The sequence below is a fragment of the Calonectris borealis genome, chromosome 25, assembly GCF_964195595.1.
Source record: "Calonectris borealis chromosome 25, bCalBor7.hap1.2, whole genome shotgun sequence".
Classification (NCBI taxonomy): domain Eukaryota; kingdom Metazoa; phylum Chordata; class Aves; order Procellariiformes; family Procellariidae; genus Calonectris; species Calonectris borealis.
Genome location: NC_134336.1, coordinates 8,599,700 through 8,743,878, shown reverse-complemented (window position 1 = coordinate 8,743,878; position 144,179 = coordinate 8,599,700). Strand labels below are relative to the sequence as shown.

General features: G+C 45.7%; 2 protein-coding genes and 1 pseudogene across 2 annotated transcripts; all 3 read right to left on the bottom strand.

Annotated features, from left to right (window-relative positions):
* Nucleotides 1–44,202: 44,202 nt before the first annotated feature.
* LOC142093016 (E3 ubiquitin-protein ligase RBBP6-like) lies at nucleotides 44,203–47,930 on the bottom strand (annotated as a pseudogene).
* A 22,995-nt stretch (nucleotides 47,931–70,925) lies between these two features.
* On the bottom strand, nucleotides 70,926–75,600 carry LOC142093015 (E3 ubiquitin-protein ligase RBBP6-like). The gene is made up of 4 exons (XM_075173880.1): nucleotides 75,243–75,600; nucleotides 75,092–75,149; nucleotides 72,479–73,599; nucleotides 70,926–70,930 (listed from the first exon to the last, which is right to left on the bottom strand). The coding sequence occupies exons 2-4, from the start codon at nucleotides 75,139–75,141 to the stop codon at nucleotides 70,926–70,928; spliced, it is 1,176 nt and encodes a 391-aa protein (XP_075029981.1). The 5' UTR covers nucleotides 75,142–75,149; nucleotides 75,243–75,600.
* A 20,693-nt stretch (nucleotides 75,601–96,293) lies between these two features.
* Nucleotides 96,294–143,881, bottom strand: LOC142093014 (E3 ubiquitin-protein ligase RBBP6-like). The gene is given in 3 exon segments (XM_075173879.1): nucleotides 96,294–96,299; nucleotides 98,116–99,169; nucleotides 143,856–143,881. Coding segments are annotated over 3 exon segments (1,086 nt in total).
* Between the last annotated feature and the right edge of the window lie 298 nt (nucleotides 143,882–144,179).

Sequence of the window (144,179 nt, the reverse complement as noted above, 5' to 3'; positions counted from 1 at the left end):
CAGCCGCTCCTCATAAGACTTGTGCTCCAGGCCCTTCACCAGCTTCGTTGCCCTCCTCTGGACGCGCTCCAGCACCTCCATGTCCTTCTTGTAGTGAGGGGCCCAAAACTGAACACAGTATTCGAGGTGCGGCCTCACCAGTGCCGAGTACAGGGGCACGATCACCTCCCTATTCCTGCTGGCCACACTATTTCTGATACAGGCCAGGATGCCGTTGGCCTTCTTGGCCACCTGAGCACACTGCCGGCTCATGTTCAGCCGCTGTCAACCAGTACCCCCAGGTCCTTTTCCTCTGGGCAGCTTTCCAGCCACTCTTCCCCAAGCAACCTAGTGTAGTTGGTATTCGTTCGAAACAAAGTCCAAACCTGTGACAGCTTAAGAGTGCCTATGTGGTTAAGGAGAAGAAGCTAAACTAACCAAACCCGCTGGAGATCAACTTATTGCTCCAGAATATCTCAGAGAGGGACCCTTGTCAAATGCTCACAGCTGCTTAAAAGTCGAAGGGGTAAGGAAGCTATCAATTTTCAGCTAAAAAGGATTTTAAAAAAATATTTATTTGAGAAGGAAGCATCACTACAGGAAACTTCTTTTCAGTGTGGTTTGTAAACTAATCAGCCAAGTATTTCCTTGTGTTACTTATTTCTGTTTTAGCAGCAGAACGACAGTGTCTTCAAACCTGAAGAAAAACGCTGCCCCTTTTCCAAATGTAAATTCAAAGTGGCAGTATCCTAAAGAAAAGCTTAGCCTTTGGGAAATTAAAGCAGCATCCAGCCCTGAAGTCACCCAGATCCAAAAATGTACTGCAGGCGGAGGTTAAGAAAAATGACAGGGATTTTACCCTTTACAAATGCACCCGGCTCTAACCTTGTGCCAAAATTTGTACACTGGGTTTTACGTATTTTCATTTGCAGACAAACTATTAAACTAAACTGCTTCGTCTGATAAAGCGGAAAGGTCAAATGTAGAACTTTAGAATACCACTTTGTGTAGCAACGATATTTAAATTCACAGCAATCTATTAAAGACAGTTACGCACTCAGAGGGGCCCAAACAATATCACTTCAATTATACAGTTTCAGGAACAAATACCCAAGTCTTTAAGGACATGAAAAGGAAGCATTTAGCTGCACAGAACTGTCCTCAAAACGTGTGGGACGTGTTGGTTTTGGTATTTGTTTGAACCCCCAAGTCAAAAGTAAGAAACAGTACCAAGTTTAACAATAATGGTTTCTCAGTGGTTTTTGATAACGTTTTCAAAAACCATGTTCAGTTGTGCAAACCTTGAACCTACGTGATCTAAAAACGATTGTACATTATCTGTACAACACAAAGTCATTCAGGAAATAGTCTAGCATATCCAGTATGAAATACTATGCATTACTAGGCACAAACACCAATATTCACATGAGATAGAACTGTGCCAATGATGGCATTACTCCGTTTCTACTATGCTGAACCAAATACATTGTATTTACAACATATGCTATGTTTTACTGGAAAATCTATTCAGTTAATGTTTGGAAAATTAATCCAAGGCTACCTTAAGTGCAGCGTGCAGCAAAAAGTGTGAGATTGTGTTTTTACATACTGCTTTTGATGTTCCACTTACTGGCTCAGTTTGACTTCTAGAAGAAGAAATAAAGGTGATCAGAACTTCAAATACAGCACTTGTACCAAAAACAGAAAGCACTGAAAACAGATTATAAAACCTGAACGTCAAAACTTTATGTTCTGATAGTCTAGTGAATGTGGAAATTTATTCATATACATAAACCGTTCTCTCTTGGTACATTCAGTGCAACTAAAAAAACCCCCCAGAATCCCATTTCTACTTTGTCACAAATTACTCTAAGGCTTACAGATATAGAACACAACAGTGCAAGGGGAAGTCCTCAGATAGTTTGTCTCTGCTACGTAAGTATCAAAACCAGGAAGTCTGTACTACAGTTTTGTGTTCATAAATAATCAACCATCAAAATACGAAGGTAACTTTAGCCAATCTGTGTATCGCTAGTATTACAAATAGGTACCAGATAGAGTCCTTTAGTTTCTAAGAAAGAACAGCGATAGTCTAGACACTTCCAAGTGCACGTTTACTTAAGTGAAAAAAATCAGTCATCTGACAAATAACAACAATGTCAGCAGCATCATCTTTAGAACAGTGTTTCTCTGTGGAAGCCCAAGCACTGTGTTCAGATATCTTAGCCATGAAAGTGCCAAAACACTAAATGTGTTACATATGCTGTATGGACTAAAAACAGTAGTAGAAATGTCACCTGAAAGCAGGTCCTAGGCCTTTGTGCGATTTAGGAGACCTGTGACAGAAAAAAAAGGTCTTGGTTGCCAGAATTTGCTTCAAGATAATCTTGAAAATGCTACGATATTTTAGGAAATATTTATTAAATTTGAAAACTTGCTGAGATTCCACATACTCATTGATCTGTATCTGCACGCTACTCGTCATGAATCAGCCATGCAACCATTGATATCGTTAACAAACAATTCACACATCATCCAAAGTGTCCCATGAGCAGAGGCAATTCAAAGGCTGCTGTGCAATTGGTGTACAAATAGAAAGGCGCATGCTCCCTGCCACTGCTAGAACACCACCAGGCTCGCAAGGACAGCCACGTACCTCCTGAAGTTGAGGAAGGACAAGGACATCCTTTAGATTACCACAGCATGGATTCTTCATACATTTACCTTCAAGAGCGTACTAAAAGGAGAGTAACGCATTTTTGAAGGCCTCTCCACCATTACAGCATACATTCATCATTCCCAAACATTCACCACTCTACCAGTTGTTTCTGCAATGTTCACAGCTGAAAGACTAGAAAGCTAATCTGCCTGGTTAATTTTCAACGCTAGAACAGCAGTGCCGTTCCTTCCTTATCCCCTTATACATACAGGTATGTATTTGACCTTTGATGCTAGCAGCATCTATCCTCTCATTTTAGGGCAGCATTACAATACCAGGAGAGGGTGCCCGAAACAGAGGATGCACTGACAAGACAGCACTAAGCAGACATGTTTAAATTAACCCCCAAAACAAGGCCACGTTTATGAGCACAGTGCTGCGGTGTCCAGAATTACTAGAGAGTGCCTGAAAACACTGCAACAACTACTGCAGGAATACGCCCAAAGTTGAGATGCAGAGCCACATAAATTCAGGGTTTTTTGCTTGCAGATGCCTCGCGGGTACCGGGAGGCTGCTGTACTCTTTGTTCGAGACACAGTGTAACTCATCCGTCTACTTGATTTATTGAGAACCAACATTAGAAAGACATGGCAAAACCACAAGCTAATAATACCTACTAATTGTGGTGGAGAGACCTATCTTTAAGGCGGCTGGAAAACATGACCGTTCAAACAATGCTAATGTAGCTGATATAGAACTGGACGGTATGAATACATAAATGACAGCAGTAATCCTCTAGTCAGCATTGCGTTGGAATAGCTGTAATTTTAATCAATACACCTGATTCTCTGTCCTCCGTAAATCTTAGGAATACAGAACCAAAACCCGGAGCACAGATACCAGCTTAGGGTAAAAACAGACGTAGCAAGATAACTAGTAACATTTGGTAATGTGCTAAACTGCTTACTGAGTTTCAAGTTGGAAAGGATTAACTATTCCTTCATCGTACTTGCACAAAAGGCAATACACTTTAGGATATTGTTCTTTTTCTCTTGCCTGAAACGGACATTGTCTTGAGGAAACGCATAGGAATCGCTTACGAATGGAACTTCTTGTTTGCATCGTTCGCCAACTGGTAAACGTTGGTCTTTCCTCTATAGCTAGTATGCAAAAAACCCAGATTCGGGGCGTAAGAATACCTGCCATATCCCCCCCAAATGCCAGAAACAGTCAAACACTGAGAATCAGACTCTTCTGAGATGGGAACAAAGTATGCGTTTACACTACAATGCGTATCTGTCTTTACTATAAAAGCCATAAAAGCAAACACATATAATAAGGAATCTCTGCACGTCGAGGAAACAGGATCTACAACTTGGGTCTCAGAACAACCAACCCCAAGAACAAACCCAATAGAATAATCTTAAAAGTTACCATGGTTGGAGTTCGAACCCCATGTCCCAGCAGGCCTAAAAATGTAAGTCCACTTTCGGACAGATACATTAAAATCTACCCCATGCCAACAAAAATTAACAGCAGCTTTAACAAGAAAGAATGCCTCTGTAAACTAATATCCATAAAAAAAGTTAACACACTGAAACCCCTAACAAAGAATACAATGCTTTATGGATACTTACATAACATCGGTTTTGCCGGTAGCTTTAACTCCTCCAACAGGGATTCTTCTAACAATTACCGATGAGTTCTTAGGAATCAGGGCATTCTCATCTGTGTATTCTGAAAACAACACAAATACAGAGAAAAACATCAGTCAATTTGTAAGAATGCATGTTCATATGTAATTACGTAGCACTTTGCAGAATCCCTTTACAGATACAAAAGCAAAATTTTATATGTAACATCACGCTTTTATCGTCTCAACACACTAACAGTATATTTCAAGAAATCTTGGGGTTTGAGAATCAAACACAAGCAGCAAAATCTTTTTCCTTTTTTTAAAACAGTTTGAATGCCAACAGCAAAATGGACTCAAAGGTCACTAAAGGAGAGTCTGCTAATGCACGAGGTTCTTTCCTGACCTAGCTTAAAGTTGCTTTTGCTTCCGTTAGGCTACAAAACCGATAGATCTTTGGAGAAAAACAAACCGCAGCAAAGTCTCACCTGCCTAAACCAGATTCTAAAGTCTGACTAGCTTGCCCTGCAACCAAACAGGCACTTAGCTAAAGCACGAGAACTCTGCACCATTGCTTTCATAGCTGTTAACTAAAAACCAGTCACCTGTGCTGCCAGTGCTCAAGCCTGACAGAACACAGAAGAGAGCCTGCCGCCTCTGCCTGTTTCTTGGAGCTTAATCCATCAACAACCACACTTCTCAGCTGCTCAGGGCTTTACGTTTAAATGGAAACAGAACTGGCAGTGCTAGAATTTGGATCACAGACATTTTGGGGTTTTTTTGAGCTTGCTTTCACAAGTAGGGCAGAATTGGCTCAAACTCAAGTGGTATCTCCCCTCTTAAGCTAATCATCTAGTTTGAATTAACCAAAGGGACGTGAATTCGTTCGATCGATTCCCTTTTTGCAGAGCAGAGAGGCCCAAACGAAATTACTTAGGAAGACAGCCTTGAAAAGCCTTTCAGGAACAGCGTGTGCCTGAAGCTCTCCATGCTTTGCCTTGGCTTACACCCTGTTAGTCTTCTGAAGAGGAGGAAAGCCTTCTGACCTTTTACATCAGGCCCAAACAAAAAAACCAACTACCTGAGACACTTGGACTGAGTAAGCTTAAAATGCAAAGATCTCTCCATGAGAATGCTTTTTCTATTGTACTTACACAAGCTGGATAGGACTGAATATTTTAAAGCACTATCAGCAGGCATCCCCTGTAATCTGCCTACAGTTTTAAATATTCAAAGCCCTTACCTTTGCAGAGCGAATCAGAACAATGGTCTGAAAACCAAAGATACTGTATACCTCGTCAAGCCCTGTCAGGTGGCATCCCTAAGACCCCTAACCTTGTGCTGTTAAGGCTCTTCACAGACACTCTCCTGAAAATAGTTTAAGTATCTGTAGACAAACAGCAAGCTTTAGGTCCAACCACTTGAAAGGCTAGGGCTGAAGTTACAGTTACCGCAGTGTACATACTACTCTGTTTAAGTTTTAACACATGAAACAGGAAGAGGAAAAAAAACACTAGTACACATTTTAAAGAAAAGCCTGTTGTAAGAGTGTCACAGAACCACGGGGCGTGGGGGGGGGGGAAGAAATGTAATGTTTAAGGAATGAAAACACTTTACAAGTCTTTTTATTTCTGAAAAGTCACATCCCAACGTCTTTAATCACATTCAAACTTATCGAGATGGCAGATTACCAAACTGAAATATCCTACTAAGTAATACGAAACCATTATCATCTCTAAGAATCAAGCACCATTTGTTAGATTTAAAAGAATTTATGATGTCTCTAAGAACATTTCTTATGTATATCCACCATAAATGTTCTGCCATAAAACTTCAGTACTGTCCTGATACGGTTAACATGTAGTACAGGAAAAAAAACCACCGTTAGAAACGAATGATGAAATGATGCTCGATAGCATCTGAATGACCATGTCTTTGGTGTGGAAAAGAAGTTATATTAACAAGAAATTCCAAAGTATAGTTTAGATACGGAGAACACTCATGCGCAAGACGGCTTTCAAGGGTCTGCACAGATTTTAACTCACAGATACGCTCCTGATCCAAAATGTTGCTAGTGGGCAGTTTCTGCAACAGCCGCAAAACCCATTTTCCAATGCAGTGGAGTAAAACAAGTTGAAGTCAAAATTAAGTCACAAAATTCACCAAATCCACGTGGTTTCTTTTCTTCAAATTAGCCATCTCTTTTATTATTTCTATCACTTTCAGCTTTCTCCACCACATTTCAAAGAAATCTGGCAAGTTGGTTATTACAAGATATGCTCCCACATTTCCTTCTCATTTTACCTAGAAGAATTCCAGGAAACCAAAGCTTTTGTAAGCACCGTGTGTCACACATCAACCACGTACTCTTCTACGCCTAGCTCCATGTCTACAACACAGATCTGAAGGTAGTTGTCAGAACAGCAACTACAGAAGAACAGCTCTGTGAGGCCCCCAACACAAGTCACAGCTACCGATGGTGGCCGAATAGCATTATGGCTTCCCACCCCACTTAATGCCCAGCGCCGCTTGCCCTCGCGGTCCCGCCGCACGCTGGCGGGATGGGCCCCAGCCTGACTCACGCTACGTGGGGATGACCCACAAAGAGCAGAGCGCGGCTCCCACAGGCCACGGCCGACGCAGGGTGGTCTGCACCTTCTTTGATCTGGGCGTTGGTGATCTGCAGGTCGCAGCTGGCCGCCTTCAGCTCCTCGCGGCCCATCATCTGGTGCTTGAGGTCACACAGGGAGATGTGGAGGCCGTTGAAGGTGACCATGTCATGGTTCAGCTTGGAGGCGAACTTGTAGTGGACGCACGACATGGTTGGGGCCAGGAGGTACCTGCTCCGTGATGGCGTCTACCGCGGCAGACAGCGTCGCGGCCGCTGTGCCAGGTGAGGGCCCGCGGCGGTTCCTCCTCCACCGAGGAGGCCAGGGCAAGCAGCGCGGGCTGAGCTCGAGCGGGCCGGCGGCGCTCAGAGGCTGCGGCGCTCCGCCGTGGCCTTCCTGGCCGACAACCGCACGGGCCGCTGCGAGCGTGTCACTGTGCACACGCAACGGCACACTGCACCCCCCCCCCGCGCCTCACGTGACCCAGCGCATTATGACAAAAGGCCCGCGTCACGTGGGCGTGGCGGCCCCGCGCTCTTCATCCTAACACCAAGCGCCCCCGAGGGGAGGGGGGGCCCGTCAGCCCCGGGCCTGTCACCACCCCGGGCCGCTGGTCTCCCTGCTGTCCCCTGGCCTGTCACCACCCGGTGTCCTGCCACCCCCCAGGCCTGTCACTGCCTGGTGTCCCTCCTGTCACCCCCCAGGCCTGTCCCTGCCCAGTGTCCCTCCTGTCACCCCCCTAGGCCGTCACCACCTGATGTCCCTCCTGTCACCCCCCAGGCCTGTCACTGCCTGGTGTCCCTCCTGTCACCCCCCAGGCCTGTCCCTGCCCAGTGTCCCTCCTGTCACCCCCCTAGGCCGTCACCACCTGATGTCCCTCCTGTCACCCCCCAGGCCTGTCACTGCCCGGTGTCCCTCCTGTCACCCCCCAGGCCTGTCACTGCCCGGTGTCCCTCCTGTCACCCCCCGGGCCCATCAGCGCCTGGTGTCCTGTCACCCCCCAGGCTTTCACCACCTGGTGTCCCTCCTGTCACCCCCCAGGCTGTCACCACCTGGTGTCCCTCCTGTCACCCCCCAGGCTGTCACCACCTGGTGTCCCCTCCTGTCAGCAGCCAGCCAGGGCAAGACAGCCTGGGGCAGATGCAGCGGGCTTGGCCGTGTGGCGCTCGGCTGCCCGCGGTGCAGGGCCGGCAAAGGGAGGGGACATCTCAGGGTGCTTGAGTGTATCTGGTGGCATTCATGGAAAGTTCAGTCAAAGCAGCCAATGACCACTTATGTTTATGGCCACAGACCAGTCCCCTGCCCCCATTTTTTAACTCCTCCCTCTCTGCCTTTAGCCCATCACTATTTTTTGCTTTCTCTTTCTCTGTCTCTCTCCCTGTCTGTAGTTTCTAATTCCTCCCTGTCTGTCCTATAGCCTGCTGCTATTTTTCCCTTTCTCTCCATCGCTTTCTCCTGCTCCCTCTCCTTCTCGTTTTTCTATCGCCGTGTCCTGCTTCCTGGCCTTATCTTAATGTTAGGGTTAGGGGCTAGGGTTAGGGTTAGGCTTAGGGTATCGTTAGGGCTAGGGTTAGGGTCGGGGTTAGGATTATGGTTCGGGTTTAGGGTTAGGGATAGGCTTAGGGTTTCGTTTTAGGGTTAGGCTTAGGGCTTAGGGCTTAGAAGTAAAACTGTCCCAAGCACTTACGCCTCCATCAAGGACCACATGCTCTGAGGCTTGTGATGACTGTTGGATGGCTTTCCCTCCCCCCGATGGAAACACCTCTCAGTTCTCTGTGCTCACACCAGGGAAGGAAAGGCAATACACCCCCATATCTAAAGGCATGGCACTCCAAGCAAAGGTAACGTTTCGTTTCTTTAGATGAACTGCCTGGCCAGTTACAACACCTGCTTATACTGACTTCATCCACCCTTACCCGCAAAAAATTGTGACAGGCTGCGTCAGCGTGGAGAGTCAGGTGAACTTTGACGCGCACACTGCTACCATAGGACTGGATTTTTAACCTATTTACATTTATCCGTCGCTTTGAAGCTGCCCAAGGGTCAGCATGCCCTTGCTACTGGAGGTTCTTGCTCTGTGCAGGCACTAAGGAAGACATTTCTGGTGACAGATTATTTCTAACAGGTAAAGCACAGCAGAACACACTGTTTATGAGCTGCTGAGAATCGTCCCCCAGGCATAGCAGGAACAACGGCAAAGCTTGTATATTTAAGATGCATTTGAGTTACATTACCATTAAAATACACCACCACCAGACAGTGCTCTAGACGGAAGGCTGACATCAGTGTACAAGGACAGTCCCTTCTGGACATCTCGCTCCTGGGTAGAAATCCTAGAGACTTCCTTTAAGGACAGAAATCCAAAGAGCTACAATAAGCCTTTTAAATTCAGCACAGCAAACAAAAAGCAAACAAACAAAACATGACAGGAAACCCCTGAGGCACTGATGAGGAACACAAGGTCTCCCCTTGAGTCCACTACCCCTCACAAGACTTACTCAAAATTACTCAGTTGCTTACTCAGAAGCAATAACCAACAAGCCATGTACCCTTGGGGAAGCCCTTGTCCTTCTGTGCCGCTGGTGGCATCCCACCATTTCTTTGGGAGTCCACACAAATTCAGAAGTACACTTAGTCCTCCGGCAGTCATTACCTATGGACCCGAACTCCTCCCACACCCCAGAAGTGGCTGTCGGTCGTCTGGCAGTCATTCTCCACAAACTGCAAGCCCTCCATACCTAACCACCTCCCTAGTGACTCAGTGGAAATGAGCTGGAACACAAGAGAAGTGACACTGCCCAGCCCGGTCACACAGATTAGACCACAAACGGTGGTTACAAGACAGAAAATGCAACACAAACCCCAAGGACAGCAAAAAAACAAGCAGAAGACACGTCACACAAAAACCAAAGACCCCTATCCAAACCCTAAAAATGCAAGCAAGCTACAAAAGGACTTTCCAAAAAAAAGACCACCCAGAACACAACATAAGGCAAAACCAACCCAACCCCAGGAACCCAGCGCTTGCAAACCCAGATCCTGACCATAACAATAACATGCTTTAATCCTAAGTCGCGTAAACTCCCATAACCCTCAAACCCCATAACCCTAGCACGCTGGAACCCTAGCGCCCCATATCCCTAGCACATTGTAGCCCCAAGATATCAAAACATTGAACACAAACTCCCTGGAGGTCTCTCTCTTCAGGTGGCCCCAGATCTCAGACACCACAACTCTGAAGTGGGGGTGCCCACCGTGCCCAAGTGGAAGATCCACCAGGACAGCACCAGCATCCATCTTCACATCATCCGTCACGCCCTGAAAAAGTGCCCAGGCTGGAGACTCCTGGGGAGAAAGGCGGAGGCACTCGGAGACTTTGAACCGGCCAGCCATGGCCACAGGGCTTCAGCTCATCATGTCTGTGTCAGAGCCACCAGGCAGGTGACCCCGTCCCCCCTGCGAAGACCCCTTGGGGTAGCCGTACCCAGCACCAGCTGGCTGGATACGGCCTTTGCTCTCTGGGGAGGTGCTCCCTGGGCGCAGGGTCTCTCACGGGGGAACTCACAGCTCACCTGGGCTGCTCTGCGGCCACCGGACGCCTTTGCTGTCAGGTGGCTCTCAGCACCTCTCTGCCAACGGCTGTCACCTCCCTGCGGGACGCTCTCCAGCGCACGGTCCGTCTCCACTGGGTCTCCCTGGGGACAAAGATCGGAAGGGAGGGATGGGGTTTGCTCTGTCCCCGTTCCCAGGGTGCTTCAGGAGAGACCTGCCACCCCCAAATGAGCTGTCTGACGTGGACACCACAGACCAGCTGCAGACGTGGGTCAGCACGGTGGCGGGGAGAGGGCAAGATGTCCTGCGGAGCCCCCGGCGCTGGCAGAAAGCAGAGCTGGAGACAACGGGGAGAAGCCCCAGGCAGCCGGCAGCTGGCGGTGGGGCCTGGCAGGGAGCAGCGCCCGCAGAAATGCCCGGCTCCTGGAGCCTCGGCCCCAGGGCTGCAGCCTCGGCACCTCCTGGGGCTTCGCTGGGAAAAACCAGGCAGGGGTGACCCTGACAGCCCGCACACGTACCTGGCCCCGGGAGCTGGCAGCCTGTCCCTGTGCCCATCGCTGCCACGGCATCCAGGAAGCAGCGCCCCAGCCCTGGCGTGGCCCTGAGCCGCCTCTCAGGCCAGGCAGCAGGAAGCCGCGCCCCATGGCATGCTGGGAGCTGTAGGCCCGGGGCACGGGCTGCCGGGCGGCCATGTTGGTTCCCGGGGCATGCCGGGAGCTGTAGGCCTGGGGCACGGGGCTGCTGGGCAGCCATGTTGGTCTTGGGAGGTGCGGGCTCTGCTCCAGCTGCGGCCCAGCTGAGGTGAGGACAGGCACGCAGGTGGAGCTACCGAAGAGGAAGGGAGGAGAGGACAGACGGACAGAGAAAGAAGTGCTTGAACTGTAACATTTGCCTGGCAGTGCAGAGAGCGGGAGCTGCGGTGAGTCCCAGCCCCTCGGGGCCGTGTCACCCCTCTTCTGCATCGCAGTCCCTCCCAGCCCCCCCCTCCCATTTCCCTCTGTGTCATTTTTTTCACTTCCCCATACCTCTCTTCTTCTATTGCTGTGTTCTGCTCCCCGTCCTCTCTTCTCCAAGTCCCTCTTTCCCTGTCGCTCTACCCGCCCCTGTCTTTTTCTTGCTGCCCCTCCCTCCTGCTCCCTGTCCCTCTTTTTGCCTTCCTCTGTCTCTGCCCTGCAGCACATTGCTGTTGTTTCTTCTCTGTCTCTTTGTCCTGGTCTGCATCCCGCTCTGTTTTTCACAGTCTCTCTGGCCTGTTCCCTGTCGTGAGTTGTCTCTCTCTGCCTGTATGTCCCGCTCCCTGTCCTTGTCTTCCCTTCTCCCTCCTTCTGCTTCCCTCTCTCTCTGCCTCCAGCCCCCTGCCCTGCTCACTGTCACTGCGGTTTTCCATTCTGTATCCCACTGTCCCTGTCCTTCTTCCTGTTCATCTCTCTTCTGTCTCTCTCTGCTGCTCCCTCACCCTTCCCCTCCCCGCTTCCTCCATCTCTCTGCAGGGCTCCTGAGGCTTCTCTTTCTTTCCCCATCCCTCTGTGCTGCTCACTGTCCCTGTTTCTCTCTTTCTCTTCGTTGTTATTCTTGTCTGTCACTCTGTCCTTCTCCCTGCCCCTATTCCTTTTTACTCCCTCTCCTTTCTTCTGCCCACCGCAGGTTTTCTTGCGATCTCTGTCCTGCCCCTAGCCCTTAGCTCTCTCTCTCTTCCTGCCTCCGTCTCCCTCTTTCTGCCTCTCTTCCTCTTTTCCTGCTGCTTCTTTCTCCATCTTTGTCCAGATCCCTGTCCTTTTTTTTCTCTTGCTGTCCTTCGGTCCTTTTTCTCTTTTCTCTCTTTCTCTCTGTCCCATTCATAGAATCATAGAATCATAGAATCATAGAATCATACAGGTTGGAAAAGACCTCTAAGATCATCGTGTCCAACCGTCAACCCAACACACCATGCCCACTAAACCATGTCCCTAAGGGCCTCATCTACACGTCTTTTAAATACTTCCAGGGATGATGACTCCACCACTTCCCTGGGCAGCCTGTTCCAAGGCCTGACCACTCTTTCAGTAAAGAAATTTCTCCTAATGTCCAATCTGAACCTCCCTTGGCGCAACTTGAGGCCATTTCCTCTTGTCCTATCGCTAGTTACTTGGCAGAAGAGACCAACACCCACCTCGCTACAACCTCCTTTCAGGTAGTTGTAGAGCGCGATGAGGTCTCCCCTCAGCCTCCTCTTCTCCAGACTAAACAACCCCAGTTCCCTCAGCCGCTCCTCATAAGGCTTGTGCTCCAGGCCCTTCACCAGCTTCGTTGCCCTCCTCTGGACACGCTCCAGCACCTCCATGTCCTTCTTGTAGTGAGGGGCCCAAAACTGAACACAGGATTCGAGGTGCGGCCTCACCCTTCCCTCATTCCCTGCCCCACCCTTTCTCACTAACCCCCCTGTCCAGCTGGCTGTGCCTTCTTTCCTCTCTCTCTCGCTCTCTAGTTTTCCTTTCTTCGTCTCTCTGTCCCACTGCCCATCACAGCTGGTTTTGTCCTCCAGTGGTGTCCTGCCCCCTCTTCCTTTTTTCTCTCACTGTCATTCTGGCCTCTTCTTTTAAATTCCTCCATCTCGGTCCTGCACCCGTCACTGTTTTTTTCCTCTCCTGTCCCTTTGTCTTGCTCCCTGTTCCCCGTTCTTGTCTCTCCTTCCCTTTGTTCTGCCGCCCATCTCTGTTCCCCTTCTTGCTCCATCTCTCTGCCCTGCTCCCTGGCCCTCTAAGTCTCTCTCTGTTTCTCTGTCCCGCTCCCTGTCTCTCCCCCACCCTATTTTTCTGTCCTACTCCCTTTTCAGGTTCCCCCCCCGCTCTCACTTTGTCCTGCTCCCTGCCGCGGCTATTTCTCACTCCATCTCTGTCCTGCAGCCCAGTGCTGTTTTTTCCTTCCATCTCTCTGTCCTGCTGCCCAGCCCAGGCTCTTTTACCTCCTTCTGTGTCCTGCTCCCCGTCCCTTAGTTTTGCCTGTCTTTCCCTTTGTCCTGCCTCCCTGTGCCTTTCTTCTCTCTCTGTATCGCCCTGTCCTGCTCCCTGTCCTTGTCTTTCCCTGACAATCTGTGTCCTACTCCCTTTCCTTGTCTTTCCCTCTCTGCCCCCCATCCTTCTTCCTACCTTTCTTTTTCTTCTCTCTCCCCCTCTGTTCCTGCTGCTTCTTTTTCCACCTCTGTCCTGCTCCCTGCCCCTTTTTTCCTCTCGCTGTCCCTCTGCCCTGCTTCCTGTCCCCATCTTTTCTGTCTTTATTTCTCTGTCCCGCTGCCTGTCCCATCGTTTCTTGTTGTACTCCCCTGCCCCGTCCAGCTGGCTCTCCCTTTTATTTGTTCTCTCTTCCTCTTTTCTGCTTCTCAGTCCTCTTTTCCTCTTCCCCTGTCTCTGTCCTCCAGCCCGTTGCTGGCTTTTCCCCCCCTTCTTGGTCTCCATCAGGATCTGACCCTCTCTTTATTTCTCAGTCCCTTTGTCCTGCTCCCTGTCCTTCCTTCTCTTTCTCCATCTGGACGTCCTGCTCCCTGTCCCTGTCTTTCCCTAGCCCCCCCTTCCTTCTTCCTCTCCTTCCCCACGCCCATCTCTGCCTCTCTGTCCTGCTCCTTGACCCTACTTTTTCTTCCTCCATCTCTCTGCAGGGCTCCTCATCCCTATTTCTCTTGATTTCTCCAGCTCTCTAGCCTTTTCCCCATACCTTTCTTTCTCTCTCAGCTCCTCTATCTTTTCTCTCATCATATTTTTCTCTTTCTAGTCCACTGTCCTTCTCCCCGTCAACTTAAGCTCAATGACCAGGTGTCCCTGGGCTCTGGTATTTCCTTAGCATTGCCCTAGGGAAGATCTGTGGTTTTAGGGCTAGGGATCATTTAGGAGCTGGTCTCCTTACGTAGGCAGCGGAGCTAGGCATAGTTAAAGCAGAGGTTGTTCTCAGCTGGTGCTCTGTGCGTCCTGTTGAAAGAGCAGGCTGTGGGCCTTATTTTGAAGGAAGGTTTCTTGTTCTGCGCTTATTGCTCCTCGGGACGCTGCACAGAAGTGGTGGTGGGGTCTGGAGAGACAGATGGGACCTGCTGTGATTCCTAGTAAATGTGAACTTGAACGAGACCAGACTGACTGCATATGGTTTTCTTCTCGGCTCCAATTCCAACCTGCGTGCTCGGCGCTAATGAAAAAAGAGAGCCTGAGCTGCAAATGAGCAGACAACGTCACTCACTTAGGTCACCGTGCAGTTGGTCTGTGATAAGGGATGTGTACTTCCATGACGGTGCTTTCATGAACGTTCTCTGGTCTTGCCACTTCAAAGCCGTCCCTTTTTCCAGACATTTTAAGATGGCATTTCTTATTCTGGGGTTCAGGCTGGAGTTGGACTTAATGTTGAACAGCTGATATCATGGGCTCCGTAAAATGTGAGAGAGAACCCTGCTTTTTTTGTTGTTGTTGTTGTTTTCTAACACGCCCTAAACTTTGCTAAGCAAAGGGAGGAGTGGTTGCAAGAGTCTGTTCTTTGAGAGTGACGTATTCCTGTAGCGTGCCTGTCTTTGTACGGTGAAGGTTTCCTACCTGCAGTATGATTTTGCTGAGCTGTGAGGCTGTATTGGCGTAGCAAAGGTAAGAAGTGGCGTCTTTAAAGGTCATGAAACTGTAGCAAAACTAGCGGGAGAAGCTAGTTCCTTCCCTGCCAAAACTAGTAGCAAGTAAAAGCATTTGCAATTGGCTTTTTTATGCAATGTTCATACAGAGCTTTTGGTATTGATTGATTTTTGGGAAGCAAGACAGCAGTGAGGAAAGAAAACTGGGGCTTCTTCACCGTAGGCAGGGTTCAAGCCTTTGCGCTAGAACAGGTCTTCACTACCGTTTACAAAAAGAGAAGATGAGCTGTCTGTAAGGAAGGTTTCAGTAGAAGTAAGGCTAGATTTGCAGAATTTGCTCCTCCGTATCTGTTGCAAATAAGAGATGACTTGGCAGTGTTTACATCTGAAGTGCATGCCAGTGTGTTAATGCAGGCCGTCGAGGTCTTTTCAAGGGTACTTCTGGACTGCAGGTTGCGTGCGTGGGGGGCACCATGTCCCAGGATGAGCCAGTTTTAGCTCAGAGGATGTGACAGAATGGCAACCATCTTTGTGGTGGACCCCTGTCATGGTTTAACCCCAGTCGGCAACTAAGCACCACACAGCCGCTCACTCGCCCTCCCCCCAGCAATGGGATGGGGGAGAGAATCAGAAGAGCAAAAGCAAGAAAACTCACGGGTAGAGATAAGAAGAGTTTAATACTTGAAATAAAATAATAATAGCAATAATAGTAATACTAGTAACAGTAATAGTAGTAATACCAATAATACCATAATAATACCAATAATAACACCAATAATAATAATCATAATAATAATAATAATGATAATAAAAATAGTAATCATAATAACAATAATAACAATAATAATAATAACAATAATAATAATAATTTGTAATTAAAACAACGAGAGAGAGAAAGAGAGGGAGAGAGGATCAAGAATAAGAACCCCAATCCTAACACTAACCCCAAACCCTCAACCTAACTCGAACCCCTAATGCTACCCGTAAACCCTATGCATAACACTAAGACCTCACTCTTACCCTAACCCTAACACCGAAACCTAACCCTAAACCTGAACCCCAACCCTAACCCGAACCCTAACCCAAATGCTAACCCTAACCGTAAACCTAACCCTAACTCTAACCCTAACCCTACCCTAACCCTAAACCCGAACCATCCTAAACCCAACCGTAAAACTTATGCTAACCCTAAGCCTAACCCTAACCCTAAACCTAACCCTAACCTTAACCCTAAACCTAACCCCTAACCACAACCCTAACCTTAACCCCTAACCCTAACGTTAACCCCTAACCCTAATGCTAACCCTAACCCCGAACTCTAGCCCTAATCCCGAACCCTAACCCTAACCCTGAACCCCAACCTAACCCTAACCCCTAAACCTAACCTTAATGCTACCCGTAAACCCTACGCATAACACTACGACCTCACCCTAATACTAACTCTAACCGCAATACCGAACCCTAACTCTAACCCTGAACCCCAATCCTAACCCTAAACCCTAACCCTAAACTTAACCCTAACACTAACCCTAAACCTAACCCTAATGCTACCCATAAACCCTACGCATAACACTACGACCTCACCCTAAACCTAACACTGAACCCTAACTCTAACCCTTAACTCCAGTCCTAAGCCTAACTCTAACCTTAACCCTAACCCTACCCCTAAACCTAACACTTAACCCTAACCCTAATCCTAACACTTAACCCTAAATCGAACACTTAACCCTAACCCTAACCTAACCTTAAGCCTAACCTGAATCATAAAGCTCTAACCCTAATGCTAACACTAACCCCGAACCCTAACCCTATCCCAAACCCTAACCCTGAACCCCAACCCTAACCTTAACGTAGTGACCCTAACCCTAACTCTAACCCTAACCCTAATGCTACCCGTAAACCCTAACTGTAACAGTAAGACCTCACCCTTATACTAACGCTAACCCCAATACCGAACCCTAACCCTAACCCTGAACCCAATCCTAAACCCTAACCCTAACCTTAACGCTAACACTAACCCTAAACCTAACCCTAACGCTACCTGTAAACCCTAAGCGTAACATTAAGACCTCACCCTAACCCTAACACTGAATCCTAACTCTAACCCTTAACTCTAATCCTAACCCTAACTCTAACCTTAACCCTAACCCTACCCCTAAACCTAACACTTAACCCTAACCCTAACACTTAACCCTAAATTGAACACTTAACCCTAACCCTAACCTAACCTTAAGCCTAACCTGAATCATAAAGCTCTAACCCTAATGCTAACCCTAACCCCGAACCCTAACCCTAATCCCAAACCCTAACCCTGAACCCCAACCCTAACCTTAACGTAATGACCCTAACCCTAACTCTAACCCTAACCCTAATGCTACCCGTAAACCCTAACTGTAACAGTAAGACCTCACCCTTATACTAACGCTAACCCCAATACCGAACCCTAACCCTAACCCTGAACCCAATCCTAAACCCTAACCCTAACCTTAACGCTAACACTAACCCTAAACCTAACCCTAACGCTACCTGTAAACCCTAAGCGTAACATTAAGACCTCACCCTAACCCTAACACTGAATCCTAACTCTAACCCTTAACTCTAATCCTGACCCTAACTCTAACCTTAACCCTAACCCTACCCCTAAACCTAACACTTAACCCTAACCCTAAGCCTAACACTTAAGCCTAAACCGAACACTTAACCCTAACCCTAACCTAACCTTAAGCCTAACCTGAATCATAAAGCTAACCCTAGCCCTAACCCTAACCCTAAGGCGAAACCTCACCCTAAAACAAAATCCTAACGCTAACCCTAAACCCAAACCGTAACCCTAACCCTAACATCAAACCATAACACTAACACTTTGGCAGAACCCTAATGTTAAACCTAAAGGGAACCATAAAACTAACCCTCACGTAACACCGAACCCCTAATTCTAACTGTAACCCTACTGCTAACTCAACCTCAAACCGTAATCTTAAGATATCACCATAACCCTACCCCTACCCCTACCCCTACCCCTACCCCTAAAACTAAACCCTAACCCTAACCCCTAACCCAAACCCTAACCCTAACGCTAAGCCTATCCCTAACTGTAACCCTACACCCTAACCCTAACGCTAACCCTAACCCTAAAACGAAACCATAACCCTAACCCTAACGCTAACCCTAACCCTAACCCTAAAACGAAACCATAACCCTATCCCTAACACTAAACCTGAACCATAATCCTAACCCCACGATAACCTTAGGCCTAACCCTAACCTAAACCATAACCCTAACCTTAACCCCTAATCCTAATTTTAAACCCTAACCCTTATGCTAATCCTAACCCCGACCCCTAACCGTAATCCCGAACCCTAACCCTAGCCCTGAACCCCAACCTGAACCCTAATGACCCTAACCCTAACTCTAACCCTAACCCTAACGCTACCCCAAACCTAATACCGTAACCATAACACCTCACCCTAAACCTAATGCGAAACCTAATCCTAAAATTAAAATGCAAGCCTAACCCTAAACCTAATCCTAATACTTAATGCTAACCCTAACCCAAACTGAAATCCTAACCCATAAGCATAAACCCAACCGTAACCCCTAACCATAACACTAATCCCTAACCCTAACCCTAACCCAGCCCCTAACCATAACCCTACTGATAAGCCCTAACCCTAATGCTAACCCTAACCCCAAACCCTAACGCATATCCCGAACTCTAACCCTAACCCTGAACCCCAGCCCTAACTCTAACCTTAAACCTAACACTAACTTTACCCTAACCCTAACCCTAACCCTAAAATTAAACCCTAACCCTAAACCCTAACCCAACCCCTAACCCTAACCCTAAAACTAACCCCAACCCTAACCGTAACACTAAGCCCTAACCCTAATCCTAAACCTAACCCTAAAATGAAACCCTAACCCGATCCCTAACCCTAAACCCAAACCATAATCCTAACCCCAACCCTATCCCTAACACTAATGATAACCCTAAGCCTAACCCTAAACTTAACCCTAACCCTAACCCTAACCCCAACCCCAACCCCTAACCATAACCCTAATGATAAGCCCTAACCCTAATTCTAACCCTAACCCCAACCCATATCCCGAACTCTAACCCTAACCCTGAACCCCAGCCCTAACTCTAACCTTAACCTTAACCCTAACCCTAAACCTAAAACTAAACCCTAACCCTAAACCCTAACCCAAACCCAAACCCTAACCCTAAAACTAACCCTAACCCTAACCGTAACCCTAAGCCCTAACCCTAAACCTAACCCTAAAATGAAACCCTAACCCGATCCCTAACCCTAAACCCAAACCATAATCCTAACCCCAACCCTATCCCTAAACCTAACGATAACCCTAAGCCTAACCCTAAACTTAACCCTAACCCTAACCTTAAACCTAACCCCAACCCCAACCCCTAACCATAACCCTAATGATAAGCCCTAACCCTAATTCTAATCCTAACCCCAACCCATATCCTGAACTCTAACCCTAACCCTGAACCCCAGCCCTAACTCTAAGCCCTAACCCTAAACCTAACCCTAAAATGAAACCCTAACCCGATCCCTAACCCTAAACCCAAACCATAATCCTAACCCCAACCCTATCCCTAAACCTAACGATAACCCTAAGCCTAACCCTAACCGTAACCCTAAGCCTAACCCTAACCCTAACCCTAACCCTAACCCAACCCATATCCCGAACTCTAACCCTAACCCTGAACCCCAGCCCTAACTCTAACCTTAACCCTAACCCTAACCCTAAACCTAAAACTAAACCCTAACCCAAACCCAAACCCTAACCCTGAAACTAACCCTAACCCTAAACGTAACTCTAAGCCCTAACCCTAAACCTAACCCTAAAATGAAACCCTAACCCGATCCCTAACCCTAAACCCAAACCACAATCCTAAGCCCAACCCTATCCCTAAACCTAACGATAACCCTAAGCCTAACCCTAAACCTAACCTTAACCCTAACCCTAACCCTTAAACCTAACCCTAACCCTAACCCTAACCTTAAACCTAACCCCAACCCCAACCCCTAACCATAACCCTAATGATAAGCCCTAACCATAATTCTAACCCTAACCACAACCCATATCCCGAACTCTAACCCTAACCCTGAACCCCAGCCCTAACTCTAACCTTAACCCTAACCCTAACCCTAAACCTAAAACTAAACCCTAACCCTAAACCCTAACCCAAACCCTAACCCTAACCCTAAAACTAACCCTAACCCTAACCGTAACCCTAAGCCCTAACCCTAACCCTAAACCTAACCCTAAAATGAAACCCTAACCCGATCCCTAACCCTAAACCCAAACCATAATCCTAACCCCAACCCTATCCCTAACCCTAACGATAACCCTAAGCCTAACCCTAAACCTAACCCTAACCCTAACCTTAAACCTAACCCCTGCCCCTAACCATAACCCTAATGATAAGCCCTAACCCTAATGTTAACCCTAACCCTAAACCTAACCCTCACCGTAACACTAAGCCCTAACCCTAAACTTAATCACAAACACCTATAACTGATGTAAATGAGCAATATCAGGGCAGCAAGTCAGGTTCTTTAAATCCTTGCTTTCTCTCTTCCCTTCTCTCTTCTTGCTTTCTCTCTTCCGTTCGAGGAGATTTCCGTTCGAGGAAGCTTTAGCTAGTTTTATTATATTGTCTGTCTTAGGAGGAACAGCCACTTCTACTTTCCGCTTTGTCTTGTCAATTTTTGCTTTTGGCTTATCCTTCTCTTTTTTCTCCTTTTCAGACATCGGTTTGAAAACAATAGAATCTGCTTCCATAGGCTCATCTCTCACAGGGGTGGCATCATCTCTGCTTGGGACCATGAACAGGGAGTCCATTTTAACGTCTTCTGCTGGAACTGGCTCTCTTGGTTTTCTCGCACCTGCTAACAACTCAGCATTGGGAAATCCTTCATCCTCATCCCTTTTTCTTCTCTTTTCATGCTTATTTCCTTGGCCATCTCCCAGTGGATTTTTCACCTCCTTCTCTTTTGATTTTGTAGGATCCTTGATGCCATGGCTCTCTCTTTCAGAAGGTTTTTCAGGGTAATTTCCAGCTATATTGTGATTTTGGGGGCTCTGCCAAGCAGGATAATCCTCCCTACGTCCCCGAGCATATGGTGAATTCTCTTGTCTGGTCCCAGGTGGACCAAACCTACCTGGAGAAAAGTTCTCTCTGTTTACTGGAGGGTGAGGTTGAGCGCCAACAACATAGCCCTTGTAAAACTTTCCATGCCATTCTCTGTAGTTCCTTTCCCATTCCCTGTACCTTGCCTTTTCAAATGGATCTCTAAAGTCAAGAGATCTGCCAGAGTAAGCTTTCAGCTCATATGGTGGAACTTCTCTGTATCTGTTAAAATACTCCCTTCCTCCTTCCCCTTGAGGTATAGTCTGTTTAGTGGGAGACTGGCCTCTAAATACTGGAGACCTTGACCGTGAATGGCATCTTCTGTGTGGGGGTGACCTTGACCTTGAACGCTGATAACCGTGTGACCTTGACCTAGAACGATAGTTACGCCTCTTCCCTTTGCCTCTTCTTGGATACGGCGGCGATCGCGAGTAGGAACGAGAATGGGAACGACTAAATGGTCGAGAGTAGGAGCGAGAGCGGGAAGAACCTGATCTTCATGTGGAGCAGGTAGACGAACTTGTAGAGTAAGGGGAAGCACTATAAGGAGACTTGGACCTGAAAAAAACCACAACACACAAGAAAAGAAATGAAGTTAATTCAAAACAGTCATTGTCCCCAATTTTTTTCCTCCCAAATTTGGTTTGGGTTTTTTCTCCTCTCCATACGCTTATGTCAAAGCTTCTTTCAGCTGCTGACATAATGCTACTGCAAATTGAGGAATTTGATAAAATTTTTCAATTCCATTTGTCTTGTTTTAGTTATGCATGTTTACTACCTGCAACGAAAAATTCTATTGGAAAAAACACTGTCATTTTTCCTTATGTCAGATGCACTTTAGTGTAACTGCAGTCCGATATGCTGTTGAAATACAAACATGAAAAACGAGGCAACTTCATTGAGCCAAATACTTCCTCCTCTTTAAGTCTCCGTTGTTCTCTGTAAAACTCCTCCCTAGATAAGGGAGGCCAATGGCATCCTGCCAACTTAAGCATTTTTGTCCCTGCTTTCTGTTCATTAGAGACTACGCTCATTTCCTGATCCTCATCCTTGCCTTCCACATCCTCACCCCCAACAGTTCATTCAGTCTTCTCTCCTTATACTCGGCTTTGCACCTGTGGATGGAGGCTGCCCACACTTGAAAGAGACTCCCATCTCCCATGGGCCAAGTGCCCACTGCTCCTCTGCCACTCCTTGATACACTTAATACATCACACTCCTGATCTTCCAAGCACTGCACAGATATTAACTAACCTTCTCTGGAACTTCTTTTAACTTCTTCCACATACGCTTCCTATGTTGTTGCCTCATCATGAGGTATTTGGCCTGGTCCTGTCCCTGAATTGTTGTTTTCTTGCTGACTGACTTGGAGATATCAGACAACCTGTGGGATGGATCCTGGTTTTTCTTTTGATTTACCTTTAAGATTTTATAAACACAATGCACTCTTACAATCTGTCTATAACAAACATATAGCGAAAGGAAGGACTAGCTTGACGCTGCAGTAATAGGTAAAACAGCCTCCTCTCTCTCCAACTGAGAGAAAGCGTCTTGGCTATGTGAGATGACTAAATTGAAGAAATGCAAAATTGTCATAAAAGAACAGTGTTGACTTTTCCAACCATTTGCTCATTCAGTATCAACTAAGTTGTTAAAAAAAAAATGTTGGAGGCTGATTCCTATTGGGAAATCAATTTCTTCAGCCCTATTCAGCCAGTAATGGAAAAGGTGGCTTTCCATCTGATCCTTTAATTATCTTTAATTTTTATAGGTAATTATGGTTTCCTCAAAAAGCGTTCATTTTTCAGAGTCCTGTTTTCAGTCATGTACCGGAGTTTTATTTTAAATAGCCTTAGTGGAAGCACAGATGCCCTTTGTAAAAGCCAATTCAAATGAAGCCATTTAAAAATTAATTACCACTTGGATTCTCCACAACTGTCTGTGCATACTTGCTTCATTATAAATCAGCTGTTGTATAAGTTATGCGTTATACAGCCTCTTTTAACAGGTGACAAGGGGTCATCTATTGAATTTCTGTAGAATACTTACACTTCCCAGCCTAGTCTGCCACCTGCTGAGCGAACTGGACTGGCTCTCATTGGATGACCTTTTGGAGTGGGGAGAGGAAAAAGAAAGAAATCCCATTCAGTTCCTCTGAAGGTAATTTTTTTAAAGAAATTCTGAAGTTACAGTTACTTACCAGTTGTGGGTATTGCTTGTCCTTGGGGGCCCAGAAGACTTGGTAATGCTGGTTGTCTTTGTACGGGAACCTGATAGACATCTCAAAAAACCATTAGTAGGCTTGAGTTCTGAAGGTTTGAACCAACTCTCCCGTGGAGAAGAATGTGGATTAAATGCCGAACTATCCGTTTGTTGCAGACCACAGTAAGTCACCAGAGTTGGCTATATCATTTTCTATGAGAGAAATGAATCCCACCTCTCCTTTGCCAGAGGGTAAATGTAAATTGCAGGCTCAGGGTAAAGTTAGTCTCCGAGTAACTACGTTTTATAAATGGAAGAAGTCTATGTTACAGCTCCTACAAAACGAGATCCATGACAGAAACACAGAAGTGCTACCAAGTGCGTTTTAAAACAGCCACTCGTGTCAGCACACAGCAGTATTTTCTTAGTTTATAGCAACAGGAAAACTTCAGTCTGTTTCACACATGGGATTTGATAAAAGTCAGAGGGGGCGGAAATCTCAGTCCAACAGCTACTTGTTAAATTTTGCAAGAAGCCTTTGAAACATAAACCAAAAGCAAAACGAGCTTTCAGAGAGAACGACTCCACTGCAAACACTACTGAAATGTTTTGCAGAAATACAGATTCTTAGCATACCACACGTTTAACCAACTTCCAGGGGCATGAACAGTAGGACCACCCTATTTTAATATTCAAAAGTATCACAGATTCTATGGTTAAGCACAATGACAGTGCTTCCTGCCCCGTAATTACAGATGCTGGCCAACTTGGTTGCATAGCCACTCAGACATGCACGCATGGTTTCTCTCGCTCACTTTTTGGCCAGTCCAATTAATTCCATACTTACGCATTAATAGTTGGTATTGCGTATTTTCCAGTGTTGGTCAGCATAGCACCCTTTGTATTGGGGTCTTTCACCTCCATCATGAAACTCCTTGGAATTCCTGTGCTCTTTAATTCTGGGAACAGGCTCAACATTTTTGTCCTGTTAAGAAAAGAAATGCAGACATATCTCCTTTTAAGACCCACACTTAAAATGACATTTCAATGATTATTTTAAGCAGCAAAAGCCTTTAATCCTCTCCTTTTACCTAGCATAAGGGTTGCTCGACTAAAATACTTATTTTCCTAAATGAATATAGCCAGGATGTTCCAAAGGCCTGAGCAGTGTTTTGAACTCATTCCATTCTTTGGCTTAAGTTCAGATTCTTTAAGGGTGAAATATCCCTTAGCTCACCATCCACTCAGAAAAGAGATACAAACCCGCTCCTCCTCCAAAGCGCAATTCAGAGCACAAATATTCAATAGATGGGGTCAACAGAAACATCTTGGTTTTACATGAAATACTAAAAACTGTGAACTGTCATTAAACAGAGTTAAAACCAGAAACATTTCCAGTAATATTGAAATATATAAAAATATGCATGAAAGTTCACAGAGCAAGATCTGTGGACATACTTAATGTCTATGACCTAGAAAAAAGAAAAGTTTACATTTATAATGCCAGGTTTCCCTTGGATTTTGAAGGGCTTGGCAACATTGCCATATGAACCTCTGTCTTTCACCCCAAGAGAAACAATTCTTAATATGAGTATTCATGGATTTGTTACGTAACTGCCAAGGTAAAAAAATGAAAAGCTAAGGAACACCAGAAGTCCCCCACAGTCTTACCCCATTTGTTGGGCAGTTCTTTATATAGTCGCCAGGTTTTCCGCAACGAAAGCAAGCATATGATGGTGGAGGTGGACCCCAGGGTTTCTGCATGTAACTAAAAGGGTTTGGGGCAAAGAAGAAAAAGGTATGCACGTGTCTCTCTCGTTAAAACAAACTTCTCTACAATTTTTCCATAATCTTCAAAGAACAGATTTGACATTATCAACACTTACTTGATTGGATCATATTCCTGGCAAGACTGTAGCATCATAGCCTTTATTTTATCTTCTTCGGAAGCACTGGCTTCAGCCAGATTGGCAGTCTGTTTAACAGGTAATTATTTGACACATACATTAGAAACACATTTAAGCCCACACTGCCAAAGAGAACACCACTCACCCAACCCTGTAAAGAGCAGCACAACGCCAGCTGAGGTTGCATGAAAACAGCTGCTTATATGAAACAGAGTTGTCCAAAAGATGTTCTGGGGAGTCCTTACATCATTACAGGCTGTTTATGTGCCTGTTAACCTACTTGAAAAGAGCATTCCTGGCCACTCAAAACTTAGGCTCTTCATGTTCCCCCCCACGAACTTCTTCATAGGAAGCAATTTAACTACAATAAGCAAAACCTGCAGTTTTTTCCAGTTGACCGTGTCCTTTTAACATACAAATTGTAATATAAACGTTATGCAGAACTGGATCTTCAAATTATTGAAGGCAGCTGATTTTTTTAAAGTAGTATTTGTTCAAATGTTTTTATTACACGCTAGTACAGATACAAGCAGGGTCTAAGGGAGTGACTGTAAATGATTTGGACCCTCAAGCACCTATCATTCAGATCAACCACTCATGGTTTTGGTTTTAGATGCATTCATTCACAAAAGCAACCAGCTTGTTTCAGCATTTTGTTAAAGGGCTGTTTCATATACACAGCTTTTTCTCAACTGTAACATAATCCAGATCGACATCTATGAAATCATTTCCATTAACATTTACAGAAGACTTTACAGATACTTGACTAATTTGTTTGAACCCAAGCCGTTTACAAAACACATCCAAAACCCACAAGACATTACTAGGAATAGACCAAAATTCAATATGGCATTTAATGCATAATAAAACAGAAAACTTTTTACAACACATTGCCTCCATGCTAAGCCAGTCTGCACTGAGGAGGTTAGAGTAAGGAACCGTTTGGAGCTGCTTTATCTTATGTTCCTCTATTTTTCTGAAATACTTACATTTTCTCAAAAGCTTAAATGTGTACACCACTTGGACAGTTTTTCACATTTTAGAGTAAAACTTCACCTGAGTTTACAGAACCAAGGACATGTTTAGGGACAGCGCTAACAGAGACCAATTTCTCCTGGTGGCTACCTTCCAAACTATTTTTTTTTTCTTACCAAATGTCCACAATTTAATTTCTGCAGTGAGAGAGGGAAGAAGTTACCAGTGGGAAGAGATTTTTCTTTCTGGGAAAGGAACTCCAGCCTTTATTTTCAGAAGAAAGAACTAGCTCCTCTGCGTTAAGCCCTGCCTTCTCTAATCTTTGTAACTTTAAAGACTAGTAATTTCATTGGCTAGCACTACGCCTTTTCACAAAGTGCAATCCCTAGTGCTTTCCCAGACAAAGTTACATGTTGTTGAGCAAAAAATGCAAGCAGTTCCATAGCAAAACATGGCATTACAACAGTTTCAGAAGGTCACGTTTGCTAATACGCCACACATACGCATCAGTATTTTCCTGTAAACAATTAGGTACATTTACACAATTTACACAGTCTGCGATCAAACAAATTAGATTGTGTTGTCCACTGTATATATACTACAGTGTATGAAATTGTGCAGCATTCAAAGCATGGATCTATAACTGTAGTGCCTAGAAATTCAAAAATAGCCATGCAGTTGTCCGTGTTCCAGAAACGCTTCTATTTTGGCTCTTGCAAACCCCCCCTGAAATGTCCGTCACTTACAGCCAATTAAATTCTTCTGTGAAAATTGTGTTAGTTTCCAATGCAAAATGAACGAAAAGTATGAAAAACGGTAAACAGCTTCTGAAGTGCTTCTTCTTTGTGTCTTGAAGATGAGTAATACTGCAACATTACGTTGCGGCTGATAAGGTCCTCCCCCTTCTATCTTCCCAAGCTGGCAACTACTCTTTACCAGGATAGTATCAAAATATACACACATTTTAAAGTTAAAAGAAATACTTTAAATTATTAAAAATTAAATTAAAGGTTTGTTCACATGACAACAGTTATCCAGCTATAGATCACAGTATAAGATTTAAAAATACAAAGCAAACACTTTTTTTTTAAGAATATATATGTACCTTAGTCAGCTGGGCCAGAGAAATAGATGCAGAAGAGTCATCAATCTGTTCACAAAAAATTAAACTCATATTCAAGTTCTACAATCAAAAACAGAGCAATAGTTAACCTCTACTGTAGTCTGACAGTCTGCACTATATCCTCCGAGTGTCACTGAAAGAGCCATTTCCAACCTAGTGTAGTTGGTATTTGTTCGAAACAAAGTCCAAACCTGTGACAGCTTAAGAGTGCCTATGTGGTTAAGGAGAAGAAGCTAAACTAACCAAACCCGCTGGAGATCAACTTCTTGCTCCAGAATATCTCAGAGAGGGACCCTTGTCAAATGCTCACAGCTGCTTAAAAGTCGAAGGGGTAAGGAAGCTATCAATTTTCAGCTAAAAAGGATTTTAAAAAAATATTTATTTGAGAAGGAAGCATCACTACAGGAAACTTCTTTTCAGTGTGGTTTGTAAACTAATCAGCCAAGTATTTCCTTGTGTTACTTATTTCTGTTTTAGCAGCAGAACGACAGTGTCTTCAAACCTGAAGAAAAACGCTGCCCCTTTTCCAAATGTAAATTCAAAGTGGCAGTATCCTAAAGAAAAGCTTAGCCTTTGGGAAATTAAAGCAGCATCCAGCCCTGAAGTCACCCAGATCCAAAAATGTACTGCAGGCGGAGGTTAAGAAAAATGACAGGGATTTTACCCTTTACAAATGCACCCGGCTCTAACCTTGTGCCAAAATTTGTACACTGGGTTTTACGTATTTTCATTTGCAGACAAACTATTAAACTAAACTGCTTCATCTGATAAAGCGGAAAGGTCAAATGTAGAACTTTAGAATACCACTTTGTGTAGCAACGATATTTAAATTCACAGCAATCTATTAAAGACAGTTACGCACTCAGAGGGGCCCAAACAATATCACTTCAATTATACAGTTTCAGGAACAAATACCCAAGTCTTTAAGGACATGAAAAGGAAGCATTTAGCTGCACAGAACTGTCCTCAAAACGTGTGGGACGTGTTGGTTTTGGTATTTGTTTGAACCCCCAAGTCAAAAGTAAGAAACAGTACCAAGTTTAACAATAATGGTTTCTCAGTGGTTTTTGATAACGTTTTCAAAAACCATGTTCAGTTGTGCAAACCTTGAACCTACGTGATCTAAAAACGATTGTACATTATCTGTACAACACAAAGTCATTCAGGAAATAGTCTAGCATATCCAGTATGAAATACTATGCATTACTAGGCACAAACACCAATATTCACATGAGATAGAACTGTGCCAATGATGGCATTACTCCGTTTCTACTATGCTGAATCAAATACATTGTATTTACAACATATGCTATGTTTTACTGGAAAATCTATTCAGTTAATGTTTGGAAAATTAATCCAAGGCTACCTTAAGTGCAGCGTGCAGCAAAAAGTGTGAGATTGTGTTTTTACATACTGCTTTTGATGTTCCACTTACTGGCTCAGTTTGACTTCTAGAAGAAGAAATAAAGGTGATCAGAACTTCAAATACAGCACTTGTACCAAAAACAGAAAGCACTGAAAACAGATTATAAAACCTGAACGTCAAAACTTTATGTTCTGATAGTCTAGTGAATGTGGAAATTTATTCATATACATAAACCGTTCTCTCTTGGTACATTCAGTGCAACTAAAAAAACCCCCCAGAATCCCATTTCTACTTTGTCACAAATTACTCTAAGGCTTACAGATATAGAACACAACAGTGCAAGGGGAAGTCCTCAGATAGTTTGTCTCTGCTACGTAAGTATCAAAACCAGGAAGTCTGTACTACAGTTTTGTGTTCATAAATAATCAACCATCAAAATACGAAGGTAACTTTAGCCAATCTGTGTATCGCTAGTATTACAAATAGGTACCAGATAGAGTCCTTTAGTTTCTAAGAAAGAACAGCGATAGTCTAGACACTTCCAAGTGCACGTTTACTTAAGTGAAAAAAATCAGTCATCTGACAAATAACAACAATGTCAGCAGCATCATCTTTAGAACAGTGTTTCTCTGTGGAAGCCCAAGCACTGTGTTCAGATATCTTAGCCATGAAAGTGCCAAAACACTAAATGTGTTACATATGCTGTATGGACTAAAAACAGTAGTAGAAATGTCACCTGAAAGCAGGTCCTAGGCCTTTGTGCGATTTAGGAGACCTGTGACAGAAAAAAAAGGTCTTGGTTGCCAGAATTTGCTTCAAGATAATCTTGAAAATGCTACGATATTTTAGGAAATATTTATTAAATTTGAAAACTTGCTGAGATTCCACATACTCATTGATCTGTATCTGCACGCTACTCGTCATGAATCAGCCATGCAACCATTGATATCGTTAACAAACAATTCACACATCATCCAAAGTGTCCCATGAGCAGAGGCAATTCAAAGGCTGCTGTGCAATTGGTGTACAAATAGAAAGGCGCATGCTCCCTGCCACTGCTAGAACACCACCAGGCTCGCAAGGACAGCCACGTACCTCCTGAAGTTGAGGAAGGACAAGGACATCCTTTAGATTACCACAGCATGGATTCTTCATACATTTACCTTCAAGAGCGTACTAAAAGGAGAGTAACGCATTTTTGAAGGCCTCTCCACCATTACAGCATACATTCATCATTCCCAAACATTCACCACTCTACCAGTTGTTTCTGCAATGTTCACAGCTGAAAGACTAGAAAGCTAATCTGCCTGGTTAATTTTCAACGCTAGAACAGCAGTGCCGTTCCTTCCTTATCCCCTTATACATACAGGTATGTATTTGACCTTTGATGCTAGCAGCATCTATCCTCTCATTTTAGGGCAGCATTACAATACCAGGAGAGGGTGCCCGAAACAGAGGATGCACTGACAAGACAGCACTAAGCAGACATGTTTAAATTAACCCCCAAAACAAGGCCACGTTTATGAGCACAGTGCTGCGGTGTCCAGAATTACTAGAGAGTGCCTGAAAACACTGCAACAACTACTGCAGGAATACGCCCAAAGTTGAGATGCAGAGCCACATAAATTCAGGGTTTTTTGCTTGCAGATGCCTCGCGGGTACCGGGAGGCTGCTGTACTCTTTGTTCGAGACACAGTGTAACTCATCCGTCTACTTGATTTATTGAGAACCAACATTAGAAAGACATGGCAAAACCACAAGCTAATAATACCTACTAATTGTGGTGGAGAGACCTATCTTTAAGGCGGCTGGAAAACATGACCGTTCAAACAATGCTAATGTAGCTGATATAGAACTGGACGGTATGAATACATAAATGACAGCAGTAATCCTCTAGTCAGCATTGCATTGGAATAGCTGTAATTTTAATCAATACACCTGATTCTCTGTCCTCCGTAAATCTTAGAAATACACAACCAAAACCCGGAGCACAGATACCAGCTTAGGGTAAAAACAGACGTAGCAAGATAACTAGTAACATTTGGTAATGTGCTAAACTGCTTACTGAGTTTCAAGTTGGAAAGGATTAACTATTCCTTCATCGTACTTGCACAAAAGGCAATACACTTTAGGATATTGTTCTTTTTCTCTTGCCTGAAACGGACATTGTCTTGAGGAAACGCATAGGAATCGCTTACGAATGGAACTTCTTGTTTGCATCGTTCGCCAACTGGTAAACGTTGGTCTTTCCTCTATAGCTAGTATGCAAAAAACCCAGATTCGGGGCGTAAGAATACCTGCCATATCCCCCCCAAATGCCAGAAACAGTCAAACACTGAGAATCAGACTCTTCTGAGATGGGAACAAAGTATGCGTTTACACTACAATGCGTATCTGTCTTTACTATAAAAGCCATAAAAGCAAACACATATAATAAGGAATCTCTGCACGTCGAGGAAACAGGATCTACAACTTGGGTCTCAGAACAACCAACCCCAAGAACAAACCCAATAGAATAATCTTAAAAGTTACCATGGTTGGAGTTCGAACCCCATGTCCCAGCAGGCCTAAAAATGTAAGTCCACTTTCGGACAGATACATTAAAATCTACCCCATGCCAACAAAAATTAACAGCAGCTTTAACAAGAAAGAATGCCTCTGTAAACTAATATCCATAAAAAAAGTTAACACACTGAAACCCCTAACAAAGAATACAATGCTTTATGGATACTTACATAACATCGGTTTTGCCGGTAGCTTTAACTCCTCCAACAGGGATTCTTCTAACAATTACCGATGAGTTCTTAGGAATCAGGGCATTCTCATCTGTGTATTCTGAAAACAACACAAATACAGAGAAAAACATCAGTCAATTTGTAAGAATGCATGTTCATATGTAATTACGTAGCACTTTGCAGAATCCCTTTACAGATACAAAAGCAAAATTTTATATGTAACATCACGCTTTTATCGTCTCAACACACTAACAGTATATTTCAAGAAATCTTGGGGTTTGAGAATCAAACACAAGCAGCAAAATCTTTTTCCTTTTTTTAAAACAGTTTGAATGCCAACAGCAAAATGGACTCAAAGGTCACTAAAGGAGAGTCTGCTAATGCACGAGGTTCTTTCCTGACCTAGCTTAAAGTTGCTTTTGCTTCCGTTAGGCTACAAAACCCATAGATCTTTGGAGAAAAACAAACCGCAGCAAAGTCTCACCTGCCTAAACCAGATTCTAAAGTCTGACTAGCTTGCCCTGCAACCAAACAGGCACTTAGCTAAAGCACGAGAACTCTGCGCCATTGCTTTCATAGCTGTTAACTAAAAACCAGTCACCTGTGCTGCCAGTGCTCAAGCCTGACAGAACACAGAAGAGAGCCTGCCGCCTCTGCCTGTTTCTTGGAGCTTAATCCATCAACAACCACACTTCTCAGCTGCTCAGGGCTTTACGTTTAAATGGAAACAGAACTGGCAGTGCTAGAATTTGGATCACAGACATTTTGGGGTTTTTTTGAGCTTGCTTTCACAAGTAGGGCAGAATTGGCTCAAACTCAAGTGGTATCTCCCCTCTTAAGCTAATCATCTAGTTTGAATTAACCAAAGGGACGTGAATTCGTTCGATCGATTCCCTTTTTGCAGAGCAGAGAGGCCCAAACGAAATTACTTAGGAAGACAGCCTTGAAAAGCCTTTCAGGAACAGCGTGTGCCTGAAGCTCTCCATGCTTTGCCTTGGCTTACACCCTGTTAGTCTTCTGAAGAGGAGGAAAGCCTTCTGACCTTTTACATCAGGCCCAAACAAAAAAACCAACTACCTGAGACACTTGGACTGAGTAAGCTTAAAATGCAAAGATCTCTCCATGAGAATGCTTTTTCTATTGTACTTACACAAGCTGGATAGGACTGAATATTTTAAAGCACTATCAGCAGGCATCCCCTGTAATCTGCCTACAGTTTTAAATATTCAAAGCCCTTACCTTTGCAGAGCGAATCAGAACAATGGTCTGAAAACCAAAGATACTGTATACCTCGTCAAGCCCTGTCAGGTGGCATCCCTAAGACCCCTAACCTTGTGCTGTTAAGGCTCTTCACAGACACTCTCCTGAAAATAGTTTAAGTATCTGTAGATAAACAGCAAGCTTTAGGTCCAACCACTTGAAAGGCTAGGGCTGAAGTTACAGTTACCGCAGTGTACATACTACTCTGTTTAAGTTTTAACACATGAAACAGGAAGAGGAAAAAAAACACTAGTACACATTTTAAAGAAAAGCCTGTTGTAAGAGTGTCACAGAACCAAGGGGCGGGGGGGGGGGGAAGAAATGTAATGTTTAAGGAATGAAAACACTTTACAAGTCTTTTTATTTCTGAAAAGTCACATCCCAACGTCTTTAATCACATTCAAACTTATCGAGATGGCAGATTACCAAACTGAAATATCCTACTAAGTAATACGAAACCATTATCATCTCTAAGAATCAAGCACCATTTGTTAGATTTAAAAGAATTTATGATGTCTCTAAGAACATTTCTTATGTATATCCACCATAAATGTTCTGCCATAAAACTTCAGTACTGTCCTGATACGGTTAACATGTAGTACAGGAAAAAAAAACACCGTTAGAAACGAATGATGAAATGATGCTCGATAGCATCTGAATGACCATGTCTTTGGTGTGGAAAAGAAGTTATATTAACAAGAAATTCCAAAGTATAGTTTAGATACGGAGAACACTCATGCGCAAGACGGCTTTCAAGGGTCTGCACAGATTTTAACTCACAGATACGCTCCTGATCCAAAATGTTGCTAGTGGGCAGTTTCTGCAACAGCCGCAAAACCCATTTTCCAATGCAGTGGAGTAAAACAAGTTGAAGTCAAAATTAAGTCACAAAATTCACCAAATCCACGTGGTTTCTTTTCTTCAAATTAGCCATCTCTTTTATTATTTCTATCACTTTCAGCTTTCTCCACCACATTTCAAAGAAATCTGGCAAGTTGGTTATTACAAGATATGCTCCCACATTTCCTTCTCATTTTACCTAGAAGAATTCCAGGAAACCAAAGCTTTTGTAAGCACCGTGTGTCACACATCAACCACGTACTCTTCTACGCCTAGCTCCATGTCTACAACACAGATCTGAAGGTAGTTGTCAGAACAGCAACTACAGAAGAACAGCTCTGTGAGGCCCCCAACACAAGTCACAGCTACCGATGGTGGCCGAATCGCATTATGGCTTCCCACCCCACTTAATGCCCAGCGCCGCTTGCCCTCGCGGTCCCGCCGCACGCTGGCGGGATGGGCCCCAGCCTGACTCACGCTACGTGGGGATGACCCACAAAGAGCAGAGCGCGGCTCCCACAGGCCACGGCCGACGCAGGGTGGTCTGCACCTTCTTTGATCTGGGCGTTGGTGATCTGCAGGTCGCAGCTGGCCGCCTTCAGCTCCTCGCGGCCCATCATCTGGTGCTTGAGGTCACACAGGGAGATGTGGAGGCCGTTGAAGGTGACCATGTCATGGTTCAGCTTGGAGGCGAACTTGTAGTGGACGCACGACATGGTTGGGGCCAGGAGGTACCTGCTCCGTGATGGCGTCTACAGCGGCAGACAGCGTCGCGGCCGCTGTGCCAGGTGAGGGCCCGCGGCGGTTCCTCCTCCACCGAGGAGGCCAGGGCAAGCAGCGCGGGCTGAGCTCGAGCGGGCCGGCGGCGCTCAGAGGCTGCGGCGCTCCGCCATGGCCTTCCTGGCCGACAACCGCACGGGCCGCTGCGAGCGTGTCACTGTGCACACGCAACGGCACACTGCACCCCCCCCCCGCGCCTCACGTGACCCAGCGCATTATGACAAAAGGCCCGCGTCACGTGGGCGTGGCGGCCCCGCGCTCTTCATCCTAACACCAAGCGCCCCCGAGGGGAGGGGGGGCCCGTCAGCCCCGGGCCTGTCACCACCCCGGGCCGCTGGTCTCCCTGCTGTCCCCTGGCCTGTCACCACCCGGTGTCCTGCCACCCCCCAGGCCTGTCACTGCCTGGTGTCCCTCCTGTCACCCCCCAGGCCTGTCCCTGCCCAGTGTCCCTCCTGTCACCCCCCTAGGCCGTCACCACCTGATGTCCCTCCTGTCACCCCCCAGGCCTGTCACTGCCCGGTGTCCCTCCTGTCACCCCCCAGGCCTGTCCCTGCCCAGTGTCCCTCCTGTCACCCCCCTAGGCCGTCACCACCTGATGTCCCTCCTGTCACCCCCCAGGCCTGTCACTGCCCGGTGTCCCTCCTGTCACCCCCCGGGCCCATCAGCGCCTGGTGTCCTGTCACCCCCCAGGCTTTCACCACCTGGTGTCCCTCCTGTCACCCCCCAGGCTGTCACCACCTGGTGTCCCTCCTGTCACCCCCCAGGCTGTCACCACCTGGTGTCCCCTCCTGTCAGCAGCCAGCCAGGGCAAGACAGCCTGGGGCAGATGCAGCGGGCTTGGCCGTGTGGCGCTCGGCTGCCCGCGGTGCAGGGCCGGCAAAGGGAGGGGACATCTCAGGGTGCTTGAGTGTATCTGGTGGCATTCATGGAAAGTTCAGTCAAAGCAGCCAATGACCATTTATGTTTATGGCCACAGACCAGTCCCCTGCCCCCATTTTTTAACTCCTCCCTCTCTGCCTTTAGCCCATCACTACTTTTTGCTTTCTCTTTCTCTGCCTCTCTCCCTGTCTGTAGTTTCTAATTCCTCCCTGTCTGTCCTATAGCCTGCTGCTATTTTTCCCTTTCTCTCCATCGCTTTCTCCTGCTCCCTCTCCTTCTCGTTTTTCTATCGCCGTGTCCTGCTTCCTGGCCTTATCTTAATGTTAGGGTTAGGGGCTAGGGTTAGGGTTAGGCTTAGGGTATCGTTAGGGCTAGGGTTAGGGTCGGGGTTAGGATTATGGTTCGGGTTTAGGGTTAGGGATAGGCTTAGGGTTTCGTTTTAGGGTTAGGCTTAGGGCTTAGGGCTTAGAAGTAAAACTGTCCCAAGCACTTACGCCTCCATCAAGGACCACATGCTCTGAGGCTTGTGATGACTGTTGGATGGCTTTCCCTCCCCCCGATGGAAACACCTCTCAGTTCTCTGTGCTCACACCAGGGAAGGAAAGGCAATACACCCCCATATCTAAAGGCATGGCACTCCAAGCAAAGGTAACGTTTCGTTTCTTTAGATGAACTGCCTGGCCAGTTACAACACCTGCTTATACTGACTTCATCCACCCTTACCCGCAAAAAATTGTGACAGGCTGTGTCAGCGGGGAGAGTCAGGTGAACTTTGACGCGCACACTGCTACCATAGGACTGGATTTTTAACCTATTTACATTTATCCGTCGCTTTGAAGCTGCCCAAGGGTCAGCATGCCCTTGCTACTGGAGGTTCTTGCTCTGTGCAGGCACTAAGGAAGACATTTCTGGTGACAGATTATTTCTAACAGGTAAAGCACAGCAGAACACACTGTTTATGAGCTGCTGAGAATCGTCCCCCAGGCATAGCAGGAACAACGGCAAAGCTTGTATATTTAAGATGCATTTGAGTTACATTACCATTAAAATACACCACCACCAGACAGTGCTCTAGACGGAAGGCTGACATCAGTGTACAAGGACAGTCCCTTCTGGACATCTCGCTCCTGGGTAGAAATCCTAGAGACTTCCTTTAAGGACAGAAATCCAAAGAGCTACAATAAGCCTTTTAAATTCAGCACAGCAAACAAAAAGCAAACAAACAAAAAATGACAGGAAACCCCTGAGGCACTGATGAGGAACACAAGGTCTCCCCTTGAGTCCACTACCCCTCACAAGACTTACTCAAAATTACTCAGTTGCTTACTCAAAAGCAATAACCAACAAGCCATGTACCCTTGGGGAAGCCCTTGTCCTTCTGTGCCGCTGGTGGCATCCCACCATTTCTTTGGGAGTCCACACAAATTCAGAAGTACACTTAGTCCTCCGGCAGTCATTACCTATGGACCCGAACTCCTCCCACACCCCAGAAGTGGCTGTCGGTCGTCTGGCAGTCATTCTCCACAAACTGCAAGCCCTCCATACCTAACCACCTCCCTAGTGACTCAGTGGAAATGAGCTGGAACACAAGAGAAGTGACACTGCCCAGCCCGGTCACACAGATTAGACCACAAACGGTGGTTACAAGACAGAAAATGCAACACAAACCCCAAGGACAGCAAAAAAACAAGCAGAAGACACGTCACACAAAAACCAAAGACCCCTATCCAAACCCTAAAAATGCAAGCAAGCTACAAAAGGACTTTCCAAAAAAAAGACCACCCAGAACACAACATAAGGCAAAACCAACCCAACCCCAGGAACCCAGCGCTTGCAAACCCAGATCCTGACCATAACAATAACATGCTTTAATCCTAAGTCGCGTAAACTCCCATAACCCTCAAACCCCATAACCCTAGCACGCTGGAACCCTAGCGCCCCATATCCCTAGCACATTGTAGCCCCAAGATATCAAAACATTGAACACAAACTCCCTGGAGGTCTCTCTCTTCAGGTGGCCCCAGATCTCAGACACCACAACTCTGAAGTGGGGGTGCCCACCGTGCCCAAGTGGAAGATCCACCAGGACAGCACCAGCATCCATCTTCACATCATCCGTCACGCCCTGAAAAAGTGCCCAGGCTGGAGACTCCTGGGGAGAAAGGCGGAGGCACTCGGAGACTTTGAACCGGCCAGCCATGGCCACAGGGCTTCAGCTCATCATGTCTGTGTCAGAGCCACCAGGCAGGTGACCCCGTCCCCCCTGCGAAGACCCCTTGGGGTAGCCGTACCCAGCACCAGCTGGCTGGATACGGCCTTTGCTCTCTGGGGAGGTGCTCCCTGGGCGCAGGGTCTCTCACGGGGGAACTCACAGCTCACCTGGGCTGCTCTGCGGCCACCGGACGCCTTTGCTGTCAGGTGGCTCTCAGCACCTCTCTGCCAACGGCTGTCACCTCCCTGCGGGACGCTCTCCAGCGCACGGTCCGTCTCCACTGGGTCTCCCTGGGGACAAAGATCGGAAGGGAGGGATGGGGTTTGCTCTGTCCCCGTTCCCAGGGTGCTTCAGGAGAGACCTGCCACCCCCAAATGAGCTGTCTGACGTGGACACCACAGACCAGCTGCAGACGTGGGTCAGCACGGTGGCGGGGAGAGGGCAAGATGTCCTGCGGAGCCCCCGGCGCTGGCAGAAAGCAGAGCTGGAGACAACGGGGAGAAGCCCCAGGCAGCCGGCAGCTGGCGGTGGGGCCTGGCAGGGAGCAGCGCCCGCAGAAATGCCCGGCTCCTGGAGCCTCGGCCCCAGGGCTGCAGCCTCGGCACCTCCTGGGGCTTCGCTGGGAAAAACCAGGCAGGGGTGACCCTGACAGCCCGCACACGTACCTGGCCCCGGGAGCTGGCAGCCTGTCCCTGTGCCCATCGCTGCCACGGGATCCAGGAAGCAGCGCCCCAGCCCTGGCGTGGCCCTGAGCCGCCTCTCAGGCCAGGCAGCAGGAAGCCGCGCCCCATGGCATGCTGGGAGCTGTAGGCCCGGGGCACGGGCTGCCGGGCGGCCATGTTGGTTCCCGGGGCATGCCGGGAGCTGTAGGCCTGGGGCACGGGGCTGCTGGGCAGCCATGTTGGTCTTGGGAGGTGCGGGCTCTGCTCCAGCTGCGGCCCAGCTGAGGTGAGGACAGGCACGCAGGTGGAGCTACCGAAGAGGAAGGGAGGAGAGGACAGACGGACAGAGAAAGAAGTGCTTGAACTGTAACATTTGCCTGGCAGTGCCGAGAGCGGGAGCTGCAGTGAGTCCCAGCCCCTCGGGGCCGTGTCACCCCTCTTCTGCATCGCAGTCCCTCCCAGCCCCCCCCTCCCATTTCCCTCTGTGTCATTTTTTTCACTTCCCCATACCTCTCTTCTTCTATTGCTGTGTTCTGCTCCCCGTCCTCTCTTCTCCAAGTCCCTCTTTCCCTGTCGCTCTACCCGCCCCTGTCTTTTTCTTGCTGCCCCTCCCTCCTGCTCCCTGTCCCTCTTTTTGCCTTCCTCTGTCTCTGCCCTGCAGCACATTGCTGTTGTTTCTTCTCTGTCTCTTTGTCCTGGTCTGCATCCCGCTCTGTTTTTCACAGTCTCTCTGGCCTGTTCCCTGTCGTGAGTTGTCTCTCTCTGCCTGTATGTCCCGCTCCCTGTCCTTGTCTTCCCTTCTCCCTCCTTCTGCTTCCCTCTCTCTCTGCCTCCAGCCCCCTGCCCTGCTCACTGTCACTGCGGTTTTCCATTCTGTATCCCACTGTCCCTGTCCTTCTTCCTGTTCATCTCTCTTCTGTCTCTCTCTGCTGCTCCCTCACCCTTCCCCTCCCCGCTTCCTCCATCTCTCTGCAGGGCTCCTGAGGCTTCTCTTTCTTTCCTCATCCCTCTGTGCTGCTCACTGTCCCTGTTTCTCTCTTTCTCTTCGTTGTTATTCTTGTCTGTCACTCTGTCCTTCTCCCTGCCCCTATTCCTTTTTACTCCCTCTCCTTTCTTCTGCCCACCGCAGGTTTTCTTGCGATCTCTGTCCTGCCCCTAGCCCTTAGCTCTCTCTCTCTTCCTGCCTCCGTCTCCCTCTTTCTGCCTCTCTTCCTCTTTTCCTGCTGCTTCTTTCTCCATCTTTGTCCAGATCCCTGTCCTTTTTTTTCTCTTGCTGTCCTTCGGTCCTTTTTCTCTTTTCTCTCTTTCTCTCTGTTCCATTCATAGAATCATAGAATCATAGAATCATAGAATCATACAGGTTGGAAAAGACCTCTAAGATCATCGTGTCCAACCGTCAACCCAACACACCATGCCCACTAAACCATGTCCCTAAGGGCCTCATCTACACGTCTTTTAAATACCTCCAGGGATGGTGACTCCACCACTTCCCTGGGCAGCCTGTTCCAAGGCCTGACCACTCTTTCAGTAAAGAAATTTCTCCTAATGTCCAATCTGAACCTCCCTTGGCGCAACTTGAGGCCATTTCCTCTCGTCCTATCGCTAGTTACTTGGCAGAAGAGACCAACACCCACCTCGCTACAACCTCCTTTCAGGTAGCTGTAGAGCGCGATGAGGTCTCCCCTCAGCCTCCTCTTCTCCAGGCTAAACAACCCCAGTTCCCTCAGCCGCTCCTCATAAGGCTTGTGCTCCAGGCCCTTCACCAGCTTCGTTGCCCTCCTCTGGACACGCTCCAGCACCTCCATGTCCTTCTTGTAGTGAGGGGCCCAAAACTGAACACAGGATTCGAGGTGCGGCCTCATCCTTCCCTCATTCCCTGCCCCACCCTTTCTCACTAAACCCCCATGTCCAGCTGGCTGTGCCTTCTTTCCTCTCTCTCTCGCTCTCTAGTTTTCCTTTCTTCGTCTCTCTGTCCCACTGCCCATCACAGCTGGTTTTGTCCTCCAGTGGTGTCCTGCCCCCTCTTCCTTTTTTCTCTCGCTGTCATTCTGGCCTCTTCTTTTAAATTCCTCCATCTCGGTCCTGCACCCGTCACTGTTTTTTTCCTCTCCTGTCCCTTTGTCTTGCTCCCTGTTCCCCGTTCTTGTCTCTCCTTCCCTTTGTTCTGCCGCCCATCTCTGATCCCCTTCTTGCTCCATCTCTCTGCCCTGCTCCCTGGCCCTCTACGTCTCTCTCTGTTTGTCCCGCTCCCTGTCTCTCCCCCACCCTATTTTTCTGTCCTACTCCCTTTTCAGGTTCCCCCCCCGCTCTCACTTTGTCCTGCTCCCTGCCGCGGCTATTTCTCACTCCATCTCTGTCCTGCAGCCCAGTGCTGTTTTTTCCTTCCATCTCTCTGTCCTGCTGCCCAGCCCAGGCTCTTTTACCTCCTTCTGTGTCCTGCTCCCCGTCCCTTAGTTTTGCCTGTCTTTCCCTTTGTCCTGCCTCCCTGTGCCTTTCTTCTCTCTCTGTATCGCCCTGTCCTGCTCCCTGTCCTTGTCTTTCCCTGACAATCTGTGTCCTACTCCCTTTCCTTGTCTTTCCCTCTCTGCCCCCCATCCTTCTTCCTACCTTTCTTTTTCTTCTCTCTCCCCCTCTGTTCCTGCTGCTTCTTTTTCCACCTCTGTCCTGCTCCCTGCCCCTTTTTTCCTCTCGCTGTCCCTCTGCCCTGCTTCCTGTCCCCATCTTTTCTGTCTTTATTTCTCTGTCCCGCTGCCTGTCCCATCGTTTCTTGTTGTACTCCCCTGCCCCGTCCAGCTGGCTCTCCCTTTTATTTGTTCTCTCTTCCTCTTTTCTGCTTCTCAGTCCTCTTTTCCTCTTCCCCTGTCTCTGTCCTCCAGCCCGTTGCTGGCTTTTCCCCCCCTTCTTGGTCTCCATCAGGATCTGACCCTCTCTTTATTTCTCAGTCCCTTTGTCCTGCTCCCTGTCCTTCCTTCTCTTTCTCCATCTGGACGTCCTGCTCCCTGTCCCTGTCTTTCCCTAGCCCCCCCTTCCTTCTTCCTCTCCTTCCCCACGCCCATCTCTGCCTCTCTGTCCTGCTCCTTGACCCTACTTTTTCTTCCTCCATCTCTCTGCAGGGCTCCTCATCCCTATTTCTCTTGATTTCTCCAGCTCTCTAGCCTTTTCCCTATACCTTTCTCTCTCAGCTCCTCTATCTTTTCTCTCATCATATTTTTCTCTTTCTAGTCCACTGTCCTTCTCCCTGTCAACTTAAGCTCAATGACCAGGTGTCCCTGGGCTCTGGTATTTCCTTAGCATTGCCCTAGGGAAGATCTGTGGTTTTAGGGCTAGGGATCATTTAGGAGCTGGTCTCCTTACGTAGGCAGCGGAGCTAGGCATAGTTAAAGCAGAGGTTGTTCTCAGCTGGTGCTCTGTGCGTCCTGTTGAAAGAGCAGGCTGTGGGCCTTATTTTGAAGGAAGGTTTCTTGTTCTGCGCTTATTGCTCCTCGGGACGCTGCACAGAAGTGGTGGTGGGGTCTGGAGAGACAGATGGGACCTGCTGTGATTCCTAGTAAATGTGAACTTGAACGAGACCAGACTGACTGCATATGGTTTTCTTCTCGGCTCCAATTCCAACCTGCGTGCTCGGCGCTAATGAAAAAAGAGAGCCTGAGCTGCAAATGAGCAGACAACGTCACTCACTTAGGTCACCGTGCAGTTGGTCTGTGATAAGGGATGTGTACTTCCATGACGGTGCTTTCGTGAACGTTCTCTGGTCTTGCCGCTTCAAAGCCCTCCCTTTTTCCAGACATTTTAAGATGGCATTTCTTATTCTGGGGTTCAGGCTGGAGTTGGACTTAATGTTGAACAGCTGATATCATGGGCTCCGTAAAATGTGAGAGAGAACCCTGCTTTTTTTGTTGTTGTTGTTTTCTAACACGCCCTAAACTTTGCTAAGCAAAGGGAGGAGTGGTTGCAAGAGTCTGTTCTTTGAGAGTGACGTATTCCTGTAGCGTGCCTGTCTTTGTACGGTGAAGGTTTCCTACCTGCAGTATGATTTTGCTGAGCTGTGAGGCTGTATTGGCGTAGCAAAGGTAAGAAGTGGCGTCTTTAAAGGTCATGAAACTGTAGCAAAACTAGCGGGAGAAGCTAGTTCCTTCCCTGCCAAAACTAGTAGCAAGTAAAAGCATTTGCAATTGGCTTTTTTATGCAATGTTCATACAGAGCTTTTGGTATTGATTGATTTTTGGGAAGCAAGACAGCAGTGAGGAAAGAAAACTGGGGCTTCTTCACCGTAGGCAGGGTTCAAGCCTTTGCGCTAGAACAGGTCTTCACTACAGTTTACAAAAAGAGAAGATGAGCTGTCTGTAAGGAAGGTTTCAGTAGAAGTAAGGCTAGATTTGCAGAATTTGCTCCTCCGTATCTGTTGCAAATAAGAGATGACTTGGCAGTGTTTACATCTGAAGTGCATGCCAGTGTGTTAATGCAGGCCGTCGAGGTCTTTTCAGGGGTACTTCTGGACTGCAGGTTGCGTGCGTGGGTGGCACCATGTCCCAGGATGAGCCAGTTTTAGCTCAGAGGATGTGACAGAATGGCAACCATCTTTGTGGTGGACCCCTGTCATGGTTTAACCCCAGTCGGCAACTAAGCACCACACAGCCGCTCACTCGCCCTCCCCCCAGCAATGGGATGGGGGAGAGAATCAGAAGAGCAAAAGCAAGAAAACTCACGGGTAGAGATAAGAAGAGTTTAATACTTGAAATAAAATAATAATAGCAATAATAGTAATACTAGTAACAGTAATAGTAGTAATACCAATAATACCATAATAATACCAATAATAACACCAATAATAATAATAATAATAATAATAATAATGATAATAAAAATAGTAATCATAATAACAATAATAACAATAATAATAATAACAATAATAATAATAATTTGTAATTAAAACAACGAGAGAGAGAAAGAGAGGGAGAGAGGATCAAGAATAAGAACCCCAATCCTAACACTAACCCCAAACCCTCAACCTAACTCGAACCCCTAATGCTACCCGTAAACCCTATGCATAACACTAAGACCTCACTCTTACCCTAACCCTAACACCGAAACCTAACCCTAAACCTGAACCCCAACCCTAACCCGAACCCTAACCCAAATGCTAACCCTAACCGTAAACCTAACCCTAACTCTAACCCTAACCCTACCCTAACCCTAAACCCGAACCATCCTAAACCCAACCGTAAAACTTATGCTAACCCTAAGCCTAACCCTAACCCTAAACCTAACCCTAACCTTAACCCTAAACCTAACCCCTAACCACAACCCTAACCTTAACCCCTAACCCTAACGTTAACCCCTAACCCTAATGCTAACCCTAACCCCGAACTCTAGCCCTAATCCCGAACCCTAACCCTAACCCTGAACCCCAACCTAACCCTAACCCCTAAACCTAACCCTAATGCTACCCGTAAACCCTACGCATAACACTACGACCTCACCCTAATACTAACTCTAACCGCAATACCGAACCCTAACTCTAACCCTGAACCCCAATCCTAACCTTAACGTAGTGACCCTAACCCTAACTCTAACCCTAACCCTAATGCTACCCGTAAACCCTAACTGTAACAGTAAGACCTCACCCTTATACTAACGCTAACCCCAATACCGAACCCTAACCCTAACCCTGAACCCAATCCTAAACCCTAACCCTAACCTTAACGCTAACACTAACCCTAAACCTAACCCTAACGCTACCTGTAAACCCTAAGCGTAACATTAAGACCTCACCCTAACCCTAACACTGAATCCTAACTCTAACCCTTAACTCTAATCCTGACCCTAACTCTAACCTTAACCCTAACCCTACCCCTAAACCTAACACTTAACCCTAACCCTAAGCCTAACACTTAAGCCTAAACCGAACACTTAACCCTAACCCTAACCTAACCTTAAGCCTAACCTGAATCATAAAGCTAACCCTAGCCCTAACCCTAACCCTAAGGCGAAACCTCACCCTAAAACAAAATCCTAACGCTAACCCTAAACCCAAACCGTAACCCTAACCCTAACATCAAACCATAACACTAACACTTTGGCAGAACCCTAATGTTAAACCTAAAGGGAACCATAAAACTAACCCTCACATAACACCGAACCCCTAATTCTAACTGTAACCCTACTGCTAACTCAACCTCAAACCGTAATCTTAAGATACCACCATAACCCTACCCCTACCCCTACCCCTACCCCTACCCCTAAAACTAAACCCTAACCCTAACCCCTAACCCAAACCCTAACCCTAACGCTAAGCCTATCCCTAACTGTAACCCTACACCCTAACCCTAACGCTAACCCTAACCCTAAAACGAAACCATAACCCTATCCCTAACACTAAACCTGAACCATAATCCTAACCCCACGATAACCTTAGGCCTAACCCTAACCTAAACCATAACCCTAACCTTAACCCCTAATCCTAATTTTAAACCCTAACCCTGATGCTAATCCTAACCCCGACCCCTAACCGTAATCCCGAACCCTAACCCTAGCCCTGAACCCCAACCTGAACCCTAATGACCCTAACCCTAACTCTAACCCTAACCCTAACCCTAACGCTACCCCAAACCTAATACCGTAACCATAACACCTCACCCTAAACCTAATGCGAAACCTAATCCTAAAATTAAAATGCAAGCCTAACCCTAAACCTAATCCTAATACTTAATGCTAACCCTAACCCAAACTGAAATCCTAACCCATAAGCATAAACCCAACCGTAACCCCTAACCATAACACTAATCCCTAACCCTAACCCTAACCCAGCCCCTAACCATAACCCTACTGATAAGCCCTAACCCTAATGCTAACCCTAACCCCAAACCCTAACGCATATCCCGAACTCTAACCCTAACCCTGAACCCCAGCCCTAACTCTAACCTTAAACCTAACACTAACTTTACCCTAACCCTAACCCTAACCCTAAAATTAAACCCTAACCCTAAACGCTAACCCAACCCCTAACCCTAACCCTAAAACTAACCCCAACCCTAACCGTAACACTAAGCCCTAACCCTAATCCTAAACCTAACCCTAAAATGAAACCCTAACCCGATCCCTAACCCTAAACCCAAACCATAATCCTAACCCCAACCCTATCCCTAACACTAATGATAACCCTAAGCCTAACCCTAAACTTAACCCTAACCCTAACCCTAACCCCAACCCCAACCCCTAACCATAACCCTAATGATAAGCCCTAACCCTAATGATAAGCCCTAACCCTAATTCTAACCCTAACCCCAACCCATATCCCGAACTCTAACCCTAACCCTGAACCCCAGCCCTAACTCTAACCTTAACCTTAACCTTAACCCTAAACCTAAAACTAAACCCTAACCCTAAACCCTAACCCAAACCCAAACCCTAACCCTAAAACTAACCCTAACCCTAACCGTAACCCTAAGCCCTAACCCTAAAGCTAACCCTAAAATGAAACCCTAACCCGATCCCTAACCCTAAACCCAAACCATAATCCTAACCCCAACCCTATCCCTAACCCTAACGATAACCCTAAGCCTAACCCTAAACCTAACCCTAACCCTAACCTTAAACCTAACCCCTGCCCCTAACCATAACCCTAATGATAAGCCCTAACCCTAATTCTAATCCTAACCCCAACCCATATCCTGAACTCTAACCCTAACCCTGAACCCCAGCCCTAACTCTAAGCCCTAACCCTAAACCTAACCCTAAAATGAAACCCTAACCCGATCCCTAACCCTAAACCCAAACCATAATCCTAACCCCAACCCTATCCCTAAACCTAACGATAACCCTAAGCCTAACCCTAACCCTAACCCTAAGCCTAACCCTAACCCTAAACCTAAAACTAAACCCTAACCCAAACCCAAACCCTAACCCTGAAACTAACCCTAACCCTAAACGTAATTCTAAGCCCTAACCCTAAACCTAACCCTAAAATGAAACCCTAACCCGATCCCTAACCCTAAACCCAAACCACAATCCTAAGCCCAACCCTATCCCTAAACCTAACGATAACCCTAAGCCTAACCCTAAACCTAACCTTAACCCTAACCCTAACCCTTAAACCTAACCCTAACCCTAACCCTAACCTTAAACCTAACCCCAACCCCAACCCCTAACCATAACCCTAATGATAAGCCCTAACCATAATTCTAACCCTAACCACAACCCATATCCCGAACTCTAACCCTAACCCTGAACCCCAGCCCTAACTCTAACCTTAACCCTAACCCTAACCCTAAACCTAAAACTAAACCCTAACCCTAAACCCTAACCCAAACCCTAACCCTAACCCTAAAACTAACCCCAACCCTAACCGTAACCCTAAGCCCTAACCCTAACCCTAAACCTAACCCTAAAATGAAACCCTAACCCGATCCCTAACCCTAAACCCAAACCATAATCCTAACCCCAACCCTATCCCTAACCCTAACGATAACCCTAAGCCTAACCCTAAACCTAACCCTAACCCTAACCTTAAACCTAACCCCTGCCCCTAACCATAACCCTAATGATAAGCCCTAACCCTAATGTTAACCCTAACCCTAAACCTAACCCTCACCGTAACACTAAGCCCTAACCCTAACCCTAACCCTAAACTTAATCACAAACACCTATAACTGATGCAAATGAGCAATATCAGGGCAGCAAGTCAGGTTCTTTAAATCCTTGCTTTCTCTCTTCCCTTCTCTCTTCTTCCTTTCTCTCTTCCGTTCGAGGAGATTTCCGTTCGAGGAAGCTTTAGCTAGTTTTATTATATTGTCTGTCTTAGGAGGAACAGCCACTTCTACTTTCCGCTTTGTCTTGTCAATTTTTGCTTTTGGCTTATCCTTCTCTTTTTTCTCCTTTTCAGACATCGGTTTGAAAACAATAGAATCTGCTTCCATAGGCTCATCTCTCACAGGGGTGGCATCATCTCTGCTTGGGACCATGAACAGGGAGTCCATTTTAACGTCTTCTGCTGGAACTGGCTCTCTTGGTTTTCTCGCACCTGCTAACAACTCAGCATTGGGAAATCCTTCATCCTCATCCCTTTTTCTTCTCTTTTCATGCTTATTTCCTTGGCCATCTCCCAGTGGATTTTTCACCTCCTTCTCTTTTGATTTTGTAGGATCCTTGATGCCATGGCTCTCTCTTTCAGAAGGTTTTTCAGGGTAATTTCCAGCTATATTGTGATTTTGGGGGCTCTGCCAAGCAGGATAATCCTCCCTACGTCCCCGAGCATATGGTGAATTCTCTTGTCTGGTCCCAGGTGGACCAAACCTACCTGGAGAAAAGTTCTCTCTGTTTACTGGAGGGTGAGGTTGAGCGCCAACAACATAGCCCTTGTAAAACTTTCCATGCCATTCTCTGTAGTTCCTTTCCCATTCCCTGTACCTTGCCTTTTCAAATGGATCTCTAAAGTCAAGAGATCTGCCAGAGTAAGCTTTCAGCTCATATGGTGGAACTTCTCTGTATCTGTTAAAATACTCCCTTCCTCCTTCCCCTTGAGGTATAGTCTGTTTAGTGGGAGACTGGCCTCTAAATACTGGAGACCTTGACCGTGAATGGCATCTTCTGTGTGGGGGTGACCTTGACCTTGAACGCTGATAACCGTGTGACCTTGACCTAGAACGATAGTTACGCCTCTTCCCTTTGCCTCTTCTTGGATACGGCGGCGATCGCGAGTAGGAACGAGAATGGGAACGACTAAATGGTCGAGAGTAGGAGCGAGAGCGGGAAGAACCTGATCTTCATGTGGAGCAGGTAGACGAACTTGTAGAGTAAGGGGAAGCACTATAAGGAGACTTGGACCTGAAAAAAACCACAACACACAAGAAAAGAAATGAAGTTAATTCAAAACAGTCATTGTCCCCAATTTTTTTCCTCCCAAATTTGGTTTGGGTTTTTTCTCCTCTCCATACGCTTATGTCAAAGCTTCTTTCAGCTGCTGACATAATGCTACTGCAAATTGAGGAATTTGATAAAATTTTTCAATTCCATTTGTCTTGTTTTAGTTATGCATGTTTACTACCTGCAACGAAAAATTCTATTGGAAAAAACACTGTCATTTTTCCTTATGTCAGATGCACTTTAGTGTAACTGCAGTCCGATATGCTGTTGAAATACAAACATGAAAAACAAGGCAACTTCATTGAGCCAAATACTTCCTCCTCTTTAAGTCTCCGTTGTTCTCTGTAAAACTCCTCCCTAGATAAGGGAGGCCAATGGCATCCTGCCAACTTAAGCATTTTTGTCCCTGCTTTCTGTTCATTAGAGACTACGCTCATTTCCTGATCCTCATACTTGCCTTCCACATCCTCACCCCCAACAGTTCATTCAGTCTTCTCTCCTTATACTCGGCTTTGCACCTGTGGATGGAGGCTGCCCACACTTGAAAGAGACTCCCATCTCCCATGGGCCAAGTGCCCACTGCTCCTCTGCCACTCCTTGATACACTTAATACATCACACTCCTGATCTTCCAAGCACTGCACAGATATTAACTAACCTTCTCTGGAACTTCTTTTAACTTCTTCCACATACGCTTCCTACGTTGTTGCCTCATCATGAGGTATTTGGCCTGGTCCTGTCCCTGAATTGTTGTTTTCTTGCTGACTGACTTGGAGATATCAGACAACCTGTGGGATGGATCCTGGTTTTTCTTTTGATTTACCTTTAAGATTTTATAAACACAATGCACTCTTACAATCTGTCTATAACAAACATATAGCGAAAGGAAGGACTAGCTTGACGCTGCAGTAATAGGTAAAACAGCCTCCTCTCTCTCCAACTGAGAGAAAGCGTCTTGGCTATGTGAGATGACTAAATTGAAGAAATGCAAAATTGTCATAAAAGAACAGTGTTGACTTTTCCAACCATTTGCTCATTCAGTATCAACTAAGTTGTTAAAAAAAAAATGTTGGAGGCTGATTCCTATTGGGAAATCAATTTCTTCAGCCCTATTCAGCCAGTAATGGAAAAGGTGGCTTTCCATCTGATCCTTTAATTATCTTTAATTTTTATAGGTAATTATGGTTTCCTCAAAAAGCGTTCATTTTTCAGAGTCCTGTTTTCAGTCATGTACCGGAGTTTTATTTTAAATAGCCTTAGTGGAAGCACAGATGCCCTTTGTAAAAGCCAATTCAAATGAAGCCATTTAAAAATTAATTACCACTTGGATTCTCCACAACTGTCTGTGCATACTTGCTTCATTATAAATCAGCTGTTGTATAAGTTATGCGTTATACAGCCTCTTTTAACAGGTGACAAGGAGTCATCTATTGAATTTCTGTAGAATACTTACACTTCCCAGCCTGGTCTGCCACCTGCTGAGCGAACTGGACTGGCTCTCATTGGATGACCTTTTGGAGTGGGGAGAGGAAAAAGAAAGAAATCCCATTCAGTTCCTCTGAAGGTAATTTTTTTAAAGAAATTCTGAAGTTACAGTTACTTACCAGTTGTGGGTATTGCTTGTCCTTGGGGGCCCAGAAGACTTGGTAATGCTGGTTGTCTTTGTACGGGAACCTGATAGACATCTCAAAAAACCATTAGTAGGCTTGAGTTCTGAAGGTTTGAACCAACTCTCCCGTGGAGAAGAATGTGGATTAAATGCCTATTTAACTATCCGTTTGTTGCAGACCACAGTAAGTCACCAGAGTTGGCTATATCATTTTCTATGAGAGAAATGAATCCCACCTCTCCTTTGCCAGAGGGTAAATGTAAATTGCAGGCTCAGGGTAAAGTTAGTCTCCGAGTAACTACGTTTTATAAATGGAAGAAGTCTATGTTACAGCTCCTACAAAACGAGATCCATGACAGAAACACAGAAGTGCTACCAAGTGCGTTTTAAAACAGCCACTCGTGTCAGCACACAGCAGTATTTTCTTAGTTTATAGCAACAGGAAAACTTCAGTCTGTTTCACACATGGGATTTGATAAAAGTCAGAGGGGGCGGAAATCTCAGTCCAACAGCTACTTGTTAAATTTTGCAAGAAGCCTTTGAAACATAAACCAAAAGCAAAACGAGCTTTCAGAGAGAACGACTCCACTGCAAACACTACTGGAAATGTTTTGCAGAAATACAGATTCTTAGCATACCACACGTTTAACCAACTTCCAGGGGCAGGAACAGTAGGACCACCCTATTTTAATATTCAAAAGTATCACAGATTCTATGGTTAAGCACAATGACAGTGCTTCCTGCCCCGTAATTACAGATGCTGGCCAACTTGGTTGCATAGCCACTCAGACATGCACGCATGGTTTCTCTCGCTCACTTTTTGGCCAGTCCAATTAATTCCATACTTACGCATTAATAGTTGGTATTGCGTATTTTCCAGTGTTGGTCAGCATAGCACCCTTTGTATTGGGGTCTTTCACCTCCATCATGAAACTCCTTGGAATTCCTGTGCTCTTTAATTCTGGGAACAGGCTCAACATTTTTGTCCTGTTAAGAAAAGAAATGCAGACATATCTCCTTTTAAGACCCACACTTAAAATGACATTTCAATGATTATTTTAAGCAGCAAAAGCCTTTAATCCTCTCCTTTTACCTAGCATAAGGGTTGCTCGACTAAAATACTTATTTTCCTAAATGAATATAGCCAGGATGTTCCAAAGGCCTGAGCAGTGTTTTGAACTCATTCCATTCTTTGGCTTAAGTTCAGGTTCTTTAAGGGTGAAATATCCCTTAGTTCACCATCCACTCAGAAAAGAGATACAAACCCGCTCCTCCTCCAAAGCGCAATTCAGAGCACAAATATTCAATAGATGGGGTCAACAGAAACATCTTGGTTTTACATGAAATACTAAAAACTGTGAACTGTCATTAAACAGAGTTAAAACCAGAAACATTTCCAGTAATATTGAAATGTATAAAAATATGCATGAAAGTTCACAGAGCAAGATCTGTGGACATACTTAATGTCTATGACCTAGAAAAAAGAAAAGTTTACATTTATAATGCCAGGTTTCCCTTGGATTTTGAAGGGCTTGGCAACATTGCCATATGAACCTCTGTCTTTCACCCCAAGAGAAACAATTCTTAATATGAGTATTCATGGATTTGTTACGTAACTGCCAAGGTAAAAAAATGAAAAGCTAAGGAACACCAGAAGTCCCCCACAGTCTTACCCCATTTGTTGGGCAGTTCTTTATATAGTCGCCAGGTTTTCCGCAACGAAAGCAAGCATATGATGGTGGAGGTGGACCCCAGGGTTTCTGCATGTAACTAAAAGGGTTTGGGGCAAAGAAGAAAAAGGTATGCACGTGTCTCTCTCGTTAAAACAAACTTCTCTACAATTTTTCCATAATCTTCAAAGAACAGATTTGACATTATCAACACTTACGTGATTGGATCATATTCCTGGCAAGACTGTAGCATCATAGCCTTTATTTTATCTTCTTCGGAAGCATTGGCTTCAGCCAGATTGGCAGTCTGTTTAACAGGTAATTATTTGACACATACATTAGAAACACATTTAAGCCCACACTGCCAAAGAGAACACCACTCACCCAACCCTGTAAAGAGCAGCACAACGCCAGCTGAGGTTGCATGAAAACAGCTGCTTATGTGAAACAGAGTTGTCCAAAAGATGTTCTGGGGAGTCCTTACATCATTACAGGCTGTTTATGTGCCTGTTAACCTACTTGAAAAGAGCATTCCTGGCCACTCAAAACCTTAGGCTCTTCATGTTCTCCCCCACGAACTTCTTCATAGGAAGCAATTTAACTACAATAAGCAAAACCTGCAGTTTTTTCCAGTTGACCGTGTCCTTTTAACATACAAATTGTAATATAAACGTTATGCAGAACTGGATCTTCAAATTATTGAAGGCAGCTGATTTTTTTAAAGTAGTATTTGTTCAAATGTTTTTATTACACGCTAGTACAGATACAAGCAGGGTCTAAGGGAGTGACTGTAAATGATTTGGACCCTCAAGCACCTATCATTCAGATCAACCACTCATGGTTTTGGTTTTAGATGCATTCATTCACAAAAGCAACCAGCTTGTTTCAGCATTTTGTTAAAGGGCTGTTTCATATACACAGCTTTTTCTCAACTGTAACATAATCCAGATCGACATCTATGAAATCATTTCCATTAACATTTACAGAAGACTTTACAGATACTTGACTAATTTGTTTGAACCCAAGCCGTTTACAAAACACATCCAAAACCCACAAGACATTACTAGGAATAGACCAAAATTCAATATGGCATTTAATGCATAATAAAACAGAAAACTTTTTACAACACATTGCCTCCATGCTAAGCCAGTCTGCACTGAGGAGGTTAGAGTAAGGAACCGTTTGGAGCTGCTTTATCTTATGTTCCTCTATTTTTCTGAAATACTTACATTTTCTCAAAAGCTTAAATGTGTACACCACTTGGACAGTTTTTCACATTTTAGAGTAAAACTTCACCTGAGTTTACAGAACCAAGGACATGTTTAGGGACAGCGCTAACAGAGACCAATTTCTCCTGGTGGCTACCTTCCAAACTATTTTTTTTTTCTTACCAAATGTCCACAATTTAATTTCTGCAGTGAGAGAGGGAAGAAGTTACCAGTGGGAAGAGATTTTTCTTTCTGGGAAAGGAACTCCAGCCTTTATTTTCAGAAGAAAGAACTAGCTCCTCTGCGTTAAGCCCTGCCTTCTCTAATCTTTGTAACTTTAAAGACTAGTAATTTCATTGGCTAGCACTACGCCTTTTCACAAAGTGCAATCCCTAGTGCTTTCCCAGACAAAGTTACATGTTGTTGAGCAAAAAATGCAAGCAGTTCCATAGCAAAACATGGCATTACAACAGTTTCAGAAGGTCACGTTTGCTAATACGCCACACATACGCATCAGTATTTTCCTGTAAACAATTAGGTACATTTACACAATTTACACAGTCTGCGATCAAACAAATTAGATTGTGTTGTCCACTGTATATATACTACAGTGTATGAAATTGTGCAGCATTCAAAGCATGGATCTATAACTGTAGTGCCTAGAAATTCAAAAATAGCCATGCAGTTGTCCGTGTTCCAGAAACGCTTCTATTTTGGCTCTTGCAAACCCCCCCTGAAATGTCCGTCACTTACAGCCAATTAAATTCTTCTGTGAAAATTGTGTTAGTTTCCAATGCAAAATGAACGAAAAGTATGAAAAACGGTAAACAGCTTCTGAAGTGCTTCTTCTTTGTGTCTTGAAGATGAGTAATACTGCAACATTACGTTGCGGCTGATAAGGTCCTCCCCCTTCTATCTTCCCAAGCTGGCAACTACTCTTTACCAGGATAGTATCAAAATATACACACATTTTAAAGTTAAAAGAAATACTTTAAATTATTAAAAATTAAATTAAAGGTTTGTTCACATGACAACAGTTATCCAGCTATAGATCACAGTATAAGATTTAAAAATACAAAGCAAACACTTTTTTTTTAAGAATATATATGTACCTTAGTCAGCTGGGCCAGAGAAATAGATGCAGAAGAGTCATCAATCTGTTCACAAAAAATTAAACTCATATTCAAGTTCTACAATCAAAAACAGAGCAATAGTTAACCTCTACTGTAGTCTGACAGTCTGCACTATATCCTCCGAGTGTCACTGAAAGAGCCATTTCCAACCTAGTGTAGTTGGTATTTGTTCAAAACAAAGTCCAAACCTGTGACAGCTTAAGAGTGCCTATGTGGTTAAGGAGAAGAAGCTAAACTAACCAAACCCGCTGGAGATCAACTTCTTGCTCCAGAATATCTCAGAGAGGGACCCTTGTCAAATGCTCACAGCTGCTTAAAAGTCGAAGGGGTAAGGAAGCTATCAATTTTCAGCTAAAAAGGATTTTAAAAAAATATTTATTTGAGAAGGAAGCATCACTACAGGAAACTTCTTTTCAGTGTGGTTTGTAAACTAATCAGCCAAGTATTTCCTTGTGTTACTTATTTCTGTTTTAGCAGCAGAACGACAGTGTCTTCAAACCTGAAGAAAAACGCTGCCCCTTTTCCAAATGTAAATTCAAAGTGGCAGTATCCTAAAGAAAAGCTTAGCCTTTGGGAAATTAAAGCAGCATCCAGCCCTGAAGTCACCCAGATCCAAAAATGTACTGCAGGCGGAGGTTAAGAAAAATGACAGGGATTTTACCCTTTACAAATGCACCCGGCTCTAACCTTGTGCCAAAATTTGTACACTGGGTTTTACGTATTTTCATTTGCAGACAAACTATTAAACTAAACTGCTTCGTCTGATAAAGCGGAAAGGTCAAATGTAGAACTTTAGAATACCACTTTGTGTAGCAACGATATTTAAATTCACAGCAATCTATTAAAGACAGTTATGCACTCAGAGGGGCCCAAACAATATCACTTCAATTATACAGTTTCAGGAACAAATACCCAGGTCTTTAAGGACATGAAAAGGAAGCATTTAGCTGCACAGAACTGTCCTCAAAACGTGTGGGACGTGTTGGTTTTGGTATTTGTTTGAACCCCCAAGTCAAAAGTAAGAAACAGTACCAAGTTTAACAATAATGGTTTCTCAGTGGTTTTTGATAACGTTTTCAAAAACCATGTTCAGTTGTGCAAACCTTGAACCTACGTGATCTAAAAACGATTGTACATTATCTGTACAACACAAAGTCATTCAGGAAATAGTCTAGCATATCCAGTATGAAATACTATGCATTACTAGGCACAAACACCAATATTCACATGAGATAGAACTGTGCCAATGATGGCATTACTCCGTTTCTACTATGCTGAATCAAATACATTGTATTTACAACATATGCTATGTTTTACTGGAAAATCTATTCAGTTAATGTTTGGAAAATTAATCCAAGGCTACCTTAAGTGCAGCGTGCAGCAAAAAGTGTGAGATTGTGTTTTTACATACTGCTTTTGATGTTCCACTTACTGGCTCAGTTTGACTTCTAGAAGAAGAAATAAAGGTGATCAGAACTTCAAATACAGCACTTGTACCAAAAACAGAAAGCACTGAAAACAGATTATAAAACCTGAACGTCAAAACTTTATGTTCTGATAGTCTAGTGAATGTGGAAATTTATTCATATACATAAACCGTTCTCTCTTGGTACATTCAGTGCAACTAAAAAAACCCCCCAGAATCCCATTTCTACTTTGTCACAAATTACTCTAAGGCTTACAGATATAGAACACAACAGTGCAAGGGGAAGTCCTCAGATAGTTTGTCTCTGCTACGTAAGTATCAAAACCAGGAAGTCTGTACTACAGTTTTGTGTTCATAAATAATCAACCATCAAAATACGAAGGTAACTTTAGCCAATCTGTGTATCGCTAGTATTACAAATAGGTACCAGATGGAGTCCTTTAGTTTCTAAGAAAGAACAGCGATAGTCTAGACACTTCCAAGTGCACGTTTACTTAAGTGAAAAAAATCAGTCATCTGACAAATAACAACAATGTCAGCAGCATCATCTTTAGAACAGTGTTTCTCTGTGGAAGCCCAAGCACTGTGTTCAGATATCTTAGCCATGAAAGTGCCAGAACACTAAATGTGTTACATATGCTGTATGGACTAAAAACAGTAGTAGAAATGTCACCTGAAAGCAGGCCTTGTCACCTGAAAGCAGGTCCTAGGCCTTTGTGCGATTTAGGAGACCTGTGACAGAAAAAAAAGGTCTTGGTTGCCAGAATTTGCTTCAAGATAATCTTGAAAATGCTACGATATTTTAGGAAATATTTATTAAATTTGAAAACTTGCTGAGATTCCACATACTCATTGATCTGTATCTGCACGCTACTCTTCATGAATCAGCCATGCAACCATTGATATCGTTAACAAACAATTCACACATCATCCAAAGTGTCCCATGAGCAGAGGCAATTCAAAGGCTGCTGTGCAATTGGTGTACAAATAGAAAGGCGCATGCTCCCTGCCACTGCTAGAACACCACCAGGCTCGCAAGGACAGCCACGTACCTCCTGAAGTTGAGGAAGGACAAGGACATCCTTTAGATTACCACAGCATGGATTCTTCATACATTTACCTTCAAGAGCGTACTAAAAGGAGAGTAACGCATTTTTGAAGGCCTCTCCACCATTACAGCATACATTCATCATTCCCAAACATTCACCACTCTACCAGTTGTTTCTGCAATGTTCACAGCTGAAAGACTAGAAAGCTAATCTGCCTGGTTAATTTTCAACGCTAGAACAGCAGTGCCGTTCCTTCCTTATCCCCTTATACATACAGGTATGTATTTGACCTTTGATGCTAGCAGCATCTATCCTCTCATTTTAGGGCAGCATTACAATACCAGGAGAGGGTGCCCGAAACAGAGGATGCACTGACAAGACAGCACTAAGCAGACATGTTTAAATTAACCCCCAAAACAAGGCCACGTTTATGAGCACAGTGTTGCGGTGTCCAGAATTACTAGAGAGTGCCTGAAAACACTGCAACAACTACTGCAGGAATACGCCCAAAGTTGAGATGCAGAGCCACATAAATTCAGGGTTTTTTGCTTGCAGATGCCTCGCGGGTACCGGGAGGCTGCTGTACTCTTTGTTCGAGACACAGTGTAACTCATCCGTCTACTTGATTTATTGAGAACCAACATTAGAAAGACATGGCAAAACCACAAGCTAATAATACCTACTAATTGTGGTGGAGAGACCTATCTTTAAGGCGGCTGGAAAACATGACCGTTCAAACAATGCTAATGTAGCTGATATAGAACTGGACGGTATGAATACATAAATGACAGCAGTAATCCTCTAGTCAGCATTGCGTTGGAATAGCTGTAATTTTAATCAATACACCTGATTCTCTGTCCTCCGTAAATCTTAGGAATACAGAACCAAAACCCGGAGCACAGATACCAGCTTAGGGTAAAAACAGACGTAGCAAGATAACTAGTAACATTTGGTAATGTGCTAAACTGCTTACTGAGTTTCAAGTTGGAAAGGATTAACTATTCCTTCATCGTACTTGCACAAAAGGCAATACACTTTAGGATATTGTTCTTTTTCTCTTGCCTGAAACGGACATTGTCTTGAGGAAACGCATAGGAATCGCTTACGAATGGAACTTCTTGTTTGCATCGTTCGCCAACTGGTAAACGTTGGTCTTTCCTCTATAGCTAGTATGCAAAAAACCCAGATTCGGGGCGTAAGAATACCTGCCATATCCCCCCCAAATGCCAGAAACAGTCAAACACTGAGAATCAGACTCTTCTGAGATGGGAACAAAGTATGCGTTTACACTACAATGCGTATCTGTCTTTACTATAAAAGCCATAAAAGCAAACACATATAATAAGGAATCTCTGCACGTCGAGGAAACAGGATCTACAACTTGGGTCTCAGAACAACCAACCCCAAGAACAAGCCAATAGAATAATCTTAAAAGTTACCATGGTTGGAGTTCGAACCCCATGTCCCAGCAGGCCTAAAAATGTAAGTCCACTTTCGGACAGATACATTAAAATCTACCCCATGCCAACAAAAATTAACAGCAGCTTTAACAAGAAAGAACGCCTCTGTAAACTAATATCCATAAAAAAAGTTAACACACTGAAACCCCTAACAAAGAATACAATGCTTTATGGATACTTACATAACATCGGTTTTGCCGGTAGCTTTAACTCCTCCAACAGGGATTCTTCTAACAATTACCGATGAGTTCTTAGGAATCAGGGCATTCTCATCTGTGTATTCTGAAAACAACACAAATACAGAGAAAAACATCAGTCAATTTGTAAGAATGCATGTTCATATGTAATTACGTAGCACTTTGCAGAATCCCTTTACAGATACAAAAGCAAAATTTTATATGTAACATCACGCTTTTATCGTCTCAACACACTAACAGTATATTTCAAGAAATCTTGGGGTTTGAGAATCAAACACAAGCAGCAAAATCTTTTTCCTTTTTTTAAAACAGTTTGAATGCCAACAGCAAAATGGACTCAAAGGTCACTAAAGGAGAGTCTGCTAATGCACGAGGTTCTTTCCTGACCTAGCTTAAAGTTGCTTTTGCTTCCGTTAGGCTACAAAACCGATAGATCTTTGGAGAAAAACAAACCGCAGCAAAGTCTCACCTGCCTAAACCAGATTCTAAAGTCTGACTAGCTTGCCCTGCCACCAAACAGGCACTTAGCTAAAGCACGAGAACTCTGCGCCATTGCTTTCATAGCTGTTAACTAAAAACCAGTCACCTGTGCTGCCAGTGCTCAAGCCTGACAGAACACAGAAGAGAGCCTGCCGCCTCTGCCTGTTTCTTGGAGCTTAATCCATCAACAACCACACTTCTCAGCTGCTCAGGGCTTTACGTTTAAATGGAAACAGAACTGGCAGTGCTAGAATTTGGATCACAGACATTTTGGGGTTTTTTTGAGCTTGCTTTCACAAGTAGGGCGGAATTGGCTCAAACTCAAGTGGTATCTCCCCTCTTAAGCTAATCATCTAGTTTGAATTAACCAAAGGGACGTGAATTCGTTCGATCGATTCCCTTTTTGCAGAGCAGAGAGGCCCAAACGAAATTACTTAGGAAGACAGCCTTGAAAAGCCTTTCAGGAACAGCGTGTGCCTGAAGCTCTCCATGCTTTGCCTTGGCTTACACCCTGTTAGTCTTCTGAAGAGGAGGAAAGCCTTCTGACCTTTTACATCAGGCCCAAACAAAAAAACCAACTACCTGAGACACTTGGACTGAGTAAGCTTAAAATGCAAAGATCTCTCCATGAGAATGCTTTTTCTATTGTACTTACACAAGCTGGATAGGACTGAATATTTTAAAGCACTATCAGCAGGCATCCCCTGTAATCTGCCTACAGTTTTAAATATTCAAAGCCCTTACCTTTGCAGAGCGAATCAGAACAATGGTCTGAAAACCAAAGATACTGTATACCTCGTCAAGCCCTGTCAGGTGGCATCCCTAAGACCCCTAACCTTGTGCTGTTAAGGCTCTTCACAGACACTCTCCTGAAAATAGTTTAAGTATCTGTAGATAAACAGCAAGCTTTAGGTCCAACCACTTGAAAGGCTAGGGCTGAAGTTACAGTTACCGCAGTGTACATACTACTCTGTTTAAGTTTTAACACATGAAACAGGAAGAGGAAAAAAAATACTAGTACACATTTTAAAGAAAAGCCTGTTGTAAGAGTGTCACAGAACCACGGGGCGGGGGGGGGGGGGAGGGGGGAAGAAATGTAATGTTTAAGGAATGAAAACACTTTACAAGTCTTTTTATTTCTGAAAAGTCACATCCCAACGTCTTTAATCACATTCAAACTTATCGAGATGGCAGATTACCAAACTGAAATATCCTACTAAGTAATACGAAACCATTATCATCTCTAAGAATCAAGCACCATTTGTTAGATTTAAAAGAATTTATGATGTCTCTAAGAACATTTCTTATGTATATCCACCATAAATGTTCTGCCATAAAACTTCAGTACTGTCCTGATACGGTTAACATGTAGTACAGGAAAAAAAAACACCGTTAGAAACGAATGATGAAATGATGCTCGATAGCATCTGAATGACCATGTCTTTGGTGTGGAAAAGAAGTTATATTAACAAGAAATTCCAAAGTATAGTTTAGATACGGAGAACACTCATGCGCAAGACGGCTTTCAAGGGTCTGCACAGATTTTAACTCACAGATACGCTCCTGATCCAAAATGTTGCTAGTGGGCAGTTTCTGCAACAGCCGCAAAACCCATTTTCCAATGCAGTGGAGTAAAACAAGTTGAAGTCAAAATTAAGTCACAAAATTCACCAAATCCACGTGGTTTCTTTTCTTCAAATTAGCCATCTCTTTTATTATTTCTATCACTTTCAGCTTTCTCCACCACATTTCAAAGAAATCTGGCAAGTTGGTTATTACAAGATATGCTCCCACATTTCCTTCTCATTTTACCTAGAAGAATTCCAGGAAACCAAAGCTTTTGTAAGCGCCGTATGTCACACATCAACCACGTACTCTTCTACGCCTAGCTCCATGTCTACAACACAGATCTGAAGGTAGTTGTCAGAACAGCAACTACAGAAGAACAGCTCTGTGAGGCCCCCAACACAAGTCACAGCTACCGATGGTGGCCGAATCGCATTATGGCTTCCCACCCCACTTAATGCCCAGCGCCGCTTGCCCTCCCGGTCCCGCCGCACGCTGGCGGGATGGGCCCCAGCCTGACTCACGCTACGTGGGGATGACCCACAAAGAGCAGAGCGCGGCTCCCACAGGCCACGGCCGACGCAGGGTGGTCTGCACCTTCTTTGATCTGGGCGTTGGTGATCTGCAGGTCGCAGCTGGCCGCCTTCAGCTCCTCGCGGCCCATCATCTGGTGCTTGAGGTCACACAGGGAGATGTGGAGGCCGTTGAAGGTGACCATGTCATGGTTCAGCTTGGAGGAGAACTTGTAGTGGACGCACGACGTGGTTGGGGCCAGGAGGTTCCTGCTCCGTGATGGCGTCTACCGCGGCAGACAGCGTCGCGGCCGCTGTGCCAGGTGAGGGCCCGCGGCGGTTCTTCCTCCACCGAGGAGGCCAGGGCAAGCAGCGCGGGCTGAGCTCGAGCGGGCCGGCGGCGCTCAGAGGCTGCGGCGCTCCGCCATGGCCTTCCTGGCCGACAACCGCACGGGCCGCTGCGAGCGTGTCACTGTGCACACGCAACGGCACACTGCACCCCCCCCCCGCGCCTCACGTGACCCAGCGCATTATGACAAAAGGCCGGCGTCACGTGGGCGTGGCGGCCCCGCGCTCTTCATCCTAACACCAAGCGCCCCCGAGGGGAGGGGGGGCCCGTCAGCCCCGGGCCTGTCACCACCCCGGGCCGCTGGTCTCCCTGCTGTCCCCTGGCCTGTCACCACCCGGTGTCCTGCCACCCCCCAGGCCTGTCACTGCCTGGTGTCCCTCCTGTCACCCCCCAGGCCTGTCCCTGCCCAGTGTCCCTCCTGTCACCCCCCTAGGCCGTCACCACCTGGTGTCCCTCCTGTCACCCCCCAGGCCTGCCACTGCCCGGTGTCCCTCCTGTCACCCCCCGGGCCCATCAGCGCCTGGTGTCCTGTCACCCCCCAGGCTGTCACCACCTGGTGTCCCCTCCTGTCAGCAGCCAGCCAGGGCAAGACAGCCTGGGGCAGATGCAGCGGGCTTGGCCGTGTGGCACTCGGCTGCCCGCGGTGCAGGGCCAGCAAAGGGAGGGGACATCTCAGGGTGCTTGAGTGTATCTGGTGGCATTCATGGAAAGTTCAGTCAAAGCAGCCAATGACCATTTATGTTTATGGCCACAGACCAGTCCCCTGCCCCCATTTTTTAACTCCTCCCTCTCTGCCTTTAGCCCATCACTATTTTTTGCTTTCTCTTTCTCTGCCTCTCTCCCTGTCTGTAGTTTCTAATTCCTCCCTGTCTGTCCTATAGCCTGCTGCTATTTTTCCCTTTCTCTCCATCGCTTTCTCCTGCTCCCTCTCCTTCTCGTTTTTCTATCGCCGTGTCCTGCTTCCTGGCCTTATCTTAATGTTAGGGTTAGGGGCTAGGGTTAGGGTTAGGCTTAGGGTATCGTTAGGGCTAGGGTTAGGGTCGGGGTTAGGATTATGGTTCAGGTTTAGGGTTAGGGATAGGCTTAGGGTTTCGTTTTAGGGTTAGGCTTAGGGCTTAGGGCTTAGAAGTAAAACTGTCCCAAGCACTTACGCCTCCATCAAGGACCACATGCTCTGAGGCTTGTGATGACTGTTGGATGGCTTTCCCTCCCCCCGATGGAAACACCTCTCAGTTCTCTGTGCTCACACCAGGGAAGGAAAGGCAATACACCCCCATATCTAAAGGCATGGCACTCCAAGCAAAGGTAACGTTTCGTTTCTTTAGATGAACTGCCTGGCCAGTTACAACACCTGCTTATACTGACTTCATCCACCCTTACCCGCAAAAAATTGTGACAGGCTGCGTCAGCGTGGAGAGTCAGGTGAACTTTGACGCGCACACTGCTACCATAGGACTGGATTTTTAACCTATTTACATTTATCCGTCGCTTTGAAGCTGCCCAAGGGTCAGCATGCCCTTGCTACTGGAGGTTCTTGCTCTGTGCAGGCACTAAGGAAGACATTTCTGGTGACAGATTATTTCTAACAGGTAAAGCACAGCAGAACACACTGTTTATGAGCTGCTGAGAATCGTCCCCCAGGCATAGCAGGAACAACGGCAAAGCTTGTATATTTAAGATGCATTTGAGTTACATTACCATTAAAATACACCACCACCAGACAGTGCTCTAGACGGAAGGCTGACATCAGTGTACAAGGACAGTCCCTTCTGGACATCTCGCTCCTGGGTAGAAATCCTAGAGACTTCCTTTAAGGACAGAAATCCAAAGAGCTACAATAAGCCTTTTAAATTCAGCACAGCAAACAAAAAGCAAACAAACAAAACATGACAGGAAACCCCTGAGGCACTGATGAGGAACACAAGGTCTCCCCTTGAGTCCACTACCCCTCACAAGACTTACTCAAAATTACTCAGTTGCTTACTCAGAAGCAATAACCAACAAGCCATGTACCCTTGGGGAAGCCCTTGTCCTTCTGTGCCGCTGGTGGCATCCCACCATTTCTTTGGGAGTCCACACAAATTCAGAAGTACACTTAGTCCTCCGGCAGTCATTACCTATGGACCCGAACTCCTCCCACACCCCAGAAGTGGCTGTCGGTCGTCTGGCAGTCATTCTCCACAAACTGCAAGCCCTCCATACCTAACCACCTCCCTAGTGACTCAGTGGAAATGAGCTGGAACACAAGAGAAGTGACACTGCCCGGCCCGGTCACACAGATTAGACCACAAACGGTGGATACAAGACAGAAAATGCAACACAAACCACAAGGACAGCAAAAAAACAAGCAGAAGACACGTCACACAAAAACCAAAGACCCCTATCCAAACCCTAAAAATGCAAGCAAGCTACAAAAGGACTTTCCAAAAAAAAGACCACCCAGAACACAACATAAGGCAAAACCAACCCAACCCCAGGAACCCAGCGCTTGCAAACCCAGATCCTGACCATAACAATAACATGCTTTAATCCTAAGTCGCGTAAACTCCCATAACCCTCAAACCCCATAACCCTAGCACGCTGGAACCCTAGCGCCCCATATCCCTAGCACATTGTAGCCCCAAGATATCAAAACATTGAACACAAACTCCCTGGAGGTCTCTCTCTTCAGGTGGCCCCAGATCTCAGACACCACAACTCTGAAGTGGGGGTGCCCACCGTGCCCAAGTGGAAGATCCACCAGGACAGCACCAGCATCCATCTTCACATCATCCGTCACGCCCTGAAAAAGTGCCCAGGCTGGACACTCCTGGGGAGAAAGGCGGAGGCACTCGGAGACTTTGAACCGGCCAGCCATGGCCACAGGGCTTCAGCTCATCATGTCTGTGTCAGAGCCACCAGGCAGGTGACCCCGTCCCCCCTGCGAAGACCCCTTGGAGTAGCCGTACCCAGCACCAGCTGGCTGGATACGGCCTTTGCTCTCTGGGGAGGTGCTCCCTGGGCGCAGGGTCTCTCACGGGGGAACTCACAGCTCACCTGGGCTGCTCTGCGGCCACCGGACGCCTTTGCTGTCAGGTGGCTCTCAGCACCTCTCTGCCAACGGCTGTCACCTCCCTGCGGGACGCTCTCCAGCGCACGGTCCGTCTCCACTGGGTCTCCCTGGGGACAAAGATCGGAAGGGAGGGATGGGGTTTGCTCTGTCCCCGTTCCCAGGGTGCTTCAGGAGAGACCTGCCACCCCCAAATGAGCTGTCTGACGTGGACACCACAGACCAGCTGCAGACGTGGGTCAGCACGGTGGCGGGGAGAGGGCAAGATGTCCTGCGGAGCCCCCGGCGCTGGCAGAAAGCAGAGCTGGAGACAACGGGGAGAAGCCCCAGGCAGCCGGCAGCTGGCAGTGGGGCCTGGCAGGGAGCAGCGCCCGCAGAAATGCCCGGCTCCTGGAGCCTCGGCCCCAGGGCTGCAGCCTCGGCACCTCCTGGGGCTTCGCTGGGAAAAACCAGGCAGGGGTGACCCTGACAGCCCGCACACGTACCTGGCCCCGGGAGCTGGCAGCCTGTCCCTGTGCCCATCGCTGCCACGGCATCCAGGAAGCAGCGCCCCAGCCCTGGCGTGGCCCTGAGCCGCCTCTCAGGCCAGGCAGCAGGAAGCCGCGCCCCATGGCATGCTGGGAGCTGTAGGCCCGGGGCACGGGCTGCCGGGCGGCCATGTTGGTTCCCGGGGCATGCCGGGAGCTGTAGGCCTGGGGCACGGGGCTGCTGGGCGGCCATGTTGGTCTTGGGAGGTGCGGGCTCTGCTCCAGCTGCGGCCCAGCTGAGGTGAGGACAGGCAAGCAGGTGGAGCTACCGAAGAGGAAGGGAGGAGAGGACAGACGGACAGAGAAAGAAGTGCTTGAACTGTAACATTTGCCTGGCAGTGCAGAGAGCGGGAGCTGCAGTGAGTCCCAGCCCCTCGGGGCCGTGTCACCCCTCTTCTGCATCGCAGTCCCTCCCAGCCCCCCCCTCCCATTTCCCTCTGTGTCATTTTTTTCACTTCCCCATACCTCTCTTCTTCTATTGCTGTGTTCTGCTCCCCGTCCTCTCTTCTCCAAGTCCCTCTTTCCCTGTCGCTCTACCCGCCCCTGTCTTTTTCTTGCTGCCCCTCCCTCCTGCTCCCTGTCCCTCTTTTTGCCTTCCTCTGTCTCTGCCCTGCAGCACATTGCTGTTGTTTCTTCTCTGTCTCTTTGTCCTGGTCTGCATCCCGCTCTGTTTTTCACAGTCTCTCTGGCCTGTTCCCTGTCGTGAGTTGTCTCTCTCTGCCTGTATGTCCCGCTCCCTGTCCTTGTCTTCCCTTCTCCCTCCTTCTGCTTCCCTCTCTCTCTGCCTCCAGCCCCCTGCCCTGCTCACTGTCACTGCGGTTTTCCATTCTGTATCCCACTGTCCCTGTCCTTCTTCCTGTTCATCTCTCTTCTGTCTCTCTCTGCTGCTCCCTCACCCTTCCCCTCCCCGCTTCCTCCATCTCTCTGCAGGGCTCCTGAGGCCTCTCTTTCTTTCCCCATCCCTCTGTGCTGCTCACTGTCCCTGTTTCTCTCTTTCTCTTCGTTGTTATTCTTGTCTGTCACTCTGTCCTTCTCCCTGCCCCTATTCCTTTTTACTCCCTCTCCTTTCTTCTGCCCACTGCAGGTTTTCTTGCGATCTCTGTCCTGCCCCTAGCCCTTAGCTCTCTCTCTCTTCCTGCCTCCGTCTCCCTCTTTCTGCCTCTCTTCCTCTTTTCCTGCTGCTTCTTTCTCCATCTTTGTCCAGATCCCTGTCCTTTTTTTTCTCTTGCTGTCCTTCGGTCCTTTTTCTCTTTTCTCTCTTTCTCTCTGTCCCATTCATAGAATCATAGAATCATAGAATCATAGAATCATAGAATCATACAGGTTGGAAAAGACCTCTAAGATCATCGTGTCCAACCGTCAACCCAACACACCATGCCCACTAAACCATGTCCCTAAGGGCCTCATCTACACGTCTTTTAAATACCTCCAGGGATGGTGACTCCACCACTTCCCTGGGCAGCCTGTTCCAAGGCCTGACCACTCTTTCAGTAAAGAAATTGTTCCTAATGTCCAATCTGAACCTCCCTTGGCGCAACTTGAGGCCATTTCCTCTCGTCCTATCGCTAGTTACTTGGCAGAAGAGACCAACACCCACCTCGCTACAACCTCCTTTCAGGTAGCTGTAGAGCGCGATGAGGTCTCCCCTCAGCCTCCTCTTCTCCAGGCTAAACAACCCCAGTTCCCTCAGCCGCTCCTCATAAGGCTTGTGCTCCAGGCCCTTCACCAGCTTCGTTGCCCTCCTCTGGACACGCTCCAGCACCTCCATGTCCTTCTTGTAGTGAGGGGCCCAAAACTGAACACAGGATTCGAGGTGCGGCCTCACCCTTCCCTCATTCCCTGCCCCACCCTTTCTCACTAACCCCCCCTGTCCAGCTGGCTGTGCCTTCTTTCCTCTCTCTCTCGCTCTCTAGTTTTCCTTTCTTCGTCTCTCTGTCCCACTGCCCATCACAGCTGGTTTTGTCCTCCAGTGGTGTCCTGCCCCCTCTTCCTTTTTTCTCTCGCTGTCATTCTGGCCTCTTCTTTTAAATTCCTCCATCTCGGTCCTGCACCCGTCACTGTTTTTTTTCTCTCCTGTCCCTTTGTCTTGCTCCCTGTTCCCCGTTCTTGTCTCTCCTTCCCTTTGTTCTGCCGCCCATCTCTGTTCCCCTTCTTGCTCCATCTCTCTGCCCTGCTCCCTGGCCCTCTAAGTCTCTCTCTGTTTCTCTGTCCCGCTCCCTGTCTCTCCCCCACCCTATTTTTCTGTCCTACTCCCTTTTCAGGTTCCCCCCCCCGCTCTCACTTTGTCCTGCTCCCTGCCGCGGCTATTTCTCACTCCATCTCTGTCCTGCAGCCCAGTGCTGTTTTTTCCTTCCATCTCTCTGTCCTGCTGCCCAGCCCAGGCTCTTTTACCTCCTTCTGTGTCCTGCTCCCCGTCCCTTAGTTTTGCCTGTCTTTCCCTTTGTCCTGCCTCCCTGTGCCTTTCTTCTCTCTCTGTATCGCCCTGTCCTGCTCCCTGTCCTTGTCTTTCCCTGACAATCTGTGTCCTACTCCCTTTCCTTGTCTTTCCCTCTCTGCCCCCCATCCTTCTTCCTACCTTTCTTTTTCTTCTCTCTCCCCCTCTGTTCCTGCTGCTTCTTTTTCCACCTCTGTCCTGCTCCCTGCCCCTTTTTTCCTCTCGCTGTCCCTCTGCCCTGCTTCCTGTCCCCATCTTTTCTGTCTTTATTTCTCTGTCCCGCTGCCTGTCCCATCGTTTCTTGTTGTACTCCCCTGCCCCGTCCAGCTGGCTCTCCCTTTTATTTGTTCTCTCTTCCTCTTTTCTGCTTCTCAGTCCTCTTTTCCTCTTCCCCTGTCTCTGTCCTCCAGCCCGTTGCTGGCTTTTCCCCCGCTTCTTGGTCTCCATCAGGATCTGACCCTCTCTTTATTTCTCAGTCCCTTTGTCCTGCTCCCTGTCCTTCCTTCTCTTTCTCCATCTGGACGTCCTGCTCCCCGTCCCTGTCTTTCCCTAGCCCCGCCTTCCTTCTTCCTCTCCTTCCCCACGCCCATCTCTGCCTCTCTGTCCCGCTCCTTGACCCTACTTTTTCTTCCTCCATCTCTCTGCAGGGCTCCTCATCCCTATTTCTCTTGATTTCTCCAGCTCTCTAGCCTTTTCCCCATACCTTTCTTTCTCTCTCAGCTCCTCTATCTTTTCTCTCATCATATTTTTCTCTTTCTAGTCCACTGTCCTTCTCCCCGTCAACTTAAGCTCAATGACCAGGTGTCCCTGGGCTCTGGTATTTCCTTAGCATTGCCCTAGGGAAGATCTGTGGTTTTAGGGCTAGGGATCATTTAGGAGCTGGTCTCCTTACGTAGGCAGCGGAGCTAGGCATAGTTAAAGCAGAGGTTGTTCTCAGCTGGTGCTCTGTGCGTCCTGTTGAAAGAGCAGGCTGTGGGCCTTATTTTGAAGGAAGGTTTCTTGTTCTGCACTCATTGCTCCTCGGGACGCTGCACAGAAGTGGTGGTGGGGTCTGGAGAGACAGATGGGACCTGCTGTGATTCCTAGTAAATGTGAACTTGAACGAGACCAGACTGACTGCATATGGTTTTCTTCTCGGCTCCAATTCCAACCTGCGTGCTCGGCGCTAATGAAAAAAGAGAGCCTGAGCTGCAAATGAGCAGACAACGTCACTCACTTAGGTCACCGTGCAGTTGGTCTGTGATAAGGGATGTGTACTTCCATGACGGTGCTTTCGTGAACGTTCTCTGGTCTTGCCACTTCAAAGCCCTCCCTTTTTCCAGACATTTTAAGATGGCATTTCTTATTCTGGGGTTCAGGCTGGAGTTGGACTTAATGTTGAACAGCTGATATCATGGGCTCCGTAAAATGTGAGAGAGAACCCTGCTTTTTTTGTTGTTGTTGTTGTTTTCTAACACGCCCTAAACTTTGCTAAGCAAAGGGAGGAGTGGTTGCAAGAGTCTGTTCTTTGAGAGTGACGTATTCCTGTAGCGTGCCTGTCTTTGTACGGTGAAGGTTTCCTACCTGCAGTATGATTTTGCTGAGCTGTGAGGCTGTATTGGCGTAGCAAAGGTAAGAAGTGGCGTCTTTAAAGGTCATGAAACTGTAGCAAAACTAGCGGGAGAAGCTAGTTCCTTCCCTGCCAAAACTAGTAGCAAGTAAAAGCATTTGCAATTGGCTTTTTTATGCAATGTTCATACAGAGCTTTTGGTATTGATTGATTTTTGGGAAGCAAGACAGCAGTGAGGAAAGAAAACTGGGGCTTCTTCACCGTAGGCAGGGTTCAAGCCTTTGCGCTAGAACAGGTCTTCACTACAGTTTACAAAAAGAGAAGATGAGCTGTCTGTAAGGAAGGTTTCAGTAGAAGTAAGGCTAGATTTGCAGAATTTGCTCCTCCGTATCTGTTGCAATAAAGAGATGACTTGGCAGTGTTTACATCTGAAGTGCATGCCAGTGTGTTAATGCAGGCCGTCGAGGTCTTTTCAGGGGTACTTCTGGACTGCAGGTTGCGTGCGTGAGGGGCACCATGTCCCATGATGAGCCAGTTTTAGCTCAGAGGATGTGACAGAATGGCAACCATCTTTGTGGTGGACCCCTGTCATGGTTTAACCCCAGTCGGCAACTAAGCACCACACAGCCGCTCACTCGCCCTCCCCCCAGCAATGGGATGGGGGAGAGAATCAGAAGAGCAAAAGCAAGAAAACTCACGGGTAGAGATAAGAAGAGTTTAATACTTGAAATAAAATAATAATAGCAATAATAGTAATACTAGTAACAGTAATAGTAGTAATACCAATAATACCATAATAATACCAATAATAACACCAATAATAATAATAATAATAATAATAATAATGATAATAAAAATAGTAATCATAATAACAATAATAACAATAATAATAATAACAATAATAATAATAATTTGTAATTAAAACAACGAGAGAGAGAAAGAGAGGGAGAGAGGATCAAGAATAAGAACCCCAATCCTAACACTAACCCCAAACCCTCAACCTAACTCGAACCCCTAATGCTACCCGTAAACCCTATGCATAACACTAAGACCTCACTCTTACCCTAACCCTAACCCCGAAACCTAACCCTAAACCTGAACCCCAACCCTAACCCGAACCCTAACCCAAATGCTAACCCTAACCGTAAACCTAACCCTAACTCTAACCCTAACCCTACCCTAACCCTAAACCCGAACCATCCTAAACCCAACCGTAAAACTTATGCTAACCCTAAGCCTAACCCTAACCCTAAACCTAACCCTAACCTTAACCCTAAACCTAACCCCTAACCACAACCCTAACCTTAAGGCCTAACCGCAACCCTAACCTTAACCCCTAACCCTAACGTTAACCCCTAACCCTAATGCTAACCCTAACCCCGAACTCTAGCCCTAATCCCGAACCCTAACCCTAACCCTGAACCCCAACCTAAGCCTAACCCCTAAACCTAACCCTAATGCTACCCGTAAACCCTACGCATAACACTACGACCTCACCCTAATACTAACTCTAACCGCAATACCGAACCCTAACCCTGAACCCCAATCATAACCCTAAACCCTAACCCTAAACTTAACCCTAACACTAACCCTAAACCTAACCCTAACGCTACCTGTAAACCCTACGCATAACACTACGACCTCACCCTAAACCTAACACTGAACCCTAACTCTAACCCTTAACTCCAGTCCTAAGCCTAACTCTAACCTTAACCCTAACCCTACCCCTAAACCTAACACTTAACCCTAACCCTAACCCTAACACTTAACCCTAAATCGAACACTTAACCCTAACCCTAACCTAACCTTAAGCCTAACCTGAATCATAAAGCTCTAACCCTAATGCTAACCCTAACCCCGAACCCTAACCCTATCCCAAACCCTAACCCTGAACCCCAACCCTAACCTTAACGTAATGACCCTAACCCTAACTCTAACCCTAACCCTAATGCTACCCGTAAACCCTAACTGTAACAGTAAGACCTCACCCTTATACTAACGCTAACCCCAATACCGAACCCTAACCCTAACCCTGAACCCAATCCTAAACCCTAACCCTAACCTTAACGCTAACACTAACCCTAAACCTAACCCTAACGCTACCTGTAAACCCTAAGCGTAACATTAAGACCTCACCCTAACCCTAACACTGAATCCTAACTCTAACCCTTAACTCTAATCCTAACCCTAACTCTAACCTTAACCCTAACCCTACCCCTAAACCTAACACTTAACCCTAATCCTAAGCCTAACACTTAAGCCTAAACTGAACACTTAACCCTAACCCTAACCTAACCTTAAGCCTAACCTGAATCATAAAGCTAACCCTAGCCCTAACCCTAACCCTAAGGCGAAACCTCACCCTAAAACAAAATCCTAACGCTAACCCTAAACCCAAACCGTAACCCTAACCCTAACATCAAACCATAACACTAACACTTTGGCAGAACCCTAATGTTAAACCTAAACGGAACCATAAAACTAACCCTCACATAACACCGAACCCCTAATTCTAACCGTAACCCTACTGCTAACTCAACCTCAAACCGTAATCTTAAGACATCATCATAACCCTACCCCTACCCCTACCCCTAACCCTAAAACTAAACCCTAACCCTAACCCCTAACCCAAACCCTAACCCTAACGCTAAGCCTAACCCTAAAACGAAACCATAACCCTATCCCTAACACTAAACCTGGACCATAATCCTAACCCCACGATAACCTTAGGCCTAACCCTAACCTAAACCATAACCCTAACCTTAACCCCAACCGTAACCCTAACCTTAACCCCTAATCCTAATTTTAAACCCTAACCCTGATGCTAATCCTAACCCCGACCCCTAACCGTAATCCCGAACCCTAACCCTAGCCCTGAACCCCAACCTGAACCCTAATGACCCTAACCCTAACTCTAACCCTAACCCTAACCCTAACGCTACCCCAAACCTAATACCGTAACCATAACACCTCACCCTAAAACTAATGCGAAACCTAATCCTAAAATTAAAATGCAACCCTAACCCTAAACCTAATCCTAATACTTAATGCTAACCCTAACCCAAACTGAAATCCTAACCCATAAGCATAAACCCAACCGTAACCCCTAACCATAACACTAATCCCTAACCCTAACCCTAACCCAGCCCCTAACCATAACCCTACTGATAAGCCCTAACCCTAATGCTAACCCTAACCCCAAACCCTAACGCATATCCCGAACTCTAACCCTAACCCTGAACCCCAGCCCTAACTCTAACATTAACCTTAACCCTAACCCTAAACCTAAAACTAAACCCTAACCCTAAACCCTAACCCAAACCCAAACCCTAACCCTAAAACTAACCCTAACCCTAACCGTAACTCTAAGCCCTAACCCTAAACCTAACCCTAAAATGAAACCCTAACCCGATCCCTAACCCTAAACCCAAACCATAATCCTAACCCCAACCCTATCCCTAAACCTAACGATAACCCTAAGCCTAACCCTAAACTTAACCCTAACCCTAACCTTAAACCTAACCCCAACCCCAACCCCTAACCATAACCCTAATGATAAGCCCTAACCCTAATTCTAATCCTAACCCCAACCCATATCCCGAACTCTAACCCTAACCCTGAACCCCAGCCCTAACTCTAAGCCCTAACCCTAAACCTAACCCTAAAATGAAACCCTAACCCGATCCCTAACCCTAAACCCAAACCATAATCCTAACCCCAACCCTATCCCTAAACCTAACGATAACCCTAACCCTAACCCTAACCCTAACCCTAACCCAACCCATATCCCGAACTCTAACCCTAACCCTGAACCCCAGCCCTAACTCTAACCTTAACCCTAACCCTAACCCTAACCCTAAACCTAAAACTAAACCCTAACCCTAAACCCTAACCCAAGCCCTAACCCTAACGCTAAAACTAACCCTAACCCTAACCGTAACCCTAAGCCCTAACCCTAACCCTAAACCTAACCCTAAAATGAAACCCTAACCCGATCCCTAACCCTAAACCCAAACCATAATCCTAACCCCAACCCTATCCCTAACCCTAACGATAACCCTAAGCCTAACCCTAAACTTAACCCTAACCCTAACCTTAAACCTAACCCCTGCCCCTAACCATAACCCTAATGATAAGCCCTAACCCTAATGTTAACCCTAACCCTAAACCTAACCCTCACCGTAACACTAAGCCCTAACCCTAACCCTAACCCTAAACTTAATCACAAACACCTATAACTGATGCAAATGAGCAATATCAGGGCAGCAAGTCAGGTTCTTTAAATCCTTGCTTTCTCTCTTCCCTTCTCTCTTCTTGCTTTCTCTCTTCCGTTCGAGGAGATTTCCGTTCGAGGAAGCTTTAGCTAGTTTTATTATATTGTCTGTCTTAGGAGGAACAGCCACTTCTACTTTCCGCTTTGTCTTGTCAATTTTTGCTTTTGGCTTATCCTTCTCTTTTTTCTCCTTTTCAGACATCGGTTTGAAAACAATAGAATCTGCTTCCATAGGCTCATCTCTCACAGGGGTGGCATCATCTCTGCTTGGGACCATGAACAGGGAGTCCATTTTAACGTCTTCTGCTGGAACTGGCTCTCTTGGTTTTCTCGCACCTGCTAACAACTCAGCATTGGGAAATCCTTCATCCTCATCCCTTTTTCTTCTCTTTTCATGCTTATTTCCTTGGCCATCTCCCAGTGGATTTTTCACCTCCTTCTCTTTTGATTTTGTAGGATCCTTGATGCCATGGCTCTCTCTTTCAGAAGGTTTTTCAGGGTAATTTCCAGCTATATTGTGATTTTGGGGGCTCTGCCAAGCAGGATAATCCTCCCTACGTCCCCGAGCATATGGTGAATTCTCTTGTCTGGTCCCAGGTGGACCAAACCTACCTGGAGAAAAGTTCTCTCTGTTTACTGGAGGGTGAGGTTGAGCGCCAACAACATAGCCCTTGTAAAACTTTCCATGCCATTCTCTGTAGTTCCTTTCCCATTCCCTGTACCTTGCCTTTTCAAATGGATCTCTAAAGTCAAGAGATCTGCCAGAGTAAGCTTTCAGCTCATATGGTGGAACTTCTCTGTATCTGTTAAAATACTCCCTTCCTCCTTCCCCTTGAGGTATAGTCTGTTTAGTGGGAGACTGGCCTCTAAATACTGGAGACCTTGACCGTGAATGGCATCTTCTGTGTGGGGGTGACCTTGACCTTGAACGCTGATAACCGTGTGACCTTGACCTAGAACGATAGTTACGCCTCTTCCCTTTGCCTCTTCTTGGATACGGCGGCGATCGCGAGTAGGAACGAGAATGGGAACGACTAAATGATCGAGAGTAGGAGCGAGAGCGGGAAGAACCTGATCTTGATGTGGAGCAGGTAGACGAACTTGTAGAGTAAGGGGAAGCACTATAAGGAGACTTGGACCTGAAAAAAACCACAACACACAAGAAAAGAAATGAAGTTAATTCAAAACAGTCATTGTCCCCAATTTTTTTCCTCCCAAATTTGGTTTGGGTTTTTTCTCCTCTCCATACGCTTATGTCAAAGCTTCTTTCAGCTGCTGACATAATGCTACTGCAAATTGAGGAATTTGATAAAATTTTTCAATTCCATTTGTCTTGTTTTAGTTATGCATGTTTACTACCTGCAACGAAAAATTCTATTGGAAAAAACACTGTCATTTTTCCTTATGTCAGATGCACTTTAGTGTAACTGCAGTCCGATATGCTGTTGAAATACAAACATGAAAAACAAGGCAACTTCATTGAGCCAAATACTTCCTCCTCTTTAAGTCTCCGTTGTTCTCTGTAAAACTCCTCCCTAGATAAGGGAGGCCAATGGCATCCTGCCAACGTAAGCATTTTTGTCCCTGCTTTCTGTTCATTAGAGACTACGCTCATTTCCTGATCCTCATACTTGCCTTCCACATCCTCACCCCCAACAGTTCATTCAGTCTTCTCTCCTTATACTCGGCTTTGCACCTGTGGATGGAGGCTGCCCACACTTGAAAGAGACTCCCATCTCCCGTGGGCCAAGCGCCCACTGCTCCTCTGCCACTCCTTGATACACTTAATACATCACACTTCTGATCTTCCAAGCACTGCACAGATATTAACTAACCTTCTCTGGAACTTCTTTTAACTTCTTCCACATACGCTTCCTATGTTGTTGCCTCATCATGAGGTATTTGGCCTGGTCCTGTCCCTGAATTGTTGTTTTCTTGCTGACTGACTTGGAGATATCAGACAACCTGTGGGATGGATCCTGGTTTTTCTTTTGATTTACCTTTAAGATTTTATAAACACAATGCACTCTTACAATCTGTCTATAACAAACATATAGCGAAAGGAAGGACTAGCTTGACGCTGCAGTAATAGGTAAAACAGCCTCCTCTCTCTCCAACTGAGAGAAAGCGTCTTGGCTATGTGAGATGACTAAATTGAAGAAATGCAAAATTGTCATAAAAGAACAGTGTTGACTTTTCCAACCATTTGCTCATTCAGTATCAACTAAGTTGTTAAAAAAAAAAATGTTGGAGGCTGATTCCTATTGGGAAATCAATTTCTTCAGCCCTATTCAGCCAGTAATGGAAAAGGTGGCTTTCCATCTGATCCTTTAATTATCTTTAATTTTTATAGGTAATTATGGTTTCCTCAAAAAGCGTTCATTTTTCAGAGTCCTGTTTTCAGTCATGTACCGGAGTTTTATTTTAAATAGCCTTAGTGGAAGCACAGATGCCCTTTGTAAAAGCCAATTCAAATGAAGCCATTTAAAAATTAATTACCACTTGGATTCTCCACAACTGTCTGTGCATACTTGCTTCATTATAAATCAGCTGTTGTATAAGTTATGCGTTATACAGCCTCTTTTAACAGGTGACAAGGGGTCATCTATTGAATTTCTGTAGAATACTTACACTTCCCAGCCTGGTCTGCCACCTGCTGAGCGAACTGGACTGGCTCTCATTGGATGACCTTTTGGAGTGGGGAGAGGAAAAAGAAAGAAATCCCATTCAGTTCCTCTGAAGGTAATTTTTTTAAAGAAATTCTGAAGTTACAGTTACTTACCAGTTGTGGGTATTGCTTGTCCTTGGGGGCCCAGAAGACTTGGTAATGCTGGTTGTCTTTGTACGGGAACCTGATAGACATCTCAAAAAACCATTAGTAGGCTTGAGTTCTGAAGGTTTGAACCAACTCTCCCGTGGAGAAGAATGTGGATTAAATGCCGAACTATCCGTTTGTTGCAGACCACAGTAAGTCACCAGAGTTGGCTATATCATTTTCTATGAGAGAAATGAATCCCACCTCTCCTTTGCCAGAGGGTAAATGTAAATTGCAGGCTCAGGGTAAAGTTAGTCTCCGAGTAACTACATTTTATAAATGGAAGAAGTCTATGTTACAGCTCCTACAAAACGAGATCCATGACAGAAACACAGAAGTGCTACCAAGTGCGTTTTAAAACAGCCACTCGTGTCAGCACACAGCAGTATTTTCTTAGTTTATAGCAACAGGAAAACTTCAGTCTGTTTCACACATGGGATTTGATAAAAGTCAGAGGGGGCGGAAATCTCAGTCCAACAGCTACTTGTTAAATTTTGCAAGAAGCCTTTGAAACATAAACCAAAAGCAAAACGAGCTTTCAGAGAGAATGACTCCACTGCAAACACTACTGAAATGTTTTGCAGAAATACAGATTCTTAGCATACCACACGTTTAACCAACTTCCAGGGGCAGGAACAGTAGGACCACCCTATTTTAATATTCAAAAGTATCACAGATTCTATGGTTAAGCACAATGACAGTGCTTCCTGCCCCGTAATTACAGATGCTGGCCAACTTGGTTGCATAGCCACTCAGACATGCACGCATGGTTTCTCTCGCTCACTTTTTGGCCAGTCCAATTAATTCCATACTTACGCATTAATAGTTGGTATTGCGTATTTTCCAGTGTTGGTCAGCATAGCACCCTTTGTATTGGGGTCTTTCACCTCCATCATGAAACTCCTTGGAATTCCTGTGCTCTTTAATTCTGGGAACAGGCTCAACATTTTTGTCCTGTTAAGAAAAGAAATGCAGACATATCTCCTTTTAAGACCCACACTTAAAATGACATTTCAATGATTATTTTAAGCAGCAAAAGCCTTTAATCCTCTCCTTTTACCTAGCATAAGGGTTGCTCGACTAAAATACTTATTTTCCTAAATGAATATAGCCAGGATGTTCCAAAGGCTTGAGCAGTGTTTTGAACTCATTCCATTCTCTGGCTTAAGTTCAGGTTCTTTAAGGGTGAAATATCCCTTAGCTCACCATCCACTCAGAAAAGAGATACAAACCCGCTCCTCCTCCAAAGCGCAATTCAGAGCACAAATATTCAATAGATGGGGTCAACAGAAACATCTTGGTTTTACATGAAATACTAAAAACTGTGAACTGTCATTAAACACAGTTAAAACCAGAAACATTTCCAGTAATATTGAAATGTATAAAAATATGCATGAAAGTTCACAGAGCAAGATCTGTGGACATACTTAATGTCTATGACCTAGAAAAAAGAAAAGTTTACATTTATAATACCAGGTTTCCCTTGGATTTTGAAGGGCTTGGCAACATTGCCATATGAACCTCTGTCTTTCACCCCAAGAGAAACAATTCTTAATATGAGTATTCATGGATTTGTTACGTAACTGCCAAGGTAAAAAAATGAAAAGCTAAGGAACACCAGAAGTCCCCCACAGTCTTACCCCATTTGTTGGGCAGTTCTTTATATAGTCGCCAGGTTTTCCGCAACGAAAGCAAGCATATGATGGTGGAGGTGGACCCCAGGGTTTCTGCATGTAACTAAAAGGGTTTGGGGCAAAGAAGAAAAAGGTATGCACGTGTCTCTCTCGTTAAAACAAACTTCTCTACAATTTTTCCATAATCTTCAAAGAACAGATTTGACATTATCAACACTTACGTGATTGGATCATATTCCTGGCAAGACTGTAGCATCATAGCCTTTATTTTATCTTCTTCGGAAGCACTGGCTTCAGCCAGATTGGCAGTCTGTTTAACGGGTAATTATTTGACACATACATTAGAAACACATTTAAGCCCACACTGCCAAAGAGAACACCACTCACCCAACCCTGTAAAGAGCAGCACAACGCCAGCTGAGGTTGCATGAAAACAGCTGCTTATATGAAACAGAGTTGTCCAAAAGATGTTCTGGGGAGTCCTTACATCATTACAGGCTGTTTATGTGCCTGTTAACCTACTTGAAAAGAGCATTCCTGGCCACTCAAAACCTTAGGCTCTTCATGTTCCCCCCCACGAACTTCTTCATAGGAAGCAATTTAACTACAATAAGCAAAACCTGCAGTTTTTTCCAGTTGACCGTGTCCTTTTAACATACAAATTGTAATATAAACGTTATGCAGAACTGGATCTTCAAGTTATTGAAGGCAGCTGATTTTTTTAAAGTAGTATTTGTTCAAATGTTTTTATTACACGCTAGTACAGATACAAGCAGGGTCTAAGGGAGTGACTGTAAATGATTTGGACCCTCAAGCACCTATCATTCAGATCAACCACTCATGGTTTTGGTTTTAGATGCATTCATTTACAAAAGCAACCAGCTTGTTTCAGCATTTTGTTAAAGGGCTGTTTCATATACACAGCTTTTTCTCAACTGTAACATAATCCAGATCGACATCTATGAAATCATTTCCATTAACATTTACAGAAGACTTTACAGATACTTGACTAATTTGTTTGAACCCAAGCCGTTTACAAAACACATCCAAAACCCACAAGACATTACTAGGAATAGACCAAAATTCAATATGGCATTTAATGCATAATAAAACAGAAAACTTTTTACAACACATTGCCTCCATGCTAAGCCAGTCTGCACTGAGGAGGTTAGAGTAAGGAACCGTTTGGAGCTGCTTTATCTTATGTTCCTCTATTTTTCTGAAATACTTACATTTTCTCAAAAGCTTAAATATGTACACCACTTGGACAGTTTTTCACATTTTAGAGTAAAACTTCACCTGAGTTTACAGAACCAAGGACATGTTTAGGGACAGCGCTAACAGAGACCAATTTCTCCTGGTGGCTACCTTCCAAACTATTTTTTTTTTCTTACCAAATGTCCACAATTTAATTTCTGCAGTGAGAGAGGGAAGAAGTTACCAGTGGGAAGAGATTTTTCTTTCTGGGAAAGGAACTCCAGCCTTTATTTTCAGAAGAAAGAACTAGCTCCTCTGCGTTAAGCCCTGCCTTCTCTAATCTTTGTAACTTTAAAGACTAGTAATTTCATTGGCTAGCACTATGCCTTTTCACAAAGTGCAATCCCTAGTGCTTTCCCAGACAAAGTTACATGTTGTTGAGCAAAAAATGCAAGCAGTTCCATAGCAAAACATGGCATTACAACAGTTTCAGAAGGTCACGTTTGCTAATACGCCACACATACGCATCAGTATTTTCCTGTAAACAATTAGGTACATTTACACAATTTACACAGTCTGCGATCAAACAAATTAGATTGTGTTGTCCACTGTATATATACTACAGTGTATGAAATTGTGCAGCATTCAAAGCATGGATCTATAACTGTAGTGCCTAGAAATTCAAAAATAGCCATGCAGTTGTCCGTGTTCCAGAAACGCTTCTATTTTGGCTCTTGCAAACCCCCCCTGAAATGTCCGTCACTTACAGCCAATTAAATTCTTCTGTGAAAATTGTGTTAGTTTCCAATGCAAAATGAACGAAAAGTATGAAAAACGGTAAACAGCTTCTGAAGTGCTTCTTCTTTGTGTCTTGAAGATGAGTAATACTGCAACATTACGTTGCGGCTGATAAGGTCCTCCCCCTTCTATCTTCCCAAGCTGGCAACTACTCTTTACCAGGATAGTATCAAAATATACACACATTTTAAAGTTAAAAGAAATACTTTAAATTATTAAAAATTAAATTAAAGGTTTGTTCACATGACAACAGTTATCCAGCTATAGATCACAGTATAAGATTTAAAAATACAAAGCAAACACTTTTTTTTTAAGAATATATATGTACCTTAGTCAGCTGGGCCAGAGAAATAGATGCAGAAGAGTCATCAATCTGTTCACAAAAAATTAAACTCATATTCAAGTTCTACAATCAAAAACAGAGCAATAGTTAACCTCTACTGTAGTCTGACAGTCTGCACTATATCCTCCGAGTGTCACTGAAAGAGCCATTTCCAACCTAGTGTAGTTGGTATTTGTTCGAAACAAAGTCCAAACCTGTGACAGCTTAAGAGTGCCTATGTGGTTAAGGAGAAGAAGCTAAACTAACCAAACCCGCTGGAGATCAACTTATTGCTCCAGAATATCTCAGAGAGGGACCCTTGTCAAATGCTCACAGCTGCTTAAAAGTCGAAGGGGTAAGGAAGCTATCAATTTTCAGCTAAAAAGGATTTTAAAAAAATATTTATTTGAGAAGGAAGCATCACTACAGGAAACTTCTTTTCAGTGTGGTTTGTAAACTAATCAGCCAAGTATTTCCTTGTGTTACTTATTTCTGTTTTAGCAGCAGAACGACAGTGTCTTCAAACCTGAAGAAAAACGCTGCCCCTTTTCCAAATGTAAATTCAAAGTGGCAGTATCCTAAAGAAAAGCTTAGCCTTTGGGAAATTAAAGCAGCATCCAGCCCTGAAGTCACCCAGATCCAAAAATGTACTGCAGGCGGAGGTTAAGAAAAATGACAGGGATTTTACCCTTTACAAATGCACCCGGCTCTAACCTTGTGCCAAAATTTGTACACTGGGTTTTACGTATTTTCATTTGCAGACAAACTATTAAACTAAACTGCTTCGTCTGATAAAGCGGAAAGGTCAAATGTAGAACTTTAGAATACCACTTTGTGTAGCAACGATATTTAAATTCACAGCAATCTATTAAAGACAGTTACGCACTCAGAGGGGCCCAAACAATATCACTTCAATTATACAGTTTCAGGAACAAATACCCAGGTCTTTAAGGACATGAAAAGGAAGCATTTAGCTGCACAGAACTGTCCTCAAAACGTGTGGGACGTGTTGGTTTTGGTATTTGTTTGAACCCCCAAGTCAAAAGTAAGAAACAGTACCAAGTTTAACAATAATGGTTTCTCAGTGGTTTTTGATAACATTTTCAAAAACCATGTTCAGTTGTGCAAACCTTGAACCTACGTGATCTAAAAACGATTGTACATTATCTGTACAACACAAAGTCATTCAGGAAATAGTCTAGCATATCCAGTATGAAATACTATGCATTACTAGGCACAAACACCAATATTCACATGAGATAGAACTGTGCCAATGATGGCATTACTCCGTTTCTACTATGCTGAATCAAATACATTGTATTTACAACATATGCTATGTTTTACTGGAAAATGTATTCAGTTAATGTTTGGAAAATTAATCCAAGGCTACCTTAAGTGCAGCGTGCAGCAAAAAGTGTGAGATTGTGTTTTTACATACTGCTTTTGATGTTCCACTTACTGGCTCAGTTTGACTTCTAGAAGAAGAAATAAAGGTGATCAGAACTTCAAATACAGCACTTGTACCAAAAACAGAAAGCACTGAAAACAGATTATAAAACCTGAACGTCAAAACTTTATGTTCTGATAGTCTAGTGAATGTGGAAATTTATTCATATACATAAACCGTTCTCTCTTGGTACATTCAGTGCAACTAAAAAAACCCCCCAGAATCCCATTTCTACTTTGTCACAAATTACTCTAAGGCTTACAGATATAGAACACAACAGTGCAAGGGGAAGTCCTCAGATAGTTTGTCTCTGCTACGTAAGTATCAAAACCAGGAAGTCTGTACTACAGTTTTGTGTTCATAAATAATCAACCATCAAAATACGAAGGTAACTTTAGCCAATCTGTGTATCGCTAGTATTACAAATAGGTACCAGATAGAGTCCTTTAGTTTCTAAGAAAGAACAGCGATAGTCTAGACACTTCCAAGTGCACGTTTACTTAAGTGAAAAAAATCAGTCATCTGACAAATAACAACAATGTCAGCAGCATCATCTTTAGAACAGTGTTTCTCTGTGGAAGCCCAAGCACTGTGTTCAGATATCTTAGCCATGAAAGTGCCAAAACACTAAATGTGTTACATATGCTGTATGGACTAAAAACAGTAGTAGAAATGTCACCTGAAAGCAGGTCCTAGGCCTTTGTGCGATTTAGGAGACCTGTGACAGAAAAAAAAGGTCTTGGTTGCCAGAATTTGCTTCAAGATAATCTTGAAAATGCTACGATATTTTAGGAAATATTTATTAAATTTGAAAACTTGCTGAGATTCCACATACTCATTGATCTGTATCTGCACGCTACTCGTCATGAATCAGCCATGCAACCATTGATATCGTTAACAAACAATTCACACATCATCCAAAGTGTCCCATGAGCAGAGGCAATTCAAAGGCTGCTGTGCAATTGGTGTACAAATAGAAAGGCGCACGCTCCCTGCCACTGCTAGAACACCACCAGGCTCGCAAGGACAGCCACGTACCTCCTGAAGTTGAGGAAGGACAAGGACATCCTTTAGATTACCACAGCATGGATTCTTCATACATTTACCTTCAAGAGCGTACTAAAAGGAGAGTAACGCATTTTTGAAGGCCTCTCCACCATTACAGCATACATTCATCATTCCCAAACATTCACCACTCTACCAGTTGTTTCTGCAATGTTCACAGCTGAAAGACTAGAAAGCTAATCTGCCTGGTTAATTTTCAACGCTAGAACAGCAGTGCCATTCCTTCCTTATCCCCTTATACATACAGGTATGTATTTGACCTTTGATGCTAGCAGCATCTATCCTCTCATTTTAGGGCAGCATTACAATACCAGGAGAGGGTGCCCGAAACAGAGGATGCACTGACAAGACAGCACTAAGCAGACATGTTTAAATTAACCCCCAAAACAAGGCCACGTTTATGAGCACAGTGCTGCGGTGTCCAGAATTACTAGAGAGTGCCTGAAAACACTGCAACAACTACTGCAGGAATACGCCCAAAGTTGAGATGCAGAGCCACATAAATTCAGGGTTTTTTGCTTGCAGATGCCTCGCGGGTACCGGGAGGCTGCTGTACTCTTTGTTCGAGACACAGTGTAACTCATCCGTCTACTTGATTTATTGAGAACCAACATTAGAAAGACATGGCAAAACCACAAGCTAATAATACCTACTAATTGTGGTGGAGAGACCTATCTTTAAGGCGGCTGGAAAACATGACCGTTCAAACAATGCTAATGTAGCTGATATAGAACTGGACGGTATGAATACATAAATGACAGCAGTAATCCTCTAGTCAGCATTGCGTTGGAATAGCTGTAATTTTAATCAATACACCTGATTCTCTGTCCTCCGTAAATCTTAGGAATACAGAACCAAAACCCGGAGCACAGATACCAGCTTAGGGTAAAAACAGACGTAGCAAGATAACTAGTAACATTTGGTAATGTGCTAAACTGCTTACTGAGTTTCAAGTTTGGAAAGGATTAACTATTCCTTCATCGTACTTGCACAAAAGGCAATACACTTTAGGATATTGTTCTTTTTCTCTTGCCTGAAACGGACATTGTCTTGAGGAAACGCATAGGAATCGCTTACGAATGGAACTTCTTGTTTGCATCGTTCGCCAACTGGTAAACGTTGGTCTTTCCTCTATAGCTAGTATGCAAAAAACCCAGATTCGGGGCGTAAGAATACCTGCCATATCCCCCCCAAATGCCAGAAACAGTCAAACACTGAGAATCAGACTCTTCTGAGACGGGAACAAAGTATGCGTTTACACTACAATGCGTATCTGTCTTTACTATAAAAGCCATAAAAGCAAACACATATAATAAGGAATCTCTGCACGTCGAGGAAACAGGATCTACAACTTGGGTCTCAGAACAACCAACCCCAAGAACAAACCCAATAGAATAATCTTAAAAGTTACCATGGTTGGAGTTCGAACCCCATGTCCCAGCAGGCCTAAAAATGTAAGTCCACTTTCGGACAGATACATTAAAATCTACCCCATGCCAACAAAAATTAACAGCAGCTTTAACAAGAAAGAATGCCTCTGTAAACTAATATCCATAAAAAAAGTTAACACACTGAAACCCCTAACAAAGAATACAATGCTTTATGGATACTTACATAACATCGGTTTTGCCGGTAGCTTTAACTCCTCCAACAGGGATTCTTCTAACAATTACCGATGAGTTCTTAGGAATCAGGGCATTCTCATCTGTGTATTCTGAAAACAACACAAATACAGAGAAAAACATCAGTCAATTTGTAAGAATGCATGTTCATATGTAATTACGTAGCACTTTGCAGAATTCCTTTACAGATACAAAAGCAAAATTTTATATGTAACATCACGCTTTTATCGTCTCAACACACTAACAGTATATTTCAAGAAATCTTGGGGTTTGAGAATCAAACACAAGCAGCAAAATCTTTTTCCTTTTTTTAAAACAGTTTGAATGCCAACAGCAAAATGGACTCAAAGGTCACTAAAGGAGAGTCTGCTAATGCACGAGGTTCTTTCCTGACCTAGCTTAAAGTTGCTTTTGCTTCCGTTAGGCTACAAAACCCATAGATCTTTGGAGAAAAACAAACCGCAGCAAAGTCTCCCCTGCCTAAACCAGATTCTAAAGTCTGACTAGCTTGCCCTGCCACCAAACAGGCACTTAGCTAAAGCACGAGAACTCTGCGCCATTGCTTTCATAGCTGTTAACTAAAAACCAGTCACCTGTGCTGCCAGTGCTCAAGCCTGACAGAACACAGAAGAGAGCCTGCCGCCTCTGCCTGTTTCTTGGAGCTTAATCCATCAACAACCACACTTCTCAGCTGCTCAGGGCTTTACGTTTAAATGGAAACAGAACTGGCAGTACTAGAATTTGGATCACAGACATTTTGGGGTTTTTTTGAGCTTGCTTTCACAAGTAGGGCAGAATTGGCTCAAACTCAAGTGGTATCTCCCCTCTTAAGCTAATCATCTAGTTTGAATTAACCAAAGGGACGTGAATTCGTTCGATCGATTCCCTTTTTGCAGAGCAGAGAGGCCCAAACGAAATTACTTAGGAAGACAGCCTTGAAAAGCCTTTCAGGAACAGCGTGTGCCTGAAGCTCTCCATGCTTTGCCTTGGCTTACACCCTGTTAGTCTTCTGAAGAGGAGGAAAGCCTTCTGACCTTTTACATCAGGCCCAAACAAAAAAACCAACTACCTGAGACACTTGGACTGAGTAAGCTTAAAATGCAAAGATCTCTCCATGAGAATGCTTTTTCTATTGTACTTACACAAGCTGGATAGGACTGAATATTTTAAAGCACTATCAGCAGGCATCCCCTGTAATCTGCCTACAGTTTTAAATATTCAAAGCCCTTACCTTTGCAGAGCGAATCAGAACAATGGTCTGAAAACCAAAGATACTGTATACCTCGTCAAGCCCTGTCAGGTGGCATCCCTAAGACCCCTAACCTTGTGCTGTTAAGGCTCTTCACAGACACTCTCCTGAAAATAGTTTAAGTATCTGTAGATAAACAGCAAGCTTTAGGTCCAACCACTTGAAAGGCTAGGGCTGAAGTTACAGTTACCGCAGTGTACATACTACTCTGTTTAAGTTTTAACACATGAAACAGGAAGAGGAAAAAAAACACTAGTACACATTTTAAAGAAAAGCCTGTTGTAAGAGTGTCACAGAACCACGGGGCGGGGGGGGGGGGAGGGGGGAAGAAATGTAATGTTTAAGGAATGAAAACACTTTACAAGTCTTTTTATTTCTGAAAAGTCACATCCCAATGTCTTTAATCACATTCAAACTTATCGAGATGGCAGATTACCAAACTGAAATATCCTACTAAGTAATACGAAACCATTATCATCTCTAAGAATCAAGCACCATTTGTTAGATTTAAAAGAATTTATGATGTCTCCAAGAACATTTCTTATGTATATCCACCATAAATGTTCTGCCATAAAACTTCAGTACTGTCCTGATACGGTTAACATGTAGTACAGGAAAAAAAAACACCGTTAGAAACGAATGATGAAATGATGCTCGATAGCATCTGAATGACCATGTCTTTGGTGTGGAAAAGAAGTTATATTAACAAGAAATTCCAAAGTATAGTTTAGATACGGAGAACACTCATGCGCAAGACGGCTTTCAAGGGTCTGCACAGATTTTAACTCACAGATACGCTCCTGATCCAAAATGTTGCTAGTGGGCAGTTTCTGCAACAGCCGCAAAACCCATTTTCCAATGCAGTGGAGTAAAACAAGTTGAAGTCAAAATTAAGTCACAAAATTCACCAAATCCACGTGGTTTCTTTTCTTCAAATTAGCCATCTCTTTTATTATTTCTATCACTTTCAGCTTTCTCCACCACATTTCAAAGAAATCTGGCAAGTTGGTTATTACAAGATATGCTCCCACATTTCCTTCTCATTTTACCTAGAAGAATTCCAGGAAACCAAAGCTTTTGTAAGCACCGTGTGTCACACATCAACCACGTACTCTTCTACGCCTAGCTCCATGTCTACAACACAGATCTGAAGGTAGTTGTCAGAACAGCAACTACAGAAGAACAGCTCTGTGAGGCCCCCAACACAAGTCACAGCTACCGATGGTGGCCGAATCGCATTATGGCTTCCCACCCCACTTAATGCCCAGCGCCGCTTGCCCTCCCGGTCCCGCCGCACGCTGGCGGGATGGGCCCCAGCCTGACTCACGCTACGTGGGGATGACCCACAAAGAGCAGAGCGCGGCTCCCACAGGCCACGGCCGACGCAGGGTGGTCTGCACCTTCTTTGATCTGGGCGTTGGTGATCTGCAGGTCGCAGCTGGCCGCCTTCAGCTCCTCGCGGCCCATCATCTGGTGCTTGAGGTCACACAGGGAGATGTGGAGGCCGTTGAAGGTGACCATGTCATGGTTCAGCTTGGAGGCGAACTTGTAGTGGACGCACGACATGGTTGGGGCCAGGAGGTACCTGCTCCGTGATGGCGTCTACCGCGGCAGACAGCGTCGCGGCCGCTGTGCCAGGTGAGGGCCCGCGGCGGTTCCTCCTCCACCGAGGAGGCCAGGGCAAGCAGCGCGGGCTGAGCTCGAGCGGGCCGGCGGCGCTCAGAGGCTGCGGCGCTCCGCCGTGGCCTTCCTGGCCGACAACCGCACGGGCCGCTGCGAGCGTGTCACTGTGCACACGCAACGGCACACTGCACCCCCCCCCCGCGCCTCACGTGACCCAGCGCATTATGACAAAAGGCCCGCGTCACGTGGGCGTGGCGGCCCCGCGCTCTTCATCCTAACACCAAGCGCCCCCGAGGGGAGGGGGGGCCCGTCAGCCCCGGGCCTGTCACCACCCCGGGCCGCTGGTCTCCCTGCTGTCCCCTGGCCTGTCACCACCCGGTGTCCTGCCACCCCCCAGGCCTGTCACTGCCTGGTGTCCCTCCTGTCACCCCCCAGGCCTGTCCCTGCCCAGTGTCCCTCCTGTCACCCCCCTAGGCCGTCACCACCTGATGTCCCTCCTGTCACCCCCCAGGCCTGTCACTGCCCGGTGTCCCTCCTGTCACCCCCCGGGCCCATCAGCGCCTGGTGTCCTGTCACCCCCCAGGCTGTCACCACCTGGTGACCCTCCTGTCACCCCCCAGGCTGTCACCACCTGGTGTCCCCTCCTGTCAGCAGCCAGCCAGGGCAAGACAGCCTGGGGCAGATGCAGCGGGCTTGGCTGTGTGGCGCTCTGCTGCCCGCGGTGCAGGGCCGGCAAAGGGAGGGGACATCTCAGGGTGCTTGAGTGTATCTGGTGGCATTCATGGAAAGTTCAGTCAAAGCAGCCAATGACCATTTATGTTTATGGCCACAGACCAGTCCCCTGCCCCCATTTTTTAACTCCTCCCTCTCTGCCTTTAGCCCATCACTATTTTTTGCTTTCTCTTTCTCTGTCTCTCTCCCTGTCTGTAGTTTCTAATTCCTCCCTGTCTGTCCTATAGCCTGCTGCTATTTTTCCCTTTCTCTCCATCGCTTTCTCCTGCTCCCTCTCCTTCTCGTTTTTCTATCGCCGTGTCCTGCTTCCTGGCCTTATCTTAATGTTAGGGTTAGGGGCTAGGGTTAGGGTTAGGCTTAGGGTATCGTTAGGGCTAGGGTTAGGGTCGGGGTTAGGATTATGGTTCGGGTTTAGGGTTAGGGATAGGCTTAGGGTTTCGTTTTAGGGTTAGGCTTAGGGCTTAGGGCTTAGAAGTAAAACTGTCCCAAGCACTTACGCCTCCATCAAGGACCACATGCTCTGAGGCTTGTGATGACTGTTGGATGGCTTTCCCTCCCCCCGATGGAAACACCTCTCAGTTCTCTGTGCTCACACCAGGGAAGGAAAGGCAATACACCCCCATATCTAAAGGCATGGCACTCCAAGCAAAGGTAACGTTTCGTTTCTTTAGATGAACTGCCTGGCCAGTTACAACACCTGCTTATACTGACTTCATCCACCCTTACCCGCAAAAAATTGTGACAGGCTGCGTCAGCGTGGAGAGTCAGGTGAACTTTGACGCGCACACTGCTACCATAGGACTGGATTTTTAACCTATTTACATTTATCCGTCGCTTTGAAGCTGCCCAAGGGTCAGCATGCCCTTGCTACTGGAGGTTCTTGCTCTGTGCAGGCACTAAGGAAGACATTTCTGGTGACAGATTATTTCTAACGGGTAAAGCACAGCAGAACACACTGTTTATGAGCTGCTGAGAATCGTCCCCCAGGCATAGCAGGAACAACGGCAAAGCTTGTATATTTAAGATGCATTTGAGTTACATTACCATTAAAATACACCACCACCAGACAGTGCTCTAGACGGAAGGCTGACATCAGTGTACAAGGACAGTCCCTTCTGGACATCTCGCTCCTGGGCAGAAATCCTAGAGACTTCCTTTAAGGACAGAAATCCAAAGAGCTACAATAAGCCTTTTAAATTCAGCACAGCAAACAAAAAGCAAACAAACAAAAAATGTCAGGAAACCCCTGAGGCACTGATGAGGAACACAAGGTCTCCCCTTGAGTCCACTACCCCTCACAAGACTTACTCAAAATTACTCAGTTGCTTACTCAGAAGCAATAACCAACAAGCCATGTACCCTTGGGGAAGCCCTTGTCCTTCTGTGCCGCTGGTGGCATCCCACCATTTCTTTGGGAGTCCACACAAATTCAGAAGTACACTTAGTCCTCCGGCAGTCATTACCTATGGACCCGAACTCCTCCCACACCCCAGAAGTGGCTGTCGGTCGTCTGGCAGTCATTCTCCACAAACTGCAAGCCCTCCATACCTAACCACCTCCCTAGTGACTCAGTGGAAATGAGCTGGAACACAAGAGAAGTGACACTGCCCAGCCCGGTCACACAGATTAGACCACAAACGGTGGTTACAAGACAGAAAATGCAACACAAACCACAAGGACAGCAAAAAAACAAGCAGAAGACACGTCACACAAAAACCAAAGACCCCTATCCAAACCCTAAAAATGCAAGCAAGCTACAAAAGGACTTTCCAAAAAAAAGACCACCCAGAACACAACATAAGGCAAAACCAACCCAACCCCAGGAACCCAGCGCTTGCAAACCCAGATCCTGACCATAACAATAACATGCTTTAATCCTAAGTCGCGTAAACTCCCATAACCCTCAAACCCCATAACCCTAGCACGCTGGAACCCTAGCGCCCCATATCCCTAGCACATTGTAGCCCCAAGATATCAAAACATTGAACACAAACTCCCTGGAGGTCTCTCTCTTCAGGTGGCCCCAGATCTCAGACACCACAACTCTGAAGTGGGGGTGCCCACCGTGCCCAAGTGGAAGATCCACCAGGACAGCACCAGCATCCATCTTCACATCATCCGTCACGCCCTGAAAAAGTGCCCAGGCTGGACACTCCTGGGGAGAAAGGCGGAGGCACTCGGAGACTTTGAACCGGCCAGCCATGGCCACAGGGCTTCAGCTCATCATGTCTGTGTCAGAGCCACCAGGCAGGTGACCCCGTCCCCCCTGCGAAGACCCCTTGGGGTAGCCGTACCCAGCACCAGCTGGCTGGATACGGCCTTTGCTCTCTGGGGAGGTGCTCCCTGGGCGCAGGGTCTCTCACGGGGGAACTCACAGCTCACCTGGGCTGCTCTGCGGCCACCGGACGCCTTTGCTGTCAGGTGGCTCTCAGCACCTCTCTGCCAACGGCTGTCACCTCCCTGCGGGACGCTCTCCAGCGCACGGTCCGTCTCCACTGGGTCTCCCTGGGGACAAAGATCGGAAGGGAGGGATGGGGTTTGCTCTGTCCCCGTTCCCAGGGTGCTTCAGGAGAGACCTGCCACCCCCAAATGAGCTGTCTGACGTGGACACCACAGACCAGCTGCAGACGTGGGTCAGCACGGTGGCGGGGAGTGGGCAAGATGTCCTGCGGAGCCCCCGGCGCTGGCGGAAAGCAGAGCTGGAGACAACAGGGAGAAGCCCCAGGCAGCCGGCAGCTGGCGGTGGGGCCTGGCAGGGAGCAGCGCCCGCAGAAATGCCCGGCTCCTGGAGCCTCGGCCCCAGGGCTGCAGCCTCGGCACCTCCTGGGGCTTCGCTGGGAAAAACCAGGCAGGGGTGACCCTGACAGCCCGCACACGTACCTGGCCCCGGGAGCTGGCAGCCTGTCCCTGTGCCCATCGCTGCCACGGGATCCAGGAAGCAGCGCCCCAGCCCTGGCGTGGCCCTGAGCCGCCTCTCAGGCCAGGCAGCCGGAAGCCGTGCCCCATGGCATGCTGGGAGCTGTAGGCCCGGGGCACGGGCTGCCGGGCGGCCATGTTGGTTCCCGGGGCATGCCGGGAGCTGTAGGCCTGGGGCACGGGGCTGCTGGGCAGCCATGTTGGTCTTGGGAGGTGCGGGCTCTGCTCCAGCTGCGGCCCAGCTGAGGTGAGGACAGGCACGCAAGTGGAGCTACCGAAGAGGAAGGGAGGAAAGGACAGACGGACAGAGAAAGAAGTGCTTGAACTGTAACATTTGCCTGGCAGTGCAGAGAGCGGGAGCTGCAGTGAGTCCCAGCCCCTCGGGGCCGTGTCACCCCTCTTCTGCATCGCAGTCCCTCCCAGCCCCCCCCTCCCATTTCCCTCTGTGTCATGTTTTTCACTTCCCCATACCTCTCTTCTTCTATTGCTGTGTTCTGCTCCCCGTCCTCTCTTCTCCAAGTCCCTCTTTCCCTGTCGCTCTACCCGCCCCTGTCTTTTTCTTGCTGCCCCTCCCTCCTGCTCCCTGTCCCTCTTTTTGCCTTCCTCTGTCTCTGCCCTGCAGCACATTGCTGTTGTTTCTTCTCTGTCTCTTTGTCCTGGTCTGCATCCCGCTCTGTTTTTCACAGTCTCTCTGGCCTGTTCCCTGTCGTGAGTTGTCTCTCTCTGCCTGTATGTCCCGCTCCCTGTCCTTGTCTTCCCTTCTCCCTCCTTCTGCTTCCCTCTCTCTCTGCCTCCAGCCCCCTGCCCTGCTCACTGTCACTGCGGTTTTCCATTCTGTATCCCACTGTCCCTGTCCTTCTTCCTGTTCATCTCTCTTCTGTCTCTCTCTGCTGCTCCCTCACCCTTCCCCTCCCCGCTTCCTCCATCTCTCTGCAGGGCTCCTGAGGCTTCTCTTTCTTTCCTCATCCCTCTGTGCTGCTCACTGTCCCTGTTTCTCTCTTTCTCTTCGTTGTTATTCTTGTCTGTCACTCTGTCCTTCTCCCTGCCCCTATTCCTTTTTACTCCCTCTCCTTTCTTCTGCCCACCGCAGGTTTTCTTGCGATCTCTGTCCTGCCCCTAGCCCTTAGCTCTCTCTCTCTTCCTGCCTCCGTCTCCCTCTTTCTGCCTCTCTTCCTCTTTTCCTGCTGCTTCTTTCTCCATCTTTGTCCAGATCCCTGTCCTTTTTTTTCTCTTGCTGTCCTTCGGTCCTTTTTCTCTTTTCTCTCTTTCTCTCTGTCCCATTCATAGAATCATAGAATCATAGAATCATAGAATCATACAGGTTGGAAAAGACCTCTAAGATCATCGTGTCCAACCGTCAACCCAACACACCATGCCCACTAAACCATGTCCCTAAGGGCCTCATCTACACGTCTTTTAAATACCTCCAGGGATGGTGACTCCACCACTTCCCTGGGCAGCCTGTTCCAAGGCCTGACCACTCTTTCAGTAAAGAAATTTCTCCTAATGTCCAATCTGAACCTCCCTTGGCGCAACTTGAGGCCATTTCCTCTCGTCCTATCGCTAGTTACTTGGCAGAAGAGACCAACACCCACCTCGCTACAACCTCCTTTCAGGTAGCTGTAGAGCGCGATGAGGTCTCCCCTCAGCCTCCTCTTCTCCAGGCTAAACAACCCCAGTTCCCTCAGCCGCTCCTCATAAGGCTTGTGCTCCAGGCCCTTCACCAGCTTCGTTGCCCTCCTCTGGACACGCTCCAGCACCTCCATGTCCTTCTTGTAGTGAGGGGCCCAAAACTGAACACAGGATTCGAGGTGCGGCCTCACCCTTCCCTCATTCCCTGCCCCACCCTTTCTCACTAACCCCCCCTGTCCAGCTGGCTGTGCCTTCTTTCCTCTCTCTCTCGCTCTCTAGTTTTCCTTTCTTCGTCTCTCTGTCCCACTGTCATCACAGCTGGTTTTGTCCTCCAGTGGTGTCCTGCCCCCTCTTCCTTTTTTCTCTCGCTGTCATTCTGGCCTCTTCTTTTAAATTCCTCCATCTCGGTCCTGCACCCGTCACTGTTTTTTTTCTCTCCTGTCCCTTTGTCTTGCTCCCTGTTCCCCGTTCTTGTCTCTCCTTCCCTTTGTTCTGCCGCCCATCTCTGTTCCCCTTCTTGCTCCATCTCTCTGCCCTGCTCCCTGGCCCTCTAAGTCTCTCTCTGTTTCTCTGTCCCGCTCCCTGTCTCTCCCCCACCCTATTTTTCTGTCCTACTCCCTTTTCAGGTTCCCCCCCCCGCTCTCACTTTGTCCTGCTCCCTGCCGCGGCTATTTCTCACTCCATCTCTGTCCTGCAGCCCAGTGCTGTTTTTTCCTTCCATCTCTCTGTCCTGCTGCCCAGCCCAGGCTCTTTTACCTCCTTCTGTGTCCTGCTCCCCGTCCCTTAGTTTTGCCTGTCTTTCCCTTTGTCCTGCCTCCCTGTGCCTTTCTTCTCTCTCTGTATCGCCCTGTCCTGCTCCCTGTCCTTGTCTTTCCCTGACAATCTGTGTCCTACTCCCTTTCCTTGTCTTTCCCTCTCTGCCCCCCATCCTTCTTCCTACCTTTCTTTTTCTTCTCTCTCCCCCTCTGTTCCTGCTGCTTCTTTTTCCACCTCTGTCCTGCTCCCTGCCCCTTTTTTCCTCTCGCTGTCCCTCTGCCCTGCTTCCTGTCCCCATCTTTTCTGTCTTTATTTCTCTGTCCCGCTGCCTGTCCCATCGTTTCTTGTTGTACTCCCCTGCCCCGTCCAGCTGGCTCTCCCTTTTATTTGTTCTCTCTTCCTCTTTTCTGCTTCTCAGTCCTCTTTTCCTCTTCCCCTGTCTCTGTCCTCCAGCCCGTTGCTGGCTTTTCCCCCGCTTCTTGGTCTCCATCAGGATCTGACCCTCTCTTTATTTCTCAGTCCCTTTGTCCTGCTCCCTGTCCTTCCTTCTCTTTCTCCATCTGGACGTCCTGCTCCCTGTCCCTGTCTTTCCCTAGCCCCCCCTTCCTTCTTCCTCTCCTTCCCCACGCCCATCTCTGCCTCTCTGTCCCGCTCCTTGACCCTACTTTTTCTTCCTCCATCTCTCTGCAGGGCTCCTCATCCCTATTTCTCTTGATTTCTCCAGCTCTCTAGCCTTTTCCCCATACCTTTCTTTCTCTCTCAGCTCCTCTATCTTTTCTCTCATCATATTTTTCTCTTTCTAGTCCACTGTCCTTCTCCCCGTCAACTTAAGCTCAATGACCAGGTGTCCCTGGGCTCTGGTATTTCCTTAGCATTGCCCTAGGGAAGATCTGTGGTTTTAGGGCTAGGGATCATTTAGGAGCTGGTCTCCTTACGTAGGCAGCGGAGCTAGGCATAGTTAAAGCAGAGGTTGTTCTCAGCTGGTGCTCTGTGCGTCCTGTTGAAAGAGCAGGCTGTGGGCCTTATTTTGAAGGAAGGTTTCTTGTTCTGCGCTTATTGCTCCTCGGGACGCTGCACAGAAGTGGTGGTGGGGTCTGGAGAGACAGATGGGACCTGCTGTGATTCCTAGTAAACGTGAACTTGAACGAGACCAGACTGACTGCATATGGTTTTCTTCTCGGCTCCAATTCCAACCTGCGTGCTCGGCGCTAATGAAAAAAGAGAGCCTGAGCTGCAAATGAGCAGACAACGTCACTCACTTAGGTCACCGTGCAGTTGGTCTGTGATGAGGGATGTGTACTTCCATGATGGTGCTTTCGTGAACGTTCTCTGGTCTTGCCACTTCAAAGCCCTCCCTTTTTCCAGACATTTTAAGATGGCATTTCTTATTCTGGGGTTCAGGCTGGAGTTGGACTTAATGTTGAACAGCTGATATCATGGGCTCCGTAAAATGTGAGAGAGAACCCTGCTTTTTTTGTTGTTGTTGTTGTTTTCTAACACGCCCTAAACTTTGCTAAGCAAAGGGAGGAGTGGTTGCAAGAGTCTGTTCTTTGAGAGTGACGTATTCCTGTAGCGTGCCTGTCTTTGTATGGTGAAGGTTTCCTACCTGCAGTATGATTTTGCTGAGCTGTGAGGCTGTATTGGCGTAGCAAAGGTAAGAAGTGGCGTCTTTAAAGGTCATGAAACTGTAGCAAAACTAGCGGGAGAAGCTAGTTCCTTCCCTGCCAAAACTAGTAGCAAGTAAAAGCATTTGCAATTGGCTTTTTTATGCAATGTTCATACAGAGCTTTTGGTATTGATTGATTTTTGGGAAGCAAGACAGCAGTGAGGAAAGAAAACTGGGGCTTCTTCACCGTAGGCAGGGTTCAAGCCTTTGCGCTAGAACAGGTCTTCACTACCGTTTACAAAAAGAGAAGATGAGCTGTCTGTAAGGAAGGTTTCAGTAGAAGTAAGGCTAGATTTGCAGAATTTGCTCCTCCGTATCTGTTGCAAAAAAGAGATGACTTGGCAGTGTTTACATCTGAAGTGCATGCCAGTGTGTTAATGCAGGCCGTCGAGGTCTTTTCAGGGGTACTTCTGGACTGCAGGTTGCGTGCGTGGGTGGCACCATGTCCCAGGATGAGCCAGTTTTAGCTCAGAGGATGTGACAGAATGGCAACCATCTTTGTGGTGGACCCCTGTCATGGTTTAACCCCAGTCGGCAACTAAGCACCACACAGCCGCTCACTCGCCCTCCCCCCAGCAATGGGATGGGGGAGAGAATCAGAAGAGCAAAAGCAAGAAAACTCACGGGTAGAGATAAGAAGAGTTTAATACTTGAAATAAAATAATAATAGCAATAATAGTAATACTAGTAACAGTAATAATAGTAATACCAATAATACCATAATAATACCAATAATAACACCAATAATAATAATAATAATAATAATGATAATAATAATAGTAATCATAATAACAATAATAACAATAATAATAATAACAATAATAATAATAATTTGTAATTAAAACAACGAGAGAGAGAAAGAGAGGGAGAGAGGATCAAGAATAAGAACCCCAATCCTAACACTAACCCCAAACCCTCAACCTAACTCGAACCCCTAATGCTACCCGTAAACCCTATGCATAACACTAAGACCTCACTCTTACCCTAACCCTAACACCGAAACCTAACCCTAAACCTGAACCCCAACCCTAACCCGAACCCTAACCCAAATGCTAACCCTAACCGTAAACCTAACCCTAACTCTAACCCTAACCCTACCCTAACCCTAAACCCGAACCATCCTAAACCCAACCGTAAAACTTATGCTAACCCTAAGCCTAACCCTAACCCTAAACCTAACCCTAACCTTAACCCTAAACCTAACCCCTAACCACAACCCTAACCTTAACCCCTAACCCTAACGTTAACCCCTAACCCTAATGCTAACCCTAACCCCGAACTCTAGCCCTAATCCCGAACCCTAACCCTAACCCTGAACCCCAACCTAACCCTAACCCCTAAACCTAACCCTAATGCTACCCGTAAACCCTACGCATAACACTACGACCTCACCCTAATACTAACTCTAACCGCAATACCGAACCCTAACTCTAACCCTGAACCCCAATCCTAACCCTAAACCCTAACCCTAAACTTAACCCTAACACTAACCCTAAACCTAACCCTAATGCTACCCATAAACCCTACGCATAACACTACGACCTCACCCTAAACCTAACACTGAACCCTAACTCTAACCCTTAACTCCAGTCCTAAGCCTAACTCTAACCTTAACCCTAACCCTACCCCTAAACCTAACACTTAACCCTAACCCTAACCCTAACACTTAACCCTAAATCGAACACTTAACCCTAACCCTAACCTAACCTTAAGCCTAACCTGAATCATAAAGCTCTAACCCTAATGCTAACCCTAACCCCGAACCCTAACCCTAATCCCAAACCCTAACCCTGAACCCCAACCCTAACCTTAACGTAATGACCCTAACCCTAACTCTAACCCTAACCCTAATGCTACCCGTAAACCCTAACTGTAACAGTAAGACCTCACCCTTATACTAACGCTAACCCCAATACCGAACCCTAACCCTAACCCTGAACCCAATCCTAAACCCTAACCCTAACCTTAACGCTAACACTAACCCTAAACCTAACCCTAACGCTACCTGTAAACCCTAAGCGTAACATTAAGACCTCACCCTAACCCTAACACTGAATCCTAACTCTAACCCTTAACTCTAATCCTAACCCTAACTCTAACCTTAACCCTAACCCTACCCCTAAACCTAACACTTAACCCTAACCCTAAGCCTAACACTTAAGCCTAAACTGAACACTTAACCCTAACCCTAACCTAACCTTAAGCCTAACCTGAATCATAAAGCTAACCCTAGCCCTAACCCTAACCCTAAGGCGAAACCTCACCCTAAAACAAAATCCTAACGCTAACCCTAAACCCAAACCGTAACCCTAACCCTAACATCAAACCATAACACTAACACTTTGGCAGAACCCTAATGTTAAACCTAAAGGGAACCATAAAACTAACCCTCACATAACACCGAACCCCTAATTCTAACTGTAACCCTACTGCTAACTCAACCTCAAACCGTAATCTTAAGATATCACCATAACCCTACCCCTACCCCTACCCCTAACCCTAAAACTAAACCCTAACCCTAACGCTAAGCCTATCCCTAACTGTAACCCTACGCCCTAACCCTAATGCTAACCCTAACCCTAAAACGAAACCATAACCCTATCCCTAACACTAAACCTGAACCATAATCCTAACCCCAACGATAACCCTAGGCCTAACCCTAACCCAAACCATAACCCTAACCTTAACCCCTAATCCTAATTTTAAGCCCTAACCCTGATGCTAATCCTAACCCCGACCCCTAATCGTAATCCCGAACCCTAACCCTGAACCCCAACCTGAACCCTAATGACCCTAACCCTAACTCTAACCCTGACCCTAACGCTACCCCAAACCTAATACCGTAACCATAACACCTCACCCTAAACCTAATGCGAAACCTAATCCTAAAATTAAACTGCAACCCTAACCCTAAACCTAATCCTAATACTTAATGCTAACCCTAACCAAAACTGAAATCCTAACCCATAAGCATAAACCCAACCGTAACCCCTAACCCTAACCCAACCCCTAACCATAACCCTACTGATAAGCCCTAACCCTAATGCTAACCCTAACCCCAAACCCTAACCCGTATCCCAAACTATAACCCTAACCCTGAACCCCAGCCCTAGCTCTAACCTTAACCCTAACCCTAACCCTAACTCCAAACCCTAATGATAAGCCCTAACCTTAATCTTAACTCTACACCAAACCCTAATCCATATCCCGAACTCTAACCCTAAACCTGAACCTCAGCCCTAACACTAACCTTAAACCTAACACTAACTTTACCCTAACCTTAACCCTAAACCCTAACCCAAACCCTAACCCTAACCCTAAACCTAACCCTAACCCTAACCATAACCCTAAGCCCTAACCCCTAACCCTAACCCTAACCCTAACCATAACCCTAAGCCCTAACCCTAACCCTAACCCTAAACCTAACCCTAAAATGAAACCCTAACCCGATCCCTAACCCTAAACCCAAACCATAATCCTAACCCCAACCCTATCCCTAAACCTAACGATAACCCTAAGCCTAACCCTAAACCTAACCCTAACCCTAACCTTAAACCTAACCCCAACCCCAACCCCTAACGATAACCCTAATGATAAGCCCTAACTCTAATTCTAAGCCTAACCCCAACCCATGTCCCGAACTCTAACCCTAACCCTGAACCCCAGTCCTAACTCTTACCTTAACCCTAACCCTAACCCTAACCCTAACCCTAACCCTAACCCTAACCCTAAACCTAAAACTAAACCCTAATCCTAAACCCTAACCCAAACCCTAACCCTAACCCTAAAACTAACCCTAAAATGAAACCCTAACCCGATCCCTAACCCTAAACCCAAACCATAATCCTAACCCCAACCCTATCCCTAACCCTAACGATAACCCTAAGCCTAACCCTAAACTTAACCCTAACCCTAACCTTAAACCTAACCCCTGCCCCTAACCATAACCCTAATGATAAGCCCTAACCCTAATGTTAACCCTAACCCTAAACCTAACCCTCACCGTAACACTAAGCCCTAACCCTAACCCTAACCCTAAACTTAATCACAAACACCTATAACTGATGCAAATGAGCAATATCAGGGCAGCAAGTCAGGTTCTTTAAATCCTTGCTTTCTCTCTTCCCTTCTCTCTTCTTGCTTTCTCTCTTCCGTTCGAGGAGATTTCCGTTCGAGGAAGCTTTAGCTAGTTTTATTATATTGTCTGTCTTAGGAGGAACAGCCACTTCTACTTTCCGCTTTGTCTTGTCAATTTTTGCTTTTGGCTTATCCTTCTCTTTTTTCTCCTTTTCAGACATCGGTTTGAAAACAATAGAATCTGCTTCCATAGGCTCATCTCTCACAGGGGTGGCATCATCTCTGCTTGGGACCATGAACAGGGAGTCCATTTTAACGTCTTCTGCTGGAACTGGCTCTCTTGGTTTTCTCGCACCTGCTAACAACTCAGCATTGGGAAATCCTTCATCCTCATCCCTTTTTCTTCTCTTTTCATGCTTATTTCCTTGGCCATCTCCCAGTGGATTTTTCACCTCCTTCTCTTTTGATTTTGTAGGATCCTTGATGCCATGGCTCTCTCTTTCAGAAGGTTTTTCAGGGTAATTTCCAGCTATATTGTGATTTTGGGGGCTCTGCCAAGCAGGATAATCCTCCCTACGTCCCCGAGCATATGGTGAATTCTCTTGTCTGGTCCCAGGTGGACCAAACCTACCTGGAGAAAAGTTCTCTCTGTTTACTGGAGGGTGAGGTTGAGCGCCAACAACATAGCCCTTGTAAAACTTTCCATGCCATTCTCTGTAGTTCCTTTCCCATTCCCTGTACCTTGCCTTTTCAAATGGATCTCTAAAGTCAAGAGATCTGCCAGAGTAAGCTTTCAGCTCATATGGTGGAACTTCTCTGTATCTGTTAAAATACTCCCTTCCTCCTTCCCCTTGAGGTATAGTCTGTTTAGTGGGAGACTGGCCTCTAAATACTGGAGACCTTGACCGTGAATGGCATCTTCTGTGTGGGGGTGACCTTGACCTTGAACGCTGATAACCGTGTGACCTTGACCTAGAACGATAGTTACGCCTCTTCCCTTTGCCTCTTCTTGGATACGGCGGCGATCGCGAGTAGGAACGAGAATGGGAACGACTAAATGGTCGAGAGTAGGAGCGAGAGCGGGAAGAACCTGATCTTCATGTGGAGCAGGTAGACGAACTTGTAGAGTAAGGGGAAGCACTATAAGGAGACTTGGACCTGAAAAAAACCACAACACACAAGAAAAGAAATGAAGTTAATTCAAAACAGTCATTGTCCCCAATTTTTTTCCTCCCAAATTTGGTTTGGGTTTTTTCTCCTCTCCATACGCTTATGTCAAAGCTTCTTTCAGCTGCTGACATAATGCTACTGCAAATTGAGGAATTTGATAAAATTTTTCAATTCCATTTGTCTTGTTTTAGTTATGCATGTTTACTACCTGCAACGAAAAATTCTATTGGAAAAAACACTGTCATTTTTCCTTATGTCAGATGCACTTTAGTGTAACTGCAGTCCGATATGCTGTTGAAATACAAACATGAAAAACAAGGCAACTTCATTGAGCCAAATACTTCCTCCTCTTTAAGTCTCCGTTGTTCTCTGTAAAACTCCTCCCTAGATAAGGGAGGCCAATGGCATCCTGCCAACATAAGCATTTTTCTCCCTGCTTTCTGTTCATTAGAGACTACGCTCATTTCCTGATCCTCATACTTGCCTTCCACATCCTCACCCCCAACAGTTCATTCAGTCTTCTCTCCTTATACTCGGCTTTGCACCTGTGGATGGAGGCTGCCCACACTTGAAAGAGACTCCCATCTCCCGTGGGCCAAGCGCCCACTGCTCCTCTGCCACTCCTTGATACACTTAATACATCACACTCCTGATCTTCCAAGCACTGCACAGATATTAACTAACCTTCTCTGGAACTTCTTTTAACTTCTTCCACATACGCTTCCTATGTTGTTGCCTCATCATGAGGTATTTGGCCTGGTCCTGTCCCTGAATTGTTGTTTTCTTGCTGACTGACTTGGAGATATCAGACAACCTGTGGGATGGATCCTGGTTTTTCTTTTGATTTACCTTTAAGATTTTATAAACACAATGCACTCTTACAATCTGTCTATAACAAACATATAGCGAAAGGAAGGACTAGCTTGACGCTGCAGTAATAGGTAAAACAGCCTCCTCTCTCTCCAACTGAGAGAAAGCGTCTTGGCTATGTGAGATGACTAAATTGAAGAAATGCAAAATTGTCATAAAAGAACAGTGTTGACTTTTCCAACCATTTGCTCATTCAGTATCAACTAAGTTGTTAAAAAAAAAATGTTGGAGGCTGATTCCTATTGGGAAATCAATTTCTTCAGCCCTATTCAGCCAGTAATGGAAAAGGTGGCTTTCCATCTGATCCTTTAATTATCTTTAATTTTTATAGGTAATTATGGTTTCCTCAAAAAGCGTTCATTTTTCAGAGTCCTGTTTTCAGTCATGTACCGGAGTTTTATTTTAAATAGCCTTAGTGGAAGCACAGATGCCCTTTGTAAAAGCCAATTCAAATGAAGCCATTTAAAAATTAATTACCACTTGGATTCTCCACAACTGTCTGTGCATACTTGCTTCATTATAAATCAGCTGTTGTATAAGTTATGCGTTATACAGCCTCTTTTAACAGGTGACAAGGGGTCATCTATTGAATTTCTGTAGAATACTTACACTTCCCAGCCTGGTCTGCCACCTGCTGAGCGAACTGGACTGGCTCTCATTGGATGACCTTTTGGAGTGGGGAGAGGAAAAAGAAAGAAATCCCATTCAGTTCCTCTGAAGGTAATTTTTTTAAAGAAATTCTGAAGTTACAGTTACTTACCAGTTGTGGGTATTGCTTGTCCTTGGGGGCCCAGAAGACTTGGTAATGCTGGTTGTCTTTGTACGGGAACCTGATAGACATCTCAAAAAACCATTAGTAGGCTTGAGTTCTGAAGGTTTGAACCAACTCTCCCGTGGAGAAGAATGTGGATTAAATGCCGAACTATCCGTTTGTTGCAGACCACAGTAAGTCACCAGAGTTGGCTATATCATTTTCTATGAGAGAAATGAATCCCACCTCTCCTTTGCCAGAGGGTAAATGTAAATTGCAGGCTCAGGGTAAAGTTAGTCTCCGAGTAACTACGTTTTATAAATGGAAGAAGTCTATGTTACAGCTCCTACAAAACGAGATCCATGACAGAAACACAGAAGTGCTACCAAGTGCGTTTTAAAACAGCCACTCGTGTCAGCACACAGCAGTATTTTCTTAGTTTATAGCAACAGGAAAACTTCAGTCTGTTTCACACATGGGATTTGATAAAAGTCAGAGGGGGCGGAAATCTCAGTCCAACAGCTACTTGTTAAATTTTGCAAGAAGCCTTTGAAACATAAACCAAAAGCAAAACGAGCTTTCAGAGAGAACGACTCCACTGCAAACACTACTGAAATGTTTTGCAGAAATACAGATTCTTAGCATACCACACGTTTAACCAACTTCCAGGGGCAGGAACAGTAGGACCACCCTATTTTAATATTCAAAAGTATCACAGATTCTATGGTTAAGCACAATGACAGTGCTTCCTGCCCCGTAATTACAGATGCTGGCCAACTTGGTTGCATAGCCACTCAGACATGCACGCATGGTTTCTCTCGCTCACTTTTTGGCCAGTCCAATTAATTCCATACTTACGCATTAATAGTTGGTATTGCGTATTTTCCAGTGTTGGTCAGCATAGCACCCTTTGTATTGGGGTCTTTCACCTCCATCATGAAACTCCTTGGAATTCCTGTGCTCTTTAATTCTGGGAACAGGCTCAACATTTTTGTCCTGTTAAGAAAAGAAATGCAGACATATCTCCTTTTAAGACCCACACTTAAAATGACATTTCAATGATTATTTTAAGCAGCAAAAGCCTTTAATCCTCTCCTTTTACCTAGCATAAGGGTTGCTCGACTAAAATACTTATTTTCCTAAATGAATATAGCCAGGATGTTCCAAAGGCTTGAGCAGTGTTTTGAACTCATTCCATTCTCTGGCCTAAGTTCAGGTTCTTTAAGGGTGAAATATCCCTTAGCTCACCATCCACTCAGAAAAGAGATACAAACCCGCTCCTCCTCCAAAGCGCAATTCAGAGCACAAATATTCAATAGATGGGGTCAACAGAAACATCTTGGTTTTACATGAAATACTAAAAACTGTGAACTGTCATTAAACACAGTTAAAACCAGAAACATTTCCAGTAATATTGAAATGTATAAAAATATGCATGAAAGTTCACAGAGCAAGATCTGTGGACATACTTAATGTCTATGACCTAGAAAAAAGAAAAGTTTACATTTATAATGCCAGGTTTCCCTTGGATTTTGAAGGGCTTTGCAACATTGCCATATGAACCTCTGTCTTTCACCCCAAGAGAAACAATTCTTAATATGAGTATTCATGGATTTGTTACGTAACTGCCAAGGTAAAAAAATGAAAAGCTAAGGAACACCAGAAGTCCCCCACAGTCTTACCCCATTTGTTGGGCAGTTCTTTATATAGTCGCCAGGTTTTCCGCAACGAAAGCAAGCATATGATGGTGGAGGTGGACCCCAGGGTTTCTGCATGTAACTAAAAGGGTTTGGGGCAAAGAAGAAAAAGGTATGCACGTGTCTCTCTCGTTAAAACAAACTTCTCTACAATTTTTCCATAATCTTCAAAGAACAGATTTGACATTATCAACACTTACGTGATTGGATCATATTCCTGGCAAGACTGTAGCATCATAGCCTTTATTTTATCTTCTTCGGAAGCACTGGCTTCAGCCAGATTGGCAGTCTGTTTAACGGGTAATTATTTGACACATACATTAGAAACACATTTAAGCCCACACTGCCAAAGAGAACACCACTCACCCAACCCTGTAAAGAGCAGCACAACGCCAGCTGAGGTTGCATGAAAACAGCTGCTTATATGAAACAGAGTTGTCCAAAAGATGTTCTGGGGAGTCCTTACATCATTACAGGCTGTTTATGTGCCTGTTAACCTACTTGAAAAGAGCATTCCTGGCCACTCAAAACCTTAGGCTCTTCATGTTCCCCCCCACGAACTTCTTCATAGGAAGCAATTTAACTACAATAAGCAAAACCTGCAGTTTTTTCCAGTTGACCGTGTCCTTTTAACATACAAATTGTAATATAAACGTTATGCAGAACTGGATCTTCAAGTTATTGAAGGCAGCTGATTTTTTTAAAGTAGTATTTGTTCAAATGTTTTTATTACACACTAGTACAGATACAAGCAGGGTCTAAGGGAGTGACTGTAAATGATTTGGACCCTCAAGCACCTATCATTCAGATCAACCACTCATGGTTTTGGTTTTAGATGCATTCATTCACAAAAGCAACCAGCTTGTTTCAGCATTTTGTTAAAGGGCTGTTTCATATACACAGCTTTTTCTCAACTGTAACATAATCCAGATCGACATCTATGAAATCATTTCCATTAACATTTACAGAAGACTTTACAGATACTTGACTAATTTGTTTGAACCCAAGCCGTTTACAAAACACATCCAAAACCCACAAGACATTACTAGGAATAGACCAAAATTCAATATGGCATTTAATGCATAATAAAACAGAAAACTTTTTACAACACATTGCCTCCATGCTAAGCCAGTCTGCACTGAGGAGGTTAGAGTAAGGAACCGTTTGGAGCTGCTTTATCTTATGTTCCTCTATTTTTCTGAAATACTTACATTTTCTCAAAAGCTTAAATATGTACACCACTTGGACAGTTTTTCACATTTTAGAGTAAAACTTCACCTGAGTTTACAGAACCAAGGACATGTTTAGGGACAGCGCTAACAGAGACCAATTTCTCCTGGTGGCTACCTTCCAAACTATTTTTTTTTTCTTACCAAATGTCCACAATTTAATTTCTGCAGTGAGAGAGGGAAGAAGTTACCAGTGGGAAGAGATTTTTCTTTCTGGGAAAGGAACTCCAGCCTTTATTTTCAGAAGAAAGAACTAGCTCCTCTGCGTTAAGCCCTGCCTTCTCTAATCTTTGTAACTTTAAAGACTAGTAATTTCATTGGCTAGCACTATGCCTTTTCACAAAGTGCAATCCCTAGTGCTTTCCCAGACAAAGTTACATGTTGTTGAGCAAAAAATGCAAGCAGTTCCATAGCAAAACATGGCATTACAACAGTTTCAGAAGGTCACGTTTGCTAATACGCCACACATACGCATCAGTATTTTCCTGTAAACAATTAGGTACATTTACACAATTTACACAGTCTGCGATCAAACAAATTAGATTGTGTTGTCCACTGTATATATACTACAGTGTATGAAATTGTGCAGCATTCAAAGCATGGATCTATAACTGTAGTGCCTAGAAATTCAAAAATAGCCATGCAGTTGTCCGTGTTCCAGAAACGCTTCTATTTTGGCTCTTGCAAACCCCCCCTGAAATGTCCGTCACTTACAGCCAATTAAATTCTTCTGTGAAAATTGTGTTAGTTTCCAATGCAAAATGAACGAAAAGTATGAAAAACGGTAAACAGCTTCTGAAGTGCTTCTTCTTTGTGTCTTGAAGATGAGTAATACTGCAACATTACGTTGCGGCTGATAAGGTCCTCCCCCTTCTATCTTCCCAAGCTGGCAACTACTCTTTACCAGGATAGTATCAAAATATACACACATTTTAAAGTTAAAAGAAATACTTTAAATTATTAAAAATTAAATTAAAGGTTTGTTCACATGACAACAGTTATCCAGCTATAGATCACAGTATAAGATTTAAAAATACAAAGCAAACACTTTTTTTTTAAGAATATATATGTACCTTAGTCAGCTGGGCCAGAGAAATAGATGCAGAAGAGTCATCAATCTGTTCACAAAAAATTAAACTCATATTCAAGTTCTACAATCAAAAACAGAGCAATAGTTAACCTCTACTGTAGTCTGACAGTCTGCACTATATCCTCCGAGTGTCACTGAAAGAGCCATTTCCAACCTAGTGTAGTTGGTATTTGTTCGAAACAAAGTCCAAACCTGTGACAGCTTAAGAGTGCCTATGTGGTTAAGGAGAAGAAGCTAAACTAACCAAACCCGCTGGAGATCAACTTCTTGCTCCAGAATATCTCAGAGAGGGACCCTTGTCAAATGCTCACAGCTGCTTAAAAGTCGAAGGGGTAAGGAAGCTATCAATTTTCAGCTAAAAAGGATTTTAAAAAAATATTTATTTGAGAAGGAAGCATCACTACAGGAAACTTCTTTTCAGTGTGGTTTGTAAACTAATCAGCCAAGTATTTCCTTGTGTTACTTATTTCTGTTTTAGCAGCAGAACGACAGTGTCTTCAAACCTGAAGAAAAACGCTGCCCCTTTTCCAAATGTAAATTCAAAGTGGCAGTATCCTAAAGAAAAGCTTAGCCTTTGGGAAATTAAAGCAGCATCCAGCCCTGAAGTCACCCAGATCCAAAAATGTACTGCAGGCGGAGGTTAAGAAAAATGACAGGGATTTTACCCTTTACAAATGCACCCGGCTCTAACCTTGTGCCAAAATTTGTACACTGGGTTTTACGTATTTTCATTTGCAGACAAACTATTAAACTAAACTGCTTCGTCTGATAAAGCGGAAAGGTCAAATGTAGAACTTTAGAATACCACTTTGTGTAGCAACGATATTTAAATTCACAGCAATCTATTAAAGACAGTTATGCACTCAGAGGGGCCCAAACAATATCACTTCAATTATACAGTTTCAGGAACAAATACCCAGGTCTTTAAGGACATGAAAAGGAAGCATTTAGCTGCACAGAACTGTCCTCAAAACGTGTGGGACGTGTTGGTTTTGGTATTTGTTTGAACCCCCAAGTCAAAAGTAAGAAACAGTACCAAGTTTAACAATAATGGTTTCTCAGTGGTTTTTGATAACATTTTCAAAAACCATGTTCAGTTGTGCAAACCTTGAACCTACGTGATCTAAAAACGATTGTACATTATCTGTACAACACAAAGTCATTCAGGAAATAGTCTAGCATATCCAGTATGAAATACTATGCATTACTAGGCACAAACACCAATATTCACATGAGATAGAACTGTGCCAATGATGGCATTACTCCGTTTCTACTATGCTGAATCAAATACATTGTATTTACAACATATGCTATGTTTTACTGGAAAATGTATTCAGTTAATGTTTGGAAAATTAATCCAAGGCTACCTTAAGTGCAGCGTGCAGCAAAAAGTGTGAGATTGTGTTTTTACATACTGCTTTTGATGTTCCACTTACTGGCTCAGTTTGACTTCTAGAAGAAGAAATAAAGGTGATCAGAACTTCAAATACAGCACTTGTACCAAAAACAGAAAGCACTGAAAACAGATTATAAAACCTGAACGTCAAAACTTTATGTTCTGATAGTCTAGTGAATGTGGAAATTTATTCATATACATAAACCGTTCTCTCTTGGTACATTCAGTGCAACTAAAAAAACCCCCCAGAATCCCATTTCTACTTTGTCACAAATTACTCTAAGGCTTACAGATATAGAACACAACAGTGCAAGGGGAAGTCCTCAGATAGTTTGTCTCTGCTACGTAAGTATCAAAACCAGGAAGTCTGTACTACAGTTTTGTGTTCATAAATAATCAACCATCAAAATACGAAGGTAACTTTAGCCAATCTGTGTATCGCTAGTATTACAAATAGGTACCAGATAGAGTCCTTTAGTTTCTAAGAAAGAACAGCGATAGTCTAGACACTTCCAAGTGCACGTTTACTTAAGTGAAAAAAATCAGTCATCTGACAAATAACAACAATGTCAGCAGCATCATCTTTAGAACAGTGTTTCTCTGTGGAAGCCCAAGCACTGTGTTCAGATATCTTAGCCATGAAAGTGCCAAAACACTAAATGTGTTACATATGCTGTATGGACTAAAAACAGTAGTAGAAATGTCACCTGAAAGCAGGTCCTAGGCCTTTGTGCGATTTAGGAGACCTGTGACAGAAAAAAAAGGTCTTGGTTGCCAGAATTTGCTTCAAGATAATCTTGAAAATGCTACGATATTTTAGGAAATATTTATTAAATTTGAAAACTTGCTGAGATTCCACATACTCATTGATCTGTATCTGCACGCTACTCGTCATGAATCAGCCATGCAACCATTGATATCGTTAACAAACAATTCACACATCATCCAAAGTGTCCCATGAGCAGAGGCAATTCAAAGGCTGCTGTGCAATTGGTGTACAAATAGAAAGGCGCATGCTCCCTGCCACTGCTAGAACACCACCAGGCTCGCAAGGACAGCCACGTACCTCCTGAAGTTGAGGAAGGACAAGGACATCCTTTAGATTACCACAGCATGGATTCTTCATACATTTACCTTCAAGAGCGTACTAAAAGGAGAGTAACGCATTTTTGAAGGCCTCTCCACCATTACAGCATACATTCATCATTCCCAAACATTCACCACTCTACCAGTTGTTTCTGCAATGTTCACAGCTGAAAGACTAGAAAGCTAATCTGCCTGGTTAATTTTCAACGCTAGAACAGCAGTGCCGTTCCTTCCTTATCCCCTTATACATACAGGTATGTATTTGACCTTTGATGCTAGCAGCATCTATCCTCTCATTTTAGGGCAGCATTACAATACTGTGTGTATTGTAGAGGTGGAGAGGGTGCCCGAAACAGAGGATGCACTGACAAGACAGCACTAAGCAGACATGTTTAAATTAACCCCCAAAACAAGGCCACGTTTATGAGCACAGTGCTGCGGTGTCCAGAATTACTAGAGAGTGCCTGAAAACACTGCAACAACTACTGCAGGAATACGCCCAAAGTTGAGATGCAGAGCCACATAAATTCAGGGTTTTTTGCTTGCAGATGCCTCGCGGGTACCGGGAGGCTGCTGTACTCTTTGTTCGAGACACAGTGTAACTCATCCGTCTACTTGATTTATTGAGAACCAACATTAGAAAGACATGGCAAAACCACAAGCTAATAATACCTACTAATTGTGGTGGAGAGACCTATCTTTAAGGCGGCTGGAAAACATGACCGTTCAAACAATGCTAATGTAGCTGATATAGAACTGGACGGTATGAATACATAAATGACAGCAGTAATCCTCTAGTCAGCATTGCGTTGGAATAGCTGTAATTTTAATCAATACACCTGATTCTCTGTCCTCCGTAAATCTTAGGAATACAGAACCAAAACCCGGAGCACAGATACCAGCTTAGGGTAAAAACAGACGTAGCAAGATAACTAGTAACATTTGGTAATGTGCTAAACTGCTTACTGAGTTTCAAGTTTGGAAAGGATTAACTATTCCTTCATCGTACTTGCACAAAAGGCAATACACGTTAGGATATTGTTCTTTTTCTCTTGCCTGAAACGGACATTGTCTTGAGGAAACGCATAGGAATCGCTTACGAATGGAACTTCTTGTTTGCATCGTTCGCCAACTGGTAAACGTTGGTCTTTCCTCTATAGCTAGTATGCAAAAAACCCAGATTCGGGGCATAAGAATACCTGCCATATCCCCCCCAAATGCCAGAAACAGTCAAACACTGAGAATCAGACTCTTCTGAGACGGGAACAAAGTATGCGTTTACACTACAATGCGTATCTGTCTTTACTATAAAAGCCATAAAAGCAAACACATATAATAAGGAATCTCTGCACGTCGAGGAAACAGGATCTACAACTTGGGTCTCAGAACAACCAACCCCAAGAACAAACCCAATAGAATAATCTTAAAAGTTACCATGGTTGGAGTTCGAACCCCATGTCCCAGCAGGCCTAAAAATGTAAGTCCACTTTCGGACAGATACATTAAAATCTACCCCATGCCAACAAAAATTAACAGCAGCTTTAACAAGAAAGAATGCCTCTGTAAACTAATATCCATAAAAAAAGTTAACACACTGAAACCCCTAACAAAGAATACAATGCTTTATGGATACTTACATAACATCGGTTTTGCCGGTAGCTTTAACTCCTCCAACAGGGATTCTTCTAACAATTACCGATGAGTTCTTAGGAATCAGGGCATTCTCATCTGTGTATTCTGAAAACAACACAAATACAGAGAAAAACATCAGTCAATTTGTAAGAATGCATGTTCATATGTAATTACGTAGCACTTTGCAGAATTCCTTTACAGATACAAAAGCAAAATTTTATATGTAACATCACGCTTTTATCGTCTCAACACACTAACAGTATATTTCAAGAAATCTTGGGGTTTGAGAATCAAACACAAGCAGCAAAATCTTTTTCCTTTTTTTAAAACAGTTTGAATGCCAACAGCAAAATGGACTCAAAGGTCACTAAAGGAGAGTCTGCTAATGCACGAGGTTCTTTCCTGACCTAGCTTAAAGTTGCTTTTGCTTCCGTTAGGCTACAAAACCCATAGATCTTTGGAGAAAAACAAACCGCAGCAAAGTCTCCCCTGCCTAAACCAGATTCTAAAGTCTGACTAGCTTGCCCTGCCACCAAACAGGCACTTAGCTAAAGCACGAGAACTCTGCGCCATTGCTTTCATAGCTGTTAACTAAAAACCAGTCACCTGTGCTGCCAGTGCTCAAGCCTGACAGAACACAGAAGAGAGCCTGCCGCCTCTGCCTGTTTCTTGGAGCTTAATCCATCAACAACCACACTTCTCAGCTGCTCAGGGCTTTACGTTTAAATGGAAACAGAACTGGCAGTACTAGAATTTGGATCACAGACATTTTGGGGTTTTTTTGAGCTTGCTTTCACAAGTAGGGCAGAATTGGCTCAAACTCAAGTGGTATCTCCCCTCTTAAGCTAATCATCTAGTTTGAATTAACCAAAGGGACGTGAATTCGTTCGATCGATTCCCTTTTTGCAGAGCAGAGAGGCCCAAACGAAATTACTTAGGAAGACAGCCTTGAAAAGCCTTTCAGGAACAGCGTGTGCCTGAAGCTCTCCATGCTTTGCCTTGGCTTACACCCTGTTAGTCTTCTGAAGAGGAGGAAAGCCTTCTGACCTTTTACATCAGGCCCAAACAAAAAAACCAACTACCTGAGACACTTGGACTGAGTAAGCTTAAAATGCAAAGATCTCTCCATGAGAATGCTTTTTCTATTGTACTTACACAAGCTGGATAGGACTGAATATTTTAAAGCACTATCAGCAGGCATCCCCTGTAATCTGCCTACAGTTTTAAATATTCAAAGCCCTTACCTTTGCAGAGCGAATCAGAACAATGGTCTGAAAACCAAAGATACTGTATACCTCGTCAAGCCCTGTCAGGTGGCATCCCTAAGACCCCTAACCTTGTGCTGTTAAGGCTCTTCACAGACACTCTCCTGAAAATAGTTTAAGTATCTGTAGACAAACAGCAAGCTTTAGGTCCAACCACTTGAAAGGCTAGGGCTGAAGTTACAGTTACCGCAGTGTACATACTACTCTGTTTAAGTTTTAACACATGAAACAGGAAGAGGAAAAAAAACACTAGTACACATTTTAAAGAAAAGCCTGTTGTAAGAGTGTCACAGAACCACGGGGCGGGGGGGGGGGGGAGGGGGGAAGAAATGTAATGTTTAAGGAATGAAAACACTTTACAAGTCTTTTTATTTCTGAAAAGTCACATCCCAATGTCTTTAATCACATTCAAACTTATCGAGATGGCAGATTACCAAACTGAAATATCCTACTAAGTAATACGAAACCATTATCATCTCTAAGAATCAAGCACCATTTGTTAGATTTAAAAGAATTTATGATGTCTCCAAGAACATTTCTTATGTATATCCACCATAAATGTTCTGCCATAAAACTTCAGTACTGTCCTGATACGGTTAACATGTAGTACAGGAAAAAAAAACCACCGTTAGAAACGAATGATGAAATGATGCTCGATAGCATCTGAATGACCATGTCTTTGGTGTGGAAAAGAAGTTATATTAACAAGAAATTCCAAAGTATAGTTTAGATACGGAGAACACTCATGCGCAAGACGGCTTTCAAGGGTCTGCACAGATTTTAACTCACAGATACGCTCCTGATCCAAAATGTTGCTAGTGGGCAGTTTCTATCACTTTCAGCTTTCTCACCACATTTCAAAGAAATCTGGCAAGTTGGTTATTACAAGATATGCTCCCACATTTCCTTCTCATTTTACCTAGAAGAATTCCAGGAAACCAAAGCTTTTGTAAGCGCCGTATGTCACACATCAACCACGTACTCTTCTACGCCTAGCTCCATGTCTACAACACAGATCTGAAGGTAGTTGTCAGAACAGCAACTACAGAAGAACAGCTCTGTGAGGCCCCCAACACAAGTCACAGCTACCGATGGTGGCCGAATCGCATTATGGCTTCCCACCCCACTTAATGCCCAGCGCCGCTTGCCCTCCCGGTCCCACCGCACGCTGGCGGGATGGGCCCCAGCCTGACTCACGCTACGTGGGGATGACCCACAAAGAGCAGAGCGCGGCTCCCACAGGCCACGGCCGACGCAGGGTGGTCTGCACCTTCTTTGGTCTGGGCGTTGGTGATCTGCAGGTCGCAGCTGGCCGCCTTCAGCTCCTCGCGGCCCATCATCTGGTGCTTGAGGTCACACAGGGAGATGTGGAGGCCGTTGAAGGTGACCATGTCATGGTTCAGCTTGGAGGCGAACTTGTAGTGGACGCACGACATGGTTGGGGCCAGGAGGTGCCTGCTCCGTGATGGCGTCTACCGCGGGAGACAGCGTCGCGGCCGCTGTGCCAGGTGAGGGCCCGCGGCGGTTCCTCCTCCACCGAGGAGGCCAGGGCAAGCAGCGCGGGCTGAGCTCGAGCGGGCCGGCGGCGCTCAGAGGCTGCGGCGCTCCGCCATGGCCTTCCTGGCCGACAACCGCACGGGCCGCTGCGAGCGTGTCACTGTGCACACGCAATGGCACACTGCACCCCCCCCCGCGCCTCACGTGTCCCAGCGCATTATGACAAAAGGCCCGCGTCACGTGGGCGTGGCGGCCCCGCGCTCTTCATCCTAACACCAAGCGCCCCCGAGGGGAGGGGGGGCCCGTCAGCCCCGGGCCTGTCACCACCCCGGGCCGCTGGTTTCCCTGCTGTCCCCTGGCCTGTCACCACCCGGTGTCCTGCCACCCCCCAGGCCTGTCACTGCCTGGTGTCCCTCCTGTCACCCCCCAGGCCTGTCCCTGCCCAGTGTCCCTCCTGTCACCCCCCTAGGCCGTCACCACCTGATGTCCCTCCTGTCACCCCCCAGGCCTGTCACTGCCCGGTGTCCCTCCTGTCACCCCCCGGGCCCATCAGCGCCTGGTGTCCTGTCACCCCCCAGGCTGTCACCACCTGGTGACCCTCCTGTCACCCCCCAGGCTGTCACCACCTGGTGTCCCTCCTGTCACCCCCCAGGCTGTCACCACCTGGTGTCCCTCCTGTCACCCCCCAGGCTGTCACCACCTGGTGTCCCCTCCTGTCAGCAGCCAGCCAGGGCAAGACAGCCTGGGGCAGATGCAGCGGGCTTGGCCGTGTGGCGCTCGGCTGCCCGCGGTGCAGGGCCGGCAAAGGGAGGGGACATCTCAGGGTGCTTGAGTGTATCTGGTGGCACTCATGGAAAGTTCAGTCAAAGCAGCCAATGACCACTTATGTTTATGGCCACAGACCAGTCCCCTGCCCCCATTTTTTAACTCCTCCCTCTCTGCCTTTAGCCCATCACTATTTTTTGCTTTCTCTTTCTCTGTCTCTCTCCCTGTCTGTAGTTTCTAATTCCTCCCTGTCTGTCCTATAGCCTGCTGCTATTTTTCCCTTTCTCTCCATCGCTTTCTCCTGCTCCCTCTCCTTCTCGTTTTTCTATCGCCGTGTCCTGCTTCCTGGCCTTATCTTAATGTTAGGGTTAGGGGCTAGGGTTAGGGTTAGGCTTAGGGTATCGTTAGGGCTAGGGTTAGGGTCGGGGTTAGGATTATGGTTCGGGTTTAGGGTTAGGGATAGGCTTAGGGTTTCGTTTTAGGGTTAGGCTTAGGGCTTAGGGCTTAGAAGTAAAACTGTCCCAAGCACTTACGCCTCCATCAAGGACCACATGCTCTGAGGCTTGTGATGACTGTTGGATGGCTTTCCCTCCCCCCGATGGAAACACCTCTCAGTTCTCTGTGCTCACACCAGGGAAGGAAAGGCAATACACCCCCATATCTAAAGGCATGGCACTCCAAGCAAAGGTAACGTTTCGTTTCTTTAGATGAACTGCCTGGCCAGTTACAACACCTGCTTATACTGACTTCATCCACCCTTACCCGCAAAAAATTGTGACAGGCTGCGTCAGCGTGGAGAGTCAGGTGAACTTTGACGCGCACACTGCTACCATAGGACTGGATTTTTAACCTATTTACATTTATCCGTCGCTTTGAAGCTGCCCAAGGGTCAGCATGCCCTTGCTACTGGAGGTTCTTGCTCTGTGCAGGCACTAAGGAAGACATTTCTGGTGACAGATTATTTCTAACGGGTAAAGCACAGCAGAACACACTGTTTATGAGCTGCTGAGAATCGTCCCCCAGGCATAGCAGGAACAACGGCAAAGCTTGTATATTTAAGATGCATTTGAGTTACATTACCATTAAAATACACCACCACCAGACAGTGCTCTAGACGGAAGGCTGACATCAGTGTACAAGGACAGTCCCTTCTGGACATCTCGCTCCTGGGCAGAAATCCTAGAGACTTCCTTTAAGGACAGAAATCCAAAGAGCTACAATAAGCCTTTTAAATTCAGCACAGCAAACAAAAAGCAAACAAACAAAAAATGTCAGGAAACCCCTGAGGCACTGATGAGGAACACAAGGTCTCCCCTTGAGTCCACTACCCCTCACAAGACTTACTCAAAATTACTCAGTTGCTTACTCAGAAGCAATAACCAACAAGCCATGTACCCTTGGGGAAGCCCTTGTCCTTCTGTGCCGCTGGTGGCATCCCACCATTTCTTTGGGAGTCCACACAAATTCAGAAGTACACTTAGTCCTCCGGCAGTCATTACCTATGGACCCGAACTCCTCCCACACCCCAGAAGTGGCTGTCGGTCGTCTGGCAGTCATTCTCCACAAACTGCAAGCCCTCCATACCTAACCACCTCCCTAGTGACTCAGTGGAAATGAGCTGGAACACAAGAGAAGTGACACTGCCCAGCCCGGTCACACAGATTAGACCACAAACGGTGGTTACAAGACAGAAAATGCAACACAAACCACAAGGACAGCAAAAAAACAAGCAGAAGACACGTCACACAAAAACCAAAGACCCCTATCCAAACCCTAAAAATGCAAGCAAGCTACAAAAGGACTTTCCAAAAAAAAGACCACCCAGAACACAACATAAGGCAAAACCAACCCAACCCCAGGAACCCAGCGCTTGCAAACCCAGATCCTGACCATAACAATAACATGCTTTAATCCTAAGTCGCGTAAACTCCCATAACCCTCAAACCCCATAACCCTAGCACGCTGGAACCCTAGCGCCCCATATCCCTAGCACATTGTAGCCCCAAGATATCAAAACATTGAACACAAACTCCCTGGAGGTCTCTCTCTTCAGGTGGCCCCAGATCTCAGACACCACAACTCTGAAGTGGGGGTGCCCACCGTGCCCAAGTGGAAGATCCACCAGGACAGCACCAGCATCCATCTTCACATCATCCGTCACGCCCTGAAAAAGTGCCCAGGCTGGAGACTCCTGGGGAGAAAGGCGGAGGCACTCGGAGACTTTGAACCGGCCAGCCATGGCCACAGGGCTTCAGCTCATCATGTCTGTGTCAGAGCCACCAGGCAGGTGACCCCGTCCCCCCTGCGAAGACCCCTTGGGGTAGCCGTACCCAGCACCAGCTGGCTGGATACGGCCTTTGCTCTCTGGGGAGGTGCTCCCTGGGCGCAGGGTCTCTCACGGGGGAACTCACAGCTCACCTGGGCTGCTCTGCGGCCACCGGACGCCTTTGCTGTCAGGTGGCTCTCAGCACCTCTCTGCCAACGGCTGTCACCTCCCTGCGGGACGCTCTCCAGCGCACGGTCCGTCTCCACTGGGTCTCCCTGGGGACAAAGATCGGAAGGGAGGGATGGGGTTTGCTCTGTCCCCGTTCCCAGGGTGCTTCAGGAGAGACCTGCCACCCCCAAATGAGCTGTCTGACGTGGACACCACAGACCAGCTGCAGACGTGGGTCAGCACGGTGGCGGGGAGTGGGCAAGATGTCCTGCGGAGCCCCCGGCGCTGGCAGAAAGCAGAGCTGGAGACAACGGGGAGAAGCCCCAGGCAGCCGGCAGCTGGCAGTGGGGCCTGGCAGGGAGCAGCGCCCGCAGAAATGCCCGGCTCCTGGAGCCTCGGCCCCAGGGCTGCAGCCTCGGCACCTCCTGGGGCTTCGCTGGGAAAAACCAGGCAGGGGTGACCCTGACAGCCCGCACACGTACCTGGCCCCGGGAGCTGGCAGCCTGTCCCTGTGCCCATCGCTGCCACGGGATCCAGGAAGCAGCGCCCCAGCCCTGGCGTGGCCCTGAGCCGCCGCTCAGGCCAGGCAGCAGGAAGCTGCGCCCCATGGCATGCTGGGAGCTGTAGGCCCGGGGCACGGGCTGCCGGGCGGCCATGTTGGTTCCCGGGGCATGCCGGGAGCTGTAGGCCTGGGGCACGGGGCTGCTGGGCGGCCATGTTGGTCTTGGGAGGTGCGGGCTCTGCTCCAGCTGCGGCCCAGCTGAGGTGAGGACAGGCACGCAGGTGGAGCTACCGAAGAGGAAGGGAGGAGAGGACAGACGGACAGAGAAAGAAGTGCTTGAACTGTAACATTTGCCTGGCAGTGCAGAGAGCGGGAGCTGCAGTGAGTCCCAGCCCCTTGGGGCCGTGTCACCCCTCTTCTGCATCGCAGTCCCTCCCAGCCCCCCCCTCCCATTTCCCTCTGTGTCATTTTTTTCACTTCCCCATACCTCTCTTCTTCTATTGCTGTGTTCTGCTCCCCGTCCTCTCTTCTCCAAGTCCCTCTTTCCCTGTCGCTCTACCCGCCCCTGTCTTTTTCTTGCTGCCCCTCCCTCCTGCTCCCTGTCCCTCTTTTTGCCTTCCTCTGTCTCTGCCCTGCAGCACATTGCTGTTGTTTCTTCTCTGTCTCTTTGTCCTGGTCTGCATCCCGCTCTGTTTTTCACAGTCTCTCTGGCCTGTTCCCTGTCGTGAGTTGTCTCTCTCTGCCTGTATGTCCCGCTCCCTGTCCTTGTCTTCCCTTCTCCCTCCTTCTGCTTCCCTCTCTCTCTGCCTCCAGCCCCCTGCCCTGCTCACTGTCACTGCGGTTTTCCATTCTGTATCCCACTGTCCCTGTCCTTCTTCCTGTTCATCTCTCTTCTGTCTCTCTCTGCTGCTCCCTCACCCTTCCCCTCCCCGCTTCCTCCATCTCTCTGCAGGGCTCCTGAGGCTTCTCTTTCTTTCCTCATCCCTCTGTGCTGCTCACTGTCCCTGTTTCTCTCTTTCTCTTCGTTGTTATTCTTGTCTGTCACTCTGTCCTTCTCCCTGCCCCTATTCCTTTTTACTCCCTCTCCTTTCTTCTGCCCACCGCAGGTTTTCTTGCGATCTCTGTCCTGCCCCTAGCCCTTAGCTCTCTCTCTCTTCCTGCCTCCGTCTCCCTCTTTCTGCCTCTCTTCCTCTTTTCCTGCTGCTTCTTTCTCCATCTTTGTCCAGATCCCTGTCCTTTTTTTTCTCTTGCTGTCCTTCGGTCCTTTTTCTCTTTTCTCTCTTTCTCTCTGTCCCATTCATAGAATCATAGAATCATAGAATCATAGAATCATAGAATCATACAGGTTGGAAAAGACCTCTAAGATCATCGTGTCCAACCGTCAACCCAACACACCATGCCCACTAAACCATGTCCCTAAGGGCCTCATCTACACGTCTTTTAAATACCTCCAGGGATGGTGACTCCACCACTTCCCTGGGCAGCCTGTTCCAAGGCCTGACCACTCTTTCAGTAAAGAAATTTCTCCTAATGTCCAATCTGAACCTCCCTTGGCGCAACTTGAGGCCATTTCCTCTCGTCCTATCGCTAGTTACTTGGCAGAAGAGACCAACACCCACCTCGCTACAACCTCCTTTCAGGTAGCTGTAGAGCGCGATGAGGTCTCCCCTCAGCCTCCTCTTCTCCAGGCTAAACAACCCCAGTTCCCTCAGCCGCTCCTCATAAGGCTTGTGCTCCAGGCCCTTCACCAGCTTCGTTGCCCTCCTCTGGACACGCTCCAGCACCTCCATGTCCTTCTTGTAGTGAGGGGCCCAAAACTGAACACAGGATTCGAGGTGCGGCCTCACCCTTCCCTCATTCCCTGCCCCACCCTTTCTCACTAACCCCCCCTGTCCAGCTGGCTGTGCCTTCTTTCCTCTCTCTCTCGCTCTCTAGTTTTCCTTTCTTCGTCTCTCTGTCCCACTGTCATCACAGCTGGTTTTGTCCTCCAGTGGTGTCCTGCCCCCTCTTCCTTTTTTCTCTCGCTGTCATTCTGGCCTCTTCTTTTAAATTCCTCCATCTCGGTCCTGCACCCGTCACTGTTTTTTTTCTCTCCTGTCCCTTTGTCTTGCTCTCTGTTCCCCGTTCTTGTCTCTCCTTCCCTTTGTTCTGCCGCCCATCTCTGTTCCCCTTCTTGCTCCATCTCTCTGCCCTGCTCCCTGGCCCTCTAAGTCTCTCTCTGTTTCTCTGTCCCGCTCCCTGTCTCTCCCCCACCCTATTTTTCTGTCCTACTCCCTTTTCAGGTTCCCCCCCCCGCTCTCACTTGGTCCTGCTCCCTGCCACGGCTATTTCTCACTCCATCTCTGTCCTGCAGCCCAGTGCTGTTTTTTCCTTCCATCTCTCTGTCCTGCTGCCCAGCCCAGGCTCTTTTACCTCCTTCTGTGTCCTGCTCCCCGTCCCTTAGTTTTGCCTGTCTTTCCCTTTGTCCTGCCTCCCTGTGCCTTTCTTCTCTCTCTGTATCGCCCTGTCCTGCTCCCTGTCCTTGTCTTTCCCTGACAATCTGTGTCCTACTCCCTTTCCTTGTCTTTCCCTCTCTGCCCCCCATCCTTCTTCCTACCTTTCTTTTTCTTCTCTCTCCCCCTCTGTTCCTGCTGCTTCTTTTTCCACCTCTGTCCTGCTCCCTGCCCCTTTTTTCCTCTCGCTGTCCCTCTGCCCTGCTTCCTGTCCCCATCTTTTCTGTCTTTATTTCTCTGTCCCGCTGCCTGTCCCATCGTTTCTTGTTGTACTCCCCTGCCCCGTCCAGCTGGCTCTCCCTTTTATTTGTTCTCTCTTCCTCTTTTCTGCTTCTCAGTCCTCTTTTCCTCTTCCCCTGTCTCTGTCCTCCAGCCCGTTGCTGGCTTTTCCCCCGCTTCTTGGTCTCCATCAGGATCTGACCCTCTCTTTATTTCTCAGTCCCTTTGTCCTGCTCCCTGTCCTTCCTTCTCTTTCTCCATCTGGACGTCCTGCTCCCCGTCCCTGTCTTTCCCTAGCCCCCCCTTCCTTCTTCCTCTCCTTCCCCACGCCCATCTCTGCCTCTCTGTCCCGCTCCTTGACCCTACTTTTTCTTCCTCCATCTCTCTGCAGGGCTCCTCATCCCTATTTCTCTTGATTTCTCCAGCTCTCTAGCCTTTTCCCTATACCTTTCTCTCTCAGCTCCTCTATCTTTTCTCTCATCATATTTTTCTCTTTCTAGTCCACTGTCCTTCTCCCTGTCAACTTAAGCTCAATGACCAGGTGTCCCTGGGCTCTGGTATTTCCTTAGCATTGCCCTAGGGAAGATCTGTGGTTTTAGGGCTAGGGATCATTTAGGAGCTGGTCTCCTTACGTAGGCAGCGGAGCTAGGCATAGTTAAAGCAGAGGTTGTTCTCAGCTGGTGCTCTGTGCGTCCTGTTGAAAGAGCAGGCTGTGGGCCTTATTTTGAAGGAAGGTTTCTTGTTCTGCGCTTATTGCTCCTCGGGACGCTGCACAGAAGTGGTGGTGGGGTCTGGAGAGACAGATGGGACCTGCTGTGATTCCTAGTAAATGTGAACTTGAACGAGACCAGACTGACTGCATATGGTTTTCTTCTCGGCTCCAATTCCAACCTGCGTGCTCGGCGCTAATGAAAAAAGAGAGCCTGAGCTGCAAATGAGCAGACAACGTCACTCACTTAGGTCACCGTGCAGTTGGTCTGTGATAAGGGATGTGTACTTCCATGACGGTGCTTTCGTGAACGTTCTCTGGTCTTGCCACTTCAAAGCCGTCCCTTTTTCCAGACATTTTAAGATGGCATTTCTTATTCTGGGGTTCAGGCTGGAGTTGGACTTAATGTTGAACAGCTGATATCATGGGCTCCGTAAAATGTGAGAGAGAACCCTGCTTTTTTTGTTGTTGTTGTTGTTTTCTAACACGCCCTAAACTTTGCTAAGCAAAGGGAGGAGTGGTTGCAAGAGTCTGTTCTTTGAGAGTGACGTATTCCTGTAGCGTGCCTGTCTTTGTATGGTGAAGGTTTCCTACCTGCAGTATGATTTTGCTGAGCTGTGAGGCTGTATTGGCGTAGCAAAGGTAAGAAGTGGCGTCTTTAAAGGTCATGAAACTGTAGCAAAACTAGCGGGAGAAGCTAGTTCCTTCCCTGCCAAAACTAGTAGCAAGTAAAAGCATTTGCAATTGGCTTTTTTATGCAATGTTCATACAGAGCTTTTGGTATTGATTGATTTTTGGGAAGCAAGACAGCAGTGAGGAAAGAAAACTGGGGCTTCTTCACCGTAGGCAGGGTTCAAGCCTTTGCGCTAGAACAGGTCTTCACTACAGTTTACAAAAAGAGAAGATGAGCTGTCTGTAAGGAAGGTTTCAGTAGAAGTAAGGCTAGATTTGCAGAATTTGCTCCTCCGTATCTGTTGCAAAAAAGAGATGACTTGGCAGTGTTTACATCTGAAGTGCATGCCAGTGTGTTAATGCAGGCCGTCGAGGTCTTTTCAGGGGTACTTCTGGACTGCAGGTTGCGTGCGTGGGTGGCACCATGTCCCAGGATGAGCCAGTTTTAGCTCAGAGGATGTGACAGAATGGCAACCATCTTTGTGGTGGACCCCTGTCATGGTTTAACCCCAGTCGGCAACTACGCACCACACAGCCGCTCACTCGCCCTCCCCCCAGCAATGGGATGGGGGAGAGAATCAGAAGAGCAAAAGCAAGAAAACTCACGGGTAGAGATAAGAAGAGTTTAATACTTGAAATAAAATAATAATAGCAATAATAGTAATACTAGTAACAGTAATAATAGTAATACCAATAATACCATAATAATACCAATAATAACACCAATAATAATAATAATAATAATAATGATAATAATAATAGTAATCATAATAACAATAATAACAATAATAATAATAACAATAATAATAATAATTTGTAATTAAAACAACGAGAGAGAGAAAGAGAGGGAGAGAGGATCAAGAATAAGAACCCCAATCCTAACACTAACCCCAAACCCTCAACCTAACTCGAACCCCTAATGCTACCCGTAAACCCTATGCATAACACTAAGACCTCACTCTTACCCTAACCCTAACACCGAAACCTAACCCTAAACCTGAACCCCAACCCTAACCCGAACCCTAACCCAAATGCTAACCCTAACCGTAAACCTAACCCTAACTCTAACCCTAACCCTACCCTAACCCTAAACCCGAACCATCCTAAACCCAACCGTAAAACTTATGCTAACCCTAAGCCTAACCCTAACCCTAAACCTAACCCTAACCTTAACCCTAAACCTAACCCCTAACCACAACCCTAACCTTAACCCCTAACCCTAACGTTAACCCCTAACCCTAATGCTAACCCTAACCCCGAACTCTAGCCCTAATCCCGAACCCTAACCCTAACCCTGAACCCCAACCTAACCCTAACCCCTAAACCTAACCCTAATGCTACCCGTAAACCCTACGCATAACACTACGACCTCACCCTAATACTAACTCTAACCGCAATACCGAACCCTAACTCTAACCCTGAACCCCAATCCTAACCCTAAACCCTAACCCTAAACTTAACCCTAACACTAACCCTAAACCTAACCCTAATGCTACCCATAAACCCTACGCATAACACTACGACCTCACCCTAAACCTAACACTGAACCCTAACTCTAACCCTTAACTCCAGTCCTAAGCCTAACTCTAACCTTAACCCTAACCCTACCCCTAAACCTAACACTTAACCCTAACCCTAACCCTAACACTTAACCCTAAATCGAACACTTAACCCTAACCCTAACCTAACCTTAAGCCTAACCTGAATCATAAAGCTCTAACCCTAATGCTAACCCTAACCCCGAACCCTAACCCTAATCCCAAACCCTAACCCTGAACCCCAACCCTAACCTTAACGTAATGACCCTAACCCTAACTCTAACCCTAACCCTAATGCTACCCGTAAACCCTAACTGTAACAGTAAGACCTCACCCTTATACTAACGCTAACCCCAATACCGAACCCTAACCCTAACCCTGAACCCAATCCTAAACCCTAACCCTAACCTTAACGCTAACACTAACCCTAAACCTAACCCTAACGCTACCTGTAAACCCTAAGCGTAACATTAAGACCTCACCCTAACCCTAACACTGAATCCTAACTCTAACCCTTAACTCTAATCCTAACCCTAACTCTAACCTTAACCCTAACCCTACCCCTAAACCTAACACTTAACCCTAACCCTAAGCCTAACACTTAAGCCTAAACTGAACACTTAACCCTAACCCTAACCTAACCTTAAGCCTAACCTGAATCATAAAGCTAACCCTAGCCCTAACCCTAACCCTAAGGCGAAACCTCACCCTAAAACAAAATCCTAACGCTAACCCTAAACCCAAACCGTAACCCTAACCCTAACATCAAACCATAACACTAACACTTTGGCAGAACACTAACGTTAAACCTAAAGGGAACCATAAAACTAACCCTCACATAACACCGAACCCCTAATTCTAACTGTAACCCTACTGCTAACTCAACCTCAAACCGTAATCTTAAGATATCACCATAACCCTACCCCTACCCCTACCCCTAACCCTAAAACTAAACCCTAACCCTAACGCTAAGCCTATCCCTAACTGTAACCCTACGCCCTAACCCTAATGCTAACCCTAACCCTAAAACGAAAGCATAACCCTATCCCTAACACTAAACCTGAACCATAATCCTAACCCCAACGATAACCCTAGGCCTAACCCTAACCCAAACCATAACCCTAACCTTAACCCCTAATCCTAATTTTAAGCCCTAACCCTGATGCTAATCCTAACCCCGACCCCTAATCGTAATCCCGAACCCTAACCCTGAACCCCAACCTGAACCCTAATGACCCTAACCCTAACTCTAACCCTGACCCTAACGCTACCCCAAACCTAATACCGTAACCATAACACCTCACCCTAAACCTAATGCGAAACCTAATCCTAAAATTAAACTGCAACCCTAACCCTAAACCTAATCCTAATACTTAATGCTAACCCTAACCAAAACTGAAATCCTAACCCATAAGCATAAACCCAACTGTAACCCCTAACCCTAACCCAACCCCTAACCATAACCCTACTGATAAGCCCTAACCCTAATGCTAACCCTAACCCCAAACCCTAACCCGTATCCCAAACTATAACCCTAACCCTGAACCCCAGCCCTAGCTCTAACCTTAACCCTAACCCTAACCCTAACTCCAAACCCTAATGATAAGCCCTAACCTTAATCTTAACTCTACACCAAACCCTAATCCATATCCCGAACTCTAACCCTAAACCTGAACCTCAGCCCTAACACTAACCTTAAACCTAACACTAACTTTACCCTAACCTTAACCCTAAACCCTAACCCAAACCCTAACCCTAACCCTAAACCTAACCCTAACCCTAACCATAACCCTAAGCCCTAACCCTAACCCTAACCCTAACCCAAACCCTAACCCTAACCCTAAACCTAACCCTAACCCTAACCATAACCCTAAGCCCTAACCCTAACCCTAACCCTAAACCTAACCCTAAAATGAAACCCTAACCCGATCCCTAACCCTAAACACAAACCATAATCCTAACCCCAACCCTATCCCTAAACCTAACGATAACCCTAAGCCTAACCCTAAACCTAACCCTAACCCTAACCTTAAACCTAACCCCAACCCCAACCCCTAACGATAACCCTAATGATAAGCCCTAACTCTAATTCTAAGCCTAACCCCAACCCATATCCCGAACTCTAACCCTAACCCTGAACCCCAGTCCTAACTCTTACCTTAACCCTAACCCTAACCCTAACCCTAACCCTAACCCTAACCCTAAACCTAAAACTAAACCCTAATCCTAAACCCTAACCCAAACCCTAACCCTAACCCTAAAACTAACCCTAAAATGAAACCCTAACCCGATCCCTAACCCTAAACCCAAACCATAATCCTAACCCCAACCCTATCCCTAACCCTAACGATAACCCTAAGCCTAACCCTAAACTTAACCCTAACCCTAACCTTAAACCTAACCCCTGCCCCTAACCATAACCCTAATGATAAGCCCTAACCCTAATGTTAACCCTAACCCTAAACCTAACCCTCACCGTAACACTAAGCCCTAACCCTAACCCTAACCCTAAACTTAATCACAAACACCTATAACTGATGCAAATGAGCAATATCAGGGCAGCAAGTCAGGTTCTTTAAATCCTTGCTTTCTCTCTTCCCTTCTCTCTTCTTGCTTTCTCTCTTCCGTTCGAGGAGATTTCCGTTCGAGGAAGCTTTAGCTAGTTTTATTATATTGTCTGTCTTAGGAGGAACAGCCACTTCTACTTTCCGCTTGGTCTTGTCAATTTTTGCTTTTGGCTTATCCTTCTCCTTTTTCTCCTTTTCAGACATCGGTTTGAAAACAATAGAATCTGCTTCCATAGGCTCATCTCTCACAGGGGTGGCATCATCTCTGCTTGGGACCATGAACAGGGAGTCCATTTTAACGTCTTCTGCTGGAACTGGCTCTCTTGGTTTTCTCGCACCTGCTAACAGCTCAGCATTGGGAAATCCTTCATCCTCATCCCTTTTTCTTCTCTTTTCATGCTTATTTCCTTGGCCATCTCCCAGTGGATTTTTCACCTCCTTCTCTTTTGATTTTGTAGGATCCTTGATGCCATGGCTCTCTCTTTCAGAAGGTTTTTCAGGGTAATTTCCAGCTATATTGTGATTTTGGGGGCTCTGGCAAGCAGGATAATCCTCCCTACGTCCCCGAGCATATGGTGAATTCTCTTGTCTGGTCCCAGGTGGACCAAACCTACCTGGAGAAAAGTTCTCTCTGTTTACTGGAGGGTGAGGTTGAGCGCCAACAACATAGCCCTTGTAAAACTTTCCATGCCATTCTCTGTAGTTCCTTTCCCATTCCCTGTACCTTGCCTTTTCAAATGGATCTCTAAAGTCAAGAGATCTGCCAGAGTAAGCTTTCAGCTCATATGGTGGAACTTCTCTGTATCTGTTAAAATACTCCCTTCCTCCTTCCCCTTGAGGTATAGTCTGTTTAGTGGGAGACTGGCCTCTAAATACTGGAGACCTTGACCGTGAATGGCATCTTCTGTGTGGGGGTGACCTTGACCTTGAACGCTGATAACCGTGTGACCTTGACCTAGAACGATAGTTACGCCTCTTCCCTTTGCCTCTTCTTGGATACGGCGGCGATCGCGAGTAGGAACGAGAATGGGAACGACTAAATGGTCGAGAGTAGGAGCGAGAGCGGGAAGAACCTGATCTTCATGTGGAGCAGGTAGACGAACTTGTAGAGTAAGGGGAAGCACTATAAGGAGACTTGGACCTGAAAAAAACCACAACACACAAGAAAAGAAATGAAGTTAATTCAAAACAGTCATTGTCCCCAATTTTTTTCCTCCCAAATTTGGTTTGGGTTTTTTCTCCTCTCCATACGCTTATGTCAAAGCTTCTTTCAGCTGCTGACATAATGCTACTGCAAATTGAGGAATTTGATAAAATTTTTCAATTCCATTTGTCTTGTTTTAGTTATGCATGTTTACTACCTGCAACGAAAAATTCTATTGGAAAAAACACTGTCATTTTTCCTTATGTCAGATGCACTTTAGTGTAACTGCAGTCCGATATGCTGTTGAAATACAAACATGAAAAACAAGGCAACTTCATTGAGCCAAATACTTCCTCCTCTTTAAGTCTCCGTTGTTCTCTGTAAAACTCCTCCCTAGATAAGGGAGGCCAATGGCATCCTGCCAACATAAGCATTTTTCTCCCTGCTTTCTGTTCATTAGAGACTACGCTCATTTCCTGATCCTCATACTTGCCTTCCACATCCTCACCCCCAACAGTTCATTCAGTCTTCTCTCCTTATACTCGGCTTTGCACCTGTGGATGGAGGCTGCCCACACTTGAAAGAGACTCCCATCTCCCGTGGGCCAAGCGCCCACTGCTCCTCTGCCACTCCTTGATACACTTAATACATCACACTCCTGATCTTCCAAGCACTGCACAGATATTAACTAACCTTCTCTGGAACTTCTTTTAACTTCTTCCACATACGCTTCCTATGTTGTTGCCTCATCATGAGGTATTTGGCCTGGTCCTGTCCCTGAATTGTTGTTTTCTTGCTGACTGACTTGGAGATATCAGACAACCTGTGGGATGGATCCTGGTTTTTCTTTTGATTTACCTTTAAGATTTTATAAACACAATGCACTCTTACAATCTGTCTATAACAAACATATAGCGAAAGGAAGGACTAGCTTGACGCTGCAGTAATAGGTAAAACAGCCTCCTCTCTCTCCAACTGAGAGAAAGCGTCTTGGCTATGTGAGATGACTAAATTGAAGAAATGCAAAATTGTCATAAAAGAACAGTGTTGACTTTTCCAACCATTTGCTCATTCAGTATCAACTAAGTTGTTAAAAAAAAAATGTTGGAGGCTGATTCCTATTGGGAAATCAATTTCTTCAGCCCTATTCAGCCAGTAATGGAAAAGGTGGCTTTCCATCTGATCCTTTAATTATCTTTAATTTTTATAGGTAATTATGGTTTCCTCAAAAAGCGTTCATTTTTCAGAGTCCTGTTTTCAGTCATGTACCGGAGTTTTATTTTAAATAGCCTTAGTGGAAGCACAGATGCCCTTTGTAAAAGCCAATTCAAATGAAGCCATTTAAAAATTAATTACCACTTGGATTCTCCACAACTGTCTGTGCATACTTGCTTCATTATAAATCAGCTGTTGTATAAGTTATGCGTTATACAGCCTCTTTTAACAGGTGACAAGGAGTCATCTATTGAATTTCTGTAGAATACTTACACTTCCCAGCCTGGTCTGCCACCTGCTGAGCGAACTGGACTGGCTCTCATTGGATGACCTTTTGGAGTGGGGAGAGGAAAAAGAAAGAAATCCCATTCAGTTCCTCTGAAGGTAATTTTTTTAAAGAAATTCTGAAGTTACAGTTACTTACCAGTTGTGGGTATTGCTTGTCCTTGGGGGCCCAGAAGACTTGGTAATGCTGGTTGTCTTTGTACGGGAACCTGATAGACATCTCAAAAAACCATTAGTAGGCTTGAGTTCTGAAGGTTTGAACCAACTCTCCCGTGGAGAAGAATGTGGATTAAATGCCGAACTATCCGTTTGTTGCAGACCACAGTAAGTCACCAGAGTTGGCTATATCATTTTCTATGAGAGAAATGAATCCCACCTCTCCTTTGCCAGAGGGTAAATGTAAATTGCAGGCTCAGGGTAAAGTTAGTCTCCGAGTAACTACGTTTTATAAATGGAAGAAGTCTATGTTACAGCTCCTACAAAACGAGATCCATGACAGAAACACAGAAGTGCTACCAAGTGCATTTTAAAACAGCCACTCGTGTCAGCACACAGCAGTATTTTCTTAGTTTATAGCAACAGGAAAACTTCAGTCTGTTTCACACATGGGATTTGATAAAAGTCAGAGGGGGCGGAAATCTCAGTCCAACAGCTACTTGTTAAATTTTGCAAGAAGCCTTTGAAACATAAACCAAAAGCAAAACGAGCTTTCAGAGAGAACGACTCCACTGCAAACACTACTGAAATGTTTTGCAGAAATACAGATTCTTAGCATACCACACGTTTAACCAACTTCCAGGGGCAGGAACAGTAGGACCACCCTATTTTAATATTCAAAAGTATCACAGATTCTATGGTTAAGCACAATGACAGTGCTTCCTGCCCCGTAATTACAGATGCTGGCCAACTTGGTTGCATAGCCACTCAGACATGCACGCATGGTTTCTCTCGCTCACTTTTTGGCCAGTCCAATTAATTCCATACTTACGCATTAATAGTTGGTATTGCGTATTTTCCAGTGTTGGTCAGCATAGCACCCTTTGTATTGGGGTCTTTCACCTCCATCATGAAACTCCTTGGAATTCCTGTGCTCTTTAATTCTGGGAACAGGCTCAACATTTTTGTCCTGTTAAGAAAAGAAATGCAGACATATCTCCTTTTAAGACCCACACTTAAAATGACATTTCAATGATTATTTTAAGCAGCAAAAGCCTTTAATCCTCTCCTTTTACCTAGCATAAGGGTTGCTCGACTAAAATACTTATTTTCCTAAATGAATATAGCCAGGATGTTCCAAAGGCTTGAGCAGTGTTTTGAACTCATTCCATTCTTTGGCTTAAGTTCAGGTTCTTTAAGGGTGAAATATCCCTTAGCTCACCATCCACTCAGAAAAGAGATACAAACCCGCTCCTCCTCCAAAGCGCAATTCAGAGCACAAATATTCAATAGATGGGGTCAACAGAAACATCTTGGTTTTACATGAAATACTAAAAACTGTGAACTGTCATTAAACAGAGTTAAAATCAGAAACATTTCCAGTAATATTGAAATGTATAAAAATATGCATGAAAGTTCACAGAGCAAGATCTGTGGACATACTTAATGTCTATGACCTAGAAAAAAGAAAAGTTTACATTTATAATGCCAGGTTTCCCTTGGATTTTGAAGGGCTTGGCAACATTGCCATATGAACCTCTGTCTTTCATCCCAAGAGAAACAATTCTTAATATGAGTATTCATGGATTTGTTACGTAACTGCCAAGGTAAAAAAATGAAAAGCTAAGGAACACCAGAAGTCCCCCACAGTCTTACCCCATTTGTTGGGCAGTTCTTTATATAGTCGCCAGGTTTTCCGCAACGAAAGCAAGCATATGATGGTGGAGGTGGACCCCAGGGTTTCTGCATGTAACTAAAAGGGTTTGGGGCAAAGAAGAAAAAGGTATGCACGTGTCTCTCTCGTTAAAACAAACTTCTCTACAATTTTTCCATAATCTTCAAAGAACAGATTTGACATTATCAACACTTACTTGATTGGATCATATTCCTGGCAAGACTGTAGCATCATAGCCTTTATTTTATCTTCTTCGGAAGCATTGGCTTCAGCCAGATTGGCAGTCTGTTTAACAGGTAATTATTTGACACACACATTAGAAACACATTTAAGCCCACACTGCCAAAGAGAACACCACTCACCCAACCCTGTAAAGAGCAGCACAACGCCAGCTGAGGTTGCATGAAAACAGCTGCTTATGTGAAACAGAGTTGTCCAAAAGATGTTCTGGGGAGTCCTTACATCATTACAGGCTGTTTATGTGCCTGTTAACCTACTTGAAAAGAGCATTCCTGGGCACTCAAAACCTTAGGCTCTTCACGTTCCCCCCCACTAACTTCTTCATAGGAAGCAAGTTAACTACAATAAGCAAAACCTGCAGTTTTTTCCAGTTGACCGTGTCCTTTTAACATACAAATTGTAATATAAACGTTATGCAGAACTGGATCTTCAAATTATTGAAGGCAGCTGATTTTTTTTAAAGTAGTATTTGTTCAAATGTTTTTATTACACGCTAGTACAGATACAAGCAGGGTCTAAGGGAGTGACTGTAAATGATTTGGACCCTCAAGCACCTATCATTCAGATCAACCACTCATGGTTTTGGTTTTAGATGCATTCATTCACAAAAGCAACCAGCTTGTTTCAGCATTTTGTTAAAGGGCTGTTTCATATACACAGCTTTTTCTCAACTGTAACATAATCCAGATCGACATCTATGAAATCATTTCCATTAACATTTACAGAAGACTTTACAGATACTTGACTAATTTGTTTGAACCCAAGCGGTTTACAAAACACATCCAAAACCCACAAGACATTACTAGGAATAGACCAAAATTCAATATGGCATTTAATGCATAATAAAACAGAAAACCTTTTACAACACATTGCCTCCATGCTAAGCCAGCCTGCACTGAGGAGGTTAGAGTAAGGAACCGTTTGGAGCTGCTTTATCTTATGTTCCTCTATTTTTCTGAAATACTTACATTTTCTCAAAAGCTTAAATGTGTACACCACTTGGACAGTTTTTCACATTTTAGAGTAAAACTTCACCTGAGTTTACAGAACCAAGGACATGTTTAGGGACAGCGCTAACAGAGACCAATTTCTCCTGGTGGCTACCTTCCAAACTATTTTTTTTTTCTTACCAACTGTCCACAATTTAATTTCTGCAGTGAGAGAGGGAAGAAGTTACCAGTGGGAAGAGATTTTTCTTTCTGGGAAAGGAACTCCAGCCTTTATTTTCAGAAGAAAGAACTAGCTCCTCTGCATTAGGCCCTGCCTTCTCTAATCTTTGTAACTTTAAAGACTAGTAATTTAATTGGCTAGCACTACACCTTTTCACGAAGTGCAATCCCTAGTGCTTTCCCAGACAAAGTTACATGTTGTTGAGCAAAAAATGCAAGCAGTTCCATAGCAAAACATGGCATTACAACAGTTTCAGAAGGTCACGTTTGCTAATACGCCACACATACGCATCAGTATTTTCCTGTAAACAATTAGGTACATTTACACAATTTACACAGTCTGTGATCAAACAAATTAGATTGTGTTGTCCACTGTATATATGCTACAGTGTATGAAATTGTGCAGCATTCAAAGCATGGATCTATAACTGTAGTGCCTAGAAATTCAAAAATAGCCATGCAGTTGTCCGTGTTCCAGAAACGCTTCTATTTTGGCTCTTGCAACCCCCCCTGAAATGTCCGTCACTTACAGCCAATTAAATTCTTCTGTGAAGATTGTGTTAGTTTCCAATGCAAAATGAACGAAAAGTATGAAAAACGGTAAACAGCTTCTGAAGTGCTTCTTCTTTGTGTCTTGAAGATGAGTAATACTGCAACATTACGTTGCGGCTGATAAGGTCCTCCCCCTTCTATCTTCCCAAGCTGGCAACTACTCTTTACCAGGATAGTATCAAAATATACACACATTTTAAAGTTAAAAGAAATACTTTAAATTATTAAAAATTAAATTAAAGGTTTGTTCACATGACAACAGTTCTCCAGCTATAGATCACAGTATAAGATTTAAAAATACAAAGCAAACACTTTTTTTTTAAGAATATATATGTACCTTAGTCAGCTGGGCCAGAGAAATAGATGCAGAAGAGTCATCAATCTGTTCACAAAAAATTAAACTCATATTCAAGTTCTACAATCAAAAACAGAGCAATAGTTAACCTCTACTGTAGTCTGACAGTCTGCACTATATCCTCCGAGTGTCACTGAAAGAGCCATTTCCAACCTAGTGTAGTTGGTATTTGTTCGAAACAAAGTCCAAACCTGTGACAGCTTAAGAGTGCCTATGTGGTTAAGGAGAAGAAGCTAAACTAACCAAACCCGCTGGAGATCAACTTCTTGCTCCAGAATATCTCAGAGAGGGACCCTTGTCAAATGCTCACAGCTGCTTAAAAGTCGAAGGGGTAAGGAAGCTATCAATTTTCAGCTAAAAAGGATTTTAAAAAAATATTTATTTGAGAAGGAAGCATCACTACAGGAAACTTCTTTTCAGTGTGGTTTGTAAACTAATCAGCCAAGTATTTCCTTGTGTTACTTATTTCTGTTTTAGCAGCAGAACGACAGTGTCTTCAAACCTGAAGAAAAACGCTGCCCCTTTTCCAAATGTAAATTCAAAGTGGCAGTATCCTAAAGAAAAGCTTAGCCTTTGGGAAATTAAAGCAGCATCCAGCCCTGAAGTCACCCAGATCCAAAAATGTACTGCAGGCGGAGGTTAAGAAAAATGACAGGGATTTTACCCTTTACAAATGCACCCGGCTCTAACCTTGTGCCAAAATTTGTACACTGGGTTTTACGTATTTTCATTTGCAGACAAACTATTAAACTAAACTGCTTCATCTGATAAAGCGGAAAGGTCAAATGTAGAACTTTAGAATACCACTTTGTGTAGCAACGATATTTAAATTCACAGCAATCTATTAAAGACAGTTATGCACTCAGAGGGGCCCAAACAATATCACTTCAATTATACAGTTTCAGGAACAAATACCCAGGTCTTTAAGGACATGAAAAGGAAGCATTTAGCTGCACAGAACTGTCCTCAAAACGTGTGGGACGTGTTGGTTTTGGTATTTGTTTGAACCCCCAAGTCAAAAGTAAGAAACAGTACCAAGTTTAACAATAACGGTTTCTCAGTGGTTTTTGATAACATTTTCAAAAACCATGTTCAGTTGTGCAGACCTTGAACCTACGTGATCTAAAAACGATTGTACATTATCTGTACAACACAAAGTCATTCAGGAAATAGTCTAGCATATCCAGTATGAAATACTATGCATTACTAGGCACAAACACCAATATTCACATTAGATAGAACTGTGCAAATGATGGCATTACTCCGTTTCTACTATGCTGAATCAAATACATTGTATTTACAACATATACTATGTTTTACTGGAAAATCTATTAAGTTAATGTTTGGAAAATTAATCCAAGGCTACCTTAAGTGCAGCGTGCAGCAAAAAGTGTGAGATTGTGTTTTTACATACTGCTTTTGATGTTCCACTTACTGGCTCAGTTTGACTTCTAGAAGAAGAAATAAAGGTGATCAGAACTTCAAATACAGCACTTGTACCAAAAACAGAAAGCACTGAAAACAGATTATAAAACCTGAACGTCAAAACTTTATGTTCTGATAGTCTAGTGAATGTGGAAATTTATTCATATACATAAACCGTTCTCTCTTGGTACATTCAGTGCAACTAAAAAAACCCCCCAGAATCCCATTTCTACTTTGTCACAAATTACTCTAAGGCTTACAGATATAGAACACAACAGTGCAAGGGGAAGTCCTCAGATAGTTTGTCTCTGCTACATAAGTATCAAAACCAGGAAGTCTGTACTACAGTTTTGTGTTCATAAATAATCAACCATCAAAATACGAAGGTAACTTTAGCCAATCTGTGTATCGCTAGTATTACAAATAGGTACCAGGTAGAGTCCTTTAGTTTCTAAGAAAGAACAGCGATAGTCTAGACACTTCCAAGTGCACGTTTACTTAAGTGAAAAAAATCAGTCATCTGACAAATAACAACAATGTCAGCAGCATCGTCTTTAGAACAGTGTTTCTCTGTGGAAGCCCAAGCACTGTGTTCAGATATCTTAGCCATGAAAGTGCCAGAACACTAAATGTGTTACATATGCTGTATGGACTAAAAATAGTAGTAGAAATGCCACCTGAAAGCAGGTCCTAGGCCTTTGTGCGATTTAGGAGACCTGTGACAAAAAAAAAAGGTCTTGGTTGCCAGAATTTGCTTCAAGATAATCTTGAAAATGCTACGATATTTTAGGAAATATTTATTAAATTTGAAAACTTGCTGAGATTCCACATACTCATTGATCTGTATCTGCACGCTACTCATCATGAATCAGCCATGCAACCATTGATATCGTTAACAAACAATTCACACATCATCCAAAGTGTCCCATGAGCAGAGGCAATTCAAAGGCTGCTGTGCAATTGGTGTACAAATAGAAAGGCGCATGCTCCCTGCCACTGCTAGAACACCACCAGGCTCGCAATGACAGCCACGTACCTCCTGAAGTTGAGGAAGGACAAGGACATCCTTTAGATTACCACAGCATGGATTCTTCATACATTTACCTTCAAGAGCGTACTAAAAGGAGAGTAACGCATTTTTGAAGGCCTCTCCACCATTACAGCATACATTCATCATTCCCAAACATTCACCACTCTACCAGTTGTTTCTGCAATGTTCACAGCTGAAAGACTAGAAAGCTAATCTGCCTGGTTAATTTTCAACGCTAGAACAGCAGTGCCATTCCTTCCTTATCCCCTTATACATACAGGTATGTATTTGACCTTTGATGCTAGCAGCATCTATCCTCTCATTTTAGGGCAGCATTACAATACTGTGTGTATTGTAGAGGTGGAGAGGGTGCCCGAAACAGAGGATGCACTGACAAGACAGCACTAAGCAGACGTGTTTAAATTAACCCCCAAAACAAGGCCACGTTTATAAGCACAGTGCTGCGGTGTCCAGAATTACTAGAGAGTGCCTGAAAACACTGCAACAACTACTGCAGGAATACGCCCAAAGTTGAGATGCAGAGCCACATAAATTCAGGGTTTTTTGCTTGCAGATGCCTCGCGGGTACCAGGAGGCTGCTGTACTCTTTGTTCGAGACACAGTGTAACTCATCCGTCTACTTGATTTATTGAGAACCAACATTAGAAAGACATGGCAAAACCACAAGCTAATAATATCTACTAATTGTGGTGGAGAGACCTATCTTCAAGGCAGCTGGAAAACATGACCGTTCAAACAATGCTAATGTAGCTGATATAGAACTGGACTGTATGAATACATAAATGACAGCAGTAATCCTCTAGTCAGCATTGCATTGGAATAGCTGTAATTTTAATCAATACACCTGATTCTCTGTCCTCCGTAAATCTTAGGAATACAGAACCAAAACCCGGAGCACAGATACCAGCTTAGGGTAAAAACAGACGTAGCAAGATAACTAGTAACATTTGGTAATGTGCTAAACTGCTTACTGAGTTTCAAGTTTGGAAAGGATTAACTATTCCTTCATCGTACTTGCACAAAAGGCAATACACTTTAGGATACTGTTCTTCTTCTCTTGCCTGAAACGGACATTGTCTTGAGGAAACGCATAGGAATCACTTACGAATGGAACTTCTTGTTTGCATCGTTTGCCAACTGGTAAACCTTGGTCTTTCCTCTATAGCTAGTATGCAAAAAACCCAGATTCGGGGCGTAAGAATACCTGCCATATCCCCCCCAAATGCCAGAAATAGTCAAACACTGAGAATCGGACTCTTCTGAGACGGGAACAAAGTATGCGTTTACACTACAATGCGTATCTGTCTTTACTATAAAAGCCATAAAAGCAAACACATATAATAAGGAATCTCTGCACGTCGAGGAAACAGGATCTACAACTTGGGTCTCAGAACAACCAACCCCAAGAACAAACCCAACAGAATAATCTTAAAAGTTACCATGGTTGGAGTTCGAACCCCATGTCCCAGCAGGCCTAAAAATGTAAGTCCACTTTCGGACAGATACATTAAAATCTACCCCATGCCAACAAAAATTAACAGCAGCTTTAACAAGAAAGAACGCCTCTGTAAACTAATATCCATAAAAAAAGTTAACACACTGAAACCCCTAACAAAGAATACAATGCTTTATGGATACTTACATAACATCGGTTTTGCCGGTAGCTTTAACTCCTCCAACAGGGATTCTTCTAACAATTACCAATGAGTTCTTAGGAATCAGGGCATTCTCATCTGTGTATTCTGAAAACAACACAAATACAGAGAAAAACATCAGTCAATTCGTAAGAATGCATGTTCATATGTAATTACGTAGCACTTTGCAGAATCCCTTTACAGATACAAAAGCAAAATTTTATATGTAACATCACGCTTTTATCGTCTCAACACACTAACAGTATATTTCAAGAAAGCTTGGGGTTTGAGAATCAAACACAAGCAGCAAAATCTTCTTCCTTTTTTTAAAACAGTTTGAATGCCAACAGCAAAATGGACTCAAAGGTCACTAAAGGAGAGTCTGCTAATGCACGAGGTTCTTTCCTGACCTAGCTTAAAGTTGCTTTTGCTTCCGTTAGGCTACAAAACCCATAGATCTTTGGAGAAAAACAAACCACAGCAAAGTCTCCCCTGCCTAAACCAGATTCTAAAGTCTGACTAGCTTGCCCTGCAACCAAACAGGCACTTAGCTAAAGCACGAGAACTCTGCGCCATTGCTTTCATAGCTGTTAACTAAAAACCAGTCACCTGTGCTGCCAGTGCTCAAGCCTGACAGAACACAGAAGAGAGCCTGCCGCCTCTGCCTGTTTCTTGGAGCTTAATCCATCAACAACCACACTTCTCAGCTGCTCAGGGCTTTACGTTTAAATGGAAACAGAACTGGCAGTGCTAGAATTTGGATCACAGACATTTTGGGGTTTTTTTGAGCTTGCTTTCACAAGTAGGGCAGAATTGGCTCAAACTCAAGTGGTATCTCCCCTCTTAAGCTAATCATCTAGTTTGAATTAACCAAAGGGACGTGAATTCGTTCGATCGATTCCCTTTTTGCAGAGCAGAGAGGCCCAAACGAAATTACTTAGGAAGACAGCCTTGAAAAGCCTTTCAGGAACAGCGTGTGCCTGAAGGTCTCCATGCTTTGCCTTGGCTTACACCCTGTTAGTCTTCTGAAGAGGAGGAAAGCCTTCTGACCTTTTACATAAGGCCCAAACAAAAAAAACCAACTACCTGAGACACTTGGACTGAGTAACCAGTGCTGAGGCCCAGACAAACAACTGGGAGATCACGCCAGCTGCAGTTCTAGAAGCCCAAAGCAGCTCTTTCTACCTGCTGAACGGAGTCATACAGAGTATTCTTTCTGGTTCAGATTACAAACCACTGGATTAAGGCCAGTTCAGAGTCCCATTGTTGGTTTTATTTTTTCTGTATTTTGCCTGATAAGTAGAATAGCGCATTCTCCAAGTTTTTGGAGTCAGAATGTTACAGGGCAGGAAAGAGTACTCAAGAAACCGGAGGTTTGGAGTTTGCGGTTCTTCCACAATATTGTGAGGTCAAGAAATTCAGATCAAATTAAAAGGAGGCAAGTTTAAATGCATCATTCTTGATTATAGGCTTTTTGAAGGGAATTCTGCCTTTGTAGAACATGCCTCTATAGTAGGCATGGAAGAGGACCCCGCTCCTCTCCCCCGCCTTTTAAAATAGGTCCCAACCATCCATTTTGCCTTCCCTGCATCTTAAAAAGAGTCCACCATATCATTTTGTTCCACTGATACTCAAAATCCTGTTTACTTTTAGCTTATATTAGCATTGCTTCTATCACTAGATTTCCATTATGAAAAGTAACAGTTACTGAACTGTAAAAGGTTAGAGGACGCAGAAAAATCTGAACAACCAGGCCATCTTCACTCAAGGTTCACTTTGTTCTTTCCAAGATGTCCTGGTTCCAACTGGGACAGGGTTAACTTTCTTCCTAGTAGCTTGGGGGTTGTGCTGTGTTTTGGGTTTGGTGTGAAAGGAGCATTGATGGCCCATTGATGCTTTGGCTGTTGCTGGGTGATGCTTGCACTGGGAGGGGGAAGCACAGCCGGGGTGGTGGACCGAGCTGGCCAATGGGGTATTCTATACCATGTGACATCATGCTCAGTATAAAAACCAGGTGGGGGCGGGGCTCACCCCCCGTTTGTGACACGCGGTCGGCGGTTGGTGAGCGGTTGCGTTGTGCATTGCCTGCTTTGTGTATTCTGTTATTGTTGTTGTTCTCATTGTTATTATTACTGTTTTACTTAGTTTTATTTCAATTATTAAACTGTTTTTATCTCAACCCAGGAGCTTTCCTGCTTGTGCCCTCCCGATTCTCTCCCCCATCCCACTGGGGGGCGGTGATTGAGTGGCTGCGTGGAGTTTATTTTTGCTGGCTGGGGTTAAACCACGACAGTCCTTTTTGGCTCCCAACATGGGGCCCGAAGGGTTGAGATAACGACAGATTATTTAGAGCATATTAAGGAATTTATATCTGGTAACATATTAATTTGTTCTGCACCGTGCTCTTGTTTTTACTGTACCTGTTAAAAATTGGAGTTGGGTTTTGTAGTCTGTTGTGCTCTGCCGTGATTAATGATGTTTTGCCTGGGAGATTTTTTACTAAAACACTGGCATTGGGGGTTATTTGGTATTTGGGATTCGTAATGAAGCCGTTTCTGCATTTCGGGTACCACCTCATGGAGACCATTAGCAATTATACCTTTTCCTCCGAGAGATTTTTTATGGAGGAAGTAGAGAACGGCACCCTCGCTACCTTTCTCTATGATGTCATCTCCTTTGTTAAAATAACTTGCCAGTACCTTGAACATCCCTGGGTAGTTAAGATACATCTATTGGTACTCCTTGGGAATATTGTTGCAGTTTTATCCAAGGTTAGTAAGCAATTTAAGAATGTCATCCAGAGATCTGCCCCAAGGCTGGATAGTTATGAGTGGCAGGGCGAGTGGGATAGCATGGGCAAATGCCTAGGGCGATGGGCACCCCCAGTGTTCTGGAACTTCACCGCTGAACAAGTGCAGAACCCTGAAAAATTAGTACAATATTTGGAAGAAGTATGCTGTCACCCTGGCCATTCTAGGGAGACGCAAATCACTACAATGTGCTGGGTCCTTGCCCACGCCTACTGAGCCCTGTTTAACACCACTCAGAACCCCCAAGGGGAGGGAAACGTCTCTGCAGCTGATGACAAAGCAACAGGCCCTGTGGTTACTCCACCCCCCACGGCAAGCACAGTGGCTCCCTCACCCCCCAGGGCAGGCACGGCAGCTACTCCGCCCCCTGCGACAGAGAACCAACCCCTGCCGGTATCAGTCGCCCCTATACAAAAAAGAAAATGCACAAGAAAATCAGCTCGTCTAGTAAGGGATGAAGATGAACCAGGGCCATCACGAGAACAGGAGGAGGAGGAGGCAGAACCCGTAAATGAGATGGTGACCACCCGATCCCTATCCCTGGGTGAGCTGCGAGATATGCGAAAAGACTTCAGCCGTCGTCCAGGCAAGCACATTGTCACCTGGCTGCTCCGGTGCTGGGATAACGGGGCCAGTAGCCTGGAATTAGAGGGTAGGAAAGCCAAGCGGCTGGGATCCCTTTCTAGGGAAGGGGGCATTGACAAAGCAATTGGACAAGGGGCACAAGTTCTCAGCCTCTGGAGGTGACTCCTGTCAGGTGTGAAGGAAAGGTATCCCTTCAAGGAAGATGTTATATGCCACCCAGGCAAGTGGACCACCATGGAGAGAGGTATCCAGCACCTGAGAGAATTAGCCGTGCTGGAAGTGATTTATGATGACCTGAACAACGAGCAGTTATCCAAAGACCCAGATGAAGTCAAATGCACCCAACCCATGTGGCGGAAGTTTGTACGGAGCGCACCAGCGTCACATGCAAACTCATTGGCAATAATGACCTGGAGAGATGGAGAGGAACAAACAGTGGATGAACTGGCTGGCCAACTCCGGCAATATGAAGAAAGTCTCTCTTCCTCCCTACGGGCCTGTGTCTCTGCTGTGGAGAAACTGTCTCAGGAGGTCCAGCAACTCAAAGAGGCTATGTCCTGCTCCCCACCTGCACGGGCCAGTGTCTCAGCCATTAGGAGCAAGCGTCCCTCTGCTCAAGAGAGGAGACATCGTGGGTACACACCCCGGGGCACCCTGTGGTTTTACCTGCGTGACCATGGAGAGGACATGAGGAAGTGGGATGGAAAACCTACCTCAGTCCTACAGGCACGGGTACGTGAGTTGCAAGGGAAAACAACCACAAAAGGGGGTTCTTCCAGGAAAACTGCTGCTCCAGTCTCCAGTGAGTTCCCCAGAGTAGAACGGCTGATTCCACTTCCGACCTTAACAAAGGGGCTTCTGACTCATACTTACAAGAAGTGGATAGCGAATATGATGACCAGGACTAGAGGGGCCCTGCCTCCAGCCAGGTGGAGGAAAGGGACAACCGGGTTTACTGGACTGTGTGGATTCGATGGCCTGGCACATCAGATCCACAAGAATATAAGGCTCTCGTAGACACCGGTGCACAGTGCACCCTGATGCCATCAGGCTATAAAGGGGCAGAACCCATTTGTATTTCTGGAGTGACAGGGGGACCCCAAGAGTTAACTGTGTTGGAGGCCGAAGTAAGTCTAACTGGGAATGAGTGGCAGAAGCACCCCATTGTGACTGGCCCAGAGGCTCCGTGCATCCTTGGCATAGACTATCTCAGGAGAGGGTATTTTAAGGACCCAAGAGGGTACCGGTGGGCTTTTGGTATAGCTGCCCTGGAGACGGAGGAAACTAAACAGCTGTCCACCTTGCCTGGTCTCTCAGAGGATCCTTCTGTTGTGGGGTTGTTGAAGGTCCAAGAACAACAGGTACCAATTGCTACCACAACAGTGCACCGGCGGCAATACCGCACCAACCAAGACTCCCTGATCCCCATCCATGAGCTGATTCGTCGACTGGAGAGCCAAGGAGTGATCAGCAAGACTCGCTCACCCTTCAACAGTCCCATATGGCCAGTGCGAAAGTCCAATGGAGGGTGGAGACTAACAGTAGACTACCGTGGCCTGAACGAAGTCACGCTGCCACTGAGTGCTGCCGTGCCGGACGTGCTAGAACTCCAATAGGAACTGCAGTCAAAGGCAGCCAGGTGGTACGCCACCATTGATATCACTAATGCGTTCTTCTCCATCCCTTTGGCGGCAGAGTGCAGGCCACAGTTTGCTTTCACTTGGAGGGGCGTCCAGTACACCTGGAACCGACTGCCTCAGGGGTGGAAACACAGCCCTACCATTTGCCATGGACTGATCCACACAGCACTGGAACAGGGTGAGGCTCCGGAACACCTGCAATACATTGATGACATCATCATGTGGGGCAACACAGCAGAGGAAGTTTTCGAGAAAGGGGAGAGAATAGTCCAAATCTTTCTGAAGGCCGGCTTTGCAATAAAACGAAGTAAGGTCAAGGGACCTGCACAGGAGATCCAGTTTTTAGGAATAAAATGGCAAGATGGACGTCGTCAGATCCCAACGGATGTGATCAATAAAATAACAGCCATGTCTCCACCAAGTAACAAAAAGGAAACAGAAGCTTTCTTAGGCGTTGTGGGTTTTTGGAGAATGCATATTCCAAATTACAGTCAGATCGTAAGCCCTCTCTGTCACGTGACCAGGAAGAAGAACGACTTCAGATGGGGCCCTGAGCAACGACAAGCCTTTGAACAAATTAAACAGGAGATAGTTCAGGCAGTAGCCCTTGGGCCAGTCCGGGCAGGACAAGATGTGAAGAATGTGCTCTACACCGCAGCCGGGGAGAATGGCCCTACCTGGAGCCTCTGGCAGAAAGCACCAGGGGAGACTCGAGGTCGACCCTTAGGGTTCTGGAGTCGGGGATACAGAGGATCCGAGGCCCGCTACACTCCAACTGAGAAGGAGATATTGGCAGCATATGAAGGGGTTCAAGCTGCTTCGGAAGTGGTTGGTACTGAAGCACAGCTCCTCCTGGCACCCCGACTGCCAGTGCTGGGCTGGATGTTCAAAGGGAGCGTCCCCTCTACTCATCATGCAACCGATGCTATGTGGAGTCAGTGGGTCGCACTGATCACACAACGGGCCCAAATAGGAAACCCCAGTCGCCCAGGAATCTTGGAGGTGATCACGAACTGGCCAGAAGGCAAAGATTTTGGAATATCCCCAGAGGAGGAGGTGACACGTGCTGAGGAGGCCCCACCATATAACAAACTACCAGAAAGCGAGAAGCAATATGCCCTGTTCAGTGATGGCTCCTGTCGCCTTGTGGGAAAGCACCGGAGATGGAAGGCTGCGGTATGGAGTCCTATACGCCAAGTTGCAGAAACTGCTGAAGGAGAAGGTGAATCGAGTCAGTTTGCAGAGGTGAAAGCCATCCAGCTGGCCTTGGACATTGCCGAACGAGAAAAATGGCCAGTACTTTATCTCTATACTGACTCATGGATGGTGGCAAATGCCCTGTGGGGGTGGTTGCAGCAGTGGAAGCAGAACAACTGGCAGCGCAGAGGTAAACCCGTCTGGGCTGCCGCATTGTGGCAAGATATTGCTGCCCGGGTAGAGAACCTGACTGTAAAAGTACGTCACGTAGATGCTCACGTACCCAAGAGTCGGGCCACTGAAGAACATCAAAACAACCAGCAGATGGACCAGGCTGCTAAGATTGAAGTGGCTCAGGTAGATCTGGACTGGCAACATAAAGGTGAATTATTTATAGCTCGGTGGGCCCATGATGCCTCAGGCCATCAAGGGAGAGATGCAACACATAGATGGGCTTGTAATTGAGGGGTGGACTTGACCATGGACGCTACTGCACAGGTTATCCATGAATGTGAAACGTGCGCTGCAATCAAGCAAGCCAAGCGAGTAAAGCCTCTTTGGTATGGAGGACGATGGTTGAAGTATAAATATGGGGAGGCTTGGCAGATTGATTATATCACGCTCCCACAAACCCGACAGGGCAAGCGCTATGTGCTCACCATGGTAGAAGTAACCACAGGGTGGCTGGAAACATACCCTGTGCCCCATGCCACCGCCCGGAACACCATCCTGGGCCTTGAAAAGCAAGTCCTATGGCGGCATGGCACCCCAGAAAGAATTGAGTCAGACAACGGGACTCATTTCCAAAACACCCTCATAGACACCTGGGCCAAAGAGCATGGCATTGAGTGGGTCTATCACATCCCCTACCATGTACCAGCCTCCGGAAAAATCGAACGATACAACGGGCTGTTAAAGACAACACTGAGGGCAATGGGCGGTGGGACATTCAAGCATTGGGACACACATTTAGCAAAAGCCACCTGGTTAGTCAACACTAGGGGATCTGCCACTCGAGCTGGCCCTGCCCAATCCAAACCCTTATGTACTGTAGAGGGGGATAAAGTCCCTGTCGTGCATATGAGAAATATGCTGGGGAAGACAGTCTGGGTTGCTCCTGCCTCTGGCAAGGGAAAACCCATCTGTGGGGTTGCTTTTGCTCAGGGACCTGGGTGCACTTGGTGGGTGATGAGAAAGGATGGGGAAGTCCAGTGTGTACCTCAAGGGGATTTAATTTTGGGTGAAAATAGCCAATGAACTGAACTGTATGATTATTACATAGTACTGTATGTCATCACTTCTATGGTTACCATATGCCATATTAACAGTATTACAGTAGGAATCACCCAGATTAATGTAGGATGAACACCGATGAAACTGAGCAAGGTGCAACAATGATAGAACTGGACGAGCGCCCAGAACTGGCCTCCGCATGCAAGAGCCCAACACCACACACCATCTCTCCTGCCCTGCAAGACTGTTATGACAGGTGGAACCCGAAGTCATGGACTAAATGAACTCAATGGACATTTTAGAGGGATGGCCCATGGACTAAGGGAATGATATCTCTGTGTGTGTATATATCAAAAGGCCGGGAAAAGTAGCGGTGACTAATTGGAATGTATGGGAAAATGTGAGACCTGGGCATGATATAGATGGTATAGAATAAGGGGTGGATATTGTCCTGGTTCCAGCTGGGACAGGGTTAACTTTCTTCCCAGTAGCTTGGGGGGTGTGAAAGGAGCATTGATGGCCCATTGATGCTTTGGCTGTTGCTGGGTGATGCTTGCACCGGGAGGGGGAAGCACAGCCGGGGTGGTGGACCCAGCTGGCCAATGGGGTATTCTATATCATGTGACATCATGCTCAGTATAAAAACCAGGTGTGTGTGGGGGCTCGCCCCCCGTTTGTGACACGCGGTCGGCGGTTGGTGAGCGGTTGCGTTGTGCATTGCCTGTTTTGTGTATTCTGTTATTGTTGTTGTTCTCATTGTTATTATTACTGTTCTACTTAGTTTTATTTCAATTATTAAACTGTTTTTATCTCAACCCGGGAGCTTTCCTACTTGTGCCCTCCCGATTCTCTCCCCCATCCCACTGGGGGGGGGTGATCGAGCGGCTGCGTGGAGTTTATTTTTGCTGGCTGGGGTTAAACCACGACAGGGTGCTGGCTGACAGCCAGCTGAACATGAGCCAGCAGTGTGCCCAGGTGGCCAAGAAGGCCAACGGCATCCTGGCCTGTATCGGAAATAGTGTGGCCAACAGGACTAGGGATGTGATCATGCCCCTGTACTCGGCACTGGTGAGGCTGCACCTCGAATACTGTGTTCAGTTTTGGGCCCCTTCGCTTCAAGAAGGACATGGAGGTGCTGGAGCGTGTCCAGAGGAGGGCAACGAAGCTGGTGAAGGATCTGGAGAACAAGTCTGATGAGGAGCGGCTGAGGGAACTGGGACTCTTTAGTTTGGAGAAGAGGAGGCTCAGGGGAGACCTTATCACGCTCTACAACCACCTGAAAGGAGGTTGTAGAAAGGTGGGTGTCTACAACCACCTGAAAGGAGGTTGTAGAAAGGTGGGTGTTGGTCTCTTCGCCCAAGTAACTAGTGATAGGACGAGAGGAAATGGCCTCAAGTTGCGCCAAGGGAGGTTTAGACCGGACATTAGGAAAAATTTCTTTACTGAAAGAGTGGTCAAGCCTTGGAACAGGCTGCCCAGGGAAGTGGTTGAGTCCCCATCCCTGGAGGTATTTAAAAGACGTGTAGATGAGGCCCTTAGGGACATGGTTTAGTGGGCATGGTGATGTTGGTTGACGGTTGGACTCGGTGATCTTAGTGGTCTTTTCCAACCTTAATGATTCTATGATTCTATTCTATGATTTGCTGATGCTAGTTGAAGGGTGCTGGGCATGCCATGTCGCTGGGTGATGGGCATGTCTGGGTGCTGTGCATGTCCCAGTGCTGGTTGAAGGGCACTGCGTGTGCAGGGTACTGGGCATGCCAGGATCTTTCAGTCCAGCAAGCTTGATGGTTGAGTGGTAGAGCAAGCGCAGAGCCCCAGTGTTGGTGGGGCTGTGAAGGGGCTGCCACGGAAGGTGAGCACCACAACCACTTTTCATGCTTAGCCACTTCTCTACCAAAGCTTAAGGTGGTTGGCATCCATTTTGGGCTTGGACTCTGGCAAGGTTTAGGGTTAGGATTAGAGCAAGCGCAGAGCCACGGTGGTGTTGAGCCAGTGAATGGACTGCCAAGGGAAGGTGAAGGCCACCAAGAGTTTTCAGTCCTGTCCACTTCTGTGTGGTGATGGCCACTTCTGCTTAAGATGCTGGGTGTCTGTTTTGGGCTTGGACTCTGACAAGGTTTAGGGTTATGATTAGAGCAAGCGCAGAGCCTCAAAGTTGGTGGGGCTGTGAAAGGGTTACCAAGGGAAGGTGAGAGCCACCAACATCTTTCAGTCCTGG

Coding starts and splice junctions, on each gene's coding strand:
- LOC142093015 (XM_075173880.1), bottom strand. CDS start 75,141: ATGAGAGCCAGTCCAGTTCGCTCAGCAGGTGGCAGACCAGGCTGGGAA. Junction 73,600..75,091: donor GGCAGACCAGGCTGGGAAGT/GTAAGTATTCTA, acceptor GGTTTTTTTCAG/GTCCAAGTCTCCTTATAGTG.